Here is a 121,896-nt window from a genome sequence, read left to right as displayed (position 1 = left end):
AAAGCTTTTTTAAATTTCTATTGATAATAACTGGACTTACACAATGCCTTTCCCCCAAGCAACTAAATGACATTTTATATTCCGTAGGAAATTTAGACAGACGGGGCTTGCAAAGGCTGTTGAAGTTACATTGAAAATTCAAGATGTAGCGTCTGTAAAGGATACAGTAGGAAGAGACCTGACAATAAGAAAAACAAAAATCTGGTGGATGGCCGGGAAAAGCTTCAGGACAGAATCAGAAGACTAGTTAGTTGTGTTGGTAACCTCGGGTTACAGTACTAGTTGGTAGCCTTGGACAAGTAACTTCACCTTTCTAGGCCTCCATTTCTGAGTGGCGGGGATTAGAAAAGGACATCTTTACAGACCTTCAGTTCCTGAGAACCCTCTTGGAGCACGTGCCCTACACTGGGCAGCTGGTGGTCAACGCCGCTGGGCCTGTAGGCAAAGAGAGCCCCTGCCCCTGGGTCTTGGGCTCCCCCTGCACGTGATCTCACGGATGCTGCACTTGAAGTCCCTGAGCAGGAACGCAGCTGTGCTGCCATCCAGAAGACAACGTGAGTGGTCAGGTATACGCGTCCGCTAATTTACAGACGCCAAACCTGGCCAGCAGCTCCCGGAGAGCCGGCAAAACCCGGGAGCCCTCGCTCCGCCCCGTGGCGTCCTCGCCCCGCCCCTAGAGCCCCGCCCCGCCCCGGCCGGCCACTTGCTGCGCGCGGATTGGCTGCTGAGGTGCGCACGGCGCCGCGCCCCGCCCCGCCGGCGCCCTCGCCTTTCGCCCGCGGACTGCTACCGGCTCCCGGGGGCTGAGGTGGAGCCGAGGACCCCGGCTCTGCCGCGGCTTAGCCGCCACTTCCTCTGCGCTCGCGCTTGGTGTCGGCTTGGACGTCGGGTAAGCCGGGTGAGTGCGGGAGGCCGGTTTGGGGCGTGCGAGGGGCTGGCGCTTGCCGCCCGCGCGTAGGAAGGCACCCCCGGTTCGTCCGGCCCGGCCTGCGAGGTGCGGCGATGCCCGGCCCGGCCTGGCCTCTCCGGTGAGAGGCGCCGCCGGGCGGAGCGGGTCCGCGGGGCGTCCGGGCGTTCTGCGGGGCGGGGGCCGCCGCCGCCCCCTCCGCACTAGCCCGCGTCCCCTCGGGCGAGCGTGGCTGGCGCTCGGCCGGAGCGGGCCGCACCGCCACGTTGTCTCACCATCGAATTGCTTCCCTGGAAGGTCTGGAAGGGTTTCCGTCTTGAGCCTGTCAGCTTCCCGGGGCGACGGGCGGTGGGGAGACGATGTGCGGCCCGCACGGGGCGTCAGGGGGCCACTCAGGTGCTTCGTCGCCCCTCCCGTTTGCTCTGAACCATGGCTGGGAATGTTTTCAGTGTTCGGCGCTCTTTTCCTAGTCTCTCCGTAGGAGAGTCAGGTACAGAGGTGTGAAATGGAAATGGAAGAGGGTCAGCCTTCTTTCGCGTATTAATCATAAAGTGTTCGTGCCTTTTTAGATAAAGAGCAGCAGAGAGTTGCCCATGTAGCAAAGGTAGTTGTGCTGGGGAAGACCATTTTGGTTTTTAACCAATAAATTGGCTTCCGAGTTAATCAATGGAAGGTGCTTAGTTTGAAAGGTAAATATATGACCTTTTGAAGCCCAAGCAGTGCTGAGATCGACTGTGCTCGCTCCCTCCCCGCTGCTGGCGCCGCGCGCGCGTGTGTGTGTTTGTGTGTGTTGGGATTTCTCTTCGGAGTGTCCCACCTCTTCTCTCAAACTGTTCACCTACCTGCGCTATAAATCCCTTTCCTTAACAATTACCAAGCCTCTTACTCCCAGGATTGTTACACTTCTTTTCCATCATCTTCAGACAAACGTAGTTTTCAGACGTAGAACAAACGTTAGACATTTTTTTTGCCGATAATAGTGTTGCAAGCCTCTTCGTCCTTAAAATGAACATCAAAAGTTATCTTGAATATCGACCCGACAGGAAAAGCTGGGTTAATGAGAGCACGGAGAGGATGCAGTGTTCCTCTTCCGGAGACACGCCTTCCCCTCCCCCATCCTCCTCGGCCCATTACTGGCTGGTCATTTCTGAATTCACTTCTGGAGTCCGAGGTAAAGAATTTATCTTATTGGTTTATCCTTATCTGCCCTTTTTAAATGATTACGGTAATATATCCAGGTTGTAAACTCTTTTTGTAATGTTACAGGATAATATCAAGTAAAAATTGAAACAGCACGGAAGTATATCAAGTGAAAAGTTAGAATTCCTTGTTTCTTTACTTTGCATCCTGAATTCCAGTCCCTAGGAGGGGTTAGTACCGTGATACTGTTGGGCAACTGACTTAATATAAGGACACGTCTCCATATCAGTGTGCACCTACCTCATTTTTAAAGTGCTGTACAGTACGCAGCTGTTTAGATATACTCTAATATATTTTATTGGTCCCTTAATGATGGACGTTTGGTTGTTTCTGAGTTTTAGCCATTAAAAGACTTACTGCAAGAAAATCTTTTGGGCATTGTTGGATAAGTTTCAGGTAGTGCTCTTTTTACCAGGAATCTTTTTTTGTAACTTGAAGGATTTTATAATTTAAAAGCAGTAGTTAATTTGCTTGATTTAAATGTATTTCTTAGAATCTGTGTGTCTTTTTATATTTAGAGACTGGATCAAAAAAATTTTGAGGACCAGGTTAAATAATGGTTAATTTATTAACCTTGTTACAACTTAATGGTGTTGACTTTAAGGTTATATTGACTCATTTGATTAGCTTGGCAGGAATGAATAGAGAAGGCCTTAAGGAAGAGAAGATTTGAACAGAGGCCGTGTAATAACCCTCCTGTGGTAATCCCCTTGAATATCCAACAGTAACAGATGTTCTTTTGTTGCAAAATGTATCTCAGGTACCAAAAAACGTGTACAGAATATATATAAATATATAATTTAAATAATACTATTGCAATGATCAACATTGTATCTACAACCAAATTAAGAAATGAAACATTTACATCTTTCTTCCAGAGGTGGCCTCTACCCTGATTTTTTAAATTAATCTTTTTCTTGCTTTCATTTTGTTTTGTTTTTTGGCCATGCCGCGCAGCTTGTGGGACTTTAGCTCCCCGATCAGGGATCGAACCTGGGCCCTTGGTACTGAAAGCGCCGAGTCCCAACCACTGGACCGCCCGGGAATTCCAGTCTTTCCCTTGCTTTTTAAAATAAGCTTTACAGGGCCTGCATGCTGGCACAGTGGTTAAGAATCTGCCTGCCAGTGCAGGGGACACAGGTTCAAGCCCTGGTCCAGGAAGATCCCATATGTCGCGGAGCAGCTAAACCCGTGCACCACAATTACTGAGCCTGCTCTCTAGAGCCCGCGAGCCACAACTACTGAGCCTGTACTCTAGAGCCTGCGAGCCACGACTACTGAGCCCACGTACCACAACTACTGAAGCCCGTGCGCCTAAAGCCTGTGCTCCGCAACAAGAGAAGCCACCGCAGTGAGAAGCCCACGCACCACAACGAAGAGTAGCCCCCGCTCGCCGCAACTAGAGAAAGCCCGAGAGCAACAATAAAGATCCAACGCGGCAAAAAAGAAAATAAATAAATTTTAAATAAGCTTTACACATAAATACATAAATATACACATGTACATATATGCACACGTGTATAAATATTTACACATAAACAGTATATTTAGTTTTGAGTGAAGTGTTAAAAACGAAACAAAATTCTCATACACATAGCATGTTTCAAAGTTTTATTTTATAGTTATTGAGGGTGCCACAAAGAACTGTGTTTTTTTTTTTTTTTTTTTTGGCTGCACTGGATCTTCATTGCAGTGCACAGGGCTCCTTGTTTAGGGTTTCTCACTAGTTGCCGTGCAGGCTTAGTTGCCCTGCGGCATGTGGGATCTTAGTTCCCCAGTCAGGATCGAACCCGAGTCCCCTGCATTGGAAGGTGGGTTCTTAACCACTAGACCACCAGGGAAGTCCCACAAAGAACTGGTTTTAAGAGGATTTAAGAAATAGATATCTGTGTAGTCCATAGGGAAAGGAATGTCTCAATAAAATTGCTGAGTTAGATATAATTGGTTAATGTTCCAGAGGGCAACAAAATCATAATACCTTGTGATTAATCATTTCTACCAGACTATAAAATCATAACACCTTATTAACTTCTGCAGTTAAACTGAAACCTTACAGGACTATAAACTGTGTCTTTATTAACAGTGAATTGTTCATTAAATAAACTGTGATAATAAAGTTATTTTCCTCAGAGCACAGATGAGGTCCAAACAGGCTTATTAGAAAATGCTAGCGCTTTCTCAATTTGAGATTAAAAATTTGTTCCATAATTGTAAGCACAAACCTGACTGTGTAAGGAAAGGACAATATTGTCACTTTTAGATGAAAGCTTCCAGGAAAGATGAGCAGGATGGAATGGCTTCAGCTTCCCTGTTTCCCTGACAGGGGCCCTTTCTCAGGAGGTCAGTGGGCAGTGTTACGAGGGAGTCTTGGCTACGGTGTTCACTCCAGTCAGGGCATCAGAGGGCTCTAGTGTGCACCAAATACTGGAAAGATGGCAGAAATACAGACTGAGGGAGTGGGCTGCTCACCGTGGCCTGCATGCAGTGATCAGTGTAGGTCAAAGTAGAACCTTCTGTGAGGGAAGTGAATGTCCTTTGCTGATGCAGGCTGCAGGGTTCAGAAGGAAAGCAGGAACTGCACCAGCATATGATCAAGATCAAGCCAAGCACAGCTGAGTACAGATAGGAATCTGGGTCAGGTTCATGGGGCATTCAGTCCTCAGGTTAAAAAGCTGAATAGGGACTTCCCTGGTGGTCCAGTGGTTAAGACTCTGCACTTCCCAGACTAAATGTCCATTGACAGATGAATAGATAAAGAAGATGTGGCACATATATACAATGGAATACTATTCAACCATAAAAAGAAATGAAATTGAGTTATTTGTAGTGAGGTGGATGGACCTAGAGTCTGTCATACAGAGCGAAGTAAGTCAGAAAGAGAAAAACAAATACCATATGCTAACACATATATATAGAATCTAAAAAAAAACAAAACGGTACTGATGAACCGAGTGGCAGGGCAGGAATGAAGACTTAGACATAGAGAATGGACTTGAGGACACGGAGGTGGGGTGGCGGGAGAGTAGCATGGACATATATACACTACCAAATGTAAAATAGCTAGTGGGAAGCAGCCGCATAGCACAGGGAGATCAGCTCAGTGCTTTGCGACGACCTAGAGGGGTGAGATGGGAGGGTGGGAGGGAGGCTCAAGAGGGAGGGCATATGGGGATATATGTATGCATATGGCTGATTCACTTTGCTGTACAACAGAAACTAACACGGTATTGTGAAGCAATTATACTCCAATAAAGATGTATTAAAAACAAAAAAAAAGACTCTGCACTTCCACTGCAGGGGCCACGGGTTTGATCCCTGGTTGGGGAACTAAGATCCTGCATGCCATAAATAAATAAAAACTTAAAAAAAAAAAAAAAAAAAGCTGGCATAGTACCTGGTTACATTGCTTCAGTCTGGCCTGGTTGTCCTCGTCTGGGGCATAGCTGGATCCTCTTTACCTCTCCTGTGTGGGGATCTTTCCTGTATTCTCTTTCGTTGATTTACTCTCTCCGGTGGCACTCAAACTCCAGTAGCTTCTTGACAAGAAGAGTTATGTTTTCTTGGAGACATTGCCTGTCTGAATATGTTTTTATTCTATCCTCATACTTGACTGATATTTTGGCTGGTAATAGAATTTTAGTTGGAAGTAATTTTCTTTCAGAATTTTGAAGTAATTGGTCCATTGTCATCTTGCTTCTCGTGTTGCTGAGAATTCCAAAGTATTATGATTCCTGATCCTTTGTATTTGACCTGTTTTTTTTAAATTAATTTTTATTCGCGTATAATTGCTTTACAATGTTGTGTTAGTTTCTGCTATTTGTTTTTGTTTTGTTTTGTTTTTAATTTCTGCAGACTAATTTCTGCTTTGACTCCAGTGGTTTGAATTTTAAAATGGCCTGTCTTAGCGTGGGTCTATTTTCATCCATTAGGTTGAGTATCTGATGGGCCCTTTAAATCTGGAAATACAGTACTTTCTATTCTGGAGAGATTTTCCTGAATATTTTGTTATTTTTCTCCCTTGTATTCTCTATAGTGTCTCCTGAAACACCTCTTATTTAGATGTGAACCTTTTAAAGGTCTTCTAATTTTCTTACCTGTTTTCTTCTGTTTTCCACCTACTTACTGCTAGATTTTGGGGGGCTGGGGGTTGGGGGCACCACGTGGCTTGTGAGATCTTAGTTCCCTGACCAGGGATCAAACCCACGTCCTCGGCAATAAAGGAGCAGAGTCTTAACCACTGGACCACCGGGGAATTCGCACTGCTAGATTTTCTTAACTTTTATTTCTCAACCTTTGTATTTGGATTAAAAAAAAATTCCACAGTTATGTTTTTATTTTTCAAAGCTATTTTTTAGTCTCTGAATGTTTCTTATGATAGCATCCTGTTCTTGCTTTAAAATGCAATATGTTCTCTTATCTCTGAGGTTATAGTGATTTTGTTTTCTTTCTCTGCATAGCTTTCCAGATTCTTATCTGGAAGGAAAGGATCTGGCTGCTAGTCTTCTGCACCAGAACAGAGGAACAGAGGTCCCTTCTGTCCAGTTTTCAGTATGATACCTGCATCTTCTGTTGTGCCTTGTATCCCCCAGTCCAGAACACAAGACATAGGGGGGGAAAAGCCTCAGATTTCTGCCAGGATATGGAAGAAGCAGTTGCCAGTACCATGACGAGAAAAGGGACAGGTTCTGGGATCTGACTTTTCTTCCTGCTTCCTCCCAAGTTGTCAACTGTGTTGGTTCTCAGCTTTCCCCACCACTGGCTTGGGAGTTCGGCTTTCTTGGGTGTGCTAAGTCAGTTACCATGTCCATCTGCTTTCCAGCTTTCAAAATTTTATTGCTATTGTTTCATCTTCTGTTCTCCCTATCGTTAGGAGTTTATGACTTTTTAAAAACTCCTTTTATTGATTGCAGTTTTCGTGAAGTTTCAAGAGGGAGCAGAATGAGGTGCTGTGTACATCTGCCATCATCACCCAGAGATAGTAATCGTTTTTCTCTTCCAAACAGTAATGGCAGTACTGCCAGGAGCAGAGTCCCTCTACAAAAGCAGTCGTATGTATGTGAACCATCTTCTTGGTAGGTAGTGGTTGATTGCATTGAGTGATCACATGTGCTGGACACTGCTTTTCTTATTAATTCTCACTTACTGAGGGATGTGCTGTCATATCCCCAGTTTACACCTCAGAGGACCATAGCCCAAGGACATTTAAAGCTTGAACAGTGCCTGTCACACAGCGACTCTTCCATTAAAAGTGGAATGGATAAATGAACATGGCCAAGTAGGCACAGCTGGGAAGAGGCCCAGGCCAGTGCTAACTCCAAAGCCTGTACTGTTAGCTGCCTGCATGGTGGCTAATGCTGGAGGAGGATAATTGGTACTTCAAGGCATCCACTTCCTTTGAGCCCCTTAGAAATGTTCTTACTCTAGGCCTTTGGCATCGCAGTACTGCTTGCCAGGTGGGTTCCCTTTCACCTGTGTGGTTCAAAGCTGTGACCCTGGAGCCAGTGTCTCTGAACTGGGGAGTAGGGCATTTTCTGAGCAATCCCAGAGGATGCAAAGATGCCTAAGCATGGCTTCTTCTGGGAAACCTAGGTAAAGATGGCCTCAAAGAGTGAGTGAAGTTTTGCCATGGCTGGATCAGCTCTGGGATTGTGTAGCAGTCATCTTTTTTAGGTGGCAATTCATGATGGTATGGCTTTCTATTTTTTCAACTTTTTATTATAAAAAATTTTTAAACATACAGAAAAATTGAACAGTACATTCAACATTTTAACATTTTGCCATATTTGCTTTACTTTTTTTTTCCTTAACCATTTGATCATATGTTGCTGACATCGACACCTCACCCCTAAATATGTAAGAATGCATCTCCTAACAAGGTCATTCTCTTTACGTAACCACAATACTATCATTATCACATCTGGGAAAATAATTCTGTAATATTCTCTGTCTGACCTGTATTCAGATTTACCCAGTTGGCCCAGACTGCCTTAAAAAAATTTTTTTTTTGGAAACCAGGATCAATAAAGGTTTACACATTTCACTTGGTTTGTTAATTGTATGTTTTGACGTAGATGAAATTAATGATGAAATCTTTTGAACTTTCTAGTTCATATCGCTCTTGGAGACTGCTTCATTACTAGAAGGGTCATGGTTCTCAGAATCTTAGCAACGGAAGGGATCCTTGATGTAATCTGGTTCAGTTATTTCCAAACTTGGCTGATGTGTGTCCTGAAGGTTGAATTGGGAGTTTGTCTGTAGACAAAGAGATGAAAGGGGCATTCCAAGGACATAGATAGACATATAGAAATAGATATAGAAATATATAAATAAATATATTAAAATTATTTAGCAGTTTTCCTAACAGTAGGTATTCAATAAGTACTGGCTACCTTCTCCCTTTTATTTCTTTGTGGCTGGAGTAAAGAGTACATCAAGATAGTAGGAGATAAGAAAGCTATAATAGGGGAGACTGTAAATACCCTGTATCTTTTGGACTTTATCTCAGGCTGTTGGAAGTTTTTGATGAAAGGCACGATCTGGTCTGAGTTTTAGAAAATTCTGGCAGGATCTGGACTTGAGGAAGCAGGGAGAATGGTTTTAAGAAATAATATGTTTTAGGGACTTCTCTGATAGTCCAGTGGTTAAGACTCTGCGCTTCCACTGCAGGGGGCATGGGTTCGATCCCTGGTCGGGGAAGTTCTGCATGCCATGCGGTGCGGCCAAAAAAAAGAAATAATATGTTTTAATATATTGTCCTGGCAAGATTTATTTCCCTCATTGAAATGATGCTTCTTTTTACCAGCGTCTACAGATTATCAGTTTAAATAAACCTAGGTGTAAAGAAGTAGACTTTTTTTTTTGTGACAGGATAATGAGACAGGTATTGCATTTCAAAATTTGAAAGACAAAATAGTTAGTCAGTCATTCAACAAGTATTTGAGTGCCTATTGTATGCCAGGCCACTGTGCTAGGCTCTGGGAGAACTACATTGAGCAAAAATGGGCATGGAATGTCCTTTGTGGATTTTACTCTCTTCAGGGGAAGGTATGTATTAATCAAATAACAAGATTAATAATGAAGTACTAAGGGGACTAGATCTGGCCGTGGAGTCAGGAGGTCATGGAAGTCATATCTTTTTATTATTATTATTATTTTTTGCGGTACGCGAGCCTCTCACTGTTGTGGCCTCTCCCGTTGCGGAGCACAGGCTCTGGACGTGCAGGCTCAGCAGCCATGGCTCACGGGCCCAGCTGCTCCGCGGCATGTGGGATCCTCCCGGACCGGGGCACGAACCCGCGTCCCCTGCATCGGCAGGCGGACTCTCAACCACTGCGCCACCAGGGAAGCCCAAGTCATATCTTTTTAAATTTTATTTTATTTATTTATATTTTTGGTGGCTGTGCCATGAGGCATGAGGGATGTGGGATCTTAGTTCCCCTTCCAGGGGTCGAACCTGTGCCCCCTGAAGTGGAAGCGCGGAGTCTTAACCACTAGACAGCCAGGGAGGTCCCCATATCATCCTTCACTTTCAACAATATCATCCTTTCAACAACCTGCACCACAACTACTGAGCCTGCGCTCTAGAGCCCGTGAGCCGCAACTACTGAGCCCTTGTGCCACAACTACTGAAGCCCACACGCCTAGAGCCCACGCTCGCAACAAGAGAAGCCACCGCAATGAGAAACCTGCGCACCGCAAGGAAGAGTAGCCCCCGCTCGCCATAACTAGAGAAAGCCCGTGCGCAGCAACGAAGACCCAATGCAGCCAAAATAAATAAATAAATATTAAAGAAAAGAAACCCCCTGTGCTCCCTGTCTTTTACTTTGGTTTTTAGATTTAAATCTTTTATGAAAATTGGTGGTACCTACTAAATTTTATTCTTGTTATAGATGATTTACAAGTCAGAAGGCAAATAAGCATCCTGAGATTATGTAAAATGTCTTTCCAAAAATGCTTAGCTCTCTGAATAATCATACTGTTGGATTTTAAGGCCTATAAAATATTCACACTGTGACTACCTAGACACCAGGCTTATAGCAACCTAAGAAGAAAAACTGTATTCTCCAGACTGCTTTGTCAAGTTGTGAATCAACAGTAATCACCACTGTCATTGTAGACCTCACTGGACTGCTTTCTTCTGTTTCCAGGTGATCGCAGTATTCATCTAAATTGGGGCTCTTTCTCTTCCATCTCGTTCTTCTTGCTTTCTTCACCACAGGCAGTAGAATAGTAACTTTCTCCTCATGAAATGGAAATGAGAGAAATGCTGTGAAACTGTCTGGCAGCAGTACAGTGTATTGGTCATGAGCACAGGTTTGGAATCAGATGTGAACTTCAGTGGAATCCTGGCTTTCCTTCTTGCTAGCTGTGTGACCTTGGGCTAGTTACTCTGTAAACCTTTTTAGTAATATGAGATAATAATAGTAACTGCCTTAGAGTATTTGTGAGGATTCAAGGGAATCCTCTATGAAAAGAGTTTTTCTGAGGATGGAGTAGAGTTGCCTGTAACCTGTAAGCACCCTATAACTAAGAGCCACTAGTAATAGTAATAGTAGTAGTAGTAGTAGGGAAGATGTCGATTTTATTTTTGTTTAATTTGAGTCAGCTGTTTTGCTCTGGCTATGTAGACCTAATACCTTGCATGATATTTAAATTTAATTTCTGGATTTTTTTTGCTAACTTATTTATTTATTTATTGGCTGCAGCATGTGGCATGCAGGATCTTAGTTCCCCGATCAGGGATCAAACCCGTGCCCCCTGCAGTGGAAGCTTGGGAGTCCTAACCACTGACCCGCCAGGGAATTCCCCCAGATTTTTTAATGATACAAATTGTAATTTAATTTTAAAAGGTGTTAATTGATTTCTCTGCCAGTTTGTAAATCTCCTGATGATGAGGGCCAAGTTTTATTCATCTTTATTTTCCCCACAGTGCCTTGCTTGTAGGACATGTTCTGTAAATATTTCATTCATGATCTAGAAGAGTTTTGTGCTGATTAAATACCATTGTATATGTAAGTCTGCTGTAATGCCTGGCAGACAGTAATGCAAGGAAGGAAGAGAGTGAGTCAGAGATGAACACTGAATCAGTCCTCAGCCGTCTTCCATATTTTCTCCTTGAGATACCCTAGCTGCTCCTGTGACTTCAGTTACCACTTAATTACTATCAGCCTGTAATCTGTATTTCTGCTTTAAACCACTCTTTCAGTGGTTTCTGTACATCTGTCTTACATACATTTCTACCTGGATGTCCTTCAGTCATATCAAACACATTATGCTCAAACTCTCCCTTGCTCCCCTCCCTATTTTGGTTAATGGTGTCTTTCCAGCCGTTGGGTACCCAAACAGTCATTCTTAGCTCTTCCTTGCTTGTTGATAATACCACATCAATATTTCTCAAATAAAAACCTTTTCTTTAGCCTGTATGAGTATGGCCTCAGTTTACATCCTTATTCTCTTCCTTTCTAGAGGGTGTCTTTAACATTTTCCTTCAGTCCTCCTCCATACTGCTGCCACCAGAATTGTCTTTCTAAATCGCAGAGCTGATTTTGTCACTTCCCTGCTTACAAGCCTCTGGTAGTTTCCTAGTGCTTAGAGCAGGGGCCTGCAGACTATGAGCTGTGGGCCAAGTCTGGTGGTCTGCTGCCTGTTTTGTAAATTTAAGTTTTATTGGAATACAGCCATGCTCATTTGGTCACATATTGTTTATGGCTGCTTTTATGCTATAACAGCAGAGTTAAGTGGTCGTGACAGAGATTGTTTGGCCTGCAAAACTAAAGATGTACACTATCTGGTTCTTTCCAGAAGTTTGCTAATCCCTTGGCTTAGAGATTAGAGGTCAAATTTGTGTAGGCTGAAAAATCCTTGATGATCTTGTCCCAAACATGTTAATCGCATCACTCTTTGAAATACCTTAAACTCTACCCTGTTCTCTTGTGGCCCTACATAATTTCGCATATTTTATTCCTTCTTTTTCATCTGTCAAACTCCTCTTCTTGCTTTAAAACCCAGCCAAGTTTATTCTTCCTTTATCAAACTTTCCTCAACTCTTCCCGGGAAGTAGTGTCCTATAACACTCTTTTCATATTTCTATTATAGCCCTTTTGTGTATGTATAGTATAGCACATTTTATAATGCAGTTATTTATTCTTGTGACAATGTCCCTAACTAGACTGTTTTCTACATTGATTGTCTTAATCGTTTTTGTATACACAGCGCCTAACATTTGTAGCATTTAACAACTAGTGAAGAGCTGGATGAACAAACAGATGGTAACATGAAAGTTTGGTCAAAAGAAAAAATTTTGAATTAGGTATGTTATTTGGACTTTGATGCATATGGAAATCACTCAGACCATGTTTATATGTAAAAGTGTGTAGTTGTTTTCTCCTCTTGCTTTTTGCAGCTATCCTTTGGTTTCCTAAACTGAGTGTTTGCAATTTTCACAGTTGAATCACTTAAAATGCTCTCTAAAAAGGACTCATTTCCTTTTATAAAGAGTTGCCTCTCTAGTAATAGGAATAATTGCTATCTAATGTATTATAAGACTTGTGGGTCCATTATTTCAGTTCAATAATCTTGTTTTTTTAAAAATTGGTACCTGGGTCAGTTTTGCGGGAGAACATACCAGTAATTTCCTTGATCTCAAAAAAGTTTAAGTTTATTTAAAATAGTTACAGACATAGTACATTATATAAGAGGTTTCTCAACAGGCACGAATCAACAATTCATTGTGTTAATTACAATAACTTTTAAAATCACTTTGCATTAAAAAAAATGTAATTCATGCTCAGTGCAGCAAACTTTGAAAATAGAAAGCAAAACAAACACACCATCCTGTGACCCATATATAAAATAATATTATGAAAGTACTGGTGTTCGTCCTTCCAGTATTTTTATGCATGTATGTGTTTATATATATATATATATATATATATACTATTAATTCTTTTTTCTAAAAAGGAAATAATGCTATAGATACATTAAAAAAAATTTTTATTTTATTTATTTATTTTTGTCTGTGTTGGGTCTTCGTTGCTGCGTGCGGGCTTTCTCTGGTTGTGGAGATCAGGGGCTACTCTTTGTTGTGGTGCACAGGCTTCTTATCGTGGTGGCTTCTCTTGTTGCAGAGCACGGGCTCTAGGCGCGCGGGCTTCAGTAGTTGTGGCACACAGGCTCAGCAGTTGGGGCTCGCGGGCTCTAGAGCACAGGCTCAGTAGTTGTGGCGCATGGGCTTAGTTGTTCTGCAGCATGTGGGATCTTCTTGGACCAGGGCTCGAACCCGTGTCCCCTGCATTGGCAGGCAGATTCTTAACCACTACGCCACCAGGGAAGCCCTAGATACAGTTTTAATAACCTGTTTTTTTCACTTGGTATTAGTCATTACCATTTACTCATGCCATTAAATGTTTTTCAAAAATAGATTAAAAAAAAATTTTTTTTGTGGCCACACCCCGTGGCATGTGGGATCTTAGTTCCTCGACCAGGGATTGAACCCGCACCCCCTGCATTGGAAGCATGGAGTCTTAACCACTGGATCACCAGGGAAGTCCCTCAAAAATAGATTTTTAAATGTCTGCATTAAGTAAACTATTTTACTTAAACATTTATTCTATTACTGAACATTTAGATTTCCTCTAAGTAGTCTTTGCCTTCATTAAGTCTCCAAAGGCCTATTATCTTAAGTTAAATATTGTATACTTATCTCCACTTTAAGCCAGGTGATCAGTGTTAGTATTGTCGATTGCTGTTATTAAATCAAGACTGTCATGATAAAATGTGCTTATTTTTTGGTAAATATCAATAAGAAAACCCATATGAAAGTCAGTCTTCTCAGTTCAGAGTGTTAGTTCTTAATATACTAGCCCTCTCCTAAATGTTTACCATAGTGACCATCTTGGTGCCTTTGCTCCTTTTATCCTAACGTTCTTCACTTGGTTTCCCGTTGCACTTGGTGAAACCCCAAATCCATCATGAAGTCGACATTAATCTGCAAGGTGATCTGGTACTTACCTGTCTCTCTCCATATTTATTCCAAGCCACTTCCTCCCCTAACTTACTATAGTCTTATTCTCTTTGGTACCAGCTAATTCTTCCTTGCTAGTATCAAAGGGACTTAGTGGCTTTTGTATGTAATCTTCCCTCTCTCTGCTCTGCCTCTTTTGCTTTTCCTTAATCTAATTAACTTTACTCAGCTTTTAAATTTCAGGGTGTTTTAAAATTTTAGCACGTGTTACCTCTTTAGAGAGGCATTCCCTGACCATTCTCAAATAGGTCTCCCTTATTTTGTATCAGGATCATGTGCATTTCCTTCATAGTAACTGTTTGTATTATTTTGATGTTTCTCTGCCCCACCCAAACCCCTGACCCTCCAATTTAAGCTCCAGGAGGGAGAAGACCATGACATTTCAGAAATTAGTTTGTGGAAATAGCCCTCTGTATCCTTGGGTTACACATCCACAGATTCAACCAACCAGGGATCAAAAATACTCAGGAAAAAAAAATTCCAGAATGTTCCAAAAAGCAAAACTTGAGTTTGCTGAGTGCTGGCAGCTATTTACAGGGCATTTACATTGTATTTATAACTATTTACATAGTATTTACATTGTATTAAGTATATAAGTAATCTGGAGATGATATTAAAGTATATAAAGGAGGTTATATGCAAATAGTATGCTATTTTATATAAGGGACTTAAGCATCCACAGATTTTGGTATCCGAGGGGGGTCCTGGAACCAATCCCCTGTACATACTGAGGGACAACTGTATGTTTTCTGCTTATAGAACTATTTATAAATAGGTTAATATATGCAAAATGACTTTTATAATAGGAAACATGACTTTTGTTTTTATAATGTCACTTTAAAAAAAATAAATTTATTTATTTATCTTTGGCTGTGTTGGGTCTTCGTTGCTGTTCACGGGCTTTCTCTAGTTGTGGCAAGCCGGGGGCTACTCTTCGTTGCAGTACGTGGGCTTCTCACTGCGGTGGCTTCTCTTTGTTTCCGTGCACAGGCTCTAGGTGCGCAAGCTTCAGTAGTTGTGGCTCGTGGGCTCTAGAACGTAGGCTTAGTGGTTGTAGTGTGCGGGCTTAGTTGTTCCGCGGCATGTGGGATCTTCCCAGACCAGGGCTCAAACCCGTGTCCCCTGCATTGGCAGGTGGATTCTTAAGCACTGTGCCACCAGGGAAGTCCCATGACTTTTGTTTTAACCTTCAGACATTGTCTTAAATTCATGGCGACCTTCCCTAAACTTGTTTTTAACCAGTTAATATTTAATCTTTGATAACAGTTCATCTCTGTGTCTGCAGGCTATCTTGATAAAATGTGCCCATAATGCGTACATAGTAAGGCTTTAGTGCAGCTGAAGCATATCTAAGTGATAAAATTTTTAAATCTTCTTTGTGGGTAAAATTTACATACTGTAAAATACACAGATCTTAAGTGTACACTTCAGTAACTTTTGATAAATAAATATACCTGCATAATCACTATCCCATCCAAGATATAGAACATTATTATCACCCCAAAAAAGTTCCCTTGTAGTCAGTCCTCAGCCCCTATTGGCAACCACTGTTCTGATCTCTGGGACTATTGATTAGTTTTGCCTCTTCCTAAGCTTCATTTTAAATGGCATCATACAGTATATACTACTTTGTGTTTGCCTTCTTTCACATAAATCAGGTTTTTGAGATATTTTTTTCTATGTGGTTATATATATCGTTCATCATTTTTTGTTGCTGAATAGTATTCCATTGTATGAATCCATCATAATTTGTTTATCCATTCTCCTGTTGATGAATATTTTGGTTGTTTCAGTTTGCTACTAATATGAATAAACCTGCTATAAACTTTCTTGTAAAAGTCTTTTTGTGTGTGGACATATGTTGTTACTTCTCTTGGTAAATACTTAGGGATGGAGTTGCTGGGTTATAGGGAGGATTATTTTTAACTTTGTAAGAAACCGCAACCAGCAATGTATGAGATTTCCAGTTGTTCTGCTTCCAAAAGTCAGTCTTTTTAATCTTAGCCATTCTAGTGGATGTGATGATATTTCTTTAATTTGCATTTCCCTGATGACTAATGATGTTGAATACCTATTTAGATGCTTTTTGGTCATTGTCTTTTTAAGTCCTTTGCCCATTTCAAGTCTGTTCAACTCCCGTGCACGCTTTTTATTGCCTATATTTTGTTTTTTTTATTATTAATCTTTAAGAGTTCTTTCTATATTGTAGGTACAAATCCTTTGTCAGATACTTGTTTTGCAAATATTGTCTCCCAGTCTGTGTTTCCAGTGTTTGGACCTTCTGTAGTATATTTATAGTCCTTCTTTTCAGATTAACAATTAGACCCATTACTTTAAATTTAGAGGTATTTCACTTAAATCCATATTTAAGCATATTATTTGAAAATGTAACTGACATGCTATTTAGAAAGTTTATCTTTGTGGATATCCTTTACAATGTTATAATTTTTGCTTTAAATAGTTGTCTTAAATAAAGAGAAGGAATAAAAAATAGTCTTTTATATTTACCCACATATTGATTATTTCTGGTATTCTTCATTCCTTCCTATAGATCTGAGATTAATCTGGTGTCATCTCCCTTTAACCTGAAGAATTTCCTTTAGCATTGTTTAGTGCAGATTTGATGATGAATTATCTTAGTTTTTGTTTACCTGAAAATATTTTTTTATCCTCATTTAAAAAAAGCTTTTTTGAGATACAATAAAGATATGATAACAGTCACCTGTTTTAAGTGTACAGTTCAGTGATTTTGAGTATATTTATGTGCAGTAATCGCCACAGTCTAATTTTATAACCTTATGCCTATGAGTACTCACTCCCTATTACACTCCGCTCTCCCCTGCCCATCACTAGGCAACAGCTGATTTACTTTCTGTGTATAGATTTGCCTCATCTGGACATTTTATATAAATGGAATATACCATACGTGGTTGTCTTTCACTTAGCGTAATGTTTATGAGGTTCATCTGTGTTGTATCATGTATCAGTATTTCCTTTTTATTGCTGAATTTGTATTCCATTGTATGGTATCCCACATTTTATTTATTCATTCATTAATTGACATATGTTGGGTTGCTGCACTGCTTAGTTATTATGAGTAATGCTGCTATGAACATTTGTGTACAAGTTTTTGTGTAGACATATGTTTTCATTTCTCTTGGGTAGATAGATAGGGGTAGAACTTCCATCACCCTCACTTTTGAGGAATACTTTTGCTGGATATAGCATTTGAGATTGATTTTGGGCCGTGCTGAGTGGCTTGTGGGAGTTTAGTTCCTTGACGAGGGATTGAACCTGGGCCCTCGGCAGTGAGAGCATGGAGTCCTAACCACTGGACCGCCAGGGAATTCTCATGATTGCTTTTCTTAAAAGCACGTCAAAAAATGTCCTTCCATTTTCTTCTGGCCTCCATTGTTTTTGATGAGAAGTTAGCCATCATACATATTGTTCTACTACCCCTGTATGTAATGTGTTGATTATTTTTTCCCCCTAATGTTGCTTTGTTTCTTTTTATCTCTGGTTTTCAGCAGTTTTATTATGATGTTTTCCTTGTGTTTGTCCTCCTTGGAGTTTGCTGAGCTTCCTGGATTTGCAAATTATTATTTTTCACCAAATTTGGGAAATTATCAGCCATTATTTCTTTAAATATTTTTTCTCCCTGATTCTTTTATTTTTCTGGGACCCAATTAAACATATGTTAGACCAGTTATTAGTGTTCCTAAGTTTCCTGAAGCTTTATTCATTTTTTCCCCCTAATTAAAAAGAAAAAAACCCTGTTCTCTAGATAGGATAATTTCTTTTGATCTTTCTTCAAGCTTACTGTACTTTTCTTCTACTGTCTCTGATCTCCTACTGAGCCCATCTAGTTAATTTTAAATTTCAAATATTATAATTTTCAGTCATAAAATTTACATTTTAAAGTTTCTCTACTGAGATTCTCCATTAACTCGGTTATTTTGACCATGTTCCTTTGTCTTTGATGTGTTTATACTGGCTGCTTTAAAGTCATTGTCTGCTAATTTTCAATATCTGAATTATGGGGGGGGGTCTGTTTCTATTGACTGCTTGTTTTTCCTCCTTGAAGATAAACCACATTTTTTCTGCTTCTGTAAAAGTCAAGTAATTTTTTTTTTTAACTATACAGTTGACCCTCAAACAAAACAGGGGTTAGGGGTGCTGACCTTCTGTGCAGTCAGAAATTCATGTTTAACTATACATTGGTCCTCTGTATCTGCAGTTCTGCATCTGTGGGTTCAACCAACCATGGATTGTGTAGTACTGTAGTATATATTTAGTGAAAAAAATCCACATATACGTGCATCTGCATAGTTCAAACCTGTGTTGTTCAGGGGTCAACTGTATATTGGACATTGTGGATGATACATTATAGACACTCTGGATCAGTTATCTTCATCTAAAGAGTGTTACTTTTTGTTCTAACAGGCAATTGAAATACGGACTGATCACCCTGAAATTGTGGAGATTTGGTTTTATACTTTGTTGGAGTGTGTGGAAATCCCAAGGTGTTTACTAATCTCTGACCTGGTGGAACTCAAATTCCAAAATGCCTTGCAGGGGATAGCAGCTGAAATCTGTTTAGTACTTTTAGCCTTCCAGATATTTTTTTCTGCTGAGGTCCTTGGAATCTCCTTCATGCATGTGCTGTTCAGGGATTAGTCAGGATTTAAGAGGGTTTATATTAGTGTTTGGGGCTCCCTCTTGTGACTTACCCCATTCCAAGATTTCCCCTTCAATTTCCAGCTGCTCTTGTCATCCTGAACTTCATCCACTGATACCTGAAGCCAGAAAGACTGATTTTTTGCTCAAGTTTTAGCTATTCTGCACCACAGGGACTCACTTGGCTGGGAGTGAGAGGTTAGGGGATTCTTCAGGGGGAAAAGCTGTATTAAAGTGGATCTTGCTCATTGTGTTTTCTTTCAAGGGGTAAATGACCTCCAGTTTCTGCCTGCTTTTCAGCACTCTTTAGTGCTTTAAAATAGTTTTTTTTCCCCCTTTTCTTTCTGGAACTTAAGGTGTTCCTGAATCATCACATCTGAACATACTCTCTTTGTTTTGAAAATTTGCACAGCATGCTGTACCCTTATATAGTTTTTTATGCATGTGATTTTTCTCCTTCCAGTTATCTATTGCTGCATACAGGTAACTCTAGAACTTAGTAGTTTAAAACAGCCATTTTATTATGCTTACAGTTCCTGTGGGTCAGGAATTTGGAAAGAGCATAGCCAGGATGACATGTGTCCGCTCCGTATACCTGGGGCCTCGTCAGGGAAGTCTTAAAATGTGGGAGTAATGCTAATAACCAGAGCAGCAGTCACATCTGGCAGGTGGCGGCTGGGCCGCCACCTGGAACCGTGGGCCAGAACACCTCTACGTGGTCTCCTCACAGCACTGTGGCCTTGGATTTTTTACAAAGCAACTCAGGGCTCTAGTGTTAGTGTTCCAGAGAACCACCTGCAAGCTGCATTGTCTTTTATGATCTAGTCTGAGAAGTTGTATGGCAGAGTTACATAGCATCACTTTCTCTACTTTATCGGTGAACCAGCCTTTTTTGTTGACCTAAATTCAAAGGTAGGGACATAGATCCACCTCTCAATTGGAGAAGTGTCAAAGGCTTTGCAGACACTTTACTTTTTTAATATGTCTTTATTGGAGTATAATTGCTTTACAATGCTGTGTTAGTTTCTGTTGTACAACAAAGAGAATCAACCATATGCATACATATATTCCTATATCCCCTCCCTCTTGAGCCTCCCTCCCCCCCCATCCCACCACTCTAGCTTGTCGCAAAGCACCGAGCTGATCTCCCTGTGCTGTGCTGCTGCTTCCCACTAGCTATCTGTTTTACATTTGGTAGTATATATATGTTGATGCTACTCTCACTTCATCCCAGGTTCCCCCCACCCCGCCCCATGTCCTCAAGTCCATTCTCTATGACAGACATGTTTTAAAATCTCCATGCTCATTTAACAAATAGTAAGCTCCTTCTGTGTCCTAGGACAGTCTTATGTATATCTCAATAGATATTCATTGTAGTATTGAATTTTTCTTCTTAACTATAGTAGATTTAGACCTAAAGTTAAATTTGTGTTTAAAGCTTTAAGAAAGGAGTAAGATATTTCACTTCTTAAAAACATTTCCTTAGATCGATTTTTTTTTTGTCTTTTTATTTGTAGAATATAGTATTTAATGAAAAGTCCATGCTTAAGTGGTGAAAATGGCAGGCTTCCTAGATAATTTCCGTTGGCCAGAATGTGAATGTATCGACTGGAGTGAGAGAAGAAATGCAGTGGCTTCTGTGGTAGCAGGTATATTGGTAAGTGAAAAAGCCTGGTTGGTGACATTTATACCTCACTTTTTGCCCTGAAAATTAATCTTGATTCCTTTGAACTGTGAATACCCATGATAATACAGTTTTTGAAGGCAGTAGTTTTTTAAGTAAATTATGTAATATGTGTCATTCCTTTAGGATCCTCAAAGGCTCAGAATTTGATGTAACTAATAATATTGTTGTGACTCATTGAAATTCAGGATGTGCAGACAGTAGTAACAACCTTAGGCTGCATTAGAACTGAAGCCCTGCAGCCCTTTAGGGAAGGGTTGCCATCTTCATACCCCAGCTGCAGCACAGGCAGGAAGTGAGAGGAAGAAATTTGTGGAGGAAACTACTGCTTAATTTTCTTTCCAATATTTTTTTAAAAACTTTTTTATTATTGAAAATATCAATAGTATACACAAAAATAGAGAGAATGGTATAGAGTCCTCTCTCATCCCCTGTACTTATCATTGAGCTTCAAAAAAAAGTCAGATCATGACCAATCTTGCTTTAGCATTCCATCAAGCACTCCCTGCCCCCACTGCACTTTTTGAAGCAAATTTCAGTATATGTTCCACTTAATTTAAATTAATCTTTTCCAGTATATAGTTCTATACCTGAAGTTCAATAGAAAAGATAAATAAAGAAATAAAGTGGAGCAGGAGCTAAAGATATTGGGGTGGCCAAAAAGTTTGTTCAGGTTTTTCCATAACATCTTAGAATTGTGAAGCAATATGCATGCAGAATTCTTTTAGGTGTTTCCGAGTTTTTCTTGCTCTCTGTGGTCACCTCGCCTGCACTTAATTTGTCTATGAAATTCCTTAGTAACTTGTCTACTTTAGTTCTATTCAGCTTAGTTTACATAGAAACATTACATTTTGCAAACTCATGTTTAGTCAGTTTTGCAGTATTTAATCAAATTACATAATTAAAATTATAGCAAGCGTAGATATTTTTTGGAGACGTGGGAGCTCATTTGTGGAAGCAAAAGTGCTTGGGCATATTAAAAAAGAATGTTCCACATTCTTTTTAATATGAAACACATCAGGTAATCAGGGAGCTGGTTAGTTGGAGGTTAGTTAAGAGAGCTTTGGTTGTATATAATTTTATAGTGGATAAAAGAAGCAGAAAATTCATTCCTAGGTAATAAATTTTTCATCTTGCATTAAGAGCAGAACTTGAATCTTACACGGATTTGATTAGATTCACCTCATATGCTATAAAGAATAAGTAAACAAGGAATTCTTGTTTTTTATAGTTCAACATCTAAACCTCAAAGTAGACATATTTTATGTTTCAATTATATGGTCCATAGAAAACATGGAATGTTAAGGAACAGTATCATGCTAAGCCAAAGTGTTAGTGTTATTTTAATGACATGGGTTCTTTCTCAAGTTTTTTACAGGTTGGTGGATAATGATTGATGCAGCCGTGGTATATCCTAAGCCAGAACAGCTGAACCATGCCTTTCACACATGTGGTGTATTTTCCACATTGGCTTTCTTCATGTAAGTATGAAGGTAATTCTCAATTCAAGATTATTTTTCTAAAAACATTTTTTCCTCAAAGTTTAATGCTATCTGGAATAACTTTTTAATTTCATTGATTGATTCTTCTTTAACATGATAAATATATGTGTGTATATCTATATTGCCATTTTATTAAGATTTTTAAAATCAAGAATGAGTGTTGACTTTGGGGGGGAGAGATTAATTGGGAGATTGAGACTGACATATACACACTACTATATATAATATAGATAACTAATAAGAACTTGCTGTATAGCGTAGGGAACTCTACTCAGTACTCTGTAATGGCCTATATGGGAAAAGAATCTAAAAAAAAAAAGAGTGGATATATATGTATATATATGGAAAAGAGAGGATATATGTATACATATAGCTGATTCACTTTGCTGTACACCTGAAACTAACGCAACATTGTAAATCAACTATACTCCAATAAAAATTTTTTTTAAAAAAGTGTTGAATTTAGTTAGATAATTTTATTATACTTTATAAAGATTATCATGTGATTTTTGTTCTTATATTTGTTAAACTGACAAATTACTATGTTTTATAGATCTTAAGATTTTTTTTGTATTTTAATATCTTTGAATATCAGTGTGCTTCTTGTAGTCATTGGTATCTTATAATTCATAATATTTTTTCCTTCTTGGCAGTATAAAAAAATAATGGTGCATCTTAAAAATCATTGGCATCTTAGGTTTAATGAAGTATGTTATATTTCTAGATTTTTTAGTAGGAAGTCATCCTTGAATACTCTAATACATTCAACTTTTTTTTAATCCTTTTTAAAATTTATTATTTTTATTGGAGTATAGTTGCTTTACAATATTGTGTTAGTTTATATTGTACAGCAAAGTGAATCAGCTATATGTATACATATATCCTCTCTTTTCCAGATTTCCTTCTCATTTAGGTCACCACGGAGCACTGAGTATCTAATACATTCAACTTTTACCATGGAGTATTATTTTCTTTAAGTGTGTCACTTAACTGTATTTGCCAGTATTGGAGGGAGGGCAGGACTGGCCTTAAATGAGATTGATCTATGGCTTTCCTTTTTTATTAAATCATATTTAGGTTTAGCCATTATCTCACTTCATAAAAGAGTTTGGAAGCTTTTCATGGATGTCTTTTAATAATTTAAAAAAATATGTTAAACATTAAGATTACATAATTTTCTTATACTGTCAGGAGCTTCAAAAAGGTAAATTGTAGAAGATGGAACTACTTATATTCATTCAGGATGCTTAGAAAAGACAATTCCTGCTACAAATATACCCGCTCTAACAAGAATGGAAAGAGAAGCTGAATAAAGTAGGCCTATTTATTATACCAAATGTTCTCTGAATTTGAGAAATGGATGAGAGAAAATCACTTGACTTTTAACACAAAGAGAAACTTTTGAACTCTTGGTTATAATGAGAACCTTAAAATGGGGTAACTCATGGTGGGTCATTCATGTATAAATATAAAATAAAATAGACAAAGAACTCAGAAAATTGGTCTCTTTCATAATCTTTGGAGACAAGTGATAGTAATCCCTTAAAATTAAGTATGTTTTTGTTTGATGTTATTATAAATGGAAATGTTTTCTTAATTTTGTTTTCAACATATTTATTACCAATATATAGAAAACATTGATATTTAAAAAAAATTAAGTATGTTTTCTGGGTCTACTTTAGGAAAATAAGACTAGCATAGTATTTCTATCCACTAGGATATTTAAATTAAAAGATAATGTTCAGTTATTCAGATACTGGCTTTAGATAGGAAATGCTTCCCTTCTAAATGATATATAAATATCTCTGAATATTTTAGCAGCATGAAAGCTTATTAGATGATTTTGTATTGTTCTAGGATAAATGCCGTGTCCAATGCTCAGGTGAGAGGTGACAGCTATGAAAGCGGCTGTTTAGGAAGAACAGGTAAGGGCACTTTGAGTTGTTAATGTATGCTGGCAAAAGAGGGATTTATCAGCAGAAAAAACAAAGCCTCTAGTGAGTCTTTATTTAGGGATGATTAATGATTATGTAGGATTTTTAAAAATTTACTTTTAAAAAAAGTTCCTGTGTTATTTAAAACTTTAAGAAAGTTAAAGTTACTGCCAGAGGTTACTGGTTTTTGTCATGTTATATTGCCCATAGTATATAGATAAAATGTAACCATGCAAAATCAATGGATCTTGACTGTTCCTGTGTTAATGATGGATTTATTCTTATCCCAAATGTTGACCAATAATATTACTTACAAGATGGCTGACTGTGATTACTGAATAGCAAAGTATGGACACATTAAGAGATCAAACCTAGGACTACAGTGTTTTTCACATTCAGTTCTGATCACCTGAGTAACCACCCATATAGGCTACAACAGAAGTATTTCGAAGAAACATGCTCTTTGTTTACATATACATATTTTGTTTAGTTTGAATTTTTTTTGGTTTGTCATCCAACAGTATTTTTCTTTTGTTCAGATTATAACACATTCTATTAGAATCCAGGGGTTTGTTTTTAGTGGAATTTCCATGCTGTATATAAAAAGCTCAGGACTAGACATTCTATTTCCAGCCTTTAAGAACTAGGAGGGGTGACTTGTGGTTATAGCAGGAATTTGGAGTAGGTGGGGGAGGAAGTTTGAAGGATGGTTAAGAATAATAGCAAGTACTTGTAGAATACTTAGTGTGTACCAAAGACTGTCCTGAATGCTCTACACATATTAACTCAATTAATTGTCACAATAGTCCTATAAGGTAACCACTCTTGTCCTCAGTTTTAGATTAAGGAACTAAGGCACAGAGAGCTTAAGTAACTTGTCCAAAATCATAAAGCAAGTAAGTGGTGGGACCAGGATTTGAACACTGACAATCTGGTTCCAGAGCCCATGCTCTTGGCCACCATGCTATGTTTGTATCCAGTCGAGAATCATTTAGTCTCTTTGTCTACAGTATCATATATATATATGTATATATATGTATATATATATATATATATATATATATATTTGTCAGTGTATTTGAGGATAACTTATATAAAATATAAAATAAAATTCAATTTAAAGCGTACAGGTCGATGAGTTTTGACAAATGTATACAGTTGTGTAACTGCCACTACAATCATGATATAGAATATTTCCATTACTCCGGAAAGTTCCCTCATATCTCTTTGTAGTTAATCCCCTTTCCCCCACCTCCTGGCCACCACTGATCTGCTTTCTATCACTGTAGTTTTGCCTTTTCTAGAATCTCATATAAATGGAATCATAAAGTATCATAAGACATTAAACCAAATCAAGGAGCTGACGAGCTTAGCTTTAAAAAAAAATTATTTTTTTTGTAAGAACACTAAACATGAGATCTCCTCTCAACACAATTTTAAATGCACAATACCATATTGCTAACTATAGGCACAGTGTCGTACAGCACTCTAGAGCTTATTCATCTTGTGTAGCTGAAACTTTATACTCATTGAACAGCAACTCCCACTTCCCCCTCTCCTAGCTCCTGGCAACCACTACTGTACCCTCTGTTTCTATGAATTTGACTCTCTTAGATACCTCGCATAAGGGGAATGGGCCTTAAAAAAGAAGGAAATCCTGCCATATGTGACAACAGAGGTGAACCTGGAGGACATTATGCTAAGTGAAGTAAACCAGTTACAGGGGAACAAATTAGCTTTCTTTTGTACCTGATGCTTTAAATGCTGATGCACATTTTAAAATTTCACTTCCATTGTGATCCTTGAAGAATGGGAGAGGATGGGAATAGTGATAAATGACAGATGAACCCAAGTTAAAAGTGCATTGTGTGTGTCTGTGCATGCATGTTTACACACACATGCATGCCTTGTGCCCCAGCTTCAGCAGGTAGTGTCAGGAATGAGTGAGAATAAAGAGTAAAAAAGCATGTATTAGCAAGTGACGTTGTGCATAGAGCACACATTAACGTATTTGATCATTTTTCTTTCAAAAATATTCCACAGGCATTGCTGTGGATTATGTTACTATTATCTATTTTCTGTAGAAAATTTCATTGTAACTTACCCAAACTTTTTAGCTTAAAGCTAGAACTTGTATGTGCCTTGGGTCTGTCTGGTTCCAAAGCCCATACTTTTTACTCTCAGTAGTGACTATAACATTTTATTCCACGATTATTTCTTACCCAGTTAAAATTCACAGTCAGTTTACGTCACTTTACATTTATATGTGGTACCGTTAGTGCAAATTCTGTCTAGTGCTTCAAAAATTCAGGGCAAACTATCTTGTAGGCATGCTCAGCTCTTGCCACACTAAGCTTTCATACTACTTAAATGGTTTGTGTGTAATTTATTCCCATTTAATTCCCAGAGGAATTTGCAGGAAAGTGTTATTAACGTAATATACTACAAATGGAACTGTTAAATAAGAAGGAACAGGAACTAGGTAGAAAGAAGATCATGTATTGATACTTAGACTCTAGGACAAAATGGATACTCTTAATTATTAACCTTGACTCTGAGCTTCCTGGTAGTCAAAGCAAAAAAGGGAAAATGTTACAGTTTTTTATTTTTTGCTAAACAAAAGTGTACTCATTTTTCAAGGGAAGTTATTTTCTTGTTCAGTTTTGTTAAAAAATTTTTGTGTGGTCATATATAAAGGACATGAAGGAAAATAATTACAAGGATTTTTGATACTTCCTTTCATTCACTTTAGGTAAAAGCTGTGATTGAATTTGGAGGATGTTTTCCTCCAAGGAAGTAAACATTGTTGTATATTTCTGGAGATCTGTTTAGTATTATAATAAAACTTAGATAACCTAGGGACCCATTTCTCTCAAATATTAGCTGTTCTACTCATTCTGAGCTTTGAGCTTCCTGTATATCTGGTGTCTAAAATATATGAATTTCTGTTCAGTTAGTAACAGAATATCTGAAATTGAAGCAAATTTAGCTTTCTATTATGGAAATTGGCTTGGATTTTATTTTCACTTCAGGGGAGCTATATTCCCCTTCCATAGAGTGACAGGCCGTCAATATACCTGTGATCAGGGTCTGGCACAAATGCTAACTTGCTTTCCTGAAAATGTATTGAATCTACTCAGGTGTCCAGATGATCACTTTATTGAGATTCTGTTGTATAACTTCTAAAATTCTATACAGTAGGGGGTTGAAGAGATACTTTTGTCCTTGAACTTTTCAAGGGTATGTGGTACAGTTTGGCTGAATAAGAGAGATTGAATATATGGTTGCTGTTAGTACCATGTTGAGTAGTACCATGATATTAACGTTGATTTGCATTCATTTGCATTCTCTCATTCCTGTGTGGTAATGGCTATCTGAAATAGCCATTCATTTGCATTCTCTCATTCCTGTGTGGTAATGGCTATCTGAAATACATTTGCTACTTCTAATAGAGCAATTACTTTGATAATATATACAACACGGTAATTTTTCAGTTAGGGTTTTTTTTTTTTTTTTTTTTTTTTTTTTGCGGTATGTGGGCGTCTCACTGTTGTGGCCTCTCCCGTTGCGGAGCACAGGCTCTGGACGCGCAGGCTCAGCAGCCATGGCTCACGGGCCCAGCCACTCGGTGGCATAGTGGGATCCTCCCGGACCAGGGCACGAACCCGTGTCCCCTGCATTGGCAGGAGGACTCTCAACCACTGCGCCACCAGGGAAGCCCTCAGTTAGGGTTTAATTAATCAGTTTAGTCAAATAATTACTTCTGAAGCTGTCCTACTTTAGTTAACTCAGCTGTTAGTTTCTCTAGCCAGTAGAATGGTAACTTACCCTTTTTCCCTTTCCAGGTATCGCTTAACACCTTTTAGTTTTAGTTTCTGTTTTTCAATCTTCATTCAGTTAAATGTTTTAGCAGGTGTATATAAATACGTGACTGCCTTTGATAGGCATAGCATATATTAGATGAGCAGTGTTCTAGTGTTACATATTCCTAAGGCATAGAGCTGTAGAAATGAGCAAAATCATAAAGCCTATTTTTCACACAGGTGCTCGAGTTTGGCTCTTCATTGGTTTCATGTTGATGTTTGGGTCACTTATTGCTTCTATGTGGATTCTTTTTGGTGCATATGTTACCCAAAGTAAGTATTTATTCCTCTTTTATTTCATAGGAAAGATTCAGATATGTCCTTTATATTTGGCTTAGTCTGTCAACTCCCCGTGGAGTAAAATTTAGTTTAATAATTCAGTTAGCTTGAAGGTAAATCTCTGTTTGAAGATATAAATTATTTAATAAAACTTCTCAGTGGGGTCATTTAGTGCAGTGGGATAGCCTCGTTAGGAAAACCAAGCCACTGACAAGACCAGGTAACTCTCAGCTGTCTCTAGAGGTTCTGATTTCCTTCCTTACCCCAGATAGCCGGGCTCTATACCAGAGGCCTTTTACTGAGTGTTGTAGTGGTAAAAGTGAGAAATCTGTACAGGGCTACAGCCCCTTATACACAATTCTAAAATCCACAAAAGTGCTGAAGGTCAGGTTTTTCATAACCAGTTTGGCAGCAAAACCTGACCTAATGATCTAGGGCTCATTATAGTCTTTATTTCATTTAATAAGTATTCAAATGTTTTATTAGAGGAATGTGGTTGTATTTGATTGTGGGATGCTGGTCCAAACATAGTTGGGGGTGCTATGTAATATTATGCCCTGTGTTACCGTTTTTCTTTTTTTTAATAAATTTATTTATTTATTTATTTTTGGCTGCGTTGGGTCTTTGTTGCTGCGCATGGGCTTCCTCTAGTGGCAGGGTGCGGGGGCTACTCTTCGTTGCGGTGCGCAGGCTTCTCATTGCTGTGGCTTCTCTTGTTGCAGAGCATGGGCTCTAGGTGCGTGGGCTTCTGTAATTGTGGCACGTGGGCTCAGTAGTTGTGGCTCGCGGGCTCTAGAGCTCAGGCTCAGTAGTTGTGGCGCACGGGCTTAGTTGCTCCGTGGCATGTGGGATCTTCCCGGACCAGGGCTCAAACCTGTGTCCCCTGCATTGGCAGGTGGATTCTTAACCACTGAGCCACCAGGGAAGTCCCCCTGTGTTACCATTTTTAAATCTGAAAAATCCTGAGTTCCAAAACATACCTTGCCCCAAGGTTTTCAAGGTAAGGCGTTGTGGACCCCAGTATCTTTCTGTCCACTGATACGTCTTCTCTCCAACCCCAACCTCTAATTTTTCATTCATAGGTACAAGGGGAGGGTTTTTTTTGTTTGTTGATTTTTGTTTTTTAGGGGGCAGAGGTGCTGAGAAGCACTGTCAGTTCACAAGGGGAGTTTTTTAAGTGCAAGACTGAAGACGTGTGTAGCCTTCATGTTGAAACTGGTGATGCAATGGAGTGAGCTCTTAGTATACCATTCTGAGTTTTGTGACTGTTCCACTCACCATAGCTTTTCATCACGGGGATGGCGAGAGGTTTTGAAAAGCAGGACCCAGTCTCAGCATGTGCTTCTGGAAGCATCAGAAGAACCTCTTTCACTGGCTCTCCCTTCACTCCAAAGACAGGAATAAGTTTCAGATAACAGTTTATTCATCTTCTGATGCCTCTATCTTTGGAATCTCTTTGTCACTCTGCTTAACTGTCACATCTTGTCCTGACCCACAACTGACCTTTTAATATCTTGATAGGATCCCTTAAGTATCATAGATTGATCAGTATAAGATTTGGGAATACCTTTGTCTTTCATTTTGCACAAAATAAGTCAGTACAAGAGGACAGTGGTTGTCTAATGTTTAATTAATACTACTCTAAAATGTGTTATTTTAGTTAATTAAAAATACCCTGGAGCACACAGTTCTAGCATGAAGCTTATTTGAGGGAAAGTAGTTTTTTTACTTTCTTTCTTTTTTCTGGGGGCTGTGCCACGCAGCTTGGGGGATCTTGGTTCCCCAACAAGGGATGGAACCCGTGCCCTTGGTAGTGAGAGTGCAGAGTCCTAACCACTGGACCCACGGAATTCCCTCAGTGGTCGTATCTTAATCTTTAAAGAACTAGTACATACTGAGAAATTTCTCAATTATGGATCTCACCTTCATATTTCTACAGTGTTGCTCATTATATATACTTTTTAGTTTGTAAACTGACTTCAGAGAGCATTTCTAACACATATTTCAAATCTTTTACTGTACAGATTTTTCTGGAACTGTTAATAATCATAGCAGCAGCTAACATTTATATAGCACTTTATGAGCCAGGAACTGTTCTGAGCACTGTGCATAGTCCACATCTCACACTCTGTGGGGCAGGTGCTGTTACAATGCCCATTTTACAGATGAGGAAAGTAAGGCATAATGAGGTTAAATAATTTGCCCATGGTCATACATTTAGTCAGTGGTAGAGTTAGGATTCAAATCCAGGGGTATTGCTCAAACTTGGGGCTTTTAACCATGCAGCTATATTGTTTGCTATGATATCAAAGGCTACAAATTGAATATTTCTTCATCCCAACTAGTATTTTTAATCAACATTGATAGTTTTATAAAAGTTAAATATCCACAAAAATTTGAGTAATTTCCAAATTTTTCTTTTTCCTTCCTATGAAGATAGGGGCTGTTTTCTCCAGGAGAATATGATGATGAATTATAATGATTCTTTTCATATATGTCAGATTTGTGCAATAAAACTCCTGAATTCATGAAAGAAAATAAAATGAACAGACTGTTACATCATCAAAAATTTAATTTGTATCTTTCTAACATTGTGTGTTTCTGTATTGGCCATAGGAAGTGAAGGGGTGAGCTGCTGCTTCCTCGGCAGTTCCGATGCAGCTAAAACCATAGCAACTACTTTAGACAAAAAGAAAACCTAATAATTTCATTGTCTTTAATCCAGAGTGAGAGTAATCCTTTGTATTGGGAGAATGAGATTGTCATTTTCTTACTTCAATTTCATTGTGGATTTCTTAGAGTTAATGAATAATAGTAGTGTTTTATAATATACAGAGCATGTCATTATGAATGGCATGAATACTTAGTTACTGCCGTTTGCCTTTTGTAATTATCTGATCTGTTTTACTTTGTGTGTGCAGATACTGATGTTTATCCAGGACTAGCTGTGTTTTTTCAAAATGCACTTATATTTTTTAGGTAAGTTGCCTAATTTTTTAACTATACACCTGTAACATTTATAGAAACATCATCTTTATTATAAGAGCAGCATAGGCACTGGAACATGTATAAATCTCTTGGATTAGTTACAATGTATAGAACTTCTTTTAAAAGGTGAAAATTCTACTATTGCATAAAAGCGTACACAAGCCATTTAATTAGGGGCCCTGCTATGTGCCAAGACCTCAGCTAGATGCTTTATATATGTTACCTTTTAAATTCCCACTTAATTATCTTAAGTATGTAAAACAGGTGGTGCTCCCGTTTTATACATGAGGAAATAAGACTCAGAGCTTACTTAAGGCCGCTTAGCTAGCAAACGCAGAACGGGGATTTGAACCCAGACTGCTGCTTCCATAGCCTGTGTTTTGTTAAGAAACCGTATCATGTACCTTTAATAAAATAAGAAAAAAAGAAATTAGAATTAATACATACTATGCATGTCGTATACAAAACCTGGTTGGTGAATTGGGTTTTGTATTAAGTTTTTAAGATAACTTAAAGTAAGTATAAAAATAAAAGAATATCAAAAGTATTTTTTAGGGGCAATCTTCTAAAAAGCTTCCAAAATGAGGCCCTGTAGCCTTTGCTTTCCAGAATGAAATGTCTTTTAGTGTAAAGATAGGTATTTTAGGCGTCATTTATAAAATTATATCCCTTACCCCATACCCCTCTCACAAAAGCATTAAGATCTAAGCCTTGAAGAAATTTGTTTTTGTCATTGATTTTAAGCAATTTGATTATGGTGTGCTGTGGTGTCGTTTTCTTCATATTTCTTCTGTTTGGGGTTCATTGAGTTGCTTGAATCTGCGGATTTATAGTTTTCATCAAATTGGGAATCTTTTCGGACATTATTTCTTCAGATATTTTTTTCTGTCCACCCTGCCCTTCTGGCTTCCAATTACATGTATATTAGGCTGTGGGAAGTCATCCCACAGCTCACTGGTGCTTAGTTCTTTTCATGTTTTTTTTTGCCCTACCTCTCCACCCCTACTCTTACCCCATCACTCCATCAAGTATTCTCTTTTCTTGTTTTCTCTCTGTATTTCATTTGGGATAGTTAAATCTTTAAGTTCACTAATCTCTACCTCTGTCATGTCTAATCTGCTATGACTCCCATCCAGTATGTTTTTCATCTTAGACATTGTATTTTTCATCTCTATTAGCTTGATTTTTTTTAAAACAATTTCCATGTATCTCCCTAACATACTTATGCTTTCCTCTGCCTTCTTGAACATATGAAGTATGTTTATAACTATTTCAGTGTCCTTGTCTAATTGTGTCAATTCTTAGTCTGTTCCTATTGATTATTTCTACTTATTTTTTTCATTCTGGATCTCTTTTCCCCTGTTTGCTTCTTTGCATGAAGCTGATTGGGGGCTGGACTTTGTGGTATTCCTTTAAATGCTTTTGAGCTTTGTTCTGGATGCAGCTCAGTCACTTGGAAACAGTTCAATCCTTTCAAGTTTTGCTTTTAAGCTTCGTTAGGCAGGACCAAAGCAGCTTTAGTCTGGAATTAATATGTCCCCCTTACTAAGGCAGTACACTTTTGAGTATTCTTCCTGATTCTCCACGTAGTCTGAGGTTTTCCACTCTGCTATGAGATTCTGAAGTCTTCCCAGCCCTGTGGGAGCTTTGGGAATTGTTCTTTCCAGTGATTCCTGCCCTTTTCTTGGGTAGTTTCCTCACATGCATCTGCTGTCAGCACTTGGCAGAAGCCTCAAAGGGAACCCCCTACCGATCTCCTGGGCTCCCCCTCTCTAGTTCTCTGTATCCCGCCTTGCACACTCCCGCCGCTTGGCCTCCCTGAACTCTCAACTCTGTTTCCTCAACTCCGGGAGACCACTGTGCCCTGCCTGGGTTCCCTCTTATTGCACTGTGGCCTTGGACACTCTTGATTTTTAAAGATGTTCGACAGTTTCTGCTGCCTTGTGATTGTATTTCTTGGCATGTGACTGACAGCCTTCTGGGAATACAGTGAATTTTCATGAAGATACCTTAGGCACTGTTGAGAGATCAAGTTTAAATTCAGATTCAGCCATTTGTAGTGGTAGAGGAGTCTATATAAATGACAGTTGGATGAACAGAAACCTTGTATGTTTAAAGGCCTGTGCTCACATGGGCAATGACCACTGCATCAGCGATGCGCTATGCCCAGAGGCTGGCAAGTTATCCAGCCAGCTGTGTGCTTCCTGTGTGCCAGGCCTTTTCTAAGCACCAGAGTGCACTCCTACTTCTCCGGCCACTCTTCCTCTGTTTCCTTTGCAGGCTGATCCTCCACCCTCTGGCCGCTAACTTTTGAAGTTTCTTACGGTTCTGTTCTAAGCCTCTTCTCAACTCGTTCTTGCTCTAGGTGAGGTCCTTTTTGCTTGGGACTTCAGTTATTGCCTATATGCCAGTGAGTCATAGCTGTCTATCTCCATGTCTGAACCACATATCCAGATTCTTACTTATCCCCTCTTGGGTGGCTGACATTTCAAATCTACCACCTCCAGCATACCCACAGCTCAAACTCACGTTGCCAGAGTGTCCCATCTCTGCCCCGCTCCTTCCCTTATACCTTGCTGAGATAATTCCCACTCTTCTTTTAGATCTCAGTTCAGTCACTACTTCCTCAGGAAAACCTTCTTGACCTCTAACTAGATCAGATCCTTGTATTTCCCTCTCTTGGTACCATGTGTGTCATTGAGTTGGAATTTGATTGTCTCCCATTAGTGAGCACATTTGTCTTGTTTTGACTCACAGTCACATTCCCAGTGCTTAGCTAGGTGCCTGGTGCCCAGCCAGTACTCTGTACAGTAATTATTTGTTAAATGAACGAAGAATTTCAACATGGTCTGTTAGGATGCTTCAGTGTTTGTAGCTCAGACATTGTAGGATCGTAGAGATGTGAGTGGCCCTCATGCCGGCTACTATGAGAAATGCCCCCTTTCCTTACAAGTGACCTATCTAGTAACTTCAGGCTTTAAGAAAAGATATTCAATTAAGCTCAACCATCAAGGTCAACAAACTGCTTTATAAAACAAGCAAATTCAGACCAACACCACCACAATCTGTAATTTTAGAAATTGATACAAAGGGATCAGTGAGGTACCCATCAAAGCATATTTAGAAAATAAATTCTCTTTTGCGTTTCTATGTGATTTTACCTCATGATTTATTTTAATATCTTTCTAGCACTCTGATCTATAAATTTGGAAGAACTGAAGAGCTATGGACCTGAGATCACTTCTCAAATCACATTTTCCTTTTGTTATATTCTATTTGTAGATAAGTTTTTATCTCTCAATATAATTTACACATTGCCAAATGGAATAGATTGTACATTAAATGTTTTGTTTCTTTACACTTTTATGCTCTGAGTTTTGAAATAGTTTTATGAAATTTCTGTCCTTTTTTCTCATTGAATAGATTGTTAATATGTACATAGTATAAGACTATATAGATGAGATGATCTGTGTTGGTTTTTTTATTCTTGAAGACTTAAAGCTTAATCTGTTCCCTCAGCCAGGGTTGTATCATCACCTAATTATAGAGTTAACTACTTTGTCTCAGTATCTCTAATTTTCAAAATGTGCAAAAAATACAGCTCCATATACCTGAAATAAGCGCTGAGCCATTAAAAAAGGTATTTCAGCAAGTTGTAATTTATTTTGGCTTAAAAATGAGATTTTTTTTTAAAGGAAAAATGTTTGTTCTTATGTATAAAGTGGACTTTTATATGAAGATTTTAAAAAATGTCTGAAGGACTAGTTTGAAAGCCTCTTTTAAAAACAATTCCTCTCATATGACTTTATTTGAGAAGGGTTAATACATGATCAGATAAGCTCAGTTTTATATGGTTGATGTAAAACGACTGTAAGGCAGCTCAGCAACGTGCTTCTTACAAAAGCAGCTTAAATGGTTCTCTTTTGACAGCCTACTATTATCTGACATTACAAAATTCTATATCAAGCAAGTTTGAGACAACTGCAGCTTAAAAGCATGAACCATATAACAAAAAGTGGAACAATTAGTTTCAAGATAAAGCACTTCTTCCCAAAGGGGATTATTATGACGTAGTGAAAAATTAGGCATTTCATCCACTCAGTTACTGACTGCAAGTGTCTTTTTGCTCTAGCTCTCAAGCTTTAGGTGAACTCTTCCTGCAGAATACATCTTTAACCTGCAAGTTCTTACTCCAGTCAAAAACTTCTTTTGCTGAGTTTGAAATACTGTATTTGCACTGAGTGTATTCCCGTGAGAGATTTCAGAGGGATAGTTGGGTCTTTATTTCTACTTTTGCTTTCCTTTGTTATACAGGTTTTGTGTTGTACTTTTTTCCTCCAGAGGGATTTTTCTAGAGCCTTTTGTTGTAAGACAGAATAATATCAGTGGTATTATATGCAGCTTCTAATATAAGCCTTATTTTGCTTAATGTCTCTCCTCTCTGAGGATTTACTGTGCACAGAGCATGAAGCAGTTGTGGAATGCTGTGCCTTTGTCTAGATACCATCTTGTTTAATTACTTCTTTCTTTGTTGTTTTTTCCTCAAAAAAAACCTGTGTCTTGCTTCCAACAAATTTTAAGACTGATTACTTGTTTCCACTCCCTTCTAACCTCTTGCAATAAATATTACTTCTCACACATTCTAGTATTGTTAAATCTGTTGGAGAAAATGAACTATAAAAGTGGGTTGGCTGTTCATTTTGCAGTTACTCAAGTGGACCTGGTCAAAGAAGCAGTTTCCTTTTATAAAATAAAGATATATATATATTTTTTTTTTTTGGGGGGGGGGGCGGTGGAGCATGCCATGTGGCTTGTGGGATCCTAGCTCCCTGACCAAGGATCGAACCTGGGCCCTTGGCAGTGAAAGCACAGAGTCCTAACCACTGGACCAGCAGGAAATTTCCAGGAGAACTGTATTATACTCAGATTTGTGAAATGCTAATGTGAAGGCTAATGAAGGCCATCCAGAAGGCCTAGTGGCAGTTTTTTCTGTTTTTGACTCTGTCATGAATTTGTTTTAATTGTGAGCAAATCACTTAATTTCCCTGTTTGTTTCCTCATTAAAAAAAAAAGATAATGTTAGTATCCACTCCTATCAGACATTGTGAGTTAGAATAGGGTCCTTTGTAACCATTTAAAGATACATGTGATTCCCTTAATATAAAGGTCTCCTGGGGCAGAGTCAAGATGGCAGTGTGGGAAGATGCCGAATTAGCGTCTCCCCACAACTAGGGTGCCTGCCGGCCGCTGATGGGGCACCCTGATGCCCAAGGAGATGGGAGGAACCCCCAAGTGAACCGATAGGGACGTGGTGGGGGCAGAACGGGGAGGAGAAGTGGAGGCCAGACAGCATCCACGCCCCTGAGGCTGGGGAGTTCAGGAGAGGTAGGCAGGAGGGACCCTCTGGGAGGAGTGGAGGGCATTTGCCCCACCCACTCAGGCCCTGGGAGCCCGCTGAGCTCCCAGGCCAGTCCCCTGCCCTCCAAGGCCCCCTCCACTCCCCTGCCACATTGGTCCTGGGAGCATAGGAAGGAGGCTGGGGAGATCAGGAGAGGCAGGTGGGAGGGGCCCTCCAGGAGGACCAGGAGAGGAGCGGAGAGTGTTTTCCCCACCCACTCAGGTCCGGGGAGCCTGATGAGCTCCCAGGCTGGTCCCCTGCCCTCCAAGCCCCCCCCCACCGCCACTCCCCCTGGCCACATTGGTCCTGGGGGCATAGGAAGGAGGCTGAGGGGAGTTAAGGAGAGGCGGGAGGAGGGGCGCTCCAGGAGGAGCAGGAGAGGAGCAGAGGGCGATTGCCCTGCCCACTCGGGCTCAGAAAGCTTGCTGGGCTCCCAGGTGAGGTCTCCCGTCATCTGAGACCAGGGGTGGGGGGCACGCCTGGGCCCCTTCTGTTCCTTGAGCCTAAGCCCCACCCCACCCCCAGCCCCCAGGGCCTTTTCCAGCCCTGTGGGTCCTGAGCATTGGCCCTGCCACCGCTGAAACCTCACCCTTGCTTACACCCTGCCCTCCACAGCCAAGGCCTTTACCCCGTTTTGTTTGTTTTTTTTTTTCTTTTCCCTCCTCCTCTTTTTTACTATTGCAGTACTGATATACCTTCCGGTTGTTGATTCGTCTATATTTTTAGTTTTATATTCTTCCTAAAATATCTGTTAGTTTCCTAGTCTATTTTATTTTTTACTTCATTTTTTTTTTTGCTGCCCCAGGTGGCTTGCAGGATGTTGGTTCACGAGCCCAGGGTCAGGCCTAAGCTCCTGCAGTGGGAGCTCCGAGTCCAAACCACTGGACTAACAGAGAACCTCAGTCCCGAGGGAATATTCATTGGAGTGAGGTCTCATGGAGTTCCTCATCTCAGCACCAAGACCCAGCTCTACCCAATAGCCTACAATCCCCAGTGTTGGAAGCCTCAGGCCAAACAACCAGTAAGACAGGAACACAATCCCACACATTAAAAAAAAAATTGAGGGCTTCCCTGGTGGTGCAGTGGTTGAGAATCTGCCTGCTAATGCACGGGGACACGGTTCGAGCCCTGGTCTGGGAAGATCCCACGTGCCATGGAGCAACTAGGCCCGTGAGCCACAACTACTGAGCCTGCGCGTCTGGAGCCCGTGCTTCTGAACAAGAGAGGCTGCGATAGTGAGAGGCCTGTGCACCGCGATGAAGAGTGGCGCCCGCTTGCCACAACTAGAGAAAGCCCTCGCACAGAAACGGGGACCCAACGCAGCAAAAAAATTAATAAACTCCTACCCCCAACATCTTTAAAAAAATAAATAAATAAATTGAGATGGCAAAAGTGTCACAGATGAAGGAGCAAGGTAAAAACCTGCAAGACCAAATAAATGAAGAGGAAATAGTCAATCTACCTGAAAAAGATTTCAGAGTAATGATAGTAAAGATGATCCAGAATCTTGGAAATAGAATGGAAGTGTGGATTGAGAAAATAAAAGAAATGTTTAACAAAGATCTAGAAGAACTAAAGAACAAACAAACAGAGGTGAACAACACAATAACTGAAATGAAAAATACACTAGAAGGAATCAATAACAGAATAACGGAGGCAGAAAGAATAAGTGAGCCGGAAGACAAAGTGGTGGAAATAACTGCTGAGGAGAAAAATAAAGAAAAAAGAATGAAAAGAATTGAAGACAATCTCAGAGACCTCTGGGACAACACTAAATGCACCAACATTCGAATTATAGGGGTCCCAGAAGAAGAAGAGAAAAAGAAAGGGTCTGAGAAAATATTTGAAGAGATTATAGTGGAAAACTTCCCTAATATGGGTAAGGAAATACCCAAGTCCAGGAAGCACAGAGAGTCCCATACAGGATAAACCCCAGGAAAAACACACCAAGACACATGTTAATCAAACTAACAAAAATTAAATTCAAAAAAATATATTAAAAGCAGCAAGGGAAAAAAAAAAAATAACACACAAAGGAATCCCCATAAGGTTATCAGCTGATTTTTCAGTGGAAAGTCTGCAGGCCAGAAGGGAGTGGCAGGATATATTTAAAGTGATGAAAGAGAAAAACCTACAACCAAGATTACTCTACCCAGCAAGGATCTCATTCAGATTCAACAGAGAAGTCAAAAGCTTTTCAAAGAAAAGCTAAGAGAATTCAGCACCACCAAACAACTTTACAACAAATGCTAAAGAAATTTCTCTAAGCGGGAAACACAAGAGAAGAAAAAGACCCACAAAAACAAACGCAAAACAATTAAGAAAATAGTAATAGGAACATACATATTGATAATAACTTTGAATGTAAGTGGATTAAATGCCCCAACCAAAAGACAGACTGGCTGAATGGATACAAAAACAAGACCCATATATATGCTGTCTACAAGAGACCCACTTCAAACCTAGGGACACATATAGACTGAAAGTGAAGGGACAGAAAAAGATATTCCATGCAAATGGAAATAAAAAGAAAGTTGGAGTAGCAATACTTGTATCAGATAAAATAGACTTTAAAATAAAGACTGTTACAAGAGATAAGGAGGGACACTACATAATGATCAAAGGATCAATCCAAGAAGAAGATATAACAATTATAAATGTTTATGCACCCAACATAGGAGCACCTCAATACGTAAGGCAAGTGCTAACAGCCATGAAACCACTTACACCAAATAGATCATCCAAACAGAAAATAAATAAGGAAACACAAGCTTTAAATGACACAATAGACCAGATCTAATTGGTATTTGTAGAATATTCCACCGAAAAGTGGCAGAATACACTTTCTTCTCAAGTGCACACGGAACATTCTCCAGGATAGATCATATCCTGGGTCAGAAATCAAGCCTCAGAAAATTTAAGAAAATTGTAATTGTATTAAGCATCTTTTCTGACCACAACGCTATGTGACTGGAAATCAATTACAGGAAAAAAACTGTAAAAAACAATACATGGAGGCTAAACAGTGCACTACTGAATAACCAAGAGATCACTGAAGAAATCAAAGAAGAGATTAAAAAATACATAGAAACAAATGACAATGAAAACACGATGACCCAAAACCTATGGGAAGCAGCAAAAGCAGTTCTAAGAGGGAAGTTTATAGCAATTCAATCTCACCTCAAGAAACAAGAAAAATCTCAAACAATCTAACTCTGCACTTAAAACAACTAGAGAAAGAAGAACAAAGAAAACCCAAAGTCATTAGAGGGAAAGAAATCATAAAGATCAGAGCAGAAATAAATGAAATAGAAATGAAGAAAACAGCAAAGATTAATAAAACTAAAAGCTGGTTCTTTGAGAAGATAAGCAAAATTGATAAACCCTTAGCCAGACTCATCAAGAAAAAAAGGGAGAGGATGCAAATCAATAAAATTAGAAATGAAAAAGGAGAAATCACAACTGACATTGCAGAAATACAATGGATTATAAGAGACTACTACAAACAACTATATGCCAATAAAATGGACAGCCACAAAGAAATGGACAAATTCTTGGAAAGGTACAATGTTCCAAGACTGAACCAGGAAGAATTAGAAAATATAAACAAGCCTATCACAAGTAATGAAATTGAAACCATAATTAAAAATCTTCCAACAAACAAAAGTCCAGGACCAGATGGTTTCACAGGCGAATTCTATCAAACATTTAGAGAAGAGCTAACACCAATCCTTCTCAAACTCCTCCAAAAAATTGCAGAGGGAGAAACACTCCCAAATTCATTCTACGAAGCCACCATCACCCTGATACCAAAACCAGAAAAAGATACCACAAAAAAAGAAAATTATAGACCAATACCACTGCTGAACATAGATGCAAAAATCCTGAACAAAATCCTGAACTAGCAAGCAGAATCCAACAGCACATTAAAAGGATCATACACCATGATCTAGTGGGATTTATCCCCGGGATGCAAGGATTCTTAAGTATACTCAATCAATGTGATACACCACAGTAACAAATTAAGGAATAAAAACCATATGATCATCTCAGTAGATGCAGAAAAAGCTTTTGACAAAACTCAACACCCATTTATGATAAAAACTCTCCAGAAAATGGGCATAGAGGGAACCTCCCTCAACATAATAAAGGCCATATATGACAAACCCACAGCAAGCATCATACTCAATGGCGAAAAACTGAAAGCATTTCCTCTAAGATCAGGAGCAAGACAAGGATGTCCACTCTCGCTACTCTTATTCAACATAGTTTTGAAAGTCCTAGCCGTGGCAATCAGAGAAGAAACAGAAGTAAAAGGAATACAAATTGGAAGAGAAGTAGTAAAACTCATTATTTGCCAATGACATGATAATATACATAGAAAATCCTAAAGGTGCCACCAGAAAACTACTAGAACTAATCAATGAATTTGGTAAGGTTGCAGGATACAAGATCAATGCACAGAAATCTCTGGCATTCCTATACACCAACAACAAAAAATCAGAAATAGAAATTAAAGAAACACTCCCATTTACCATTGGAACAAAAAGAATAAAATACCTAGGAATAAACCTGCCTAAGGAGGCAAAAGACTTGTACTCAGAAAACTATAAAACACTGATGAGAGAAATTTCATAAAATAGAAATATAAAAATAGAATTACCATATGGCCCAGCAATCCCACTACCTGGCATATACCCTTAGAAAACCATAATTCAAAAAGAGACATGCACCACAATGTTCATTGCAGCACTATTTACAATAGCCAGGTCATGGAACCAACCTAAATGTCCATCGACAGATGAATGGATAAAGAAGATGTGGCACATGTATACAATGGAATATTACTCAGCCATAAAAAGCAACAAAATTGAGTTATTTGTAGTGAGGTGGATGACCTAGAGTCTGTCATACAGAGTAAAGTAAGTCAGAAAGAGAAAAACAAATACCGTATGCTAACGCATACATATGGAATCTTAAAAAAAAATGGTACTGCTGAACCTAGTTGCAGGGCAGGAATAAAGAGGTAGACATAGAGAATGGACTTGATGATATGGGGTGGGAGGGCGAGGCTGGGGTGAAGTGAGAGTAGCATTGACATACACACTACTGAATGTAAAATAGTTGGCTTGTGGGAAGCAGCAGCATAGCACAGGGAGATCTGGTCTGTGCTTTGCGATGACCTAGAAGGGTGGGATAGGGAGGGTGGGAGGGAGGCTCGAGAGGCAGGGGATATGGGGACATGTGTATGCATATGGCTGATTCGCTTTGTTGTGCAACAGAAACTAACTTGGTATTGTGAAGCAATTATACTCCAATAAAGATGTATTAAAAAAAAAAACCAAAACAAGAAACCCCCCCAAACTGCAAAGGATATTATTGGAACAATTGGAGACACTTGAATATAACTGTGTATTGGATAACTAGTAAAAAGAAAAAAACAAACCTTGTTTAATATAGTTGATTCATAAGCTTGAGCTCAAAGCAGCACTATAACATATGCCCCAAGGAAGCTTCTAACTCATGCATTTTTTCCGTAAGGCGCATTCCAGTCTTGGGGGTCATTTTACACAGTGAAATCAGTAACAAGACATAAAAATGTGAAAAAGGTGGCACAAAATAGGCTGTGGAAAGGACACATTACAGCATGAGAGCTGAAACAAGAAGGCAGAGCTTCATCTCGTTCCACCTCAGCTGGGGATCTGTGGGCCAGGCGACCTCAATTACCACTCAAAGCATATCCGAAAATGACCAGGGCGTGCCACGAGTATTGACTTGGGAGTTACAAATAAATGTTTTATCGAGTAAGTGAACTTGCAAATAATGAAGTTTGACCGCAGTTTATAAAGAACTCTGATTGACCTGATCTTCCTTTAGCATAGCATTTTTTCATCATCATTCCTATCATGGTCCATCATTTCTTTCCTCATTTAATACTCTGCCGTCAGCTAAATCTTCCCACTGGAGGGCCCTATTTCGTCATGTCATTTTTCTGCTCAATGCTGATTGCTAACTTGTATCGAGAACTTTCTATGTGCTGTGTATTGTCTCATTCCATCCTCACAATTGGATGTAGGAACTTTTATCTGGAGAGGTGAAGTGACTTGCCCATGGATCAGAATCACAGCTCAGGCCCTTTCTTCCTGAGGGCGAAGTCCTGCTCTTCTCACAGTCAGCATTTCCTGAGCAGCCCTAGAACCTTGGTGTTGCTTTAGGAAAAAGTGTGCACTGGTCAGAGAACCTTGGGAGACCCTTGGCTGGACTAGGTTAAAACATTTTTTTTCCTGTAAAGTTTTTTTCTTAGAGCTTTTTATACACTATGTCTTGTATGTTTTCAGGAAGGAAGTGTCAATTCTATGGTGTTTTCCATCCTTGAGTCCTGGAAATTTATCTCCTGGAACATGTTGAGAAATAAAATTTGGGGAAACTGCTGCTCTGGTGACTTTAGAAGAATAGACAGAATGCAGGGAATTAAAAGGAGAGGGAAACTTAGGTGTGGATGTTGTGATCTTGGGAAAAGCCAGTGGCCAGCCTGACATGCAGAATAGAAAAGATGAGGATGGAGAGAGGAGGAAGAGTATTTCCAGTTGCATTGTTACTGGAGATTTCTGGTGTTGGAGCTGGGATAATTGGGGGACTATAAATTTACGTTGATTTGCTTTTCCCTAATCCTGCCACTGCTATTTATTAGCTATGTGACCCCCGAGGCTGTTTGTCTCTCTGTAAGTGTGGTTTGAGAATTAACATGAGGGAATGCCTCGTGGTGCCTGGAAACAGTAAGTGATCAATAAAGCTGGGTCCTTCTTTCCCTGGTGGCTTTGCCTGCAGTGGTTTTTCCTTCCTCATTTGATGGCTTTTTGGCCTTTTGTCACAAGGTGGCATGCCACCTTAAAAAGAATCTGGAGTCGGTTGGTTTTTGTTTTGAACCTGCCAGTACTTTTTTTTTTTGTTTTTTGGTAGCAGATTTAACACAGCTTAAGTCATTTTACATAGGGTTTTAATTTTTTAATTTTTAAACATTTATTTTGTTTTATTTTATTTTGGGGGGGATATGACCTTTATTGAGCTTATCCACCGGAGTGGAAATAATGTCAGTACAAAACCCAATGTTTGTTACTGTAACTTCTACATCACAATTAAAATCCAAACAGTTTTTTAAAAACAGTCATCTCAATCAAAACCCACTACTTCAGAATCAATAGCTTCTTTGAAGCCACAGTAACACTTAAATATGGTTAAGACTAGAATGCAGAAATTTGGTTGATTGGAAAACTAATTAAACTTCCAACTTGCTCAAACAGAATTACAAAAAGGCAAAATTGTGTTTTTCACAGAGATACAGTCCACTGGAATCACCAGCACTGGACAGCTGTTAGAGTATGTGGAGTCCTGAGATAATAAGGAATCCAGGCATCCTTTAGACAGTCTTCCGTTGTCCTTTCTTCCCAGAGATTTGTGGATGTGTGGAATGACACCACCACCAGCAATCGTAGTCTTGATGAGAGAGTCCAAGTCTTCATCTCCACGAATAGCAAGTTGCAAGCGGCGAGGGGTAACACGCTTTACCTTCTGGTCTTTTGATGCATTTCCTGCCAATTCAAGTACCTCCACGGTAAGGTACTCCAGAATGGCTGCGCTGTACACAGCGGCAGTCGCGCTCACACGTCCATGGCTGGTCGCCCTAGATTTCAGGTGACCATGAATACGGCCCACCGTATTTCCTCTCTGCGAGCGGGAAACCGCCTTTGTCTTGGCCTTTCCGGAGTCCTTCCCAGCCTTGCCGCCAGCCATTTCGAATTCTGCTGAAGCTCAAACAAGCAAGGCAGAGAAAGTACTAGTCAGACACCCAGCGAGAACCTGCCGCCTACGGCTTCGTCGCGCCACGATTCAAACTGCTACGTAGGGTTTTTAGATGATAGTATATGCCTCTTCAATTCTTTAAGCTGCAGCAAATAGGATATTTTAAATTTCTACATGTCAGTGTGGCAGGGCAAACCTTCTAGAGCCCCATGGATAATGTCAGTGCAGAGATCACCAGATCTTTGATTTAGGAGCACCTTGTCCAGGTGACAAAAAGGGATTCAATATGAGGCTAAGTGTATTTACTTCCTGTTATGAAAGTTATCAACGTAGAGATTGAATAACTTTATTTTGAAATAACTTCAGACTTACAGGAAAGTTACAAAAATAACTCAGAGAATTCCTGTATAAACTTTAGATTCCCCAAAGGTTGACATTTTACCGCACTTGCTTTAGTCTATTTTTTTTGAGACCTTTGACAATATGCTGCAGACAGGATGGCTCTTTACCCTTGAATAGTTCCGTGTATATTTCCCCAAATCACAACTGCTGTACAATACCAAAATCAGGAAGTTAACGTTGATACAGCACTAAGCACTTCATTCAAATTTTGCCAAGTGCCCCACTAGTATGATTTATAGTAAAGAAAAATAAGTTATTTTCAGTTCCAGAATCCAGTCCGTGATCACACATTGCATTTAGTTGTCATGGCCCTTTAGTGGCTCTTAACTTTGGACAACTTCAACCTTTGTCATTCATGACTAGGTTTTCTTTTTTTTTTTTTTTAAATACATTTATTTATTTGTTTGTTGTTATTTTTGGCTGTGTTGGGTCGTCATTGCTGTGGACTTTCTCTAGTTGCGGCGAGCAGGGGCTACTCTTCATTGCAGTGTGTGGGCTTCTCATTGTTGTGGCTTCTCTTGTTGCGGAGCACGGGCTCTAGGCGCACGGGCTTCAGTAGTTGTGGCACGTGGACTCAGTAGTTGTGGTTTGTGAGCTCTAGAGTACAGGCTCAGTAGTTGTGGCACACGGGCTTAGTTGCTCTGTGGCATGTGGGATCTTCCTGGACCAGGACTCGAACCTGTGTCCCCTGCATTGGCAGGTGGATTCTTAGCCACTGTGCCACCAGGGAAGCCCATGACTAGGTATTTTTGAAGAATGCAGACCAGCTGTTGTGTAGAATGCCCCTCAATTTTGGTTTGTCTGATGTCCCATCAGGAGTAGATTCTGGTTATACAGTTTGGGCAGGAATAACACAGAGCTTATGTTTTCAGGACATCAAAGCAAGCACACATCTGTCCCAGTACTGGTGATTTTAACTTTGCCTGCCTTGATGCCCAAGGTGGTGTCTTCCAGGTATCTCCACTGTAAAGTAGCTATTTTTCTCCTTTATAATTATTAAAGTACCTTGTGTGGAGAGAGACTGATTAATAAGTCAAACAGAACATGTTCGTTGTAATTTTTACTAACAGCAGTATGTAGACTTGAACTAAAGTGGCCCTGTGATATGACAGAGGAGATATACAATTTGTGTGTAACAAATTATAATCTTTACATATATAAATGCTTCTTGTCTGGTTGAAGAAAAACCCAGATGTGGGGGGAGGGGGAGTATATAACCTTATCCTGAAATCTGCCTGTTTTCAGTCTCTTCCATCCCAGTATCTCTTGGACCAGAGCACTGAGCTTTCATTTTATACAAAATGTGTGACATTATTTCATCAAATTTTATTTTATTTATTTATTTTGGCCGCTCTGCATGGCTCGCGGGATCTTAGTTCCCCGACCAGCAATCGAACCCGTGCCCCCTGCAGGGGAGGCCCAGAGTCCTAACCACTGGACCGCCAGGGAATTCCCATTATTTCATTATGAAAACGAATATTCTCTAGAAAATCGCTGGAAAACAGTAAAAAGAAATTCATGTTACCATCTAAAGTCTACTAGTGGCTTTTTGGTGTGTAATAAGTTTTAAAACTGATTTTGCAAGTTAGCATGGAAACCTTACCATTAATTTTTTTTTTTTTTTTTTTTTTGGCGGTACGCGGGCCTCTCACTGCCGTGGCCTCTCCCGTTGCGGAGCACAGGCTCCGGACGCGCAGGCTCAGCGGCCATGGCTCACGGGCCCAGCCACTCCGCGGCATGTGGCATCTTCCCGGACCGGGGCAGAACCCGTGTCCCCTGCATCGGCAGGCGGACTGTCAACCACCGCGCCACCAGGGAAGCCCCCTTACCATTAATTTTGACAGTTTTTCATGAGGAAATTCTAAATCTCAAAGGAACCAAATACATTTGTATTCTGTGTATGTAAATGGCACCCCTGGGGTTGTGCAGTGCACAACCTATACAAACGTACACATGGCCCTAACTATTGGTGCTGTGTTCATCTTTTAGTTGTAGCATGGGGCTGGCCACTTGAGAAGTGTTTGGGGTAGCTGGAGTTACACACAGTCATACTAAGTTTCACAGCAACACTTCAGAAAGGAGCTAGTAAAGAAGCATATCGGTTTAATTGGTTAATTGAATTTTATGCCAGGCCCTTTACTTGCCCATTGGCAAGGGCCTCAGAGTCCTATGTGGACTCATCAGCTCTTGGAGGGCTTAGGCCTTCTCTCATTCTCTCAACTACAAAAAGTACACTTATTATCTACAGGGACAATATCAAATAGTTCTATTCATTTGAACGCAAAAGTGAAACAAGTCCAATTCATATTTATTATAAATTGTTATTCACAGCACTATTTAATTACAAGGGAAAAGTAGTTAATGTCTTTTGCAAGCGATTACGTTTTAACCAGGGGTATGTACGTAAAGAAACCCTGGGGGGGGTCTGCCTCCCCCCTTTTTTTAATAAATGGGGGGCCTGGAGAAGCCACTCCTGCCTGTATTTCATTATCGGTTTGAAATTTTAGGTGGCATCTCAGTCTTCCTAGAGTGTCGGCAAATGGCACTGACCAGATCCCTCCCCGGAGCCAAGTGCTGCTCCAAGTATCCACTCTGACCAGCTTCTGTGCCCTCCCGAGGCAGCTGGCCATCTTCCCTCACCACAAGCTGGAAGCAAGGAGGAAGAGGTCACTTTTACTGTATCCCCATCAGAGAGCTGTTGCTTCTTAGGAGAGCCTGTGAGCACTTAGGAGTGGGAGGTCTGACTGCTCCACGGGGAGATGCCTGTGTGGATTCGAACTCTCACCAAACAGTTGGGATGGTTTAGGATGTTCTCGCCTAAAATACAGTCTTTCTGGCATAAAGCAAAGTTATTTTGGAGGGCCCTGGGGCACCTTAGGGATACACAGTTGTTTCCCAGTAGTTGAAAGCAGCATAACTTGTGACTATGGACAGAGATAAGTGATGGTAAATGAAATAAAAGTCACAAAGGCAGATGCCCCAATCACGGGCTAGGACCTGTGCCGTTCTCCACGCTGGTAGTTTCTGGTGAGAGGGCAGCAGCAGTTTCTCCAGTTACAGTACACCAGCCAGTGACCTACAGATATGGAGACAGTCTCCCTTCTCTGACCCTATCCCTCCTCCAACTCCCCCCTGGGGGCCTCCCCTCTCCACCGCCATGTCCCTCAGCTCCTCGCCCTGCTGGCCTTGGCACCATCCAGAACAAGAGGGCTTCACCCAGCAGCTTCCTGTCCCAGAGCGCTGAAGTTGTCTGCAATCTGCAAGCTGAGCGCTGCAGAACCCCCAGGGGGCGCTATTCACACTGAGGCGCAGGAGATGGCATGTTCACTTAAAAAGAAAATTCGTGGCACAAATCAAAGTGTCTTGAAAGATGGGTGTCTTATCTAATTCACATAACGGTACATTATGGAATGGCAGCGTCCTTGATCCAACTCACCCATCATCTCTGGGTGACCTATTATTGATGTAGGGCCTACTTTCCTCCATTGATCTTCATACTCCTAAATTGTATCCAGGGTACATAGTCCATAATGTGCTTTATAGAATACACGCAAGAATCAAATACCCCTCCTCCCGTATAATATATGAACCTTGAATTAAACAGTCTCGGTATCAAGTGGGGTCTTGTAGGGACCTTCTGTAACTGTATAAACCTAAATAATGGAAGTGAGTCTGTTTTCTCCTATACAATGAACACTGCATTGTACAGATCAGGGGTCATCAAACTCTTTCTGTAAGCGTTCAGGTAGTAAATATTTTAGGCTTTGTAGGCAAACAGTCTCTTGCAACTACTCAATTCTGCCTTGCAGTGCAAAAGCAGCCACAGGGTCCCAATAAAAGTTTACTTATGGACACTCAAATGTAAATTTCATATACTTTTCATGTGTGATGAAATATTATTCTTCTTTTGATTTTTGCAACCATTTAAAGATATAAAAACTATTTTTAGCTTACAGCCTGTACAAAACCAGGGAGCAGGCTGGATTTGGCATGTGGGCGGCAGTTTGCCCTGTTATAGGTAATTTATAGACTTTTTCCAGCTCAAACATGATTATGTACTTAGCTTGACTAGAAATTAATGTCCCAAGTTAGTATAAGTATTAATCCCATTGCTTAGTCATTTATTTGATAAAGTAGAACCAGGTGTTTCTTTTTGGAAAATACTATTAAGAAGGAGTATCTTACTTACTCAAATAATTCCTGTCCTTTCTCCCTGGGGCTGGATAACAGGCCAGCCCCATGCCCCCTGGGGATGCTTACTGAGGAAGGATGGCGCGGGCCCGAGAGGAGAAGCACGGTTGGACGCTTGGTGAACCCAGTTGGGTGTCAGTGTAGCCCCTCCCCTATAAAGCAGTAACCTTGTAGAGTTTGGCCCCTGTAGCCCCTCCCCTATAAAGCAATGACCTTGTAGAGTTTGGCCCCTGTAGCCCCTCCCCTATAAAGCAATAACCTTGTAGAGTTTGGCCCTTGAGTGGCACCTGGAAATAGTGCTGGCCCTGGGCTTGGGCTCTGAGTCTGTCACTCACTGAAGCTGCTGCCTGCAATTAAGAAGGGCCTTTCTGAGCCTGAACCCCAGTCTGCCCCAGGACACTGGACTGATTCCACCCCGAACCCAGTTCAGCCTTATCAGAATCTGGTCCCCACGGCCAGCCTGCTTGCCCCCGACTAGCTGGCACCTCCTTTTATGGAGGGTGGCACAGAAGAGCTTATTCCTGACAGAGCTGATCTGTCCCCATTTCTGCTGGGTTCAAACTCTTAACCGGTTCTCTTCCTGCTGTATACATGTCCTCCTCTCCTCGCTGGGCTGCTTCGTGTGGCCCAACAGAGGAAGCTCTTCTATCTTCCATTTCCTAAATGATTTGAGGGAGGTCTTTACCATTTCCCTCTACTAACTCTTTCTCCAAACCTGTCCCAACTCAAGGTGCACCTAATCAATAGACATCTCACAAGGGGACTCGCCTGGGGTGGGTGGGTGTCCTTTTCTCTCATGTCACCCTGGATGGAAGGGTGCACAATGATTGATTGGTTAGAAAGTCAGCCCAAGAGCCAATTCCTCACCAGAGGCACAGGGCCCCAACAGAGACACAGAAGGTGGTTCCATCGACCAGTGCTGGAAGCTTCATGTACCTCCTGTCAGCATCGCCTCTTCCCACTGTCAAGGTTAGGCTGCCAGTAGGGGCTTCTTTCTCAGGCAACCTTACGGCAACATGTCACTTTGTGTGTGTGTTGGAGGGGAGGAGTGAAGCTACGCATCCATCTCCTAAACGTTAAGAGTCATATATATGGATTTTATTTTTTAGAATATATTTCCTTTTATTTATTTATTTATTTATTTGGCTGTGCCGGGTCTTAGTTGTGGCACGCAGGATCTTTTAGTTGCAGCATGTGGGATGAAGTTCCCTGACCAGGGATCGAACCCAGGCCCCCCTGCATTGGGAGCGTGGAGTCTTAACCACTGGACCACCAGGGAAGCCCCCATATAAATGGACTTTTAATTAATATCCTCTGAACAAAATAACCCATCAGTACTTGCATCATCAGAAGACTTGCAGGCCCAGTGGCCATCACTATTGCCCATTGCCTAATTCTCTTTACACGCCTTGCTCAACACATGTGACATATCACGTACAAATGCAGGGCTGATGCAGCTTCTGAGAATCCCCTTCCTAACTTTTCAAGGAATCAAGTGACACAGGTCAAAATTTCTTGCTGCGTGACCATGAGGTCTCTGGGTAGCTCTACTGGGTGTTATTTAAGAAAACAAAAATTTAGATATAGTCATTTTTAAAAGTTGAAACTTTGCAGAAAATAGACCAAAATAAAGGTGAAGAGGAAAAACTTCACAGACTTTTAAAAAGTTAACTGTACAGTCTTTTATTTCTAGCTTGAAAAGAAAAAAATGACCCTTAAATTAATAGGAAACTATTTACAGGATTAATCACATTTTAAGCCAGGACACTCAGTGTCCCTTGTTACAGGGAGAGGCTGGGACAGCTTAGGTGACCTGCCCAAGGGGCCCAAGCTCCTTGCCATAGCCAGGAGAGGACCCCGTCTCCTGACCGCCTGGCCCCACCCACAATGTACAAAATATCAGAGGGGTGCCACAGCCATTTTGATAACAAATAATTATGGGCCTTTTTAGTGTTTAAGAGAAACCTTAATTTTTTTGGTATGTAGAATCGGTCTAGAAACTTGTTGGATTTAGGAAATTCTTAGTTTAAAAAAAGTAAGTTTTTCTCTCCCACGGGACCCAGGACCTCTCCCCAGGCACCCCCGGGTCTTTTCATGACAGGAATAAGGAGTCGTGGGCTCCATCAAGTCCTGACAGGCACATCCGCAGCTTCACTGTCTCAGGGTCCTCCTTCCACAGGCTGGTGGCTTGGATCCGTGCTTTGGTTCAAAGTGTTTTGGAGAATGTCTTCTTGCTTATTCTCTGGAAACGACACGATGGACACAGAGTCCCAGGCATCATCCTTTGGCGAGCTGTCCTTGTCCAAGGCGTCTAAGATGGGCTGAGCTGGATCCTTTAAATACTTGAAAAGGTTGAACACCATTATCATAATTTGTTTAGCAGTTCCAAATACCAGAACTTCATACTTTAGTTTTAGTTGGCATAATCCTATTTCATTCAGGTGTAACTTCCAATTCTGTCCACCAACGAAGTAACTTCTAAAACCGGACCCCTGTTCACCCCCCATCTCAATAACTCACACGAATCCAAGGGCCAACCCAGGGAATACTCTGAAAGCACGAAAGGGCAGCGTAACTCAGGAAAAGCAAGTTCTGACTTGCTGCACTGGATGAGGGCTTGTGGATTATCAATCCTAAAATGTCTCTGGAATTCTAACTTTTCAGGGAAGGAGGAAATGGAGCCTCTTGTTCAACTACCATGGGGGCAAAGAGGGAAAGTTCACGAGCATTTTTCTCAGCCACTCCACCCACTGGTTGGTTCTACTTCACACAACACACGGGGTGCAGAGGATCTGTGCTACGCAGCCCTGGGCGAACCAGAAGGCGCAGGTCCTCAAGGCAAAGTGCCGGTCCACAGGCCTTAACTTGCCCTGGCCCTCCTGCCTTGGCTCTGGGCTTAGCCATCAATTACCAAGTTACCAAGAACCAACTGCCCGGCTCTTGGAAATGCTGAAAGATACTGAAATACGGTCAGCTTAGAGCTGGCTGATGAGAAGACGAATAACCACGAATCACGCGCACTTGTGAAACCTCAAAAATATAAGTGAAACCTGATTCATTATTCTCATGTAACTTCAGTGACCTTTGATATAGACTTTTCACACTTTCTCAGAAAAGTGAACCGAAACACTTTATGTTTTAGATTCAAGCACCAAAGGAACAACTAGTACTAAATTCACTTACTAGGGTCCTGCTGCTAGTTCTGTGAGACAGAGTTATTTGTTCGTTTGTTTTTTAAATTTTTTGCCTGTGCCACGTGGAATGCGGGATCTTAGTTCCCTGTCCAGGGATTGAACCTGTGCCCTCTGCAGTGGAAGCTCAGAGCCTTAACCACTGGACCACCAGGAAAGTCCCGAGACAGAAATTATTGATGCAAGTAAAATTCTGAGTTGAGACCTGTTACGTTGTGACAGTATTAACCAGGGAAGGTTTTTTTTTTTTTTTTTTTTTTTTGTGGTAAGAACACCTAACATGAGTTCTACCTTCTTCACACAGTTTTAAGTGCACAACACAGTACTACCTACAGGCACAATGTTGTACAGCAGAAACCAGAACTTATTCATCTTGCATAACTGAAACTTTATACCATTTGAAAGCAACTCCCCGCTCCCCCTGCCGCCTGGCCCCTGGTAACCACTGTGCTACTCTCTGCTTCGATGAGTTTGACTATTATTCTATTTAGATTCTTGATAGAAGTGGAATCCTGCAGCATTTGTATGGAGGTTCCAGTAGGGAATTTAACATGTGCTTCGCATAACGTCTGTGTACTTTAAACACCTCATGACAGATGAAGGGAAACAAGTGACTATAGCTCTTTCTAGAAGCACCACTCTGTCTTTACAGACTAGATACAACAACATAAGGTTCTGTTTCCAGTACTTTGACCCTGATCTTACTGCAGAATGATGAACCCCCAGAAGCAAGTGGTTCCAAATATGCTTGTATCAGCTAGCTTCTGATCCCAAGAATGTCCCGGCTGTCTCCTCAGAGGGCCTGGTTCCCTCGCAGAGCCTCAGGGGGTCGCTGGAGCTGGGCAGGAAAACAGGACTTTCCATAAGACCTACCCACTCCACTTTTCTTTCTTAAATCCTTTAAAATACTAGTAACATCCCCTGTGTACTCGGCGTGCAAGGCTTTGAACTCACGGCTGTGGGTGTTTACTCTAGAATCCTCCTGCCTGCACACTGTCTGACCCAAAGCTCATGCTCTTGACTGCTGTCCCCACTGGTCCATGTCCCCTCCAGCCAGGCTCCAAAAGCCCGGGACTCTCGTGTTGTCTCCAGAGGGAACTACTGCGGCCGATCTCCTGTCCGGGCCAGACCAGGCCACCTTTTGGCCAACCTCGTGCCATTAAAAAAATTAAAAAAAAAATTTTTACTTTATTTAACTAATTAATTAATTAATGTATTTGGCTGTGCCGGGTCTTAGTTGCCGCATGTGGGATCTTCGTGGCGGCATGTGGGATCTAGGTCCCTGAACCCGGGGGATTTAACCCTGACCCCCTGCATTGGGAGTGCCGAGTCTTAGCCACTGGACCACCAGGGAAGTTGCCCCCCAATTTTTTTTTAATTGTGGTAAAATACACATAACATAAAATTTACCATCTTAACCATTTTTAAGTGTACAGCTCAGTAGTGTAAAGTCTATTCACATTGTTGGGCAATGATCACCACCATCTGTCTCTAGAACTTTTTAATTAATTAATTTATTTATTTGGCTGTGCCGGGTCTTAGTTGCAGCATGTGGGATCTAGTTCCCTGACCAGGGATTGAACCCGGGCCCCCTGCATTGGGAGTGTGGAGTCTTAACCACTGGACCACCAGGGAAGTCCCTAGAACATTTTTCATTTTGCAGAACTGAAACTGTCCCCGTTAAACACTCACTGCCCATTTCCTCCCTCCCTCCGGACCCTGGCAACCACTATTCTACATTCTGGTTCTGTGAATGTGAGTACTCTAAGCACCTCATATAAGTGGAATCATGTAGTATTTGTCTTTTTGTGACTAATTTATTTCCCTTATCATAATGTCCTCAAGGTTCATCCATGTTGTAGCATGTCTCAGAATTCCCTTCCTTTTTAAGGCTGAGTAATATTCCATTCATATGTATACACCACATCTCTCTCTTGTTTTTCTGGCTGCACCTGTGGCTTGCAGGATCGTAGTTCCCTGACCAGGGATTGAACCCGAGGCCAGAGCAGTGAAAGCGCCGAGTCGTAACCACTGGACTGCCAGGGAACTCCCACCACATTTTATTTATACATTCATCTGTCGATGGACACTTGGGTTGTTTCTACCTTTTGGCCGTTGTGAATAATGCTGCTATGAACATGGGTGTACAAAGAACCAAGTGCTGCTTTTAACACAAATCTCAGTGTCATGGCTTTGTCCACTGCTCTACTCTTAGGCGTTACCAGGGGGGCATGAAAGGCTGACATGTCACCCTTTTAAATGTGTACACACATACCTCTTCTATTTGTGATGGGATGCTTGGTGCAGAGTGAAACCAGTATTTAACCAGGCCTCTGTATTTCAGTACCAGGAAGAGACAGGCCCCCACCAGCACTGACAGCAACAAAAAGGTTCCCATAGAGATCAGGATGACTTGTTGAAGCTTGGTAGCGGCTAAACAGGTGACATAAAAGTGAACAAGATGACCATCCTACATACGATACAAACATCGGGTAATTTCTCAGCCACCACTGCAATAAATAGAGTTCTCAGCCACCACTGCAATAAATAGAGTCCCAGTAAACTGGATGGATACTGCCCCTCCTCCACCCAGCCCTGTATGCTTTAATTAATAGCTAGTAAAGGCAAGCCTAAAACAAAGCAAGTGTTAGCTGTCTGGCAGCTCTTGCTACTGGAGACTTCAGCACGAGCTTGTTATGTCTACAGTGAAGTGCTGTCCTAGCCCCTTCTCTCTGGGTCTCCGCACTCTCACCACCCTCCACCTAATAAGGAATCCCTGATTGCACTATTTTAGGAGTGTTCTGTTCCCATCTCAGAAAGGACTTAAGAAAGCATACATTACCATCCACTGTTGTTTCGGAGCAAGATATGTTGCTTAAATGCCCAGGTCTAGAGATGTTTTCTTTTGCCAAAAACAGTTCTGCCTTGAGTTGGAAACAGTATACTCTTAAGGGTTTTAAATCATTCAACGTGATGAAGTTGCTCCTGAAACGGTGTGTCACCTACGTAAAATACACCAAGAACCACACCTGAAAATCACCCACATAGATATGGTCAAGCCCCTTCCATCTTCTCCAATGTTTCCTCAAATTCACACTGAACACAATAACCAAAGAAGAAGGTAATTCTGTTTCTAAACAAACAATACCAATTTTATATGTATCACATATGCTTATAGCAGACAAATTTTATATGTGAAAATTGGTGAGGAACGTCAAGAAAGATGCTGATGGCATTAGAGCTGTGTTTCTGGCTGTGAGGTCCGAGGGCCCAACCGAAGCCCCATCACAGCAATGGAGGGTCCAAAGCTGGAATTTAGCAAATCCCAGTTTCTAGGACGAAATTTTCTCCTTTCAAATGAACATTTTGTATTTCATGGTTAATCTCATCTAGATACTTGAAGTTAGTCAACAAATAAAGGAAAAAAGTCATTCTAGGAGATAATGTTCCTTTGGTTCCCAATCTGCTTCTGGTTTTCACTGAAATGTGCTGACTCCTTTTATAGTTTTGGTCAAAATGATCTGAGTGATTTATGTCATCAGGAAAGAGTTGGGTCCCAAATTCTTAGCGGATTCTGTCCCCTCCTTCCCTCCCTGCTGCTACCCTCCCTCGGGTCTTGTCACCTCCACATGGTCAGTCAATGGTTCCTCACTCTCACCTCAGACAAACTGTCACTGTTCCACAGGGAAAGGAGAAAAAACCCCACTATATTACGGCTATATAGGATTTCTCATAAAGGACTGCTTTCATTTTTTTTTTTTTTTTGTCTGCTGTGGGTCTTCATTGCTGCGTGCGGGCTTTCTCTAGTTGCGGCGGGCGGGGTCTACTCTTTGCGCGGTGCGCGGGCTTCTCATTGCGGTGGCTTCTCTTGTTGCGGAGCGTGGGCTCTAGGCGTGCGGGCTTCAGTAGTTGCGGTGTGTGGCCTCTGTAGCTCCGAGGTATGCATGTGGGACCTTCCCGGACCAGGGATCGAACCTGTGTCCCCTGCATTGACAGGCTGATTTTTTTTTTTTTTTTTTTTTTTTGCGGTAGGCGGGCCTCTCACTGTTGTGGCCTCTCCTGTTGCGGAGCACAGGCTCTGGACGCACAGGCTCAGCGGCCATGGCTCACGGGCCTCGCCGCTCCGCAGCATGTGGGATCTTCCCGGACCGGGGCACGAACCTGTGTCCCCTGCATCGGCAGGCGGACTCTCAACCACTGCGCCACCAGGGAAGCCCCAGGACTGCTTTCTGATTTTGAGATACTACAGTAGAATATACTATAGCCATTTGAAATGGTGGAATATCACACACACTCCAGAACGTGGAGGTGAAGCTGCTTACATATGTTGACTGAAAAAAGGCAGATTTTTCAACAGTATATAGAACATCATCTTATTATTTATTTATTTATTTGGCCACGCTGCAGAACCTAAGTTCCCCGACCAGGGATTGAACCCGCGCCCCGTGCAGTGGAAGTGCGGAGTCTTAACCACTGGGCTGCCAGGGAAGTCCCATGATCTTATTTTTAAAAATACAAAATGATCATATTATATTTGAATAGTAGGATTAGAGATGAGTTTTAATTTTTTTCCCTCCGATTTGAAATGATGACTGCCATGGCAGAGGAGAAACAGTTTTACTCCTGATGTCACAGAAAGCAATTTTAAGAACAACATTCTTTTTGAGTAGTTTATTTTGGCAGCCAGTTGGCTATTCCAAAAGTTAGAATCACAGACTGCGGAGAAGAGCTACCATGCAGGCCTGAGACCGCTGTCCTTAGAAAGGCTTGCTTGCAAGGCTGACCCAAGGCTGGCATCTGGGACTTGGATTTGAGCAGTGTTTCCGCCATTCCCTGACTGATAAGGGTGGTTTCCTGTATAAACAATGCTCTTTATGCTGAACACCTGCTCTCCCTCTGGGAGTCTGGAGTTTTGGTGTCTATGTTGGGCAGAGGGTGCCTGTGTGACCAGCCCCCAGTAAAAGCCCTGGGCACTGAGCCTCTAACGAGCTTCTCTGGTAGATAAGATTTCACACGTGCTGTCACGTCACTCTTGTTGTTAAGTGTGTCCTGGGTGACTTCCAGGGGAAGACTCGGAAGCTTATGCCTGGATTCCTTTAGACTTTGCCCCATGTGCCTCTTCCCTTTGCTGAGTTTGTTTTGTGTCTTTTCTCTGGAATAAATCACAGCCTCGAGTACAACTATACACTGAGTCCCATGCATCCTTCGAGCAAATCTAGGGGTTGGACTTGGGGACCCCTGACATACAGACTCACAGCTGGAAAGGAGATCGTACAGGTGGCTTTCAGAGTTACTTTAGCCCCAGAATCTTTTGTTCATGAAAGTCCAAAGTATACATGCTCTGGCTGAAAGGGAGAAAGGGGAATCCCTTCTGCATTCTTCCAGGCGTTCTCTATTCCAGTTGACCAGACCTTGACCTCAGGATTTCCGGTCCCTGGAAACGATTATTTCTTTCTTCCCTATTTGCTAAGAGTCTGTTCTTCAGTGAGTTTTGCCTTCCTCGGTGTTTTTACACTCACCACAAAGAAATGAAGAGCAAGTGCAAACATCAACTATGTGGGAGAGAAACAGCAATTAAGAGCATGGACCTTGAGGCTAGATGTCTCCTCTGCTTTGCTGTCAGTTGCTGGCCTTGGGCTAGTTACTTAACCACTTGGTTTCCCTCTCTGTGAAACAGGTGGGTGTAAAGGTTAAATGAGATGATGTATCTAAAGTGCCTGGGCCAGGTGCCAGACACAAAGAAAGCTCTGGATAAACATAAGCTCTTATTCTTATAAAAAATTATAATAATGTTGAACTTAGGAAATCACGAATTTACACAGGTAGTAAAACATCACTAAATGTAGCTTGGAGGGACTTCCCTGGTGGTCCAGTGGTTACGACTCCACGCTTCCACTGCAGGAGGTGTGGGTTCGATCCCTGGTTGGGGAACTAAGATTCCGCATGCCGTGTGGCGTGGCCAAAAAATAGAAGAAAAAGAATGTAGCTTGGATAATCAGATACTGGAGGTGATTAAAGGCCGTCAGTTTTTTCTTGTGCTACCCAGGGCTGACCAGACCCCTTTTGGTCTGACCCACCTTTGTCAACCTTACCCTGCCCCAGCCCCTCACGTGGCCTGCATTTCTAAAGGATTCGAGCACGTGCAGTTCCCCAAATGTGCCGAGCCTTTTCCAACCTACTGGCCCTTCTCGCTAGAACACTCTCTCTCCTTCCAGTAGACTTTTCACCTATTCATATTGCCCTCTTTGCAAACCATGCAAACCAGAGAATTCATATAGTTAAACCTTGCAGACTGCAGTAGTAAGTTCATTGCTGTAGAAACAGGCCCACAGAAGCTCCCCAAACTCCGGAGTGTGGCAAAGGCACCATGGGCACCGGCTGAGTCCAGACCCAGACCATGGGGACCATGTGATACCAGGCAGAGAGGGCCCTGCAGATGGGTCTGGTGGGAGGGGAGTCTCAGCACAGTGAGTAGAAGCAGAGGTCCTGAAGAGAAAGAGCAAAACCGCTAAGGCTCAGCCCCTAAGGGGATACTGGGATACCCTGGTGTCCTTGGCCACTTTAAAGTAGACTTTCTTTTGCTATCCAGAAACTCCAAAGAAATGAAAATCAAAAACAAAGAGGAAAAGTGCTCTTGCCTGTTTGCTTCCTCCCTTTTCCCAGTAGTAGACATAATACCAAAAAAAGGCCACGGAGGCAGGGACATCAAAGGGAGAAGAAAAGCTGATGATAAGGGAACCTTCTTCTGGGGTCACCCAGATGTCTTCTGGAGGCCCGATGGTGGCTGAAATAGAATTACAAACAAAATCAATCCATCAGTCTACGTATATACGTAGATACATATATATACATACACATGTACATCATATATATATATACAGAATATGTATATTGTACATGTAATTATATTTAGTATGGTACACACATGCATATATTTATATATGCCATGAGATTGCATTCAGACTACCAGAGGCTGTTCTGGGCACCAGATTTACTTGGAAGGCTCTGGGGCAGGTAGCCCAGTGGAGCTACAGAGTGGCCCCAGGGGTTTCTGGCCTTCACGGAAGGAGGGGTCCTCACAGTTGTCCACATGGCCGCGCCTGCCCACCCCCAGGAGACAGCTCAGGTGCAAGGATCGGGCAGGTACAGGGCACTCCCTGGCTCAACCACAAGAGCCAGTATTTCTCATCACAATTCCACAAGAAGAGTTTCCAGAGTCCCCACAAGGGACATGCCCAAGTTACAAGAACCCCTTCACTCAGCAATGCCCCAGACACGGTTTCCTACCAGGTGGTTAAGACTGGCCTGGTTGAAGTGCTATTTACCAACCAGAGGTCCTTCTGACCATAAGCAATGCTAGTAAGTCAGAAAGAGAAAAACAAATATCGTGTATTAACACATATATGTGGAACCTAGAAAATGGTACAGATGAACCGGTTAGCAAGGCAGAAATACAGATGTAGAGAACAAACGGATGGACACCAAGGGGGGAAGTGGCAGGGTGATGGTGTGATGAATTGGGAGATTGGGATTGACATATATACACTAATATGTATAAAATAGATAACAAATAAGAACCTCCTGTATAGCATGGGGAACTCTAATTCACTTCGCTGTATAGTAGAAACTAACACAACATTGTAAAACAACTATACCCCAATAAAAAAAGGAAAAGAAAAAAAAATAACGTGGTTCATATGCCACCTTTATCAGGTTTCCAGAGAGCTGGAAGGTTAACCAAAGGTCACATTTTCATGCAGAGAGGGAAAAGATTTTGTTAGCCCACCAAAAGTGGTGTTTAAAAACTTTTAAATACGTGTATCTTTCTAGCTTTTTCTAATACAGTGATTAAATATAATAACTGAGAAATATTAGCAGCATACGTCTATTTGTTAAGGCTTTTCATATAAGTCACAGGACAGCCAAGGACTATGGCTCATGATATGCTCTTAGAAGGAAGATTACGGCATTTATCAGCTGAGCATTTAAATTGTATAATTAACCAGAGGAACTCAGATCAAAATACAGGTTGTGTCCTCCAAATTCTAAGAGGCCTGTTTCTGCATCTTCTATACACACAGATGATCATATCACGGTGACCAGTTCTGCGTTCACCAAAGTGGGGCTGGATTTCTCTCTCTCACTTCCACACTCCGCCCTGGGCTCTCCCAGGTTGGGGAGGGTTAGGCATGTGTTCTGGTCACCTTTCTCTCTCTGTAAAAGTAACTGGTCCCTGCAGGGTTTGCACTCATGCCCTCTGATCTCCTTTGTTCTGGTGGAGGAACTAAGTCCAGACAGATACAGGGTCGGGCCTGGCCCACCTCAAGCCACAGCGATGTTAGTGGATTAGCTGTGTGTAACAAAAAGCTCTCATTAAACCTGCTCACAGATGCTGGCACTCACGTCTTCAAGCTACGCTTTTGAAAGCGAAGTGACTGGAGCATGGAACAACATGTGGACCTGCAGGCCCAGGGCCCCGCTGAGCAGATTCTCTAGACTTTTCTGTGACTTACCCACCGGAGTGGGCATGGGAGCCTGGATGACTAATCACTTAACCGCTGAAAGGTCAGCACCGAAAGACCTGCCCTTCTGAAGGGCGTGCCAGATGGAGAATCTGATACCAACGTGATGAGTCTGTCTCTCGAAGGCGGACAGTCTGCCTTTTCTCTGGGCCCTGAAGGAGGGCTCAGTGGATCTATGGGTCATTACTGATAGCAGTGTCCACAGACTGAGCGATCACTCTAAACCTGGCAACACGGACTTTATATCCGTGTCCACACAGATCTATGTAACAACCACAGAGGGCCATCCCCATTTCCCAGAGGGGGAAACTGAAGCCCAGAGGGACATTACTTGCCCAGAGTAACAGCCGGTAAGTGGCAGTGTTGGGATTTGAACCCAAGTTTATGTGATGCCAAAGCCTGCCCCCTTCAGGCACCATCTCATCCCTCTACCCTCAGTAAAGCATCTTCAAGTTGGTTACCCATCCTGACTTGACCGTAAGTGCTGAAAGCAGCGATGGGCTCTGAGAACACCACTGTCTTGAAGTTTACCAGTGACTCCCCACCAGTAACTAACCGAGGACATGGCTGCCCAACTCTGGCCGGGAGGAGAGAGAGCAGCAGCTGGCTGACTCTGGACCAGCAACTTGATGACAGGTCCTGCTTCTGATACCGCCATTACTTTTTTCTCCACTAATTCCCACTTAGGTAATGCTTGATAGCTCAGATGTGTGATGGTTCTCCACTCAAGGACAAATAACTTGTCCACAGAAGACCAGCCAGCAGGGACTGCACTGTCTTCTCATACCATCCTCAAATTGCTAGCAAAAACCTTTTTTTAAAAAATAATTTAAAAAAAATTTATTTATTTATCTTGGTTGTGCTGGGTCTTAGTTGCGGTATGTGAACTCTTAGTTGCGGCATGCATGTAGGATCTAGTTCCCTGACCAGGGATCAAACCCGGGCCCCCTGCACTGGGAGTGTGGAGTCTTAACCACTGCACCACCAGGAAAGTCCCTTTCTTAGCTTCTATTACAGAAAATTTCAAACATATAGAAAGTAGAGAAGACTGTAAACAAAGCTCATGTACTCATCACCCAACTTTAAAGCAACCATCAAGTCCTGACCAGTTTTGTTTCTCCTGTGCCCATCCACCTTGTAAGGACCACCTTGCCCCTCCCACTCTCTGGATTATTCTGAAGGAATCTCAGACATTACATCATTGCATCTGTAAATACTTCAGTATGTATCTTGAAAAGACCAGACTCCCCGCCTTTTTAAAAAAAATAACAAAATACCATTACAACACCTAAAGTCTATTAGCAACAATTGCTTTATAAATCATCAAAGATCTAGACAGTGATCACATTTCCCCAATTGTCTTATACCTCTGTTTAATTTGAATCAGGATCCCACGAAGTTCCATACTTTGTGTTTGCATAGACACCGGAGAAACATTAGGCATGGCTGACCATGTGAAAAATGAATAATTGAAGGAACACATCTATAAACTAGTGTCTGACGACTCTCATGCTCCCTTCCAACATCTGGGAGCATATCTGTTCATTCAATCATTCCACAGATATTTTCTCCTATGTGCCAGGTACTGTTCAAGGCTGAACTAGAATCCTTCCTGAACGTAAAAGAAGTTGTGCCATGTAACAGTGATCAGTGAAGCCAATATGCTAGTATTTCCTCCAGCACAGAGGTTAGCAAACTTTCTCAGTAAAGCACCAGAGTGAGTTGACGCTCTGACTGGTCACGCAGCCCCTGTTGCGACTACTCAGCTCGCCTGTTGCAGCTTGGAAGCAGCCATAGACGGTATATGAAAAGATGGGGAAACTGCATTCCGATAAAACTTTTTTTTTTTAAATTGAAGTATAGTTGATTTACAGTATTGTGTTAGTTTCAGGTGTACAGCAAAGTGATTCAGTTATACATGTATTCTTTTTCAGATTCTTTTCCATATAGGTTATTACAAGTTCCCTGTGCTATACAGTAGGTCCTTGTTGTTTATTTTATATATAGTAGTGTGTATATCTTAATCCCATACTCCAAATTTATCCCTCCCCCCCTTTCCACTTGGGTAACCATAAGTTTTTTCTCTATGTCTGTGAGTCTGTTTCTGTTTTGTAAATAAGTTCATTTGTATCATTTTTTTAGATTCCCCATGTAAGTGATATCATACAATATTTCTTCCTCTGACTTACTTCACTTATATGATAATCTCTAGGTCCAACCATGTTGCTGCAAATGGCATTATTTCATTCTTTTTTATGGCTGAGTAGCATTCCATTGTACATATATAACACATTTTCTTTCCAATAAAACTTTACAAAAACCAGTTGGTGGGCAGGATTTTGACCTGCAGGCTGCGGTTTGACAACTCCCAGGCCTAGCAAATCACCCTCCCCTAGCCCCAGCTTCCGTGGTCAGTACTCGGGTTTGACGATCATACCCACCTGGGTGCTGGTTATTTAGGGTGAGAGGCAGGACGCAGGGGCGTGGAGTCAGTACCGCTCAGCGAAGAGGAAAGTGAAGAAAACCTGCAAACGTTAAAGGAAGTTTGTACCCAAGTCGTCTTACCATTCCGATAGTGTTCGAACCAAGGCGCCTCTACCCAGGCAGAGACGAGGTCCCCCAGCTTAGCTCGGAGGCGTAAAGTGATGTTGAAATGCCGTGGGAAGCCCTCCGAGAGGCTGTTTGCGGTAAAGTTGCACTCTGTCCCGGTGAGGTTCGTACAATCCACCCTGCTGTCTTTTCTGTTGACGTCATACCAGGTACTACTCGTGCTGCTGCAAAGGGAAGAAGGATTTTACTTTGCACAAGTCTCTCTTTGATCACATATTAACAGTTTCCCCAGAGATGAGTTTTTATTTATTTATATTTTATTTTATTATTATTTTTTTTTTGCGGTACGCAGGCCTCTCACTGCTGTGGCCTCTCCTGTTGCGGAGCACAGGCTCCAGACGCGCAGGCTCAGCGGCCATGGCTCACGGGCCCAGCCGCTCTGCGGCATGTGGGATCTTCCCGGACCGGGGCACGAACCCACGTCCCCTGCATCGGCAGGCGGACTCTCAACCACTGCGCCACCAGGGAAGCCCCAGAGATGAGATTTTAATTCGATGTTTTTGATTGAGACATTGCTCACATACCATACACTACCCCCATTTAAAGTGGTACCACTACCCCCATTTAAAATGGATTTCAGTAAATTCACACGGGTGTGCAGCCTCAGCACAATCCATTTCAGGACACGTTCATCATCCCCTAAAAACCCCTGCACCTACAGCAGTCGCTCTCCACTTCCTCCACCCCCCAAGCACGGTACCACTGATATACTTTCTACCTCTATGGAGTTGCCTGTTCTGGACATTTCATAGAAATACAATCATGAACTATGTGGTCTTTTGTGACGAGTGCCCTTCACTTAGCCTGTTTTACTTAGTATGTTTTCAAGCGTGATACATGTTGTAGCATGTATCAGTACTTCATCCCTTCTTATGACCAGATAATGTCCCATTGTATGTACATACCACATTTAGTTTATCCACTGATCTGCTGATGGGCCCCTGGGTTGTCTCCACTTTTTGGCTATTGTGAATAATGCTAAGAATATTCGCATGTAAATTTCTTTGTGAACTTATGTTCAGTTCTGTGGGGTGTATACCTAGGAGTGGACTTGCCGGGTCATATGGTAACTCTATTTTTAACTGATTTCCGAAGTAGCTGCACCATTTTACATTCCCACCCACAATGTATGAGGGTTCCAATTTCTCCTATCGTCACCAACACTTGTTATTATGCCTTTTTTATTTTATTTTATTTTTAAAATAAATTTATTTATTTTATTTATTTTCGGCTGCATTGGGTCTTCATTGCTGCACACGGGCTTTCTCTAGTTGCGGTGAGCAGGGGCTACTCTTCATTGCGGTGTGCAGGCTTCTCATTGCGGTGGCTTCTCTTGTTGCGGAGCAAGGGCTCTAGGCGCGCGGGCTTCAGTAGTTGTAGTGCGCGGGCTTCAGTAGTTGTAGTACACAGGCTCAGTAGTTGTGGCTTGCAGGCTCTAGAGCGCAGGCTCAGTAGTTGTGGCGCACAGGCTTAGTTGCTCCGCGGCATGTGGGATCTTCCTGGACCAGGGCTCGAACCCGTGTTCCCTGCATTGGCAGGCGGATTCTTAACCACAGCACCACCAGGGAAGCCCATGCCTTTTTTATTGTAGCCATCCAAGTGGCTGTATTTTCCCTGGTGACTAATGATGTTGAGTATCTTTTCACGTGCTTATCGGCTATTTGCATATCTTCTTTGGAGAACTGTCTACCCAAATCCTTTGTCTATATTTTAATTGGGTTATTTGCCTTTTAATTTTGAGTTGTAAGAGTTCTTTATACATTCTGGATACAAGTCCCTTATCAGATATATGATTTGCAAACATTTTCTGCCGTTTTGTTCTACAGTTGATTTTAATGCTTCAAACTCAGCCTCTGTAGCCTATGTCTTAGGCTGTTACAGGTGTTACATGTATGATACTGTGTTCATACAAACCATACCCATACTTCCTGCTGGTGTAGAGTTTGTTTTTACCCCATAGCTGCCCATTTAAAGAGAGTCTTGGCCACATGAAAACTTTGCCAAATGTAAGGCCATGCATCCTTGTAAGTGAGAATGCATTCCCCAGAGTCCCAATGCCACCTGCCCACGTGGGATTCTACTCGCTGACTCTGAGCTCTGTCCTTAGGTGACTGACTTGAGAAAAGGCAGGGAGGAAGCTCTAGAAGCCTCAGTAGTGCGGCAGCAGGCACGTCCCCTCTAGGGACAGGCTGTGCCCTGGACAGCAACTCTGGCCTGGAAAGCAAGGCCAGGGGAGACAGGAGAAATGAGGCTGAGGGGGTCACGGCCACCAGCTCTCACACAACACATGTGCTTCTAAGTGTACCTCTGACCCTGCCTGGAGACTTATCTTCTGCTAATGTGGCGGGTGACCAGATGAAAGCCACATGTGGCCAGGGATTCCACAGAAGACGCCCACCATACTCCACGCCCTGGGGCCACAGGCCCTAATGGGGAAGGGACCACAAACCACAGGCAGCCCCTCTCAGTCTGGGGGTGCTGTGCTTCACAAGGGGGTAAGTGTTTTTTTTTTTAAGTTATACAGATACTTAAAGGTACTATAACCTTCTCCCTGCCAATCCCAGCTGTTGAACTGGGGCAAAAGGCCCTCTCCCTGATTTGCCAGGGAACTGACCACCCATGTTCCATCTCCTCCCCTCACCTCCAAGCTTGCCCCTTTCGGATTTATCCCAGGGATGCAAGGGTTTTTCAATATACGCAAATCAATCAGTGTGATACACCATATCAACAAATTGAAGAATAAAAACCACATGATCATTTCAATAGATGTAGAAAAAGCTTTTGAGAAAATTCAACACCCATGTATGATAAAAACTCTCCAGAAAGTGGGCACAGAGGGAACCTACCTCAACATAATAAAGGCCATATATGACAAACCTACAGCTAACATCAGACTCAAGGGTGAAAAGCTGAAAGCATTTCCTCTAAGGTCAGGAACAAGGCAAGGAGGTCCACTCTCGCTACTTTTATTCAACATAGTTTTGGAAGTCCTAGCCAATCAGAGAAGAAAAAGAAAGAAAAGGAATCCAAATTCGAAAAGAAGTTAAACTGTCACTGTTTGCAGATAACATGATACTATACATAGAAAATCCTAAAGATGCTACCAGAAAACTACTAGAGCTCATCATTGAATTTGGTGAAGTTGCAGGTTACAAAATCAATACACAGAAATCCGCTGAATTTCAGAACTACTTTTTAAAAGTGTTTCTCAGAAAAGGTGTTTAAAAGGGCACAAGCCCTCCAAATTTAAATGAGAGCTGACACATGAAGGTCAGCAGTTTGCGGGGGTGGGGGGAAGTGGAGTTCTGGAAGGTGGCCTCCCCATCTAATTGCAAAGGACAAAAATAAGGTGCTGTGGGCCCCATTTAAATGGATAATGAAATGGACACAGCCTCACGAGCATGGCACTGCCCCATGTCTGGACTCCCACCCTCTTGCCCAGGCTTATGTTGAATCAGCCAGTCTGAGCCTTACCCAGCAAGTAGTCCTGGCTCCTGGCAATGTACTCATGTGGATGGCCTCTGTCCCTTTTACCTAATTTTGAAAGCAACCTCATCATGAGAGGGAGAACAGCATAATGATTAAACACATGGACTCTGGGGCCAGATTACCTGGGTTCAAATCCCAGTTACTTCACTTCTCTGTTCCTCAGTCTTCTTATCTATAAGATGGGATGAACTATAGCATCTGACTCTCAGGGTTGTCCTGACAGTTGAAACAGTGGACACCAGGAAAGTGCCTGGATCAGGGCCTGGTGCCTAGTAACCACCATCTAAATGTCTGTTAAACACCTGGGCAACCAATGATTTCACTGTCCAGGCTCTGTTACATCACTTCCAAAAATGATGAAGTTTTTTCCCTTTGAACCCAGCAAGTCATTGTCCAGAAATGTAAGAAAATCCGACACAGTTTATGTTTGAGGACATTACTTATAACAGTCACAAACTGTCAACTATTTATACCACTCATGAGTGAGGAAAAGTTTAAAAAATCCTGAGTGATACATCATATAACAGAACATAGAATAAAAATGTTCACACAGAAATAACTGTATGAAAAAAGTGGCTACATGCTTAACTACATTAAGTTAAAAGGAAAGAAAAAAAGGAAACAGGACCCAGAAGCATAACCCCAGTTTTGTTTCAGTCTTACACACATGCTGGCACATTTGCAAACAACTGCACGTATTTAGAAAAAAATGTCTAGAGAGAAATACACTAAAATGAGAATAGTGATTTTTCTTGGACAGCAGGTTGTTTTAATTTTATTCTTTTTACTTTTCTAGATTTTCCACATTTTCTATAAAGAAAATGTATTGCTATTAAAATTATAAAACAATGAAATTTAAAAAATGCATTGGGAAGACTGGGCAAGTGGGGTGTGACCTAGAAAGGGCCCTGCTGTCTGCCTGTTTTTATTTTCAAGAAAAAACAGAAATTCGGTTCTTTTTTTTTTTTAAGTGAACTCTCCAGATGTTTAAATGTTGGCACTAATTGGAAAAAAAAATTAAACACTGTGACCAAACACAGACTTTAGGCCACATGATCTGCAACTTCTGATTTAAACTTAAAATTTGCCCACAAAGTGCTCTATGTAATTTTGGCTTTGCTACTGTGACTGTCAAAAAACAGAGGCACGTTTATTTATAATTATAGTGATGTTTTACTGGAGAGAAACAGAATGGAAACTTTTAAGTCCCATTTTTTAATTTTTTTTAAAATTTTTTAAATTTAATTTTGAGCCCCCTCAAAATTAAATTATTTAATGTAACTAAAATGTCCTAAACATGTGAAAGTACCTAGAAACAAACCGACAAAAAAAGCAAAGGCCCTCTTCCATGATCAAATCTATAATTGGAAAAGAAAACAAAATTAGCTTCTGTTTGAGTTTTCAGTGACCCCCTCAGCTTTTACAAATAGGGACATTCACATTCAACACATCACATCCCAAACCAACCTCTAACCTGATAAAATATCTACAAAATGCTTTCCGAATAGAAAACACAGTGAAACAGGTTGGTCTGTGATGTGAAACTGTCAAAGGCTTTAACAAATACTTCTAATATTTAGAGGTGCTCTGTCAACCCACAAATGTACTTCCCCAGTCAAGGCTAAGGAATGCTAGTCAACAGATCAGCTGTAACTTCCCCTTACTGAAATCTTCTTGTGTGGCTCTAGGATACCATATTTACTCAATGCCGAGCAGGGCCAGCTTCACGGGCACGTGACCTGCGCAGTGGCACAAAGCTGTACTCCTAGGAGGGCACCTGGTTTGAAGCTCTGCTTTACCATCCTGAAATTCCCAATAGTTTTTGCACAAGGGGCCCTATGTTTTCATTTTGCACCGGGCCCTGCAAATTATGTAGCCGGTCCTCACGGACTGGTCCTTTTATTACAGATGATCATGTTTATAATTTATAATTACTTAAGAAATAGATAAATGCAATCCAGAGATAGTACTCAAATCCCAGTTCAGAATTTATTTTTGTTAAGCAAGTATTGTTACAATGGATAGTTCACGATGAAAACGAAGTCATCTGGAAACTACTCCTCTAACAAATTAACCATCTGTAATTTTTCTACATTGCCTGCCTGCTCTTGACCACAGACTCATTCCATGTCGCATACAGTTGCACCTGCTGTCATGTGACACATAACTACCCTTTTTACTGGTCACCTAACGGTTCATCCATAAGTTAAAACTTGACACAGTTTGCCACCTTCCTGCTAATGGACATGAATAGACACTTCAATGTATCAGTATATCTTCATGAATAAAAGTTTGTTTTTTTTTCATGATGGGGGGGTCGTATTGTCTGCCTAGGATGAAAGTAACATGGACATCCCTAAGACTGTAAGTGAAGAGTAGAATTATTTTCTAAGGGGGCTGTGCTCATAATTGATCCTGATCCAGCACTGCATCCACCAGCCACATTCTCAAAAGCACTGAGCATTCCTTTTTTTTTTTTTTTTTTTTTGCGGTATGCGGGCCTCTCACCGTTGTGGCCTCTCCCGTTGCGGAGCACAGGCTCCGGACTCGCAGGCTCAGCGGCCATGGCTCACGGGCCCAGCCGCTCCGCGGCATGTGGGATCTTCCCGGACCGGGGCACGAACCCGTGTCCCCTGCATCGGCAGGCGGACTCTCAACCACTGCGCCACCAGGGAAGCCCCTAGCATTCCTATTTTTTAAAATTTTGCTTATTTAGTAATCTAAAAATGACTTAGCCGATAATTTTGTGTGTGTGTGCACCGTGTGGCATGCAGGATCTTTGTTCCCCGACCAGGGATTGAACTCACGCCCTGTGTATTGGAAGAGTGGAGTCCTAACCACTGGACCGCAAGGGAATTCCCACAATAATTTTAACTTAGTCTCCACTTAATTCATTTAACAGGGTAAACAAGGACTTGGATTTTGCCTTTCTTCTTCCCCTATGTGTCTATACTGCAAATCAAGTGATGGCAAACTGTAAAAAAGCTTGAAAAGAAGGTGAGAGACAGAATGAGGGGCCAGAAAAAAATGGAACACCAGCTTAGAAACTGAGAATTAATAGTTCATTAGATGAATAACTTCCTTATTAGACCAAATTTGGCCCACAAGCCTAAATAAACCAGATTTTGACACTTGAAAGAGATGAAGACCAAAAGATGCCTCTTGCCCTTTCAAGATAGGAAGGCTTTTTATACATCTTCTCTTGAAACTGATGAATCAACTTTCACCAAACTAAGCAGTCATGTGGTTAGACAGCTGAGTTCTCTGAGGGCCAGCGTCCTTTCAGCCTTCAGATACACGGGGTGTCGTGAAATCTCTGTCCTTGGAGATGTAAAAAGGACAAGAGAACTATCTGCTTCCCATGGACTTGCATGCAGCCTGCCAAGAGGCAAGAACAGGCAGCTGGCCTCAGGTTCCGTAACAACCTCCCAACCCCAGCTCCCAGTAAGAATGCCAACGGAAATGTCGCTTACTATTTATACTGCACCTGGTAGACCACCGGCCTTGCGTCATTGTTCAGGGACACAGGCTCCCAGCTCAGAGCCTGCTGGGCGTTGTACAGGTGAACCTTCAGGTTTCGAGGAGCAGGCAGCTGGAAGGGGGTGTCTTGACAGGGACAGAGAATAAGAAAAGGGAGGAGAGGCGGGAGAGAAAGGGAGGGTCGAGAGGAGAAAAATCGATTACAAAAATATTCCAATGCACTCTACCAGACCATTCCTACACCTTGGTTTTTTTTTTTTTTTTTTAACTAATTGCTATTGGAGTATAGTTGCTTTACAATGCTGTGTTAGTTTCTACTGAACAGCAAAATGAATCAGCCATACATATACATATATCCCCTCTTTTGGATTTCCTTCCCATTACGCCTCGGTTTTTGGTATTACCCGTTCTCCCCTACTCCTTTAGCCTTTGACTAAAGACGGCACCACTGACACAGACCGTGGGAAAAAGGGGGGCTTGGGGATGCCTCTCCACTTGCAGGTTCCAGTCCTTATGAATGGGTCCTGGGTATGGGGTCTGGCTGAACCAGAATGCCTGTTTTACGTTTAGTAAGTGTGGGTAACTTAACAGCCCGGGCTTCTGTTTCTTCGTCAGGAGTAAGGAATAAGTAACAGTAGACTGCAGAAGGCCGTGGAGAAAATTAACTTGATGACTATTTGACATGCATTAGACCCAGACTTATACCAAAGGAGTGTTTGGTAAACGTCCACAAACATGGGTGCGCGCGCGCACACACACACACACACACACACACACACACACACACAGAAACATACCCCAAACCAGGCGTGCAAAGCCCACAGACACCTGGGAGGGTGAGGACTTGTCTTCTGAGCTTCATCAGAGTCGCTGTGTTTCTCAAAGACCCCCCCCAACATCACAAGCACTGAAGTTAAAATGCAGATTCCCAGGCTCCGCCCCAGACCAGGAGTTCTGCATTTCAACAAGCTTCCCAGCTGATTCTCATGCACACTGAAGTTTGAGAACTACAAACGATAGAATAACACATTCCCCAGGGAACTGCCACCAAGATCTGAATCCCCCTTTTCGGGGTGACCTGGGAGACACAACTCCAAACAGGTGCTTTACAGGATTGGGCTAGAGGCTGCCCGCACGGGAGCCTTTGCTCTAGTTAGAAAACAGACCGTAATGATAGACTTTCTCTGAGATTTAAAGATTAATGGGGACTTCCCTGGTGGCGCAGTGGTAAAGTATCCGCCTGCCAACGCAGGGGACATGGGTTCGATCCCCGGTCCGGGAGGATCCCACATGCCACAGAGCAACTAAGCCTGTACGCCACAACTACTGAAGCCCGTGAGCTGTAGGGCCCGTGTGCTAAAACTACTGAAGCCTGCATGCCTAGAGCCCGTGCTCAAGCCACTGCAATGAGAAGCCTGTGCAACAAAGAGTAGCCCCCGCTCGCTGCAACTAGAGAAAGCCCACGCACAGCAACAAAGACCCGACGCAGCAGACAAAAAAAAAAAACAAAAAAAAAACCATTAATGAGAAACACCCAGAGGTGGAAAGTGAAGTTTGAAAAACATGCCGTTCCAGAATTCAAAGCAGGAAACTCAAACCACACAATTTCAGTAAATGCATCCAAGCTTAAAGAAGGATGCCCGGATCAGCTGATAGCCTGGCCCGCTGCTCTCTTCTGAAAGGTACATTACCTAGAGTCTGTGGCCACTTGTTTACTTACAGAATGTCCACTGTCTTCACAGCTATGACCTTGGGCTGACCTCCATTCTAGATCTTAATTCAAGCAGCTCACCAGCACTGCTGCCAACTCATACCAGGCCTCATGGAAGCTGGGCCAAAGGCGCAGCATGGCGGGAGGCTGGTCTCCTGGTCAGGCCCATCCCGCTCACTGTGGCTGCTATAGCCCAGTGGATGCCAAAGCTGAGCTGAGAAATGAAGTTCTGCTTCCAGGGAGGGATGTGCAGGGTCTCAGGGGTGAGTGCTTGGTTGGGGCTGGGCACCCATCAGAGCATACCGGAGGCCTTCTACTGTCTATATTAGTTTCCTAGTTTTAAAAAATTAATTAATTTTTGGCTGTATTGGATTTTCATTGCATGCGGGCTTTCTCCTAGTTGTGGCGAGCTGGGGCTACTCTTTGTTGTGGTGCGTGGGCTTCTCATTGCGGTGGCTTCTCTTGTTGCGGAGCAAGGGCTCTAGGCGCGCGGGCTTCAGTAGTTGCAGTACACAGGCTCAGTAGTTGTGGCTCGCGGGCTCTAGAGCACAGGCTCAGTAGTTGTGGTGCACGGGCTTAGCTGCTCCGCGGCATGTGGGATCTTCCCGGTCCAGGGCTCAAACCCGTGTCCCCTGCACTGGCAGGTGGATTCTTAACCACTGCACCACCAGGGAAGTCCCCAGTTTCCTACTGATGTTGAAAGAAATGACCCCAAATGTAGTGTCTTAAAACAACCCAGATTTATGCTCTTACAGCTCTGGAGGTCAGAAGTTTGCAGTAGGTCTCACTGGGCCCATGTCAAGGTGTCGGCAGGGCTCTGTTCCTTCTGGAAGCTTGCCTTTTTCCTTGCCTAGAAGCTGCTCACATTCTTTGGCTCATGGCCTCTGCCTCCGGCAATGCTGGGCTGAGTCTTTCTTGTGCTGCCGTCTCTTTGGTTCTGACTCTCTTGCCTCCCTCTCCCATCTTCCAAGGACCCTTGTGATTGCACTGGGCCCACAGAGCCCGACAATCCAGGATAATCTCCCCAGCTCAGGACCCCTAATTTAATCACGTCTGCCAAACCCCTTTTGCCATGTAAGATGACGTGGTCACAGGTTCCGGGGATGAGGATGTGGACACCTTTGGGGACCCTTATTCGGCCTGCCCCAGGGCTCCTCCCCATCTCCCCATCTCTGGGGAGGGGCCAGAGGCGTTCCCCCTCCCTCCGCCCTTCTCCTGGCACCCTCTCCCCCGTCTAAACATTCAGCTGAGAAAGGGAGCGACAGGGGACCAGTGAAGTCTTCCACCCCAACTGGCACGTGGACCAGAAGAAAGGCTTCTGGAAAAGCTGGGGTCTCCAGATGAGTCTTCCACTTTCTTCAACTTTCATTTTACTGAGGTGTGGAGAGAGGACCTGCAGTTTTGCTCTCGTATTTGAGTTTCTTGGACTCCCCTGTCTCACCACATTCAGAGAAGAAAATGAGTCTTACGGCTGTAGATTTCACAGTGAAGTACCAGAGGCTGCCCACTCATTAACACCAACAGCTTCAACCCCGGCCCTGCACGCCTCTCAGGAGGCCCGTCCCTCCACAGCCTCCCGTGGCCTCCTCCTTGTTCCTGGGAAGCGCCGGGAACCCTCCCACCTCGCCTTGCCCTTGCTGCTGCCCTTCTCTGGAGCCTTCTCTCCCCCTGTGCCAGGCTCTCTCCCCCGCTCCCTTCATGTCTCTGCTCAGATGCCACCTTATCAGAGCAGCTTCCTGCCTACGAAGCCCAGGGCAGGCCACTCCCGATCCCTGCTTTCCTTTTCTCCTAGCTTTCCCACCACCTGCGTCCTTTGTTTACACCCCGGTGGTGAGAGGCATGGATTCCAGAACTTGACTGCCTGGGTTCAAAGCCACGCGTGCTTTGCGGGACCTTGAGCAAGCTGTTTCCCTCTCTGTGCCTGGTTGCCTCCCCTGCGAAATGGAAACGAAAACAGTGCAGACTTCAAAGGGTTATTATGAGGAATGAGTGGGTTAATTTCACATGCGGTGCTGAGAACAGTGCGAGCACCACATGATCGTTTCCTCTCCTCCTTGCTAGCAGCTCACTGACAGTCTCCCCCAACACTAGAGCAGCGAGCTCCAGGAGGGCTGGGTGTTGCCACACTTGGGGGCTGTTTCATCCCTAGTGCCTGGAGGACCAGGCACGCAGGATCTGGGGAGCGAGTGGCTTGCAGCCCAGCGGCCTGAGTTGCTTCAGGGATTATGTAGCCAGTTTCTGTGTCCTCAGGGTTGCATTTGTCCACCCGAAACCCACGCTAATCTCAGTCTCTCTTTCTCTTCCTTGCTTTATGTGTAAGTCCTGCCTTTTCTCTGGTCTCAGTGGCTGAGGCAGGGAGTGGGTATAACTCTGGACCATGGACTTATCTGGATGGCTCTAAAGGGTCAATATATTTAGGGCCATAGCACCTTCTGTCAACAGTGTTGACAAAGGCTCTGTGGGAAGGGAAGAGAATTTCTGGACAAAGGGCTTTGGCTGGAATCCTGATCCTGCCACCTAGAGCCATGGGATCCTACCACGACCCCACCTGAGCCTCAGTTTTCCCATGAGTAATGAAATGATACCATCTCTCCCAGAGATGGAGTGAGGGGCAAATGCAGGACCACGAATGAAAGGCAAACCAGACACTGCTGCCTAAGTGTGATTTTTAAGACGTGCCCATTTCAGGGTGATCTGATGGATGGCTGCTTCTGCAGGTGGCGAGCCGCAACCCGATACCCAGACCCTGCCTTCAGTGATCAGCAACAGAGGGCCCAGCCCCATGCTGATCACTGCATTCAATGGTCTGACCCTGCTGTAGGCAGAACAGTGGCCCCTCCCAAAGATGTCTGTGTCCTAATGTATTCACAGGACACAGATATCTTTGGGAGGGGATGAAACTTAGGGTTCTGAGGAGGACACAGGGCGTGCACAGCCGTGTGGCTGACAGGGTCTTGGTGCTCGGCCAGGTGTCAGGCCTGAGCCTCTGAGGTGGGAGAGCCAAGCTCAGGACACTGGTTCACCAGAGACCTCCCAGCTCCAAGTAATATCAAACAGCGAAAGCTCTCCCAGAGATCTCCATCTCAACGCTAAGACCCAGCTCCACTCAACTACCAGCAAGCTACAGTGCTGGACACCCCATGCCAAACAACTAGCAAGACAGGAACACAACCCCACCCATTAGCAGACAGGCTGCCTAAAATCATAATAGGATCACAGGCACCCCAAAACACACAACCAGACGTGGGCCTGCCCACCAGAAAGACAAGATCCAGCCACATCCACCAAAACATAGGTGCCACTCGCCTCCACCAGGAAGCCTACACAACCCACTGAACCAACCTTAGCCACTGGGGACAGACACCAAAAACAACAGGAACTACGAACCTGCAGCCTGTGAAAAGGAGACCCCAAACACAGTAAGTTAGGCAAAATGACAAGACAGAGAAATACACAGCAGATGAAGAAGCAAGGGAAAAACCCACCAGACCTAACAAATGAAGAGAAAATAGGCTGTCTACCTGAAAAAGAATTCACAGTAATGATATTAAAGATGATCCAAAATCTTGGAAATAGAATGGAGAAAATACAAAAACCATTTAACAAGGACCTAGAAGAACTAAAGAGCAAACAAACAATGATGAACAACACAATCAATGAAATTAAAAATTCTCTAGGAGGAATTAATAGCAGAATAACTGAGGCAGAAGAACAGATAAGTGACCTGGAAGATAAAATACTGGAAATGACTACCACAGGGCAGGATAAAGAAAAAAGAATGAAAAGAGTTGAGGACAATCTCAGAGACCACTGGGACAACATTAAATGCACCAACATTCGAATTACAGGGGTCCCAGAAGAAGAAGAGAAAAAAAAAGGGACTGAGAAAATATTTGAAGAGATTATAGTTGAAAACTTCCCTAAGATGGGTAAGGAAATAGTCAATAAAGTCCAGGAAATGCAGAGAGTCCCATACAGGATAAATCCAAGGAGAAACACACCAAGACACATATTAATACAATTATCAAAAATTAAATTCAAAGAAAAAAGATTAAAAGCAGCAAGGGAAAAGCAACAATTAACATACAAGGGAATCCCCATAAGGTTAACAGCTGATCTTTCAGCAGAAACTCTGCAAGCCAGAAGGGAGAGACAGGACATATTTAAAATGATGAAAGGGAAAAACCTACAACCAAGATTACTCTACCCAGCAAGGATCTCATTCAGATTCAATAGAGAAATTAAAATCTTTACAGACAAGCAAAAGCGAAGAGAATTCAGCACCACCAAACCAGCTCTACAACAAATGCTACAGAAACTTCTCTAGGCAGGAAACACAAGAGAAGGAAAAGACTTACAATAACAAGCCCAAAAGAATTAAGAAAATGGTAATAGGAACATTCATATCAATAACTACCTTAAATGTAAATGGATTCAATGCTCCCACCAAAAGACACAGACTGGCTGAATGGATACAGAAACAAGACCCATACATACGCTGTCTACAAGAGACCCACTTCAGACCTAGGGACACATACAGACTGAAAGTGAGGGGATGGAAAAAGATATTCCATGCAAATGGAAATCAAAAGAAAGCTGGAGTAGCAATACTCATACCAGACAAAATAGACTTTAAAATAAAGACTAATACAAGAGACAAAGAAGGACACTACATAATGATCAAGGGATCAATCCAAGAAGAAGTTATAACAATTGTAAATATTTATGCACCCAACATAGGAGCACCTCAATACATAAGGCAAATACTAACAGCCATAAAAGGAGAAATCGACAGTAACACAATCATAGTAGCGAACTTTAACACCCCACTTTCACCAATGGACAGATCATCCAAAATGAAAATAAATAAGGAAACACGAGCTTTAAATGATACATTAAACAACATGGACTTAATTGATATTCAAAGGACATTCTATCCAAAAACAGCAGATTACACTTTCTTCTCAAGTGCTCATGGAACATTCTCCAGGATAGATCATATCTTGGGTCACAAATCAAGCCTTGGAAAATTTAAGAAAACTGAAAATTGTATCAAGTATCTTTTCTGACCACAACACTATGAGACTAGATATCAATTACAGGAAAAAGTCTGTAAAAAAACCAAACACATGGAGACTAAACAGTACACTACTAAATAAACAAGAGATCACTGAAAAAATCAAAGAGGAAATCAAAAAATACCTAGAAACAAATGACAATGAAAACATGATGACCCAAAACCTATGAGATGCAGCAAAAGCAGTTCTAAGAGGGAAGTGTATAGCAATACAATCCTACCTCAAGAAACAAGAAACATCTCAAATAAACAATGTAAACTTACACCTAAAGCAATTAGAGAAAGAACAAAAAAACCCCAAAGTTAGCAGAAGGAAAGAAATCATAAAGATCAGATCAGAAAGAAGTGAAAATGAAATGAAGGAAACAATAGCAAAGATCAATAAAACTAAAAGCTGGTTCTTTGAGAAGATAAACGAAATTGATAAACCATTAGCCAGACTCATCAAGAAAAAAAGGAAGAAGACTCAAATCAATAGAATTAGAAATGAAAAAGGGGAAGTAACAACTGACACTGCAAAAATACAAAGGATCATGAGAGCTTACTACAAACAACTATATGCCAATAAAATGGACAACCTGGAAGAAATGGACAACCTGAACCAGGAAGAAATAGAAAATATAAACAGACCAATCACAAGCACTGAAATTGAAACTGTGATTAAAAATCTTCCAACAAACAAAAGCCCAGGACCAGATGGCTTCACAGGCAAATTCTATCAAACATTTAGAGAAGAGCTAACACCTATCCTTCTCAAACTCTTCCAAAATATAGCAGAGGGAGGAAATACTCCCAAACTTATTCTACAAGGTCACCATCACCCTGATATCCAAACCAGACAAAGATGCCACAAAAAAAGAAAACTACAGGCCAATATCACTGATGAACATAGATGCAAAAGTCCTCAACAAAATACTAGCAAACAGTATCCAACAGCACATTTAAAGGATCATACACCATGATCAAGTGGGGTTTATCCCAGGAATGCAAGGATTTTTCAATATATGCAAATCAATCAATGTGATAAACCATATTAACAAATTGAAGGAGAAAAACCATATGATCATGTCAATAGATGCAGAAAAAGCTTTTAACAAAATTTAACACCCATTTATGATAAAAACCCTCCAGAGAGTAGGCATAGAGGGAACTTACCTCAACATAATAAAGGCCATATATGACAAACCCACAGTCAACATTGCTCTCAATGGTGAAAAACTGAAACCATTTCCACTAAGATCAGGAACAAGACAAGGCTGCCCACTCTCACCACTATTATTCAACATATTCGAAGTAAAACTGTCACTGTTTGCAGATGACATGATACTATACACAGAGAATCCTAAAGATGATACCAGAAAACTACTAGAGCTAATTAATGAATTTGGTAAAGTAGAAGGATACAAAATTAATGCACAGAAATCTCTTGCATTCCTATACACTAATGATGAAAAATCTGAAAGAGAAATTAAGGAAACACTCCTATTTTCCATTGCAACAAAAAGAATAAAATACCTAGGAATAAACCTACCTAAGGAGACAAAAGACCTGTATGCAGAAAACTATAAGACACTGACAAAAGAAATTAAAGGTGATACAAACAGATGGAGAGATATACCATGTTCTTGGATTGGAAGAATCAACATTGTGAAGATGACTATACAACCTAAAGCAATCTACAGATTCAATGCAATCTCTATTAAACTACCAATGGCATTTTTCACAGAACTAGAACAAAAAATTTCACAATTTGTATGGAAACACAAAAGACCCCGAGTAGCCAAAGCAATCCTGAGAAAGAAAAACGGACCTGGAGGAATCAGGCTCCCTGACTTCAGACTATACTACAAAGCTACAGTAATCAAGACAATAAGGTACTGGCACAAAAATAGAAATATAGATCAATGGAACAGGAGAGAAAGCCCAGAGATAAAGCCATGCACATATGGTCACCTTATCTTTGATAAAGGAGGCAAGAATATACAATGGAGAAAAGACAGTCTCTTCAATAAGTGGGTCTGGGATAACTGGACAGCTTCATGTAAAAGAATGAAATTAGAACACTCCCTAATGCCATACACAAGACTAAACTCCAAATGGATTAAAGAACTAAATGTAAGGCCAGACACTATAAAACTCTTAGAGGAAAACATAGGCAGAACACTCTATTACATAAATCACAGCAAGATCCTTTTTGACCCGCCTCCTAGAGAAATGGAAATAAAAACAAAAATAAACAAATGGGACCTAATGAAACTTAAAAGCTTGCACAGCAAAGGAAACCATAAACAAGACAAAAAGACAACCCTCAGAATGGGAGAAAATATTTTCAAACGAAGCAACTGACAAAGGATTAACCTCCAAAATATACAAGCAGCTCATGCAGCTCAATATCAAACAACTGGGGCTTCCCTGTTGGCACAGTGCTTAAGAATCTGCCTGCCAATGCAGGGGACACGGGTTCGAGCCCTGGTCTGGGAAGATCCCACATGCCGCGGAGCAACTAAGCCCGTGTGCCACAATTACCGAGCCTGCTCTATAGAGCCTGCGTGCCACAACTACTGAAGCCCGTCTGCCTAGAGCCTGTGCTCTGCAACAAGAGAAGCCACCGCAATGAGAAGCCTGCACACTGCAACGAAGAGTAGCCCCTGCTCACCGCAACTAGAGAAAGCCCACATGAAGCAACGAAGACCCAGCACAGCTAAAAAATAATAAATAAGTAAAATAAATAAATTTAGTTTTAAAAAAACCCCAAACAAACAAACAACCCAATCCAAAAATGGGCAGAAGACCTAAACAGACATTTCTCCAAAGAAGATATACAGATTGCCAACAAACACATGAAAGGATGCTCAACATCACTAATCATTAGAGACATGCAAATCAAAACTACAATGAGGTATCACCTCACACCGGTCAGAATGGCCATCATCAAAAAATCTACAAACAATAAATGCTGGAGAGGGTGTGGAGAAAAGGGAACCCTCTTGCACTGTTGGTGGGAATGTAAACTGATACAGCCACTATGGAGAACAGCATGGAGGTTTCTCAAAAAAACTAAAAATATAACTACCATATGACCCAGCAATCCCACTACTGGGCATATACCCTGAGAAAACTATAATTCAAAAAGAGTCATGTACCACAATGTTCACTGCAGCTCTATTTACAATAGCCAGGACATGGGAGCAACCTAAGTGTCCATCGACAGATGAATGGATAAAGAAGATGTGGCACATATATGCATTGAAGTATTACTCATCCATAAAAAGAAACGAAACTGAGTTATTTGTAGTGAGGTGGATGGACCTAGAGACTGTCATACAGAGTGAAGGAAGTCAGAAAGAGAAAAACAAATACCATATGCTAACATATATATATGGAATCTAAAAAAAAAAAAAAGTTTCTGAAGAACCTATGGGCAGGACAGGAATAAAGACACAGATGTAGAGAATGGATTTGAGGACACGGGGAGGGGGAAGGGTAAGCTGGGGCGAAGTGAGAGAGTGGCATGGACATATATACACTACCAAATGTAAAACAGATAGCTAGTGGGAAGCAGCTGCATAGTGCAGGGAGATCAGCTGGGTGCTTTGTGACCACCTAGAGGGGTGGGATAGGGAGGGTGGGAGGGAGGGAGACGCAAGAGGGAGGAGATATGGGGATGTATGTATATGTATGGCTGATTCACTTTGTTATAAAGCAGAAACTAACGCACCATTGTAAAGCAATTATACTCCAATAAAGATGTTAAAAAAATTAAAAAAAAAAAAGAAATTTAGGGTCCAAATCAGAAGACCTAAAAACAGATTATCCTGGAGTATTTGGGTGGACCCGATGTCACCATAAGTATGTTTGTCTAGAAGCTGGAAAAGGCAAGGAAGTGATTCTTCCCCTAGAACCCTTAGAAAGGAGCACATCGCTACAACACCTTGATTTTAGCCCAGTGAAAGCTGCATCTGACTGCTGACCTCCTGAACTGTAAGACACTAAATTTGGTTCTAGGCATCTTCACCATAAGCTTCTTTGCCGTAGACATTTTTGCCACAGCATTTTCACTGCAAACATTTTTGCCAAATAACTAATTTGCCATCAGGCGATTTAGCTCTAAAAAGTAAAATAATGAAAAATAAAAGAGAGACAGTGCATAAGACATAATGAAACATGAAAAGTGATGACAAAACTTAGAAGACTTTATTGCAAAATACAAAATATTTGAATCCATTGAAAATGTGTGTAGATGCATGGCAATACTGCGCAAACAACTGATTTTATTTTGTGGGCTTTACAAAGCCCTTGTCTTCAAAGTCTTTCGTTCATCATATTATACGTTGTTTTGTTTTTTTCCTATTGACTTGTTTCATGCTTTCTCTTTTTCACTAAGATTTCATATTGCATTAAGCGAGGTGTCAGTTTCTGAACACTGGGATGCATGTTTGTAACTGAGCTTTGTACTGCGTTGTGAAAGCCTCTACGCTATTGTGTGGTCTTGGCATACTGTCACGTGTCCCTTGAGAAACGTTTAGTTCTATGGGAAACATTGGTTCAACGCTGTACCTTTAAGGCCGTTGGTCTCTTTCTCTTCCAGGGTAGTGTGTTTCAAAATCAGAAACAAAATCATCATCATCGGTCAGCTCGATAAAGTCATCAGTAACTTCACTAACTGGAAGAAACGCTGCTGACACATTTCAACCGCTTGAAACCAAACTATCAACCAGTTATTTTATCTTTTACAGCAAAATCGCCTGATGGCCAATTAGTTAGGCGACGAACATGTTTGAGGTGCCAAGTTGGTAGTCATTCGTTCCAGCAACAACAGGAAACTAATACAGTCCCTGGAGGTGGACCCCAGGCCTTTAATGACACCCCAGCTCCTACAAGATAAAAGCTCACAGTCCTAAGTAGCGTGTACAAAGCCCCAGTCTACTTGTTTCTCCACGGTCTTTGGGGCAATGGTTCACTAACTGTCAATGGTAAGAAGAGATAACCTAGGGAGGTGCCAAGTGTGTCCTCTGTACCTCACAACCACAGCTCCTTCTGTTCCACCTTCCTGCCCCAACCGGCCACCTCCGATCCACCCTGGATCCAGGTGTTTGAGATTTTATACATTTTTAAGAATAGTCTCTCCTGGGTCTTAACAGCATAGTTTGATAAACACACATCACACACAGATAATAAAGTACTGCTAACATCAAAATTAATCATTTAATCTTTTTTTTTTTTTTTTTTTTGCGTTACGCGGGCCTCTCACTGCTGTGGCCTCTCCCGTTGCGGAGCACAGGCTCCGGACGCGCAGCCTCAGCGGTCATGGCTCACGGGCCCAGCCGCTCCGCGGCATGTGGGATCTTCCCGGACCGGGGCACGAACCCGCGTCCCCTGCATCGGCAGGCGGACTCTCAACCACTGCACCACCAGGGAAGCCCTAATCATTTAATCTTGACAATCGAACACCCTTCAGAATCTTCCCATGGATGGGTCATTATTATGAACATCAATGATCTCACCTCCCTGCAGATGAGGAGAAGTCAAAAAGACATTCCCTGAATCCTCACCCATAACCAGGAAGCTGCTCTCGTCTGTAAATACTGGACATCAGCTTATTTACCTAGACCATTTGTCTCTTCCTATAAAGGATGGTTTGGTTTCCCAGGGAGTAAAATGGGGCTCTTATCCACTTCAAAATATGGGTGAGGAAATTAGGAGAGATCATGCATAGAAAGCACTTAACAGCTTGTCTGAGTTAAAAGAGTAGCCCAATAAATGGTGGACATTACTATCATTTATAGAGTTTGCCCCCAAACATTTCAGTTACATAGTAGTTTCCACTGTTGAGATTATGGACAAACAGGAGTTACTTAATACACATTTATCTGCAATGGTTTTTATGTGGTCGGGGATTTATGGTTTTTCTCAGTGGTCTCTAAGCTCTCAGAAGTTTTGGATGTTCAAGCCAGCAAGTCATGGTGAGAAAATTTTGTGGCCTAAGGACATTCCAATCTGCTAGACAATAAGCAGCAGCTCTGACAATTACAAATAGAAGCCTTAATTCTTCAACATTCGGGTAATTAAATTACTAAAGAGTGGGTTGACTTACTGCACTTTAATGCTTTGATTAGCTTCTATCTAAAGCACCACCTACTACAGATTGGGTCAGGTCCGGTATTTTACATATGTTATCCTTCTAACAACTCGAAGGGGTAGATATTGCAAGTGCCCCTTTAAAAATTTTGTTTCCAGTACTTGTATTTTTCCCCCCTCTGACCATAAAAGCAATTACGTGACTACTGAAGGACACCTGTAAATTATGGAGAAGTCTGGAAATTTTTCTACTTACTACCCGTTTACTATATAATCGTTAATCTTTTCACTTTGTGTTTTGACCAGCAAAGAGTTTCTCTTAAAAATATCCTGGTTAGTTTTCAATTGTTTATTATGCAAAATTTCAAATAGTCACAAAAAACAGATTAGTATAATGTGGTGCTGCTTTGCAAAGAATCTGTGGTGAAGGACCAGTTTATTTCCAATGCATCACAGAGACCCAAACTTTTGCAGAATACAATCAAAGATAATCACTAGAAAGATGGACCTAGGACCACCTTGGGCAATTACTAACATTTTACGAGTGCCCAAATCTCATGTGAAGGAAGCAGGGAAGGGGCAGACATAGGTTGTTCAAGGCTTGAAGCTGGGGAGGAGCGGAGTCGAGATTCAAACCCATCTGTCCGACTCCCAGGGGAAACAGCCATTTAACCAGGAGCACACATCCCCATATGCAAGGCTCCCCTCAGCCAGGATCTACGGCATTTAAGGGCTTTAGCAAGGGATGCTGATAAAAGAAACAAACGCAAACAACACCTTGAGAATTCAAGTGGGAGGAAATTTCTAAATTCTTGAGACTTCTTAAGTGTTACCCAATCTATGATACCGGCTTTTCTACAGGAAAGAACCCAGCAAAACACAAACACGTGCACATGCACAGAATGTTCTCACACATCCACCTTTGTCATTGTTTTCTCTTTCTTTCTCTCTCTTTTTTTTGTAGTTTTTCTCTTTCGCTCATAAGTATGGTCAGTTAATGTCAGAGGTAAGCAGATGGCCGATCTCAGGTAAAGGGCCGTCCAGATGGGAACGGAGCTGGGATTAACAGTCTGGTTCAGCTGACCGACCTCCTTACCCGCAACGCGACATTTCTGGGTCCCGCCCTGAGCGCAGCCCCGCCCCGCCCCCTTCCCCCCCCATCTAACCGTTCCCCATCGGGGTTTCACACCGATATCAAACACACCCGGCCACAGTAAGACTGAGTTACAGTCACAACCTCCAAGACGGAGGTCCCTGCCGGTGGCTGGCCTCCACGGCACGCAGCTGCCAGGAAGGCAGGCCTGGGACCTGCTTCCAGCTCAGGCCACTGGGGAGGACGTGCCAGACGGGGCTACGTTCAGGCGGCCCAGGAGAAGACTCTGTGGCCCGCAGAGGCGGCCTTTCCTCGAGCCCTGGATTCGGTTTTTCCTTTGTTCATTTTGAGACATTCGGAGTCGGGCCGCGCTGGAGTTTGGGCGGCGGCGCGGGGGTGGGAGAGAAGGAGCTAGAGTGTGTCCAGATTCAGGCAGGGGCAGCTTGGGCCCCTCCTTCCTGCCAGCGATGTCCAGGGCGCCGGGAGAGGCGAACGGCGTCCAGCGGCTCCTCCCGCTGCGCCAGCTCCACGCCCCGAGACTGCCCGGAATTCTCCCCTACCACCCCACACCCACTTCGGGCTCCCCGCGGACCCCGCCCGATCGGGGCAGCCCTGTAGCCCCTCAACCGATCCAGGTTCCCTGCGGATCCCAGCCGCTAGGGTCACCCCCGTTTACCCCCAACCTATCGGGGTTCCCGTGGGCACCCCACCTACTCCGGGCTCCCCGCTGACACCCACCCGTGCGACAACGGTTCCGGCCGGCCTCTGGGTGGGTGGGGGACCCAGGCCCCGCTTACCTGCCGGGGGCGTCGCTGCGCCGCAGCTACTGAGCAGTAACAGCAGCGGCAGCAGTAACAGAGGCGGCGGCCGCATGGCCCGGGGCTCTGGGCGCTGCGGCCTCAGCGGCACTCTGGGCGCGGCCCGGCCCCGGCGCGGGGTCGCCAAGCCGCTCACGTCGCCGCCTAGGTGGCCATGGCGAGCGCAGGGCGCTGGGGCCTGCCTCTTCCAGAGCGGCGGCGGCGGCGGCGCGTCCCGGGCGGCAGGAGAGCCCGGCTCGGCCGCCGCGCCCAGGCCAGCCCCTCCCGGCGCCCGCGCCCCGCCCAGCGAGGCCGCCAAGTTCCTGCGCCCCGCCCGCCGCGGGGATTTTCCCGGCGCCCCCCATTCGCGCCGGCGCTCCCGGGAACCGCGGCCCGGGGCCTCCCGGCCCCCCCACCCCACCCCGTCTACCCGCGGCCGAAGCGCCCAGCGCGGCCCGATCCCGACCTCTGCGGCCGCCCGAGCTGGGGTCTCCCGAAGCGAGGCCTGCGCCTGGCACAGAGGACGGCGGGGGGGTGGGGGGGGGCGGGGGGGGGAGGGGAGAGGGAACCCTGCCAGACGCCACCTTCGGGGGCCTTGCGACCCCCTCGAAACCCAAGGCCCTCGGTGGGCCTCGCGCGGAGCCCTCCATCCTCACCCCACCCCGTCTTCTCCCACTGCTCCCTGATTCCAGGGGTTGCACAGTTGGAGCATTCCTCCCTTGAGCTGAAGCTTTTGCTTGCTTATTAGTCACTAAAGTACCTACTCAGCTTTGAACCCTTTTTTGAAAATAGGTTTTAAGGGTATAGTGGATTGAAAGAGCCTGCGAGAAGGAAGGAGTGGGGCTTCGGGGCTTATGGGCGCCCAGTATCGCGGAGGGGGAGAGAAATGTCCTACATTTCAAAACGGCCTGTGGGTTTGGCCCAGTTTCAGGCTGTGAAGGAGTGTATGAGGAAGTAACCGCAGGCTCTGGGGCTGCGGGGGTGTGTGTGGGAGGCCTGCCCTCAGGCCGAGTCTGCGCTGTTTCCAGTTTGATGCCAGCAAGGATTTGAGTCTCTGCTGTTCTCCCAGGATGAGCCATAAAGCAAGTTCAGCAGGGAAGGAAGGGGGGCAAAAAAGGGAGGGAGTTGGGGGGATGGGACGGGGCGGGGAGACCAAGAGTGAAGGAAGAGGGTTGTCGGTCCCGCTGGGGGGCCCTGCTGGGCTAGTTGGCCACGTAGTGTTTGGCAACATCCAGCTTTACTTTTGGACTTTCTGCATTTTATTTCCTTACTGTAGAACTCTTTGGAGTTCTACAGCCACTGTTGCTCACACATGTGATGAAATATCTAGCAGTATTTGAATGGTACTTTGAGTGAGTTTTTTAAGACAAAGGCATGTTCGTATGTTGTGAAAAAAAGCAGAGTCCTTGCAAAAATGACGTATTGAGAAAGACTGGAGGGAATATGCCTAAACGCCGATGTGAAATAGGGTGTGGGATTATGAATGGTAACAGGTTTTGTTTGTTTGTTTGTTTAATGCTTGTCTCTTTTTCCCCCAATGGGCATATTTTACTTTTATGATCAGGAAAAAAAAAAAGTCAAGTTAAAGAAAAGGACACAAGTTCATGTGTCTCAGCCCAGGCTAGGGAGGGCTTATGATCTCCCTTGATGTAGAATTCTCAGGGGCAGCGGCAATGAAGCCTGTGGTCCTCGAGGGGTACCTGAAAACCCCCAGAGTATTTCTCCTCAGCTGGAGAATCTCCTTCCAGAGCTCTTCTCTGCTAAAACGTAGGGGGTTTACATTTTCCTTACAGTTCCTGGCAGAGTACTAAAAGGAGCCCTTCCCAGTTTGCCACTTGGGTGGGCATCCTGCGGTCACCCAGGCAGAGTATCCCCAAAGCAAGTAACTGTCCCCCGATTCCAGGGCAGCTCTCCATAGAAAGGCCACTTCTCTCTGTGGTTGGCCTTTCCTTTTCCTCTTCCTCCTGGCTGAGAGACTGTGAAGTCGTGGATAGATGACTCTGCTTTCTACGGAATCCTCAGTCTGAAGAGAACAGGAAGACAGTCTCACTGGCATTTTTGATGAAGGATGTCTAGCACCCACTGCCCTTTGTCTGGTTCCATCTATCCCCCTCAGAGCCCATGCAGTAGCTCCGTTTATTGCAAATAATCTTTGTAAGTGGGTTCCCTTCTGTAACTGCTCCCCTTTGGAGGCAGATTCACTGAGAAACCACTGAAAGCTTACACCTCAGTAAAAGTGTGAAAGGGACTCTCCTTAACACAACCTCTTCCACGGCCATGGAAGGGGCTCCCCACACTGTGTTCACATGGTCATATGCTTTTGTGAAATCTGCCAAGTAAGAGATTTTAACCACAGTCATTCAGACCTCTGTCTCTTTCCTCTTCGACTTCTCCTTTAACACACTTCTCCTGTATGGCTGTGTTGGGGTGACTCTGGTGTTTTCGAGAAATGTCTTGACATGATATAGCAACAGCAGACTGTGAAGTTAAAAGACACTTTTCTAAATTGTCAATAAGAAGAAACATTTTGATAAATCATTCTAGAGGAAAGTTTGAATTAACTTTCTATTCTTTCTCTACAGCATATTTTATGTATTTTTAAATTTATTAATATTATTTTATTTTATTTTATTTTCTTGGCTGTGCTGAGTGGCTTGTAAGACCTTAGTTCCTGGACCAAGGATCAAACCCATGCCCCCTGCAACAGAAGTACGGAGTCCTAACCACTGGCCTGCCAGGGAATTCCCTAGAGCAGATTTGAAAAGGTTGTATGTAGACGCAAAGATTACACAATCAAATATGTAGGTAAAGAATATTAGAGAGGTTTGTCAGGCAGTGAGCTAAGACAAATATTGTATTTTTCTGAATTTTGCAATGTTAGTGGTATTGGGCAGCTTTTAAAAATTTGTAACTTGTGATTTATTTTCTCATTCTAAGTGAATACTTTTATTTTTTAATTTTTTTGCGGTACGTGGGCCTCTCACTGTTGTGGCCTCTCCCGTTGTGTAGCACAGGCTCCAGACGCACAGGCTCAGCGGCCATGGCTCACGGGCCCAGCCGCTCCGCGGCATGTGGGATCTTCCCGGACCGGGGCACGAACCTGTGTCCCCTGCATCGGCAGGCGGACTCTCAACCACTGCGCCACCAGGGAAGCCCTAAATGAATACTTTTGTATCTAATTTTATGCTCTTAATTGTGTAGTCTTTTACAAATTTATATAAACATAAACTTAAGCCTTACAAAACCTGAATCACCCCATTCCTTTCCGTTAATTTGCTGCCTTCTGACTAGTTGATCTTCATGCAAATAATCTAGAGATGCTCCCCTCCCCTTCCTCAGGAGGGTGGATGAGGGGTGGAGAAAGAAGCCAACATTGGTTGATGGCCAGGGGTACTTCTGCATGTGTTACACCACTCAGCGCTCACACTTAGGGCCCTCATGACTGCTGTTTCACAGATGAGGAGACCCAGGCTCAGAGCATTTAGTAACTCGCCCTGCGGTGGATTTGTAGGGTATCAATTTAGCTAAGTCATAACTGCATTTCCTAGAATTCCCTTCTTGCATAGTTCTGAGTTAGCATGGGCCAAGGGTTTTTTTTTTTTTTACAGGATTTGGAAGGTAGAAGTGAAGGTGCAGGGGCTTCCCTGGTGGCACAGTGGTTAAGAATCCACCTGCCAATGCAGGGGACACGGGTTCAAGCCCTGGTCTGGGAAGATCCCACATGCCGCAGAGCAACTAAGCCCGTGTGCCACAACTACTGAGCCTACGTGCCACAACTACTGAAGCCCGTGTGCCTAGAGCCTGTGCTCTGCAACAAGAGAAGCCACCGCAATGAGAAGCCCGTGCACCGCAACGAAGAGTAGCCCCAGCTCGCTGCAACTAGAGAAAGCCTGCACGCAGCAGACCCAACGCAGCCAAAAATAAATAAGAGAAATTAAAAAAAAAAAAAGAAGTGAAGGTGCAGCCACATTCCTCTACTCTCGGGAGACTGGGGCAGGGAGTGGGACATTGCTGCAATTCACAACACTGTGGCTTATCTGCTCGCAGCCTGGAGGGCGGGGACGCAGCCAGGCCTGAGACTCCTCCAGCACCTGCCAGATCCTCTGCTACAGCTTCCCTGTCTCCTGGGCCAGGTGCATGTTTAGCTCCCCGGCAAAGGACACCAGCTTTTCCTGCAGGACACCCTGCTGGAGGCTTGGAGGTGGTGAGAGACTCACGGTTCCGGCTTGTCCCTGCATCCTCTTCCGCTCGTCCACCTTCTCTTCCCCACCTCCTGCCCTGAGAACTTCAGGCTCCAGCACCAGCCATAGAAAAAAAGGGTCTCACATAGACTGTGTAGCCGACTCCCATGATTTCTTAGGGTCAAATCCCTATCTCACACACACACACACACACACACACACACACACACACACAAATTCCACAGTGGTTCTGCTTCTCTGATCAAAATCTGACTGATCATACCCCAAACTGCACAGCTGATACATGGTGTGGTGAGCTCCTAGCCAGCCCTGTCTAGCGCCAAAGCCCCTTGCAACTCACGCCAAACTTCTTATCTTGACATTTCTGTTTCCCCCTAAAATCAGGCCCGGCTTTGCCCGCCCCATCATACTTTCTGAGGCTCTCCAACAGGACCCTGCTGTTCCATCTGTGAGTCTTTAAGGATTTTTTAAATCGAAGTATAGTTGATTTACAATATTGTGTTAGTTTCAGGTGTACAGCAAAGTGATTCAGATATATATATATATATATATATATATAGTGTGTATATATATTCTTTTTTTCTATTCTTTTCCATTATAGGTTATTACAAGATATCGAATATAGTTCTCAGTGCTATACAGTAAATCCTTTCTGTTTATCTGTTGTCTGTATGGTAGTGCATATCTGTTAATCCCACTCTCCTAATTTATCCCCCCACCATCCATGAGTCTTTGAAGATGTACTTCACGAAAGCCATGAATGTGCTAGTTCTTTTCTGATGCAGTTCACCCCACCCATATACCCCTCTTCCTTCCTTCACCTCTCACCACTCTCCCACTCCCCAAACCCACAATCTCAATTCTAAAACTCCATTTCTTGTCTGAACTTCCACTTCCCGAGAATTGTGTCGCTGTCCCAGATTACCATCTTCTGCTGTTCAACACCATCTCATGTCACCGTTGATCTCTGCTGAGATGGGCGCCCCCAAAGTGTAGGTAGATGAGTGACCCCCATCGATTCAAACAGAGCAGCAAGAGCTCTGAACCCAAAATAGGCCCTGAGCATTGCTAAGTGGGGCCTTGATGGGGTGTTCTAAGAAATTCGAGCAGCAAGGTCGGAGGGACTGGCATATAAGTCAAAGGACACATTCACCGCAGGTCTCTAGGGACAGGGTCCTGTCTCCTCACTGTGTCTATCACAGGCCATACCGCCCTCCTTTCAATTCCATGCAAGTGTTGCATTTGTGCTTCCCCAGTGGGGCACCGTAAAGCCCCATTCAAAAACTCATACTATTTTCTCCTCTAGTCCTCCCTATGAAGGACCCTTGCAAGAGTAACTATTTCAAAACATGACATTCTGCATTTCATTCCTCTGTAAAACAGGGGATGGTTAATATCCAGAAGTACGGCAGGGAGAAGAGAGAGAGTAGGCAGAGAGAAGGAAATTTACAGGTCCTTTTAACCCCTATAGAAACAGACACTATGGCTACATGTTAGGTAAATACCAAAGCTTTAATATTCCTGCCCCTGGCGAGTCCCCTGGGAAAGCCCCTAGAGTTCCAGGGAAGGGGCCCAGGGCTTCAGGAAGCTGCCAGTGGGAACTGCCAGGGGCAGGCGGGAGGTGTCTTCACGGGTTCTCACGGCAGGATTTGTGTGATTAATTCAGAGGAACTCAAAAGGAGTCCTGTTTTCTGTAGAGATTAAGATCATATCATTATCCTTCTGGGTTTAAATTTGCCATCTGGGTCCTGTAGACTTCCAGGAAAAACCTGGCAGGTTGTACATGAGTAAGAGTGGTTCATTAACAGACAGACTCAGACTAGGCAGTAGCTCAGTGCAGCTGGGAAGTGGCAGGCAGAGCTTCTGATGAGTCACCACAAGCACCATTAGCAAAGCGGGAGTCAAGCCTACACCCTCCTGTAAGAGACCCTGCCCTAGGTCATCCCTCCACCTCATTATAAGCCTATGAGGTCAGGGCAGTGATTGTTTTGCTCAGCACCTTCTGAGCACCCTTGGTATATCTGGGGACTTCTCAGCCTTATGAGTTCTCCCCCTTCCAGAAAACTCCAGGTCCCAGCCTCCCTCACAGCCCTGTTACTTAGCCTGAGTCAAGCCTCCATCACTAGACACCTTCTCTGAGCCAAAAATCATGAAAAATTTCACCTCCAAGAACCACCAGGAGTTCCCTCTCAGACTCTGGTTCTTCAGTAATTTCTCATGAGGGAAATTAGTCCCATATAATCAAAAGAATTTTATGTTATGTATCTTAAAAGTTAAAAACACGTATTATTCCACCTAGCTGGCCTATAACTGAGTCACCAAAAGATTTTGTTCTTTACTTTATTCTTACTTATTTTAGAATTCATTATTTCACACTCATAAATGCTTATTGTCCTTGTAATACATCTTTTGGAAAAAAAAACTAAAAAAAAAGAAAAAAGGAAAAGAGGCTTTTAAAACACAAATTGCTAAAAGGACTCTTTTGCCCAAATTTTAATAATCACAGCCTCCTTAAAATTGCTTGCCAAAGGCAAATACAGATTTTGAAAGACTTCCACAAATAATAAAAGACTTCAGAGTGAGTAAACAATTTATTCCAACTGATATTTATAAACTAGTGAGTTTTGTATTTTGCCTGGTGTTTGACTAAAGTTTTAGAATGAAAACTAAAAAAAACAAAACAAAATGAACATATTATTCTAACTCTTTTTCTTTGCAAGCATTTATAGAATATCCTTTCAGATATATTCTTTTCCTTGTTTACTGAGATTTCCCTTGTTTTAAAACATATACTTGAATTTTTTTTCAAACATCATTCTAATTTGATTACTGTTACTCTTTGTGTTTGGAACATGTGTACTGGAACCTCTTGTCAGATGTATACTGTATGTTTGTTTGTCTGGGAGAAACAAGGATCATCCTTCCCTGTGTGTGTGTTTGGAGGGGTGTTATGGACTGAATGTCCTCCCCAAATTCATATGTCAAAGCCCTAGCCCACGCCCCCCCCGCCCCGCCCCCTGTGATGGAATTTGGAGGTGGGGCCTTTGGAAACTAATTAGGATTAGATGAGGTCATGAGGACATGGCCCCCCTGATGGGATTAGCGACTTTTCTGCAAGCCAGTGTCAACCTAAATAAACCTAGGAGTCAATAATCCAGCAAAAAGTGTTTATTTGGGATCAAAGACTGGCAATTCAGAGCATACAGATTCCCGCTAGAGACTGAAAGTCAAGGACTTTTAAAGGCAAAGAAGGAAGATTGCATTACAAAGAAGTTTAATTAGAAGTGGAGGCAGAAGCTAGTCTTGGCTAAACAAGAGTTCTCCACTGTGACAAGTTTCAGGTGTTCTTGCAGAGTCGTTAGCATATTTATATTGTTTGCCCAATTCAAAAGTTTATGGTTCCACCTGGTGAGGATGTGTGTAAAGGCCAACCTCCTTAATGGCCTCCTGCCTCCATTAAAAAACCTCTTGACGGGCTTCCCTGGTGGCGCAGTGGTTGAGAGTCTGCCTGCTGATGCAGGGGACACGGGTTCGTGCCCCGGTCCGGGAAGATCCCACATGCCGCGGAGCGGCTGGGCCCGTGAGCCATGGCCGCTGGGCCTGCGCGTCCGGAGCCTGTGCTACACAACGGGAGAGGCCACAACAGTGAGAGGCCCGTGTACCGCAAAAAAAAAAAAAAAAAAAAAAAAAACCCTTGACATAAATAACTCTATGTTATTTCACATTTCACACCTGGAAGAGAGCTCTAACCAGAACCTGACCATGCTGGCACCCTGGTCACAGACTTCCAGCCCCATAACTGTGAGAAAATAATTTCAGTTGTTTAAACCACCCAGTCTATGGTATTTTGTTATGGCATCCCGAGCTAAGACAAGGGGTCTTGATCTCTGGCTATGACAATGTGTATAAGAAAGCTCATAAAACAGGTGTTAGGAACTGAACTGAATAAGTCGCCTGGCCTCAGTCTGAGGGATGATCCTCTCACTTTATGGAGATATTGTTTACGGAATAGCAAGAGTCACATTTTGAAAAGTCTGTGCTTGTACTGTCAGAACATAATCTCCCCGCATAACTAAGTCCCGGATAATGCAGTTCCTGTTTTACGGTCACTCAGAAGTTGCTAGTCAGCATTGCTGATGGCAGAACCATATTGCCACATGGCAGGGGTACAATTCCACCCACAAGTAAAGAAATTTGATGTTTTAAACCACCTGAAAAGCCGTACTGGGAGCAAATTAATGACTTCTCTGGGGCTTTGTGAATTGTTGAGACAAATCTGGGGGCCTTCATTCCTTCCATCAAAGATTCCCAGTGATGCTCAGACCCAGGCTGGGAACCCTCAGCTCTCAGATGGTTGAACCAAGGGACCCTCCTGTCCGTGTGCCCTGTGGAGGCCTGCCTGGGACCCCCTCTTCTTGGGGGCTTCATGAGTTTCCCATTGCTGCTGTAACAAATTATCACAAACTTTATGGCTTAAAATAAAAATATATTATTTTGGGCTTCCCTGGTGGCGCAGTGGTTAAGAATCTGCCAGCCAATGAAGGGGACATGGGTTCGAGCCCTGGTCCGGGAAGATCCCACATGCCATGGAGCAACTAAGCCTGTGCGCCACAACTACTGAGCCTGCGCTCTAGGGCCCGTGAGCCACAGCTACTGAAGCCTGCACGTCTAGAGTCCATGCTCTGCAACAAGAGAAGCCACTGCAATGAGAAGCCCGTGCACCGCAAGGAGGAGTAGCCCCCGCTTGCTGCAACTAAAGAAAACCCGGAGATAGCCTCATCCACCTGAGGGCAGAGAGCAGAAGCAACAAGAACTATAATCCTGCAGCCTGTGGAACAAAAACCACATTCACAGAAAGGTAGACAAGATGAAAAGGGAGAGGGCTATGTACCAGATGAAGGAACAAGATAAAACCCCAGAAAAACAACTAAATGAAGTGGAGATAGGCAACCTTCCAGAAAAAGAATTCAGAATAATGATAGTGAAGATGATCCAGGACCTAGGAAAAGGATGGAGGCAAAGATCGAGAAGATCTAGAAGAATTAAAGAACTAACAAACAGAGATGAACAATACAAAAACTGAAATGAAAAATACACTAGAAGGAATCAATAGCAGAATAACTGAGGCAGAAGAACGGATAAGTGACCTGGAAGACAGAATGGTGGAATTCACTGCTGTGGAAAAGAATAAAGAAAAAAGAATGAAAAGAAATGAAGTCAGCCTAAGGGACCTCTGGGACAACATTAAACGCAACAACATTCGCATTATAGGGGTCCCAGAAGGAGAACAGAGAGAGAAAGGACCCGAGAAAATATTTGAAGAGATTATAGTCGAAAACTTCCGTAACATGGGAAAGGAAATAGCCACCCAAGTCCAGGAAGTGCAGAGAATCCCATACAGGATAAACCCAAGGAGAAACAGGGCGAGACACATAGTAATCAAATTGGCAAAAATTAAAGAAAAACTCTTGAGAGCAGCAAGGGAAAAATGACAAATAACATACAAGGAAACTCCCATAAGGTTAAGAGCTGATTTCTCAGCAGAAACTCTACAAGCTAGAAGGGAGTGGCATGATATACTTAAAGTGATGAAAGGGAAGAATCTACAACCAAGATGACTCTACCTGGCAAGGATCTCATTCAGATTTGATGGAGAAATCAAAAGCTTTACAGACAAACAAAAGCTAAGAGAATTCAGCACCACCAAACCAGCTCTACAACAACTGCTAAAGGAAATTCTCTAAGTGGGAAATACAAGAGAAGAAGAGGACCTACAAAAACAAACCCAAAACAATTAAGAAAATGGTAATAGAAACATACATATTGATAATTACCTTAAACATGAATGGATTAAATGCTCCAACCAAAAGACACAGGCTTGCTGAATGGATACAAAAACAAGACCCATGCTGTCTACAAGAGACCCACTTCAGACTTAGGGACACATACAGACTGAAAGTGAGGAGATGGAAAAAGATATTCCATGCAAATGGAATTCAAAAGAAAGCTGGAGTAGCAATACTCATATCAAATAAAATAGACTTTAAAATAAAGAATGTTACAAGAGGCAAGGAAGGACACTACATAATGATCAACGAATCAGTCCAAGAAGAAGAGATAACAATATAAATATATATGCACCCAACATAGAAGCACCTCAATACATAAGACAACTGTTAACAGCTATAAAAGAGGAAATCGACAGTAATACAATAATAGTGGGGGACTTTAACACCTCACTTACACCAATGGACAGATCTTCCAAACAGAAAATTAATAAGGAAACACAAGCTTTATATGACACAATAGACCAGATAGATTTAATTGATATTTATAGGACATTCCATCCAAAAACAGCAGATTACACTTTCTTCTCAAGTGCGCATGGAACATTCTTCAGGATAGATCACATCTTGGGTCACAAATCAAGCCTCAGTAATTTTAAGAAAATTGAAATCATATCAAGCATCTTTTCTGACCACAATGCTATGAGATTAGAAATCAATTACAAAGAAGAAAACGTAAAAAACACAAACACATAGAGGCTAAACAATACGGTACTAAATAACCAAGAGATCACTGAAGAAATCAAAGAGGAAATAAAAAAAATACCTAGAGACAAATGACAATGAAAACACGATGACCCAAAACCTATGGGATGCAGCAACAACAGTTCTAAGAGGGAAGTCTATAGCAATACAAGCCTACCTCAAGAAACAAGAAAAATCTCAAATAAATAATCTAAACTTACACCTAAAGGAACTAGAGAAAGAAGAACAAACAAAACCCAAAGTTAGCAGAAGGAAAGAAATCATAAAAATCAGAGCAGAAATAAATGAAATAGAAACAAAGAAAACAATATCAAAGATCAATAAAACCGAAAGCTGATTCTTTGAGAAGATAAACAAAATTAATAAAACATTAGCCAGACTCACCAAGAAAAAGAGGTAGAGGACTCAGGTCAATAAAGTTAGAAATGAAAAAGGAGAAATTACAACAGACACCGCAGAAATACAAAGCATCCTAAGAGACTACTACAAGCAACTCTATGCCAATAAAATGGACAACCTGGAGGAAAGGGACAAATTCTTAGAAAAGTATAGCCCTCCAAGACTGAACCAGGAAGAAATAGAAAATATGAACAGACCAATCACAAGTAATGAAATTGAAACTGTGATTAAAAAATCTTCCAACAAACAAAAGTCCAGGACCAAATGGCTTCACAGGTGAATTCTATCAAATATTTAGAGAAGAGCTAACACCCATCCTTCTCAAACTCTTCCAAAAAATTGTAGAGGAAGGAAGACTCCCAAACTCATTCTATGAGGCCACCATCACCCTGATACCAAAACCAGACAAAGATACTACACACACACAAAAAATTACAGACCAATATCACTGATGAATATAGATGCAAAAATCCTCAAAAAAATACTAGCAAACAGAATCCAACAGCACATTAAAAGTATCATACACCATGATCAAGTGGGATTTATCCCTGGGATGCAAGGATTCTTCAATAAATGCAAATCAATCAATGTGATACACCATATTAACAAATTGAAGAATGAAAACCATATGATCATCTCAATAGATGCAGAAAAAGCTTTTGAGAAAATTCAACACCAATTTATGATAAAAACTCTCCAGAAAGTGGGCATAGAGGGAACCTACCTCAACATCATAAAGGCCATATATGACAAACCCACAGCAAACATCATTCTCAATGGTGAAAAACTGAAAGCATTTCCTCTGAGAGCAGGAACAAGACAAGGCTGCCCACTCTCACCGCTTTTATTCAACATAGCTTTGGAAGTCCTAGCCACGCCAATCAGAGAAGAAAAAGAAATAAAAGGAATCCAAATTGGAAAAGAAGAAGTAATACTGTCACTGTTTGCAGATGACATGATACTATAAATAGAGAATCCTAAAGATGCTACCAGAAAACTACTAGAGCTAATCAATGAATTTGGTAAAGTTTCAGGATACAAAATTAATGCACAGAAATCTCTTGCATTCCTATACACTAATGATGAAAAATCTGAAAGAGAAATTAAGGAAACACTCCCATTTACCATTGCAACAAGAAGAATAAAATACCTAGGAATAAACCTACCTAGGGAGACAAAAGACCTTATGCATAAAAGTATAAGACACTGATGAAAGAAATTAAAGATGGTACCAACAGATAGAGAGATATACCATGTTCTTGGATTGAAAGAATCAATATTGTGAAAATGACTATACTACCCAAAGAAATCTACAGATTCAATGCAATCCCTATCAAATTACCGATGGCATTTTGTACAGAACTAGAACAAAAAATCTTAAAATTTGTATGGAGACACAAAAGACCCCGAATAGCCAAAGCAGTCTTGAGGGAAGAAAACGGAGCTGGAGGAATCAGACTCCCTGACTTCAGACTATACTACGAAGCTACAGTAATCAAGACAATATGGTACTGGCACAAAAACAGAAATATAGATCAATGGAACAGGAGAGAAAGCCCAGAGATAAACCCACACACCTATGGTCAACTAATCTATGACAAAGGAGGCAAGGATATACAATGGAGAAAAGACAGTGTCTTCAATTAGTGGTGCTGGGAAAACTGGACAGCTACATGTAAAAGAATGAAATTAGAACACTCCCTAACACCATACACAAAAATAAACTCCAAATGGATTAGAGACCTAAATGTAAGACCGGACACTATAAAACTCTTAGAGGAAAACATAGGAAGAACACTCTTTGACATAAATCACAGCAAGATCTTTTTTGATCCACCTCCTAGAGTAATGGAAATAAAACCAAAAATAAACAAATGGGACCTAAGGAAACTTCAAAGCTTTTGCACTGCAAAGGAAACCATAAACAAGACCAAAAGACAGCCTTCAGAATGGGAGAAAATATTTGCAAACGAATCAACGGACAAAGGATTAATCTCCAAAATATATAAACAGCTCATGCAGATCAATATTAAAAAAACAAACAACCCAATCCAAAAATGGGCAGAAGACCTAAATAGGCATTTCTCCAAAGAAGACATACAGATGGCCAAGAAGCACATGAAAAGCTGCTCAACATCACTAATTATTAGAGAAATGCAAATCAAAAGTACAATGAGGTATCACCTCACACCAGTTAGAATGGGCATCATCAGAAAATCTACAAACAACAAATGCTGGAGAGGGTGTGAAGAAAAGGGAACCCTCTTGCACTGTTGGTGGGAATGTAAATTGATACAGCCACTATGGAGAACAGTATGGAGGTTCCTCAGAAAAACTAAAAATAGAATTATCATATGACCCAGCAATCCCACTACTGGGCATATACCCAGAGAAAACCATAATTCAAAAAGACACATGGGGCTACCCTGGTGGCACAGTGGTTGAGAGTCCACCTGCCGATGCAGGGGACACAGCTTTGTGCCCTGGTCTGGGAGGATCCCACATGCCGCAGAGCGGCTAGGCCCGTGAGCCATGACTGCTGAGCCTGCGCGTCCAGAGTCTGTGCTCCGTAATGGGAGAGGCCACAACAGTGAGAGGGCTGTGTACCACAAAAAAAAAAAAAAAAAAGACACATGCACCCCAATGTTCATTGCAGCACTATTTACAATAGCCAGGTCATGGAAGCAACCTAAATGCCCATCGACAGATGAATGGATATAGAAGATGTGGTACATATATACAGTGGAATATTACTCAGCCATAACAAGGAACGTAATTGGGTCATTTGTAGAGACGTGGATGGATCTAGAGACTGTAGTACAGAGTGAAGTAAGTCAGTCAGAAAGAGAAAAACAAATATCGTATATTAATGCATATATGTGGAACCTAGAAAAATGGTACAGATGAACGGGTTTGCAGGGCAGAAATTGAGACACAGATGTAGAGAACAGAAGTATGGACACCAAGGGGGGAAAGCAGTGGGGGTGGGGCGGTGGGTGGTGGTGTGATGAATTGGGAGATTGGGATTGACATGTATACACTAATATGTATAAAATGGATAACTAATAAGAACCTGCTGTATAAAAAAAAATAAAATAAAATTCAAAAACCAAAAAAACCCACATGCAGCAACGAAGAAAAAAATTATATTTATATATATATTATATATAATTATATATGTATAAATATAAATAAATATATATATATTTATTTATTTATTTTCTTACAGTCTAGAGGCCAGAATTCCAAAATAGGTTGACAGGGCTGCCTTACTTCTGGAGGCTCTAGGGGAGAATCTGTGTCCTTGCCTTTTCCTGCTTGTAGAGTCTGCCTGAATTCCTTGACTTGTGGACGCTTCCTCTTCTTTAAAGCCGACAATGTAGTGCCTTCAACCTTTCTTTCTCCAATCTCTGCTTCTGTCATCACATCTCTTTTTCTTTTTTTAAAATTTGCGGGAGTTCCCTGGTGGTCTAGTGTTTAGGATTCCGGGCTTTCACTGCTGGGGCCTGATTCAATCCCTGGTCAGGGAACTGAGAGATCCCACAAGCCTTGCCATGTGGCCAAAAATTAAAAAATTTCTTTTTCATAAAAAAATAAATTTGAGATATAATTGATATATAACATTATATTAGTTTCAGGTGTACCACATAATATTCAATATTTGTATATATTGCAAAATGATCTCTACAGTAAGTCTAGTTAACATCCATCACCACACAGAGTTACAAAATTTTTTTCATTGTAATGAGAAGTTTTAAGGTCTGCTCTCTTAGCAACTTTCAAGTCTGCAATACAGTATTATTAACTATAGTCACCATGCTGTACATTATATAATCAGGACTTAATTATTTTATAACTGGATGTTTGTACCTTCTGACCACCTTCACAAATTTCACCCCACCCCCTGCCTCTGAAAACCACCCATCTGTTCTCTGTATTTATGAGTTCAGCTTTTTCTTTCTTTCTTCCTTTTTTCCTTTTTTTTCTTTTTAGATTCCATATATATGTGAGATCATATGGTAATTGTCTTTCTCTGTTTGACTTATTTCACTTAACATCATACCCTCAAGGCCCATCCTTGTCACACATGGCAGGATTTCCTTCTTTTTTCATGGCTGAATAATATTCTGTTGTATATATACTGCAGTTTTCCTTATCCATTCATCCATCAATGGACACATCTTCTTTTCTGACACTCCTGCCCCCTCTATCCCTTATAAGGACCCTTATGATTACGTTGGGCCCACATATATAATGGAGGAAAATCTCCCCATCTCAAGATCTTTAATCTAATCACTCCTGCAAAGTCCATCTTGTCAAGTAAGGTAACATATTCACAGGTTGTGGGGATTAGAATGTGGACACTTTCGGGGGCCATTACTGAACACACCAGAGGAGCTGTACGGAATGACACCAGACAGGTGGGTAGCTGCTCTTAGCACCTCTGCTTTGGGCTCTTGCACCAATTCAGCCTTGCACGCCCCCTCACCTAGCACACCCACACCTCTAAATCCTGGCATCCCCAGGCTGGCCACTACACCACACTCCCTCTCTCTCAAAATCTGAAAGCTGTGGACCTTGCAGGACTCTGCCTCCTAAGACTGGCGTTCACCCTCTTCTTGTTAAACTCAGTGCACTGTTAACTTGGTGGGTGTAAAAGCCTACCTTAAAAAAAGAAGGGATGGAAGAATTAACTTAGTTTTCTAGAGCTTGGGGTTACAGCAGGTGAGAGTGGAAAGGATTGGCTGCATTTCTCCAGTAATCTGTATACACTCATTTGTGAAATAGGCTATGACTTTCTGTTTGCAAAAGAGCATTCATTGGGCCATGATGTGGGTAGTGCTGGCCAGTCATTAAGTCTACAGTAAGTCCCCTACCTACGGACCTTCAAGTTGCAAACTTTCAAAGATGCGAATGTGCATTCGCATGTCCAATCACGTAAGTTCATGTGTCTGGTGTACCTTGTCACGTGCGTGCCTCCTCTACAAGTGGTTCTGCTTTTGTGTACTTTACAGTACTGTATAGTGTACAGTAGTACAGTATCTTTGTTTCAAGCGCAGGATGTCTGGAAGCAAGAGTAAATGCAGTGGGTATACAGCCAACTGTGTTATTTGGGTACCTAGGCTAACTTTGTTGGACTTACGAACAAATTGGACTTAAAAATGTGCTCTCGGAATGGAACTCGTTCGTATGTAGGGGACTTACTGTACTGGTAGGGAAGAGAAAGCGTTACTGGGAACAACAGGCTTCTTCATTTATCTCCTTCCTCAACACTAACAATTCTTTCTGGGTACACATTCCCCTTAAAAAGGCTTGTGCCAGAGTTGAGACTTCCAGGAAAAGCTGGTGTTTGATGTAATAATGCGTCACCTGGATCAGCATATTGGCTTAGCTTGGGCAGGACCTATGAAACATCAGCTGATTTCTAGAACTCAATAAGAAAAAAAAATTCCATACCTCGTTCTGTAGAATTTTAAGGCAGCCTAGAATAATAAATACACTATATGGTGGTGTATACTATTTTATATATGGTAGTGTGCATCTGTTAATCCCATGCTCCCAAAGTATCCCTCCTCCATATGCAAGTATTTTTTTTCTTTATAAATTTATTTGTTTTTGGCTGCGTTGGGTCTTCGTTTGCTGCACACAGGCTTTCTCTAGTTGCAGCGAGTGGGGCCTGCTCTTCATTGTGGTGTGCGGGCTTCTCATTGCGGTGGCTTCTCTTGTTGCAGAGCACGGGCTTTAGGCGTGTGGGCTTCAGTAGTTGTGGCATGAAAGCTCAGTAGTTGTGGCGCACAGGCTTAGTTGTTCCGCGGTATGTGGGATCTTCCCGGACCAGGGCTCGAACCTGTGTCCCCTGCATTGGCAGGCAGATTCTTAACCACTGTGCCACCAGGAAAGTCCAAGAGGTACAATGAAATCTTTTATGTTTAAAACGTGGTTTTTGAGTAACTATCACTGGATTCATTTTATATACAGTGTATATTTTGGATAATTTTAGATTTACAGAAAAGATGCAAAGAGAGTACAGAGTATTCTGTATGCCACTTATCCTGTTTTCAGTTTCTCCTAAGGTTAATATCTTACATTTGTCAAAACCCAGAAACCAAACTGACACCTTAATATTAACTAAACCCCAGACTTTATTTGGATTTCACCAGTTTCCACATTAATGTTCTTTTTCTGTTCCTGGAGTCAAGTCCAGGGTACCACCTTACATTACACTGGATTCGTTTTGAACTGGCAGATATAGGATTACAAAAAGTGTAGAGTTAATTATATGGTTTCTTGTTGGTACCATTGAAATCTGGGCACTTTTCGTTTTGTTTGCTTTTTGAAAATAAACCAGATCATAAAGACAAACACCTGGATTTGTCCCTTACAAGCAAGCGTTTGCTAAGGGGGAAAACTTTAAATTTCTTGATAATCTCAACATGCCTTACTTAAAAACTGTGCACAATGAAGAAACTTTGGAGGTGATGGATATCCGTTATTTTGATTGTGGTGATGGTTTCACATATGTAAAAACACATCCAAAGGTATATTTCAAATGTGTACAGCAAAAAGCATATCAATTATACCTCAATCAAGCTGCAAAAAAAGAAACAAAAAAATTGCATGTCATGTGTAAGATCTTAAAATAGGGTTGCAAAATGCTTAGTCGATGATTATCGAGGCATCAGATCAATCTATATATTCCAGGAGTCAAATTCTACCTTTTAGAAAACCTCAGTGAGAGAGAATTTTAACTGTAAAGATATTCCATCCTTAATGTGAATTAGGAATTTCTCCCTTGGAAATGAGACCAGGACCCATACAGAAAATGATCCCAATTCAATGCTAGTGGCTCTGATCTCCTAAGGTGATTCCACACTGGGGAGACTCCAGTGTCACTTTGGACTTGGCAATACCAACAACACAGTGATGTCACGTGCAAACTGGGCCTCACTCCACCTGCCTGGCCAAAGGTCACTGGGGCTGATAAGAAGTGAAAATGTGCCAAGAAGCCAGAGTTGTCTCCACTGAGAATTGGATGTGTCATATTTCAGGCTGGTGTTGAAGGATTTAAAAAAACCAAGTATCACAGAACAAAATAATTCGGCCATGGGAAAATATAGTAGATACAATACAGGTGCACAGTTCCAATCCACAACTCCAAAATCCAAACAGTCTGAAAATCACAAGCTTTCGTAACTTATGACCTGAGTTAACATGAAGCTATATATACCCTTTAATTATGCCATAAAATGCGAACGTTACACGTTTCCCTTGAGGATGATCAATGGTATGATTACAGGGTGCTGGCCCATACACTGCCGCAGGGGCTACATGATATCACCTGCAGCATGTCACCTTTCTAAAACCCCATACTGCAAAATATGACTGGCCCAAGGTTTCCAGGTAAAAGGTTGCGCTTCTGTGCTGATAACCACTCCCAGTGACCACGCATCAGTACCTGGTATCTTGGGGAATCTCGTCAACCAACTTGTAAAGAGGAAATTGGTATCCCCTTCTTACCTTCTTACTCTACATTGGAAGTCGGGGTCTAGATTGGAAACAACAGAACCCACCCTAGCTAGTTCAAGTAGAAAACAAGTGTCTGAAAGGGTATCAGGAAGCAGAATCCTTGAAGAGCCAGAAACCAGGCCTGGGGGCCCCATGGACAGGAAGGGTTTTCACATCACCTGTGGGCAATTCTACTGGGCACATTCTTTTCCTACAGCCTCACCAGCACCAAGGTTTTAAACTGGGTGATTTTTGCCCATGTGGTAGGAAAAAAAAAACTTGTGAGATTTGTATCTTTTGACCATGAATAGGTTGACTACCTTTTGTTTAAGAACATTTGAGTGTCCTTTTCTATGAACTGTCTGATCGCATCTTTAGCCTCTCTTTGGGTGGGTTATTGTCCCTTTTAAAGTTGATTTGTATTAGTGATATTAGCCCTCTTTAGTCATGTGTGTTGCAAATATGTCCCCCAGATCGTAGTTTGTCTTTTGAATTGGTTTGTGGTCATTTTTCCCATATAGAAATTAATACTTTTTATGCAGAACAATGAAATATTATACAACTGGAAATGAATGAGTCAGAACCAAATTGACAGATAGAGGTTGATCTCTTGTTTGGAGCAAGTGAAAAATCTTAGAGGCATGAGAGTGTGTTTAGTGCACTCCCGTTCTTATTTAAAAAATATGGTTGTGCATGTACTCTATATTCCGTAAAGATACACAGGAAAACACTAATGATGGTTCAATACATGAACATGCATTGCTTTTGTGTGTATATATACCCTTTAAAAAAGACAAATGTTCTTTTTGAATTTTGTGAACTGTGGATGTGTTATCTTCCAAAAAAAACGATTAATCAATTATTTAATGTAATTAAAGTGATAATTACTTCCCTTTCTGCTTCTGAATTTTTTTTTCCTTAGAAGGAAAGAGATTCTGTAGTTTAACATTGTTAACAGATCCATTCATGTTTTCTTCTAGGACTTCGTTTCATATTTATTTAATTGTAATTCATATTTATGTAAAGAATAAAGTTAGGATCTCAGTCCTTTTCTTCCTGTTGACATTTTAATTGGGATAGTCCTGAATTTAGAAAATCACGCGGTGAGAATTGACATATTTTACAACCAAGTGGACCTTTCTATTTATTCATCTTCTTTTATATTCCTCAAAATAATCCCTTCTAGTTCTTGCTAAGTTTATGCCTCAGCATTTCATCTTTTTCTTTTTTTAAAGAACTTTTTATTTCATTTTTTAAAATTTATTTATTTATTTTTGGCTGCGTTGGGTCTTCATTGCTGTGTGCGGGCTTTTCTCTAGTTGCGTCGAGCAGGGGCTACTCTTGGTTGCCGTGCGCAGGCGTCTAATTGCTGTGGCTTCTCTTGTTGCAGAGCACGGGCTCTAGGTGCGCGGGCTTCAGTAGCTGTGGCATGCGGGCTCAGGAGTTGTGGCACACGGGCTTAGTTGCTCCGCAGCATGTGGGATCTTCCCAGACCAGGGCTCGAACCCATGTCCCCTGCATTGGCAGGTGGATTCTTAACCACTCAGCCACCAGGGAAGTTCCTGCTTCTCATCTTTTGATGTGTTATTGCCGTGATTGTAGAAGAGAACTTTTCTTTCATTATATTATTTTATTTTTCTGATAGGCAGTGTTTTTGAATGTGTTTGTGCTTCTGAAAGAAGGCATAGGTATTGAAAGTAATTTTTTTTAAACTGAGACATAATTGACATATAACATTGTGTTACTCTTAGGTGTATAACATAATGATTTGTTATATGTATATGTTGCAGAATGGTCACCACCATAGGCTTAGTTAGCACTCATCACCACACATGGTTACAAATTTTTGTTTGTGTATGTGATGAGAATTTTAAGAGTTACTCTCTTAGTAACATTCAAATGTACAATACAGTACGGTTAACTATAGTTACCATGCTGTACATTACATCCTCAGGACTTATTCTTCTTATACCTGGAAGTGTGTACCTTTTGACCCCCTTTAACCCATTTTGCCCCCAGCCACACCCCCTGCCTCTGGCAACCACCAATCTCCTCTCAGTATCTATGAGGTCTTTTTTCTTCTTTGTATTGTTTTTTGTTTTTAGATTCTACTGGTGAGTGAGATCATACAGTATTTCTCTTTCTCTCTCTGACTTATCTCACTTAGCATGATGTCCTCAAAGTTCACCTATGTTGTCATCAGTGGCAGGCTCTCCTTCTTTTTAATGGACGAATAGTATTCCATTGTAGCCATGATGTCTGTAGGACTGGTTTTGGTTTCTCTGCAGGAAATTTGCTTTGTATAGCTTACTTTCATAAGGTGTTCCATGATTAAATCCCCTGTTTGTTTCTCATACCTTTCCCATTGATGGTCTTCGGTTCCTCACCTTCACTCTCACATCATCTTCTACGGGAATGATTTTGCCTCCTCTTTCACCTGCCATCACACACCATTCAGATGGAGCCCATGTTCTGAGGTGTTTCCAGGGACCTAAAAATGCACAGACCCTGGTGATGCTTTGGTGTTTATAAACAGCGGCACGACCTCGGTTGGTGGGTGGACCCGGGCTAAGGCTTTAGCGCGGTCAGCGTTCGCGATCTTGCCTTCTTACCCAGCCTGCCCCTGAGCAGATAGCTGCTCCTCTATCTTCCGGGCCCTGGACAGGATTTAGACTGGGTGGCTTGGTTGCCAGTTAATGGTACTGTTTACGTAGAGCATCTCCCCTTAGAGCTGGCAGGGCCACCCCACAAGGATGTGGTATGTGAGCAGTAGGATTCCGAAGAGTCCTAACTGTTGCCTGGAAGGGGGTGGGGCCCTGAAAAGATGCCAAGGTTCCGGGCTGGCGTGGGGGACCCCCAGGACAGATTTCTCAGTGTAACTCTGGGGTCAGTTTCGCCAACAACAATGGCAGAGCAAAGCCTGGAAATTATTGAGGATTTCAACAATTCTCCTAGGAGGGGAGAGGAGTCGAATGAGAGCGATGCCTCGTAAAGGAGGGGATTCGAGTTTCTCAGCTGGTAGTTCACTCAGAGGAGTCACCCCCGTTGGGGGCCAGAAGGAGAGGAGAGCGAGTTTCCCAGAGGTGGTGTTGTAGGGTGGTGAAGTGGCCTGGGCTGAGGTCCCCTGGGGAAGGTAGACTCTCAGGGCAGGGAGGGCTCCTGCCAGGAGAGGAGTGAAGCGTCGTGGCCTGGAGGTGCGCCCAAACCCTTGATACTGGTGGCCAGTTCCCTGCCCCACACGCCCACTGGGCAGGACCTGCCCTCCTAGGAGCATGTTCCACTAAAGCTGGGGAAAGGACAGATGGCAAAGGAAGAAAGCATGATTGCAGCTGGGAAGGCCCTGAACATGCTTAGGTAAACACAGATTGGACTTTCCTAATGGCATCATCATTCAGATCCTGGAATCAGCCCCGGGGTTGCTTAAGAATAACAGAAAAGAGACGATAGAGGAGAGTTAGCTTCCCAGAGCAATGTTTTTTGGCTAGCCTACACTCAGCGGAGCCCAGGCAATTTTGCAATTGCCTTGTAATTTGTACACAACTCGCTTAGTGAAAATAGCCATCTGTTTCACATCATACGGTGTGCTGCTATGTGGTTGATGTGAGAAGACACTTTTACCAGTGGTTAAAGCCCTTCGGATTTTTCACCGTTGATTGAGAAGACAAAGTGACATGTGGTTATTATGTTATAACCACACAGTATCAAAGGTTACTTAGCTAAGTGTGAAAGTAATAGTAAGCATGGCAAACATCAAGAAACTTAGGAGACTATTCCTCGAAGCCTTTTGAATACATCCAGTACTGCACAAAAATCAAATACGTCCTTCTCAGATCAAGGTCATGTGCTCTTGCATGTGCTGAAACCCCCTCTCAGGGTGCCGAGGAATCAGACCCTGGTGAACGAGTCTCCTTGGTACATTCTTTTTTTTTTAATTTTTAAAATTGAAATATAGCTGACTTACAATGTTGTTTTAATTTCTGCTGTACAACAAACTGACTCATTTATACACATAAATACATTCTCTTTTATATTCTTTTCCATTATGGTTTATCCCAGGATATTGAATATATTTCCCTGTGCTATACAGTAGGACCTTGTTGTTTATCCATTCTATATGTAATGGCTTGCATCTGCTAATCCCAAACTCCCAATTCATACCCCCCACCTCCCCTCCCCCTTGGCAACCACAAGTATGATCTCTATGTCTGTGAGTCTGTTTCTGTTTTGTAGATAAGTTCATTTGTGCCATATCTTAGATTCCACATATTTCTGACTTACTTCACTTAGTCTGATAATCTCTAGGTGCAACCATGTTGCTGCAAATGGCATTATTTCGTTCATTTTTATGGCTGAGTACCCTTCCATTGTATATACATACTTGGTACATTCTAATGTCCCATAGAAGAGTGATAGAGAGGTTTTTAATCATGTCGCTGAGATGCAGGGTAGTTTAGAGAAGGATGGGTGGACTCTGTCTCCTTCTGGAAATAGATGTAACAAACAGCTCAAGCGACTTCACATCAACAAATACTGATGAACTGACTAGGCATGTGACATTCCAAAGGACATAAAATGATAACATAGACTCTGCCTCCAGGATCTTGCAATCAAATAGCAGAATAAGATGGGAACTCAAATAAGGCAGAGGAGGAGGAAAGCAAAGAGAGTTCTCAGTAGGAGGGGGCTGGTCGACAGGGTCCACCGCTGCAGAGCAAAAAATGGGAGAGATTGGACCAAATCTTGGGGTGTGGTTGCCGGGGACAGCAGTGGCTTTCAGAGAGCAGCAGGCAGGGAAGCCAAACTGAGAGGGATTCACCAATGAGTGGGTGTGAGGAAGCCGAGAAAAGTGTGGTGCTGAGGTACGGTGGTGAGCCCAGGAAGTGGTAGGGCTGCAGGAAATTTGTGTCATTTTTCTTACGTAGAGGAAGACCTGAGGATGTTTATAGATGTGGAGAAGGAACCAGTGGAGGAGGGATTAAAGATGCCGAACACGTGAGAGTGATCACCAAGCTCTCTCCGTGCCCGGTATGCAGACCTAGCGGCGCTTCATAACTGCTGGAAGGCATTCAGAGCACGGGTGTTTCATCGCTTAATGAGTATTGTTTTGAGTTTTGTTTGCTTTACAATGAGAACCTATTAATATCCTACTTGTGAGGTTAAAAACAACAGCCAGAACAGGTGTTTGTTGAGGTCGACCTTGTTCCCCGGAGGGGCTCAGGGCAAGTTTGAGCTCAGCTCAGACCTTCAATAACAACATAACAACTATGGATAAATAAACGTCTATGCATATAATGGAATAGTGTTCAGCTGTGAAATGGAACAAAGTACTGACACGTGCTACAACATGGATGAACCTTGAAAACATACTGTGCGATTCCATTTATATGCAATGTCCGGAACAGGCAAATCCAAAGACACAGAATGTAGATTGGTGGTTGCCGGAGACCTCGGGGAGGAGGGGTGTGGTGTGACTGCTTAACGGGTACGGGGTTTCCTTTCGGGGTGATGAAAATATTTTGGAATTAGGTATAGGTGGTGGTTGTACAACATTGTGAATATACAAAATGCCACTGAAATTATAATATACTTTAAAATGGCTAATTTTATGTTATATGAGTTTTATCTCAATTAAAAAAAACAACAGCAGGGAATTCCCTGGCAGTCCAGTGGTTAGGACTCCGTGCTCTCACTGCTGAGCACCTGGGTTCAATCCCTGGTCGGGGAACTAAGATCCCATAAGCTGTGCAGTGCGGCCAAAACAAACAAAAAACAAACAAAAAACAGCTCAAAATGATGCTGGGTGCTGCCCATTGCTGGACTCTGCATTCTTCCCTTCAAGGGTTTGTTACTCACTAGCCTTGCAAGTCAGCCCAGTCCACAGTTTGCTGGTCTCTGAAATAGGGATCCTAACATGCATTAGGGCAATTAACCTCCTGGCACCACGTGACCCCAGCTGATCTCCTGCTGTCCTCCTCACGGCGTGGATTGCGTGCCCCTTCCCAAAGCTTCATTGCATCTCAGTCTTTAGCCGATGTTGTGGCTGAAATGTACCAGGCTCTGCAGGGGCACCCACCGTCCTGGTTAGTCAGGGATGGGGCATTTCCTCAGAAGAGGGAAGTTCAAGTGCTGAAACTGGGAAAGTCCCGGGTAAACAGGGATGAGTGATTGCCTTATCTTGTGCTCTGGTCAAACGATTTGCAGAAGTCAAGACTAAGATCTCTCCAGTTTTGGGGGACAGTCCCAGGTTCTCTCATCCTGAGATGGTCTTCTCTTGAAGTCACAAGGTCACATTACAGATGTGTGACAGGGCTCCCGTGGGCCAGGGCAGGAGGCTGGATCTTAAGATTAGTGAAGCCAAACCAGCACTAGATTAGGGGCTGGATCAGTTTCTCCTTTTGTAGTGGAAATTGGAATTTCTTTTGAGGTCCACTTTGAGGTCAGGTTGCAAGGTACAGAGATGCAAGGCAAACTCCCGAGGATTATGCTAATGGTAGTGAGAGGACCTTGGCAGGACCGTTAGGGCTGGACAAGGACTTGGGGCTTAGATGCAGTCAGTGGGGGAAATTAGGAGATGCCTCAACCTGGGAGATGCAGATTTACTGAGACGCCAAGGAGGCTCCGAGAGAGAGTGACTGGGACTCTACTGTTTTGCTTTGAAGTTCAGTGTTACTGGAGCCCATCTGATGCCTGGAGGGTGGGGAAGCTTAACTGAGGCTGATGGAAGAAAGATCAGTGGGGGTCCTGATTCACCTTAAGGGCCGGGTGTGTGAAGGGGTTAGGACCGAGGGGATCTGAACAGTGGTCTTGGAGCCTAAGTCATTGGGGAGGAGTGTTAGTCTGGGTCAACCTATGAGGGACACGACCACCAGCACATTGTGGGGTGCCTTCTGGGAAGTGGATGTGTGTGAATCAAAAGTGGGCTCTGGGACTTCCCTGGTGGCGCAGCGGATGGGACTCTGCGCTCCCAATGTAGGGGGCCCGGGTTCAGGGAACTAGATCCCACATGCATGTCACACTAAGGAGCCCGCCTGCTGCTACTAAGGAGCCCACATGCTGCAACTAAGACGCAGTGCAACCAAATACATACATAAATAAATATTTTAAAAAAGGAGGCACTAATGCACTCTTCGTAACAGCCCCAAAATGGGAACAACCCAAATACCCATCAATTTATGGATGGATAAAGAAACTGGTCTAACTGTATAACGGAAATTATTCAGCAATAAAAAAAACCCCAAGTACTTCCCTGGTGGTCCAGTGGGTAACATTCTGCGCTCCCAATGCAGGGGGCCTGGGTTCGATCCCTGGTTGGGGCACTAGATCCCGCATGCATGACACAGCTAAGAGTTCTCATGATGCAATTAAGAGTTCTCATGCCGCAACTAAGTCCACATGCTGCAACTAAAAGATCCCACATGCCGCAACGAAGATCCTGCGTGCCACAACTAAGACCTGGTGCAGCCAAAAATAAATAAATAAATAACATTTAAAAAAAGAAAAGAAAAATGGAGAAAGTCAATGACCCCAAAAGTTGGTTCTTTGAGAGATCAATTAGAAAACAAAAACGGAAGAAACAGCTAAAAAAAAAAAAACCCAAAGTGTGCACGTTACAACGTGGATTAGCTATGAAAACCTTGTGCCAAATGAGAGGAACCAGTCAGAGGTCACATGTATGATTCTCTTTATATGAAATGTACAAGATAAGGAAATCCATGGACAGAATATAGATTAACGGATGCCAGGGGATGGGAGGAGGGGGATGGGGAGGGACAGTTGCAGGGTACAGAAGGTCAACTCGGGGGGTCACACATTCTACCAGTGTGCCTCCCAGAGTCATGCTGTGTAACCTCTGTGGGGCCCATTATCCATGGGCTCTGTTTATGCTTCAAGACCAGCGCTTTGTGAAGGAGTCTCTGACGCATGGAGGTGATGGGGAGGGAGGACAACACAGCCCAGATGCTCTCGACGCTCTCAGTCTCTTTTGCTCAAATGTGGGTTTTCTGTGTCACAGAGCTGAGTTTTGCCCTGAAGTTGTGGTTTCCTGTCTCTTGCCAAGCTTCTGTTTGCCATCCTTTCGTGTGAGTTAGAACAAGTCATAACTGGGGGTGTGGGAGGCCAAGAGACGGCCCAGCTCAGTGCTCTCAGTTCTGGCTGCACTTTAGAAATACCTGGGTCTGTGTAAACACTAGCAACGCCCAGGATTGTACCCAAAGTCTCTTGAGTCAGTTGCGGTGGGTGGTGAACACCCACACCTTGACTGTACAGCCAGGATGAGAACCCCTCTTCTGCAGAAAATATTACAGAATAGATCAAAGTGCATGCAGGCAAAACAGAGTGAGAAAGTATTCCAGGCAGTGAATTAATACAAATACTGTGTTATTTTCCTAGGTTTTGTGATGTCCAAGATATTTGATTCCTTTTTGAGATTTGTAAATTGTCATTTTATTTTCTCATTCTACACAGCTGTTCACTTTTGCACCAAATTTTGTATTCTTTTTCTCAAAAAGGGACTCCCAAGATTCTATGAGTTTTATGCCCCAAAACATTTGGGGTCTGCTTCTCGTCTAAAGGCTCACTTAGGTTCAAGTTTAACATTTTGGCAAGAATATTTCACACATATATCACATTAGTGCTCCCATAATGTCTGTGTGTCTCAATTTTAATGACCACTCAGTTAAGGCATGACAAGCCAGATCTGTCCACTGTAAAGACCCATTTGTGCCGTTGCAATTAGCAAGCAGTCAGTGGAGGAGTATGTTGTCACTGTGCAAATATTCCACTCCCCAACTTTTCACTGAATGGTTTTAACAAGCATTGGTGTTCCTTTCTTGAGTCAGTTACACCACTGGGAGTTGCAAAATGCTAATTGTATGATTCTTTCACTCATTTTGCCTTTATTGTCTGGAATTCTCCTATGAAGAAAGCTTTCCCTTGTTGTTTCACAGATGACTTTTTTTTTTTTTTTTGCGGTACGCGGGCCTCTCACTGTTGTGGCCTCTGCTGCCGCGGGGCACAGGCTCCGGACGCGCAGGCTCAGCGGCCATGGCTGACGGGGCCCAGCCGCTCCGCGGCATGTGGGATCTTCCCGGACCGGGGCACGAACCCGCGTCCCCTGCATCGGCAGGCGGACTCTCAACCACTGCGTCACCAGGGAAGCCCTCACAGATGATTTTAATGTCAACCAACCGTCGTTTAGAAGCAGCGATTCAGTCCAATAGCCGCATTTACAGAGAAGAAATACCGAGGTTCAGGTAGGTATAAAGATTTGCTCAAAATCACACAGTAACTGGCAATCAAAGGCTCCTTTTTTTTTTATATACCAAAAGAAAAACCTTTCCCTTGAAACAATTCCAAAACACCAGAGCAGTGCATACCAAACTGTTGTTCTTTTAGAACTCCTGTCAACATGTCCCAGAACAGGACCTGGCTTGGAAAATACTACCAGGTTTTGGGAACCATTAGGAGGCTTTTCATTTCATCCAGGAATGGAATTAGCTCCCCACTCTCTCATGGCCATTATTTATCATGGTTCTGAAGGTTCTGGCTAAGAAAGTAAGATAAAAACTAAAAAAGACGTATAATTGCTAGAAATAAGAATACAAAATCACCACTATTTGCGTGTAGTATAATACTTTTTCTAGAACAGCAGTTCTCCTTTTGGCCTCAGAACCCCTTTACCTTCTTAACATTTACCCTCTTAAAAATTACAAAATGGCTTTTTAAAAATGTGATATATATATATATATATTTACCATATTAGAAACTAAGACTGAGAAAAAACCTTTAAAATATTTACTTATCCATTCAGAAGTAAAAAAAACCAATTACGTGTTAATGCAACGAATTCTTAAGAAGAATGATTATATTTTCCCAAACAAAAAGCATCTGGTAAGAAGAGTGCTACTCTTTTGTAGATTCACAGACCTCTTTAACCTCAGGCCTGCTGGAAGGCAGCTGGGTCCTCATGTCTGCTCTGCACTCAGTAGGTGCACTGTCATGCGTAATGCAGTCAGTGGGAAATTCCACTTCACATCCATGAGAGAATGAGTGAAAAAAGCAAATAACCTCTTGGTTATCATTATGAAAATAGTTTTGACCTTGCGGACCTCCTGAAAGTGTTTCTGGGACTATACTTTGAGAACAGCTGTTCTGGAACACTCAAGAGACTCAGTTAAAAGCTTTACTAGTATCTATTAGCTTGCTGAAGTGGCTGGATAAATGATAAATATATGAAGACAAATCACTTTCCCATATACCAGCATCTCTGGAATGTCCCAGGCTCAACACAGTGTGTGTTGTGTGTGTGTGTGTGTCCATTGTGTCACCTTTATAGCAAATCTGGAATCTTAACAATCCATGGCTCATGTTGCTGGGAGTCTAGTCTTTTCAAGTGTTCCTTTTGCCTAGCCATTCCTTCTAGGGCTCCTGGATGGGGCAAAAAGGGCAGACAAGATGCGGAGGCAGAGAATGAGGGCTCACATATATCATCAGAGCTGTGCCTGCTGTGAGGAGCCCTACTGTGTGCTGTTGGCCCTCCCTCCAAGTCCTCCCCCACAGTGTACTGCTGACATCCGCCGGCCAGGCCTTGCAGAGAGGATCCCATGCTTCTCTTGGTGCTGCCTTGATCTTCCCATGGCTCCTGGGCGCTGAGGGGAGCAGGTGATTGAGAGGTTGGCCCAAGGAATGGTCAGGAAGGCACCTCACAATCTCTGGGATCTGCCACCCTCTCTGGCACTCTGGCCCACCAGCCAGACCTCTGCATTCATGGAGCATGTCTCAAAGGGGCAGTGCTTTCTCTTCCTCCAGTTCATCTCCCTTCCAGGAGCTGCCATCTGGGAGTGAAGTTTGTACAGGTGGGTCCCTGAGCCTCATGTGAATCAGTAGGTGTGACTGGGTATCTGTGTCTGTGTCCTCACATAGTCCAGGGCCCCTCAGAAGGTCAGTTGAGCAGGCAGTGGCCTTGGTCAATTGAGTCTCATTTGACACATGTCAAAAGGCTGGGAAGACACAGTCGTGCCGTGAGGGTGGGAAATTTCAGTAGGATGGAAAAAAAAAAAAGAAAGAAAACAAGGGGCCAGGTGAGCAATAGTGTCCGAGTCTTCTGGAAGGTTTTGCCAGAGGAGACAGGAAGGAAGCTCCTTCCTCCAGACACTGCTGGGAGCCCAGTGTGAATGTCCTTCTAGCATGAAGGGAGACCCAACCTCTTCCAGGAGACCCATGACTTCTTTGTGGTTAAATCCAAAAGATGCTTTTTAGTCCCCTTATCCCAAAGCAGTGGACATTTTCAGTGTCATACAAATTTATAACAAAAAAAAAACTTGTTTCCTTTGTAAACAGAAAAAAACTTTTTTTTTAAATGATTATTTTCTATGCCTGTTAGAATTTTCTTCATGGTACTATATTTCAAGTGTCCCCAGACTTTATCTTAATTATGTTGAAATACTATGGAATCTAGTTTTGTTGCAGCCTTGGAATTCTCTTGTTTGGATGTTTTCTCATGAAATAGAAATGCTTTATGACTAACAGTTCATTTATTGCCCAGTTAATTTTTAAAAAAATAGGTTTTAAGGTATAATTTATATGCCATAAAACATCCATCTTAAGTGTATAATTCAATAATTCTTAGTAATTATATAGAGTTGTACAACCACTACTGCAGTCCAGAATATTTGCTCATTTTTGTTTAACTCTTAAAAACACCTTAAGTACAATTAGTGTTAGAGAAAATATGGATATCTATTTTTTAAAAACCCAGAAATTTGAAAGTCTTTTAAAGTAGTGTTTTTGCTTTCAGTGACAATAGCTTAAACTAAGCCAACTGAACTCATTTTAATGAATCAATCAACTATTCAAAATTTTATCAAGCATAACATAGTGGCTCATTCTATGGGTCAACCTGGCTTGGCTATGACACCCAGATATCTGGTCAAACATTATTCTAGATGTTTCTGTGAAGATAGTTTTTAGATGTGTCCTAATCTCTTCTTCTCATAAAGACAGCAGTCCTATGGGATTAAGGTCTACCCTAATGACCTTATTTTACCAGAATTACCTCTTCAAAGGCTCTGTCTCCAAATACAGTCACATTCTGAGGTACTTGGTGTTAGGGCCTCAACATCTAAATTTTTAGGGGACGGAGAGAGACACAATTCAGCCCGTAGCAGATAAAAAGCTAGGCTACTTGGCTAAGTTCCTTTGAATTTCTTTTATCATTTTTCCTCTTGAGACATTCACTTGAAAAAAAGAGTTTCACCGAGTGTCTTAGTCAGTTTGGGCTGATATACCCAAAACACCATAGACTGGGTAGCTTATAAACAGAAATTTATTTCTCACAGTTCTGGAGGCTGGAAGTCTGAGATCAGGATGTAAGCAGGGTTGAGTTTTGGTGGAAGCCCTCTTCCGGGTCGCACACTGCCGACTTCTTCTTGTGTCCTTACCCGGAGGAGAGCAAAGAGGGGAAGCAAGCTCTCTGGTGACCTTTATAGGGGCACCAATCCCATTCGTGAGAGCTCCACCCTCGTGACCTCATCTAATCCTAATCACCTCCCCAAACATCCACCTCCTAATACCATCCTGAGGGGTAAGGTTTCAATGCATGAATTTTGGGGAGACACAAATACTCAGTCCACAGCACCCAGATTGGAAAGTCAAATTTTAATTTTTAATCATGTGAGCTCATTAAGGGTTTGACTTAACATTCTTGTCAAAGTGATGATGTCTGGAGAATGACTGTGGCCGTGACTGCCTGTGTTTGCTTGAGTTTTCAAAGGCGTGGAGTAAACTGAAATCTCTGTAAAGAAGATTTTATTTCTCCCTGTCTGATTTCCCCTCCTACGCGTCCCTCCAAGTAAAGTCAACAAATAGGGCTTAACACTTTTAGCTTCTCTTAACACTTTGTAATTTAGTGAATAGATCATTCATCTGTTCATTCATCACTTAACCATAAATTATTAGTAAGCATCCACTGTGTAGATGTGCCAGGTAATTTCTAAGATCGGGGATACAGCAGTGATCAAAAGAGATTAAAAGAAAAAACCCAAAATTCTATCCCACTTACATTCTAGTGGGGGAGACAGAAAATATTTAAGAGATATAAGATAATTTTTTTTTTCCTAAAGAGAAAAATAAATCAGGGAAGGGGGTTAGGAAATGTGTGTGTGTGTGGGCGGGGGTGCAATTTAAAGTAGACTGAGCAGAACAGGCCTCCCTGAAAAAATAACATTTAAGTCAGAACCTGAAGTGAAGGGCTTCCCTGGTGGCACAGTACTTAAGAATCCGCCTGCCAATGCAGGGGACACAGGTTCAAGCCCTGGTCCGGGAAGATCCCACATGCCACGGAGCAACTAAGCCCATGTGCCACAACTACTGAGCCTGCGGGCCACAACTACTGAAGCCCGTGCGCCTAGAGCCCGTGCTCTGCAAAAGGAGAAGCCACCACAATGAGAAGCCTGGGCACTGCAATGAAGAGTAGCCCTCCGCTCGCTGCAACTAGAGAAGGCTGGTGCGCAGCAATGAAGACCCAATGCAGCCAAAAGTCAAAAAATAAATAAATAAAATTTATTTTTTTTAAAAAAAAGCCTGAAGTGAACGTGTGAGCCATGGGGATAAGCATGGGAGAAGTGCACGCTAGGCAGAGCAATTGGCAAGTGCAAAGGTCCTGAGGCAGGAACATGCCCAGTGTGCCTGAGGAGCAGTGGAGGCCAATGTGGCTGGAGAGAAGGGAGCAAAGGGGGAGATGAAGCCACAGGGGTGATGAGGTGCCCCATAGATCACTGGAAGGATTTGAGACTTTGCTTTAAGAAGGGAGCCATGGGAGGGTTTGGAGTCCATGGGTAGTGTGGTTGGCTTACAATGCTGAATGGTCACCTAAAATCATTGAATAGGGGAAAGGGCTGAAGGAGGAAGGAAGGTCAACTAGGAAGCAATGCAATCATCTACCAGGAGATAATGGTGGCTTAGACCAGGTGGTAGCCGCGGAGTGGGTAAAAGTAGTCAGACTGAGATGTTTTGGTGGGATTTCCCAACAGATAGAATGTGAGACAGGAGTCAAGAGTGGCACAAGCTTTTTGGCTTCAAAAAAATGAAAGAAGGGAGTTGCCATTTACTGTGAAGGGGAAGACTGAGGGGGCAGGAAGTCTGATTTGGTTTCAAATCAGCATAAGCATATCTTATTTTATAACAAGACTTTTTAATTTTTTTTGGCAGCATCGTGTGGCATGTGGGATCTTAGCTCCCTGACCGGGGATCGAACCCGAGCCCCCCTGCAGCGGAAGCATGGAGTCTTAACCCCTGGACTGCCGGAGAATTCCCAGAAGACTTTTTAAGAAAGAGATACTGTGTCTGAGGCACATGATTCCAGGATCTTCTAGATGATCCTGCAACCCATAAATTGTCCTAAAAACTGTACATTAGCTCAGTAACTGCTTATCTTAGCACATCCATGTGACATGGTGTCACCTGCCAAATTTCTGTTTATTACTGTCTGATGTGTTATGTTACACCTGTGTTGTAATTAACGATCGCTCATACATACTGAGCACTTCTGGTGTTTCAGGCAGAGGTGAAGCTCTTTGCCCAAGTTCATCCAGCCAGTAGGTGGGATCTGAACCAGTTTGCTGAACCCTGAAGCTCTTATCCGTCTGACACACAATTTGGTGCCTAATTGCAAAACTGAATGTTGTGCCCCGTCGGAAAGAAGTGCTTGAGAGTAATTCTGAATTATCCATTCCCACGCTCGAGAACAGCGAACTCAGTAAGTTATTTGTTCTTAGGGCATTTGAGTTTTTGCCTGAGATCCACACTTGAAAAAATAAGCTTCCCTGCGTTAGAGGAAGTGTAGCTAGATAACTGCATGCTTAGTCAAGGGGAAATTTTCAAAATAAAAGACAGTATACATTTGAGGAAGTGGGTTAACAGGCCATTGCCCAAGAGGCCAAAAAAGAATCAGAGAAATTCACACTTCTCCATAATAATTGTTTAAAACTGAATGGACAACTCCAAAGCAGTATACATCTTAATTTGTAATCAGTCTAAGTCGATGATCCCTGAACATGGTAATGAAGAGACCTGCACGGTGAGGGGGCATACAGTACACAATCGAGGTTTGTGGGATGAATGAATGTTCTTGGCTTTCTTTTTTTTCAACTTCCTTTCCCTGAAATGACAGACAGCAACAGAACTAGGAAGACCCAGTCTTCAGCTGATGTATTTATTCTTTTTTTTTTTTTCTTTTTGCGGTACGTGGGCCTCTCACCGTTGTGGCCTCTCTCGTTGCAGAGCACAGGCTCTGGACGCGCAGGCTCAGCGGCCATGGCTCACGGGCCCAGCCGCCCCGCGGCATGTGGGATCTTCCCGGACCGGGACACGAACCTGTGTCCCCTGCATCGGCAGGCAGACTCTCAACCACTGCGCCACCAGGGAAGCCCAGCTGACGTATTTATTCTTGATGGTTATCGTCATCAAGATGTAAGTTACAGGAGGCAGATACCAGCTAGTACAGGGCCAGTTACAGAAGAAAGCTTTTGGGTACACCCTCAGTATAGTTTCCAAGGAAAACAAATATGCAAGATAAATGCTTCATCTTACCAAATCCTCTTTCTTAAAAAAAAAAAAATCAAAATACATCTATTATTTTCCATATGGTTATGATTTTAATAAAATCAAATGAACACGTCTCATTCAGGGTAAATATGTACTCAAATCCTTTAAGTCATTGGTCATTTAAGATGAATTCTCCCAATGTCTAAGCCTGCAGGTTTGTTGACCACAGCAAGTAGGCATGGCCAAGTGCTCTGCTCAACATATAATAAGGTAGAAATCAAGGTGTTGGCTGGACTGAGTTCTCGTCTGGAGGCTCTGGGGGAGAAAACCCTCCGTGAAACCTGTTCTTCTTGTTGGCAGAATTCCAGTCCTCGAGCTGTAGGACTGAGGACTTGGACCGTATTTCCATGCTGACTGCCAGCCAATGGCTACAGGCCCCCTGTATTCCTTGCCATGGGGCTCTTTCCCTCCAGCAACAGGGTGTTGAATCTCTGTGCTTCAAATTTCTGACTTCCTCTTCTGCTATGATGAGCCAGAGAAAACGCTCTGCTTTTAAAGGTCTCATAAGTCACGCCCACCAGGATAATCTCCCTATCTCAATGTCAACTGTGCTCTATAATACAACCTAACCATAGGAGTAAAATCCATTATCCTCACAGGGCTGGGGATCATACAGGGTGTTTACACCAGGTGTGGGGATCTTGGGAACGATCTCTGAATTCTGCCCACCCCATCCAGCTTCAGGAACTCATGGCCAAAGTTGTTTCCTCTTGTTGCAGAATCAGCTCCCTGGGAAGCAGGTGCTGGCTGAGATGAAGGTTAGCTTGCAGGAGGCTTAGTGAGAGCGCTCTCAGGATCAGCGCTATGCAAGGGAGGAGACTGAGGTAGGGCTGCGAAGAGGGAGGCAGAAGCTGGGATGGTCCTTCAGAGGTGTCTCAAGGTGAGGCAGCCCTGCATGGGCAAGACCCTAGATGTGGGCTGCCCCAGGCAGGGGTTGTCTGAGGGCAAGGCAGCAGTCCGCAGCAAGGTTCTCCCTGAAAATGCTGACAGTAGGAGGTAAGGGAATAAACTCTTCATTTCTGATTGATACATTACAGTGATTGCATTGCACTGCATTTCTACTCCCCTCTCACTCCCATTCATCCAGTAATATTTTGAATTAAATCCAAGATATCATATAACTTCATCTATAAACATTTCAGTCTGTCTTCGAAATACAGGAAACCATGATATCCTTATCTCATCCAAACTAAATTAGTAATTCATATTATAAAAATGCAGTTAGTGCTAATTTTTTATTTAAATTGTCTCATAAGTGTCATGATTCTCCCCCCCGCCATTTCTCTCAAGTTTGCTTGTTTAAGTCAAAATTGAAAATAGATGAACTCTCTCTTTTTCCTTGCACTTGATTTATTAATGACACCAGACAACTTGTCTTGGAGATTTGATCAGAGTCTGGGGTTTGCTAATTGCATCTGTATATAGGAAGTTTCTTTGTCCCCTATACTTCCTATAAGTTAGTAATTGGACCTAAGGCTGGATTAGATGAAGATTTATTTTTTTGGCTAGAATAGTCCACAGATAGTCACGTGCTCCTCCAGCAGGAGGTGCATCATATGTAAATATTCAATACATTTTCTTTATCCATCCATTCATCAATGGACATCTAGGTTGCTTCTGTCTCTTGGCTGTTGTGAATAATGCTGCAGTGAACATGGTTGTGCTAATCTCTCTCCAAGATCCTGCTTTCAGTTCTTCTGGATATATACACAGAAGTGGGATTATTGGATCATATGGTAGTTCTATTTTTAATTTTTTGAGGAACATCCATACTGTTTTCCATAGCAGCTGCACCATTTTACATTCCCAAAAATAGTGCACAGATTTCCAATTTCTCCACGTTCTCACCAACGCTTGCTATTTTCTGGTTTTGTTTGTTTCTTGTTGCTTTTTCATAGTGGCCATCCTAATGGCTGTGAGGTGATATCACGTTGTGGGTTTTTTAAAAATTTATTTATTTTATTGATTTATTTTTTTGGCTGTGTTGGGTCTTCGTTGCTGTGCACGGGCTTTCTCTAGTTGCGGTGAATGGGGCTACTCCTCGTTGCGGTGCTCGGGCTTCTCATTGCGGTGGATTCTCTTGTTGCAGAGTACGGGCTCTAGGTGCGCAGGCTTCAGTAGTTGCAGCACACAGGCTCAGTAGTTGTGGCGCACGGGTTTAGTTGCTGTGCGGCATGTGAGATCTTCCCAGACCAGGGCTCAAACCCCTATCCCCTGCATTGACAGGTGGATTCTTAACCACTGCGCCACCAGGGAAGCCCTCACATTGTGGTTTTGATTTGCATTTCCCTAATGATCGGTGATGTTGTGCACCTTTCTTTTTTTTAATTAATTAATTAATTTATTTTTGGCTTTGTTGCTGTACGCAGGCTTTTTCTAGTTGCAGCAAGCGGGGGCTACTCTTTGTTGCAGTATGCAGGCTTCTCATTGCGGTGGCTTCTCTTGTTGTGGAGCACGGGCTCTAGGTGTGTGGCCTTCAGTAGTTGTGGTGCACGGACTTAGTTGCTCCACAGCATGTGGGATCTTCTTGGACCAGGGCTCAAACCTGTGTCCCCTGCATTGGCAGGCAGATTCTTAACCACTGCACCACCAGGGAAGCCCTGCACATCTTTCATATGCTTATTGGTCATTTGTACATCTTTGTTGAAGTATCTAATACTTTGTCTTATTTATTTTTAATTTTATTTTATTTTTGACCATGCTGTGTGGCATGCAGAATCTTAGTTCCCCAGCTGTTGCAGGA

At 42.5% G+C, this 121,896-nt stretch overlaps 2 protein-coding genes and 1 pseudogene across 6 annotated transcripts; 1 reads left to right on the top strand and 2 right to left on the bottom strand.

Moving 5' to 3' along the window:
* Positions 1-751: 751 nt before the first annotated feature.
* Positions 752-35,694, top strand: TMEM50B (transmembrane protein 50B). Of its 4 annotated transcripts, XM_067739383.1 has the most exons (8): positions 764-889; positions 1,951-2,078; positions 20,324-20,463; positions 21,859-21,971; positions 23,850-23,917; positions 27,970-28,062; positions 30,990-31,047; positions 34,246-35,694. In XM_067739383.1, the coding sequence occupies exons 3-8, from the start codon at positions 20,365-20,367 to the stop codon at positions 34,289-34,291; spliced, it is 477 nt and encodes a 158-aa protein (XP_067595484.1). In that variant the 5' UTR covers positions 764-889; positions 1,951-2,078; positions 20,324-20,364; the 3' UTR covers positions 34,292-35,694. The 4 variants fall into 4 exon arrangements, with proteins under 4 accessions (XP_067595482.1, XP_067595483.1, XP_067595484.1 ...); XM_067739381.1 differs by lacking the exon at positions 1,951-2,078 and having other exon boundaries at positions 752-889; XM_067739382.1 differs by lacking the exon at positions 1,951-2,078 and having other exon boundaries at positions 761-898.
* Positions 35,695-43,506: 7,812 nt separating this feature from the next.
* Positions 43,507-44,570, bottom strand: LOC137225402 (histone H2A.Z pseudogene; annotated as a pseudogene).
* Positions 44,571-50,514: 5,944 nt separating this feature from the next.
* IFNGR2 (interferon gamma receptor 2) lies at positions 50,515-85,188 on the bottom strand. Of its 2 annotated transcripts, XR_010943821.1 has the most exons (8): positions 84,896-85,188; positions 70,133-70,265; positions 63,126-63,334; positions 58,677-58,822; positions 54,881-55,040; positions 54,314-54,471; positions 52,744-52,876; positions 51,051-51,189 (listed from the first exon to the last, which is right to left on the bottom strand). XR_010943821.1 is itself a non-coding variant. In XM_067739380.1 (7 exons), exons 1-7 carry the CDS (start codon positions 84,969-84,971, stop codon positions 51,007-51,009), a joined length of 1,065 nt encoding a protein of 354 aa, XP_067595481.1. In that variant the 5' UTR covers positions 84,972-85,188; the 3' UTR covers positions 50,515-51,006. The 2 variants fall into 2 exon arrangements, 1 of the variants encoding a protein (XP_067595481.1); XM_067739380.1 differs by lacking the exon at positions 52,744-52,876 and having other exon boundaries at positions 50,515-51,189.
* Positions 85,189-121,896: the final 36,708 nt, after the last annotated feature.

This window comes from Pseudorca crassidens, chromosome 5, assembly GCF_039906515.1.
Source record: "Pseudorca crassidens isolate mPseCra1 chromosome 5, mPseCra1.hap1, whole genome shotgun sequence".
In the NCBI taxonomy this organism is placed as follows: Eukaryota; Metazoa; Chordata; class Mammalia; order Artiodactyla; family Delphinidae; genus Pseudorca; species Pseudorca crassidens.
This window is presented reverse-complemented; position numbering and strand designations above follow the sequence as displayed.

Bases quoted from the DNA above. Each gene is read 5' to 3' on its own strand.
- TMEM50B (XM_067739381.1), top strand. From the start codon at position 20,365: ATGGCAGGCTTCCTAGATAATTTCCGTTGGCCAGAATGTGAATGTATC. The intron at 21,972-23,849 runs GTAAGTATGAAG...GTATTGTTCTAG, and splicing joins TCCACATTGGCTTTCTTCAT to GATAAATGCCGTGTCCAATG. The intron at 28,063-30,989 runs GTAAGTATTTAT...TTGTGTGTGCAG, and splicing joins TGGTGCATATGTTACCCAAA to ATACTGATGTTTATCCAGGA.
- IFNGR2 (XM_067739380.1), bottom strand. From the start codon at position 84,971: ATGCGGCCGCCGCCTCTGTTACTGCTGCCGCTGCTGTTACTGCTCAGT. The intron at 63,335-70,132 runs GTAAGCGACATT...TTCCCTTTGCAG, and splicing joins TACCAGGTGCAGTATAAATA to CAGCACGAGTAGTACCTGGT. The intron at 58,823-63,125 runs GTAAGACGACTT...ATTCTATTTCAG, and splicing joins GTTCGAACACTATCGGAATG to CCACCATCGGGCCTCCAGAA.